Raw genomic sequence first — 144179 nt, forward strand, 5'->3', positions numbered from 1 at the left:
TTTTTACGTTGCTGTTACTGCTAAGCTATTAGCTAGCTAGCCGCTATCTGTTTTAGTCAGCTGTGTATAAGGATGCTTCCCTGCTCTCTGTACCATTTATCTCCAACACAGGCGCGGCTGGCAGAGATGAAAATAGTACAGTAAATGGGGTTGAGACATCAATTCACATGAAATAATACTGGGCTCAATAGTGTCCTCTCCAACCTGTATGTTACGGTAAACAGTGAAGCTAGGTGACATTTCCCACCCATTGATTCCCATCATTGGTTTCAACATTTGAGTTCCTCTGCTTCTGACCTACACCAGTTCCATGGGGGAAGCGCAATGCCAGCAAGACACAGACAGCGGCCTCCTATCGATCAACAGGGGCCTAAAAATAAAGCCAGGGACCCGGCAATGACAGAGGCAGCAAAAGCACCACATTGGCTAATCAATGGTGACCTAGAAAATTCTTGGCTCCAAATCAATACGCCACACTTTTCTAATGATTGCTGGGATGTGTCTGTCTCTGACACTCTCAAGGGTGGAGACTGAATGAAGGAATATGCCAGGTGGAAACTAGTTGGTGCCTCTTTTTTCTGGAGTTTTACTGTCTGGGGATGAAATTGCTTCGATTCCAATGTTACCCGAGCGTCAAATACTTATTTCAGAGCTCAATGCTGTATGATGGAGGTGTTGCTGTACAGTATATTAACAACTGCAAGGTCAAATAAATCCTGACCTTTTTCAATAACCACCCCCTTTAGACTTAAAAAGAGTGTATACAGTGCCGTTCTGCAAACCCCAAAATGTGATATTTTTTTTTGCATATGCTGATATTTTACAGTTTGATCGTTCTTCCTCCATGATCTAGCCCCATGTCTCTCTGTCTGTGGCCGCTTGCCCTCTTACTTGGACCCTCTCCCCCTCCATTTCCTTCTTGCTCTACAGTATCTCTCTCCCATGGAAAAAAAACACAATTCACAGCAGGCCCACCACTTGCCTAAGGCTGTGTGCTATCTCCCTATTCTCCTTTCTGGTGAATATTTTATCACGTCTTTCAAGTATAATTTTCATATCGAAAAATGTCTCGTATCCCGGAGCGGTCTAAATCCGTAGACTTCAACTACGTGGAAGATCTCTGTTTTACACCCGATGACATTCTGTCGGCGTGTCTCTACTGCATGACTTTTGATCAGGGGGATGCAAATTACAGTTATGAACTTTTGAAAAAAGGGGTTCATTAGCGAGGTGTGGGACCAGATGGCTGTCATCTGGCAGAAGTCGTGACTGACTAACTTTGCCATTGTTCTGCCGGGTCTGGCTAGGTCAAAACCCTACAGATGTTTGCTTGCCCTCTGTGTTTTTTTACTGTACCCCTAAGCCACACAACAATAGAGAATGGTTTTCTTATTTATCTCACACTTCCGACTGGGAACAGATGTCAGTTCAACATCTAGTTATGATTTAGTACTATTTAAGTAGTTTTTGGGGTATCTGTACTTTACTATTTATATGTTTTACTACTTTTACTTTACTACATTCCTAAAAAAAAGAATGATGTACTTTTTACTCCATACATTTTCCCTGACACCCAAAAGTACTCTTACATTTTGAATGGTTACCAGGATAGGAAAATGGTCCACACACTTATCCCTGGTCATCCTGACTGCCTCTGATCTGGCGGACTCACTAAATAAACATGCTTTGTTTATAAATGATGTCTGAGTGTTGGAGTGTGCCCCTGGCTATCCGTATATTAAAAAAACAAGAAAATTATGCCATCTGGTTTGCTTGATATAAGGAATTAGAAATGATGTATACTTTTGATACTTGAGTACATTTTAGCAATTACATTTACTTTGATAGTTAAGTATATTTAAAAACAAATACTTTTAGACTTTTGCTCAAGTAGTATTTTACTGGGTGACTTTCACTTTTACACATTTTCTGTTAAGGTATCTTTACTGTTACTCAAGTATTACAATTGGATACTTTTTCCACCGCTGCATTTGTTTGAGTTGTCAACTAACGTGAATTCAACATGAAATCAACAAATGTCAAACGAACGTTTATTACTTTTTACAAATCCAATCAGTTTTCCACGTTGATTCAACGACATAGCATAGATTTGGGGGGTCGAAATGACATGGAAAGAACATTGATTCAACCAACCAGTTTTTTCCCTGTGGGTTTCTTCTTGTTCTCTCCCCCTCCCTCTATATGTCTCTGCGTCATTGACCAGAGTGACAATGATGGTAGCTGTCATACATTTCATGGCCCGAAATCCCTGTCTTTGTGACTCACATTTAGGATCAGCCGATTCATCCCACTTGTTTACATTGGGCCAATTTATGCTTTTAGGCAACCTCTCCCTGATCCATAGTGATAAGAATCAAATTTCAGTGCGATGAAACTGAAAAAGATAAATAGAAAAATGTGCTGAGGTTCAGCGATTATGAATGGAAAAATGGGCACTATTGAGGGAGAGGACAGGGAATCAGGTGCGAATCTCTCGTACATTCATAGACTTAATGTTTAAATCAATATGTGTGTTTATTCAGAGATGTATTATTCATTGTGCACATGCTCTATGGACGAGGGAATAAGCAATAACTTCAATTTGCAGTGTTCTGCTACCCCATGCATTAATTCAATGCACTGTGCAATTTTGGTAGTTGTGAGTGTGTGTGTGTGTGTGTGTGTGTGTGTGTGTGTGTGTGTGTGTGTGTGTGTGTGTGTGTGTGTGTGTGTGTGTGTGTGTGGGTGTGTGTGGGTGTGCGTGTGTGTGCGTGTGTGTGTGTGTGCGCACATGCACGAATCCACATTAGTCACGTAGAGTTGCACAAAGCTCTTATTTCATTCTTAAATTATGCTGTCCGGAATAATGGAAGGCTTCCTCCTATAGTTCCTATCTGGATACTACAACCATCCATCAAGCATAACAGATCACCCCGATGCCCTAACCTAACCTCTGGGAGCTGGGAGACCTTTACTCCAACTCACACCCTCAAATCATTGACTTATTCATGAGTCCAAGGGAACTGATCTATCACCCAAGACCAGCAGAGCCCCAGCTATACAGTCAGGCTAGGGCTAGTCCACCCAAAGTTGAAGCTTTGTCTTAAAGCTGGAAGCATTCTGAAACTGCAAGCAGTTGGCACCCAGATTGATACTGCAGAAACTTTATGAAGAGTAGCGGCAGTAAATTAATTATTCATGTTTTGGGAATTGCTTGTATTTTCATTATTTATTTACAGACAATCTCCTTAGGGATTTTTATCATTATGCTACTGTGATACTATTTTTATGAGACCTCAACCAAGTCTGTTTATTTGATGCATACTGCGGTATACTATAGACTGTCACTATCATAGCACTGCCATTCCACAGTATAAGTGGCATTTAGAATGGTTAGTGCCATAACTCCAATATTATGTGTAGTGCTGTAGAATCACAGTCTTCAGTCTGTCAAGTGTCCGGACAGGAAAATTGCACTTGATAACACTGAAACCACACTTCAAGTATGTATCCTGTTCATTGGTCCTGACACCAACCCAGTCTCTCAGTATAACTGTGTACACTCCACTAGTCAGCCAGCCCACCCTGGCTGGGGGGGGGCCGGGGCTGACCAGGCCTAACAGATCCACACAGAGATCCCAGGGACCTGTGACAGCCTGTCTCCCCACAGACCTCCCCCGTCCCCAGCCCAGTGACAGCCATCACAACGCCCATGAGGGGAGAGAGGGATGGACAGAGGGAAGGGGACAAGAGGGAGCAGCAGCAGGGAGAAAGAAAAGAGTGATGTGCTGCAGAGCTGCACCTAGACGCCAGGCAGTGGTTGAGTGACTGGTGCTCTGGGCAGCGGATGAGCAGCCCAATCCCCATCAGACAGGGGGTTTAAAGCCTTAAGGTGAAACAGGCAGAAGGGGTGGACAGAAGCCAGAGTAGAGCGAGGGGAGAGTCACAGTGGTACAGAATGGGATGGCACACTAGCGTTGTAACTTCTGAGTTCTGACTGAGATGGATGTCTGGCTCTGAGATGAAAGGTAGTAACTTAGTGGAGGTTTTACTCGGGTCTATCTGCCATATGCTTTGGAAACTATCAGCACTGTTCAGTAGATGCAGCTCAATCCATCACCACTACTCTATTCGAGCGTCTGTGACTAGACCCATGAACAATATTGGTCTTCACAAAAAAGCTATATATTAGTCATTGTTTAGGCACATAATAGATACGTAATGTACCATTGATAAGATGGGAAATACAAGGAAATGACACCGCATTACAAATGTGTTGACACAATGTGACAGAATTCTAGAGTGTTCTTTGGAGAATTTTATTCTTGGTAATGTTGTGCAGAAAACGGCTTATTTGTAAAAAACGACTTGTGACACCCACCCCCATTCCAATAATTGCATCTCTTACAGATTCATATTAGTGAACTGGCTCATTATATTGGATTAGTGTTGGTTCCTGCTTGCTACAATAATAAGGCCTTGCCACACAACACCATTAATACTATAACAGGAAGTAAATAAGCATGCAGGAAGGGAAGCAAGGGGTCCATGGCGATGCCATCTATGTGTGAATGATCACACAGGAGTCAGGACCCACTGCCACTTTCCACTGTCGGTTCCTTCTAGTCGGGGACTGCAATTGCCACTAATTTGCCTGTAGAGGGAGAGAGGGATTACAAATCACACTCACAATGCAAGTCATAGTAGCCTACCTATATTAGCATTTTTCACACATCATGTCAAAATCCCCTATAAATAACTTTTTTTGTGCTACATAATCAATTTGAGATTCTTTAGGGCAGTAGTCACGACTGGTCGATCTCCAAGGAATTCCTTGCATTGTTGCGGTAGGTGCACTTGATTCAGCAGCCCTAGTGCCGGGAAGGCAAAGTCTTCCCATTTTGAACCATTTCATGTGTCTGAAGGTAGACCTCCGCCTATCTGGCAGGCCCAGAGAGCAAATCAAGTGCACCTACAGGCCTACCGCTGGCCAATCAGATAGCTCGGATCACTGTGTCTGCATAGATTTCTCGAGCCATAGACTGTAAAATGAAGCCTTGAATTCACAGCAAAGTTCATACTCTGAGAGAGCTGCTGTTTTTATGGGTAAATTCTCGTTTAAATTGTTATTCAGCGCTGGCAACACTTTATTCAACACCTTTATAAGCCATAAAATTCACGTTCTCCCTACTTCCACTCACGCTACAACCAGTAATGCAGCTGCAATGAATGAATATAGAAAAATGTTTCAATAAGTTTGTGTCTTTTTTTAATATAGAAGAATATTTCACTTTATCTGGTCATAGGAGTAACAACATGAGTTGGTGGATGAGGCTGAAGTAATGCAGTGCGACTTGAGTTTGGCCATCAGCTGGAAGACTATGTCCCCTTTTCTCAGCGGAGGGAGAGAGGGAGAGCAGAGGGACGGTGAGTAGGGTGAGAGTCAGCCTCACCACTGCTCCCTCCTTCTCCTCAGATTGACCATCAGATCCAGTAAAAAAAAAAGTATATATACACTACCGATCAAAAGTTTTAGACAAACTACTCATTCAAGGGTTTTTCTTCATTTTTATATTTTTTACATTGTAGAATAGAATAGTGAAGACATCAAACCTATGAAATAACACACCATGAATTAACACATGAAATCATGTAGTAACCAAAAAAGTGTTAAAGAAATCAAAAAAATATATATATTTGAGATTCTTCAAATAGCCACCCTTCGCCTTGATGACAGCTTTGCACACACTTGGCATTCTCTCAACCTGCTTCATGAGGTAGTCACCTGGAATGCATTTCAAGTAAAAAGGTGTGCCTTCTTAAAAGTTCATTTGAAGAATTTCTTTCCTTCTTAATGCATTTGAGTCAATCAGTTGTGCTGTGACAAGGTAGTGGTGGTATACAGAAGACAGCTCTATTTGGTAAAAGACCAAGTCCGTATTATGGCAAGAACAGCTCAAATAAGCAAAGAGAAAGACAGTCCATCATCACTTTAAGATATGAAGGTCAGTCAATACGGAAAATGTGAAGAACTTTGAAAGTTTCTCCAAGTGCAATCGCAAAAACCATCAAGCGCTATGATAAATCAAATCAAATCAAATCAAATCAAATTTTATTTGTCACATACACATGGTTAGCAGATGTTAATGCGAGTGTAGCGAAATGCTTGTGCTTCTAGTTCCGACAATGCAGTAATAACCAACAAGTAATCTAACTAACAATTCCAAAACTACTGTCTTGTACACAGTGTAAGGGGATAAAGAATATGTACATAAGGATATATGAATGAGTGATGGTACAGAGCAGCATAGGCAAGATACAGTAGATGGTATCGAGTACAGTATATACATATGAGATGAGTATGTAAACAAAGTGGCATAGTTAAAGTGGCTAGTGATACATGTATTACATAAGGATACAGTCGATGATATAGAGTACAGTATATACGTATGCATATGAGATGAATAATGTAGGGTAAGTAACATTATATAAGGTAGCATTGTTTAAAGTGGCTAGTGATATACAGTGCCTTGCGAAAGTATTCGGCCCCCTTGAACTTTGCGACCTTTTGACACATTTCAGGCTTCAAACATAAAGATATAAAACTGTATTTTTTTGTGAAGAATCAACAACAAGTGGGACACAATCATGAAGTGGAACGACATTTGTTGGATATTTCAAACTTTTTTAACAAATCAAAAACTAAAAAATTGGGCGTGCAAAATTATTCAGCCCCTTTACTTTCAGTGCAGCAAACTCTCTTCAGAAGTTCAATAAGGATCTCTGAATGATCCAATGTTGACCTAAATGACTAATGATGATAAATACAATCCACCTGTGTGTAATCAAGTCTCCGTATAAATGCACCTGCACTGTGATAGTCTCAGAGGTTCGTTAAAAGCGCAGAGAGCATCATGAAGAACAAGGAACACACCAGGCAGGTCCGAGATACTGTTGTGAAGAAGTTTAAAGCCGGATTTGGATACAAAAAGATTTCCCAAGCTTTAAACATCCCAAGGAGCACTGTGCAAGCGATAATATTGAAATGGAAGGAGTATCAGACCACTGCAAATCTACCAAGACCTGGCCGTCCCTCTAAACTTTCAGCTCATACAAGGAGAAGACTGATCAGAGATGCAGCCAAGAGGCCCATGATCACTCTGGATGAACTGCAGAGATCTACAGCTGAGGTGGGAGACTCTGTCCATAGGACAACAATCAGTCGTATATTGCACAAATCTGGCCTTTATGGAAGAGTGGCAAGAAGAAAGCCATTTCTTAAAGATATCCATAAAAAGTGTTGTTTAAAGTTTGCCACAAGCCACCTGGGAGACACACCAAACATGTGGAAGAAGGTGCTCTGGTCAGATGAAACCAAAATTGAACTTTTTGGCAACAATGCAAAACGTTATGTTTGGCGTAAAAGCAACACAGCTGAACACACCATCCCCAGTGTCAAACATGGTGGTGGCAGCATCATGGTTTGGGCCTGCTTTTCTTCAGCAGGGACAGGGAAGATGGTTAAAATTGATGGGAAGATGGATGGAGCCAAATACAGGACCATTCTGGAAGAAAACCTGATGGAGTCTGAAAAAGACCTGAGACTGGGACGGAGATTTGTCTTCCAACAAGACAATGATCCAAAACATAAAGCAAAATCTACAATGGAATGGTTCAAAAATAAACATATCCAGGTGTTAGAATGGCCAAGTCAAAGTCCAGACCTGAATCCAATCGAGAATCTGTGGAAAGAACTGAAAGCTGCTGTTCACAAATGCTCTCCATCCAACCTCACTGAGCTCGAGCTGTTTTGCAAGGAGGAATGGGAAAAAATTTCAGTCTCTCGATGTGCAAAACTGATAGAGACATACCCCAAGCGACTTACAGCTGTAATCGCAGCAAAAGGTGGCGCTACAAAGTATTAACTTAAGGGGGCTGAATAATTTTGCACACCCAATTTTTCAGTTTTTGATTTGTTAAAAAAGTTTGAAATATCCAATAAATGTCGTTCCACTTCATGATTGTGTCCCACTTGTTGTTGATTCTTCACAAAAAAATACAGTTTTATATCTTTATGTTTGAAGCCTGAAATGTGGCAAAAGGTCGCAAAGTTCAAGGGGGCCGAATACTTTCGCAAGGCACTGTATTTACATCATTTCCCATCAATTCCCATTATTAAAGTGGCTGGAGTTGAGTCAGTGTCAGTGTGTTGGCAGCAGCCACTCAATGTTAGTGGTGGCTGTTTAACAGTCTGATGGCCTTGAGATAGAACTGGCTCTCATGAGGACCGCCACAGGAATGGAAGACCCAGAGTTACCTCTGCTGCAGAGGATACGTTCAGTACAGTTACCAGCCTCAGAAATTGCAGCCCAAATAAATGCTTCACAGAGGTCAAGTAACAGACACATCTCAACATCAACTGTTCAGAGGAGACTGAGTGAATTAGGCCTTCATGGTCGAATTGCTGCAAAGAAACCATTACTAAAGGACACCAATAATAAGAAGAGACTTGCTTGGGCCAAGAAACACGAGCAATGGACATTAAACCGTTGGAAATTTGTCCTTTAGTCTGATGAGTCCAAATTTGAGATTTTTGGTTCCAACCGTCTTAATCCGCCGGATGATCTCTGCATGTGTATTTCCCACCATAAGGCATGGAGGAGGAGGTGTTATGGTGTGGGGGTGCTTTGCTGGTGACACTGTCTGTGATTTATTTAGAATTCAAGGCACACTTAACCAGCATGGCTATCACAACATTCTGCAGTCATCCCATCTGGTTTGGGCTTAGTGGGACTATCATTTGTTTTTCAACAGGACAATGACCCATCACACCTCCAGGCTATGTAAGGGCTATTTTACCAAGAAGGAGAGGGATGGAGTGCAGCATCAGATGACCTGGCCCCCAAAATCCCCCACACTCAACCAAATTGAGAGGGTTCCCACATATGCTGAGCCAACAAGTGCTCAGCATATATGGGAACTCCTTCAAGACAGTTTGAAAAGCATTCCAGGTGAAGCTGGTTGAGAGAACAGCAAGCGCATGCAAATGGTGGCTATTTGAAGAATATAATCTTGTTTAACACTTTTTTGGTTACTACATGATTCCATATGTGTTATTTCATAGTTTTGATGTCTTCACTACTATTGTACAATATCGAAAATAGTAAAAGTAGGTGTTCTAAAACTTTTGATCAGTTGCAACACTCACTGCCGAGTTCCAAACTGTCTCTGGAAGTAACGTCAGCACAAGAATTGTTCGTCGGGAGATTCATGATATGGATTTCCATGGCCAAGCTGCCATACAAGCCTTAAATCACCTTATGCAATGCCAAGCGTCGGCTGGAGTGGTGTAAACCTCACCGCCATTGGACACTGGAGCAGTGGAAATGCGTTTTCTGGAGTGATGAATCACACTTCCCCTTCTGGCAGTCCGACGAACGAATCTGGGTTTGGCGAATGCCAGGAGAACGCTACTTGCCCCAATGCATAGTGCCAACTGTAAAGTTTGGTGGAGGAGGAATAATGGTCTGGTGATGTTTTTCATGGTTCGGGCTAGGCCCCTTAGTTCCAGTGAAGGGAAATCTTAACGATTTTGGAATTAGATGTTCAACCACATACTTTTGGTAATGTAGTGTATCTGTACGGTCCCTCAGTCGAGCAGTGAATTTCAAACACAGATTCAACCACGAAGACTAGGGAGGTTTTCCAATGCCTTGCACCTATTGGTAGATGGATAAATTAAAAAAAAGCAAACACTGAATATCCCTTTACGCATGGTGAAGTTATTAATTACACTTTGGATGGTGTATCAATACACCCAGTGACTACAAAGTGTCCTTCCTAACTCAGTTGACGCAGAGGAAAGAAACCGCTCAGGGATTTCTCCAATGGTGACTTTAAAACAATTACAGAGTTTAGTGGCTGTAATAGGAGAAAAGTGAGGATGGATCAACAACATTGTAGTTACTCCATAATACTAACCTAATTGACAGAGTGAAAAGAAGGAAGCCTGTAGAAAAATACTAATATTCAAAAACATGCATCCTGTTTGCAACAAGGCACTAAAGTAATACCCCCCAAAATATGGCAAAACAATTAACTTTATGTTGTGAATACAAAGTGTTATGTTTGGGGAAAATCCAATACAACACATTACTGTTTACCACTCTACATTTTTTCTAGCATAGTGGCGCTGCATCATGTTATTGGTGCGCTTGTAATCAGTAAGGACTGGGGAGTTTTTCAGGATAAAAAAAATTAACAAAATGGAGATCAGCACAGGCAAAATCCTAGAGGAAAACCTGGTTCAGTCAATTTGCTTTTTGGTCTTAATTTAAGGTTAGGGTTAGGGATAAGGTGAGCAGTGTGGTTAACGTTAGGGTTAAGGCTCAGGTTTAACATTTTGTATGTGCCTATCATGCAGAGCTGGCTCCAGTACTTGAGTCAACCCAATAAATGCCAACCTGGTACCATGACTTGCATTGGATTTATGCCACAAATGCTAAAACGCTAGCATTTGGAAACAGCATGGATTGCTGCCAAAACTTGTCCATTGACTCCTTGCAGGGTAAGGAAACTAATATAACTAAGACTGTTTTCAGTGTTATGGATTGATAGATTGTGTCTGTGTGCTTGCGCACATTATGTGTGTTTGTTTGTGTGTGTGTGTGTGTGTGTGTGTGTGTGTGTGTGCGTGCGTGCGTGCGTGCGTGCGTGCGTGCGTGTGTGTGTGTGTGTGTGTGTGTGTGTGTGATGTGTAGGTAAAGACCTCCCATTCATGAGATAATACTGGGTTCATTGTGAGAGGCAGCTTAGTCATGGCTTGAGAGAACATTTACCCAAGAAATCAACAGCTCATTAACTCGGGGCTGGCTAGAAAATCTTGGCTCATGTGGCACTGGGGAAGAGGGCTCATTAGCACCTTGTTGCTTTTACAGAGCTTTTACAGGTGAGAATTCTGATTAGAACTGAAATACCGGTTGATAAATCACCTTGTAATGTTTTTCTTTAATTTGCCATACAATTCATTCATCATAATTGCATATCAAATTGTTTTACCCTTGAGTAGAGAATACACCTCACTGTTTTTTTCCTTCTCCAGCATTCAATGTTTTCTGATGCATTGGAGAATTTCTCAATTGAGATGGTATTAACAGAAAATATGGTATACTCTGTTTATTTTTCATTTGAATGGGATGGTTTGTCACGGAGTCCCCTGGTACTGCTGCTTATTCCATGCACCAGCTCCAGAGGTCTACGTCACCGGCCTCTAGGCGTCACTGAACTGTTTCATGAAGCACACCTGGTTCCCAATTCCCCTGATTGGTAATTGCATATATGTGCCCTCTGTTCACCATTGTCTTGTCGGTTATTGTTCCCATGTCTGTTGGTCTGTGAGTACCTGTGCGTTGTTATTTCGGCTTTCGTGCTGCGTGTATTGTGCACTTGTTATTACAGATCTCGTCCCATGTAGTATTTTGCTAGTCTCGTCTCGTGTATTTATTAGAGGTATAAACTCGCTCTTTTGTTTGGGTTACATCCCTGTGTTAGGTATATGTATTTGCTTTGGGCTTTGTCCCTGTGCCTTTTCATGGCATGTTGTATTTTTGGGTATTAAAACCCCCTATTTCGTATTCCTAGACCTGTCTTCAATCATTTATACAACATGAGACAGTTGTTGGAATGCATTAGCTATTGCTAATAAAGCTTGAGAGTCCCATGGGATTCTCTATGTAATAAACGTCAATGACTGTTTACTCGACTGCAGAGCTCAAACTATGATTTGCTACAGTTTGTAATAGTCAGACAATAACGCTGGTGAGAAGTTATTACGCACATCTAATCAAACCCACCAGACAATATGTTAACACGAGCAGTTTAATTTAAATACATTTTTTGATAAGCAGTTTTTCAAGTTAAAGACGACTCATGGGAGATAAGGTTGTCTGGGTACATTGTGCTGCTGGCATTTGAAAACCTGTCAACTTTTGTGCGTTTGAGACTGTGTGTATGTGGGGGGCATACCTTATTACGTAGCGTAGGCTTGTGAATCTTCAGGGGGTGAAATTAACAGAAAGACAAAGAAAGTTCACGGATTTCTCACACTGATGTTGAGTGGTTGTGTCATTCAGCATAAACCACATAGTCATTCCAGTTGCCTAGGATGGTTTGTCCCTTGGTAAAGTCCCAAAATGGGGCATAATACAATGTTTTCATACCTACAGAGACCATGAAATTGATTTTTTTGTTTGTGTCACATTCATTTTACCAAGTCATAAATCATATTTATTGGTGGAACGTTCAGAAAAGATACCCTTCATTCTCTGTGGACTCACAAAGGACAGTGTTGCTATCTTACTTCCCCACACACCCTATACCAGCTATATATGCACCACAAGCTGACTTGGACAAGACTACTAAGCATACAGTAGAACTGAAGAATGTCAAAATAAAGCCAAAACTTACCATAAGAGTAAAGAATGTGTTTGTGTTTTCAAGACTGGGTGAGATGATGAGTTTTCAGTGGGACTCTGATAAGGGAAAAGACAAGGGCAGAGATGCAGATATGAGACTTTATATTGCTTTCAATAATGGGAATGGTACATAAGATGGTCCGTTGCATAGCACAGTATAGTTAGTGTATGGGTTGTTTGAAAAGTATTGACAGCAGTTGACCAACCAGTAGCCTAACAAATGTCTGTTTTCAATTACTTCTCAATTAACTGAAAAGCAGAAGTTTTACATTTTTGAATTTTAAATTCAATCACTTCCTGAATTGACTGCCTTCAATTTAAATTGACTCCAACCCTACTTTTAATGTTGTTGAATTAATTGGCTGTTGAATGCTATAATATTAGACCATATTAAAATGGTCAAAAGAAACAAAACACTTTTTAGCGAAGAGCAATTTCTCAAGCAAAAATTTTGCTAGGACTATCTGGGAGTTGTCTGAATGAGGGGACTAATTGGAGATTTAACCTGAACTAGCTGTTTTTGGCAAAGAGGTTTGAAACTGTCTTTGTTATTGGTCAGGCAGGCCAAATCTCCATCCCAAAAAAAACGGCTGAAATTTCAGGCAGTCTTTTCAAACAGTTCTTACTGTCTTCTTATTTTCTCAATTTCAAAAACCTCATAGTGTGGAAATACATGTAAAATACTGGGAAATCGAGATTGACTGCATTGGACCTTTCAACCCGTTTAAAACCGTGTACAGTAATTGTATTTGTTACACTATTTTGATGTGATGTGAAAGTAGAGCTTTATGTTTCTAGAACCATATCGCAATTGAGAATCGATTCATGCTAAGATTGAGTATTTGGCTGTTTTGGCTGCAAGAGCCAGTTTACCTCTGAACATAGTATATAAGGTCCTTCGACATTAATGGAGTAGGCTCACCTACACTCCTTAACAGTGCATTCTTGGGCTATTGTGGCCTTAGCAGGCCAAAGCAGGCTAGCTACTATTGGTTAGGCTAGGCCTAGCATTTTCTAAGTGGCAAGCAGCAAACAATGTAAGGCTCATAAGCAAGCAAGCAGCATCAGCAATTAAAGATCATATCTTCATTTCTATAACTTAAATAAATGCACAATCCTTCAGGTGCAAATAATTATTGAGTGTCAGTTACGTTAGGTTGTTATCAATAAAGTTATCTCATTCAATTTCAAACGTTCATTACCAGGGGTGTATTCAATAGGAACCAAACGAGACGAAAAGGGGAGGACCTACCTGAATTTGTCCAATAGAAACAAATTTTCATTGCAAAACATTTTCCATTTGGAGTTTACGGTTTCCATTGCAAAACATTTTGGACTAATGATTACATCCCAGCTGGGGAGGCAAGCGCCAGCTCCACTGCAATATAATGCAGAAACACAGCTGGATTAGCTAGCATTACACCCCTATGTCTCAATATTGGCCTACATTAATTGGATATTTGATTGACATACAATAAAAGCATTCTATACCTTACAAGTATGTGTGGTTTAAGTACATTTTCCATCCAAAATGGGCTATGCAAGCAGCAGAATTATGGATTTGCCAATGTAGCAATAATGTATCTACTGTACCTAGCTAGAAATAATGTTAAGCTAGCTAGCTACAAATGTAGCTAAAGATCCCTAAACATTGCCGTGAGCTTACTTTTTTCTCCAAATAACGTCAATTATCAAACAATGTTCAACATAAATCAAGTAAAACAATCAAGTGATCAAACAGTTGCTGTAGGCCTACTTGCAATTGGACATTGAACTGATTAGCTAGCTAGCATGTTAGCAGGCAATTAGTGGTCGAAATGTTACAAAAATGATCTTCATGCCTGGTGAGTAGGCTACACATTGTTGTCGTCTTCAATGAATAAAATCAATCAATAAAATCACTGACCATAACAAAATGCCATGCTGCCGAATATTTGATTTTGTTCATGTTGATTTATAACAGATATGAATTAAACTGGTCAACTGAGTCAGTTCTGTTGATGTCCAATGTTCCCCTGTTACAGTGAGTAATTCAATTAACGAACCTGGATCAGTAGAGACAACGGTGGACAACTGACCTGATAGAGCTGTCATGTTCCCCAGTGATGGAGCGGTTACCAGAGAAAATAAGTCCAATTCCACAAAGAAAGACAAATGGCTGAAGCAGTGTTGCACGGCTGGAGAGATCTATCAATAACTCATTTTGTTGATTTTCTGTCTTAATTAAATGTTTAATTCAACTAATTTTATGACATACACAATATGTAGTTTGTACATGCTGAACAAAAGTACATTGAGTGGTGTCGGCTTAGGGTGTATGATGAATGTCTTAATGTAAATGCCACTAGAATCGATTGACTCCTGTCTTGTTTGTAGTGAACAGGTGTGCAGTCGTGTTCCATCCTTGTTGCAGCCAGAAAATTCAAATATAAAATTATATTGTATCTGGTTACAGCACTCTCATTTCTTCTACTGTAATCTATTTTTGTTCAACTCATCATTATTCTATGGTGCAGTTGCCCACAGTATAATTGTGTATAATATGTGTTAGGGATATGGGTTGCAAAGCCTCTTAATGATAGCCCTAATTTGTTTGGGAGTTTATTTTCTGTTTCTACTATAAAGTAGGAAGCTACTGGTCATTTAAATTCCCGATGAAATATACCCCACACTTCCAATCTTGCACCATAGTGCAGTGTGCCTGTCTCGCCTCTCTCTGGCCCATGTTGGCTGTCTGTTCTGTATGATTGATAGAGCGACTATCAATCAGGAAGGACTCTGGGAGACGGGCATGGCGCGGACTTTCCATTCTTAACCCGGTGACAAATGTAACCTCTAAGTGTCTGTGACAGGCCCTGATCCTACAGGACCCTTCGTGTTAGATGTGGGAGCCAGATTTTTTTATTGACTCCAGGTGTCTCATCCTCTCTGCCGTCACAGGCCTGTCTGAGCCCCCTCCCCTCCCCCCTCCCACACACACACACACACACACGCACACACACAAGCATGCACACACAGCACCAGTTTTCCCTTTCCGCTCGGTCAAAACAGTGTCCACCCAGAGAGTCGCTCACACAACACGAGGCGCTCACACAACACCAAACCCACACATATAGCACACTCATACACGAAGGCCACAGAAACATCCCGCCCCCAGAGAAGACAGAGAGGAGGCCCAGTTTTGAGTACCTTCTTGTGAATGTCCTTGGGGGAACTCAAGGCTAGGTTCCCCTTGGGTGGTCACAAGGGAAAGAAGGGAGGGGTTGGTGCCCCACTTTATGAGATTCCAGAGTAGTCTACAACTTTACTCATGTCCCCCTAGCTGAGCCTATCTAACTGCTTTGAAATTCAGTGTTTATTTGCACTGACTGAAGCATTGTACTGTTAGATTAGAGTTATTGGTGCAGCATACTGTAGCTCTCGAGAGACCATATGTTACAGTGTGTCAGTTTTGTGGCAGTTCTGTGAAGTATTGAGTTTGTGGTTGTAAATGTCTGACTGTCTGCCACAGTACAGATATAACCTGTCCCAAAGCCACTCAAAATGAAAGGGCATCCAAGTATGTTAATTGGACATGGTGGCAGCACTACAACACCTAAAACTTTTATGTGGGAGAGACCAACTGAATGACTCCCAGGGGGGTTTCATTATGGCTGAGTTCATGGAGTCTGTCACTGAGATTTAGTTTGAGCCATTGTGGGTACAATTATCAAGCTATCATTATTTTTTAAATAGGCCTTGAGACACACTTTAGTTTGATTTTAAAAGCCTAAATATATTTCTAATCATTCTCTGCTCAAGGACTCCGGGAACGAAACTAGAAATAACTTCATAAATAGCTCCCGGTCATTCTAAACAGGATAAATGTCTACAATTCTGATTATTTTATGATACCATTAGAGCTACCTCAACACGGTCTCTAGTCTATCTGGGGAGAAAGGTGGCCGAGTCACAAAAGCAATTAAAATGAGTGTTGAAAAGAAAATATTTCCAATTAGATGGTGGAGTTTGTACCACAGGCTAGTGCAAGGAATGACTGTACGGGTGAGCTGTATGGTGCTTTTATTATTCTCTGCAGAGGGTTGTATTGCTATTCCTCACAGCAGCAGTCACTAGCAGGGGCAGAGGGAGGTCACGATGACGACTCTACAGCACCTGGTGCTTTACTATTGTACTTCCACAGGGCAACATATCATCAACAGTCACACAGGGTTAATTGAGACTCATTCACAGTGTTCAAAGCTCCGGAGCACCGGAAAGATATTTCAAAGCAACTACTAAAGAGTAATTCTCTCCTTGCCTGTGGAAGATTAAAGAGGTGAAATACTCTTATACTTGTTCAGAAAGCCAGCTTTCCTCTCATGGTAGTCTCAGTTCTCAGAGCCCCAGACACCATTTATTCCCAGTTATCTCTCCCAGTTCCCCGGGGTGGTGGGATACAGGGATTCAGAGACTACTTTCTAAAGCCCATGCTATTACACTTCAGTCTGATTCAACGTGTGTGTATGCGTGCGTGTGTGTGTAGGTGCACCTACACCATCATTAAACCCCAGTTGGCTGCTGCCCCTGTTGAGGGGGGTCTGGAATTAAACTGCCAACCCAGCAGGAGATTCAATCCCTGAAAATCTGTGTGGCGTGAGAAGGGGGACTGGGGCTCAGATTAAACCCACACAGGCCATGCTGGCTGTAATACACTGTTGACGCGAAGGAAAAAACACACTCACCCACGTGTTGATGAATCAGCCATCCCTGCTGCTCCTGAGCCGTGAAAGCTGATTTTCGAGCTCTTTAAATAATCAGGTTGGGATCTGGGAATAGCCAACTGGGGCAGCTGTGCCAGTGTGCTGCGTGTCACTACCCCCCTCCCTCCCGGGCAGTGAGGCAGCAGGTAAGTCAACCTGACCACCTAAAGGGGACAGGTGCCCTCAGCGAATGATCACGAACAAGGACAAATCATTAGGGGACTGCTGGGTGGCTGTGTTAGCTGTAGTGCAGGTTATGAGCACAAACAGTCCACTGTTTACAGTGCGCCTGGGGTGACATAGATAAAATAAGCCATGCACTTATCTTCAGCAGAACTCTATATGAGACCTGCTTATTCAAAATAGCTTTTATCAAGGTGATGCCAAAGTAATAAATACATAATCATTCACTATACTATGTATGAAATAGGGATAAGTCATACAAAGCTAAAATAATTCCATCCTCAATTTGGCTTAACATCAGAAATAACTGTAATTATGTTAATGACAAAACGCTGATATGTTCAAGCAAAGTGTCATGTTCATAGGAGCATTTAATGTCTACTGAAAAAAATATAAAAGCATCATGTAAAGTGTTGATCCATGTTTCATGAGCTGAAATAAAAGATCCCAGGAATGTCCCATACGCACAAAAAGCTTATTTCTCTCAAATGTTGTTTACATCCCTGTTCGTGAGCATTTCTCCTTTGCCAAGATTATCCATCCACCTGACACGTGCGGCATATCAAGAAGCTGATTAAACAGCATGATCATTACACAGGTGCACCTTGTGCTGGGGACAATAAAGGCCATTCTAACACATGCCGTTTTGTCACACAACACAACACCAATGGGATCATCTGAGACCAGCCACCCGGACAGCTGAAACTGTGGGTTTGGACAACCGAAGTATTTCTGCTCAAACTGTCAGAAACCGTCTCAGGGAAGCTCATCTAAATGCTTGTCGTCCTCACCAGGGTCTTGACCTGACTGCAGTTTGGTGTAGTAACTGATTTTAGTGGGCAAATACTCAGCTTCGATGGCCACTGGCCCACTGGAGAAGTGTGCTCTTCACGGATGAGTCTGGTTTTGACTGTACCGGGCAAATGGCAGACAGCGTGTATTGTGTCATGTGTTGCGAGCAGTTTGCTGATATCAACAATGTGAACAGAGTTCCCCATGGTGGCAATGGGGTTATGGTATGGGCAGGCATAAGCTATGGACAACAAACACAATTGCATTTTATCAATGGCAATTTGAATGCACAGAGATACCGTGTCCGAGGTCCTGAGGCCCATTTTCGTGTCATTCATCCATCGCCATCACCTCATGTTTCAGCTGGATAATACATAGCCCCATGTTGCAAAGATCTGTATACAATTCCTGGGAGCTAAAAATGTCCCAGTTCTTTCAAGGCTTGTATACTCACCAGACCAGTCACCCCTGCTGAGCATGTTTGTGATGCTCTGGATTGACGTTTTTTTGTTCAGTATATAATCACAGGCTAACACTAATGGAAGGAGTTGACAGTACATCAGATGCATAACAATACCTCTAAAAACATTACTATTCATTAAAATCCATTTCACAAAACCTGCCATGAGGGTTCAATGCATTATCTCAGTGAAAATGTCACTGCATTTAATAAATAAATTACAATGAATGTAAACAAACACGGATGATAGGTGTCATTCACGTTTGGAATGGATTCAGTTCCAGCCAAATGTGTACCCTAGTAGAGTGCTAAGTGATTTTTTAAGTGATTTGATGATTTATGTTTGAGTGCTTTGAAAGGGGTGAAACATTCATCTGCCTTAAAGTCTGTTTTCAAGTCCCATGACAGGTACATCCCAATGGGAGTGTGTGTGTGTGTGTGTGTGTGTGTGTGTGTGTGTGTGTGTGTGTGTGTGTGTGTGTGTGTGTGTGTGTGTGTGTGTGTGTGTGTGTGTGTGTGTGTGTGTGTGTGTGTGTGCGTGCGTGCGTGCGTGCGTGCGTGCGTGCGTGCGTGCGTGCGTGCGTGCGTGCGTGTGATTATTGTTACTGCATGAGCATCTGTGACATCTTTGATAAGACAGCCGACCGCCCCATATTCCCACACATTCACTCTGCCCTAGGAAAGTTTCCTAAAATGTCATCTACAAACTGACAAGACACTATTAAAGCCGTTTGAACTTTTGATAATTGGACAGAAAATAGCAGCCGGAAACCTACTCGAAAAGGGCTATGTGAAACTATCTTAGGTGTTCATCTCTTTTGAATGAGTGATAGAGAACGCAACACAATAACAGAGACAGGCAGCCGTTTGTACTGTATTGAGGGACTAGTATTTGGAAAGGCTGAAGTTGTCAAGTGTTTGTGTAATGAGTGAATATAATAGGAAACAGATAGACAGTCTGTAGTGGTAGTAGTCATCCATCAACCATAATGGAGGGAAAAGAAGGAAGTACAGGTACGGGTAACTGACAAATTAAAGGAAACACGAACGGCTTCAATGCACCTTGGCATAGATTCTACAAGAGTCTGGAACTCTATTGGAGAGATGCGAAACCACTCTTCCACGAGAAATTCCCTCATTTGGTGTATTGTTGATGATGGTGAAAAACGCTGTATCAGGCCCCGCTCCAGAAGCTCCCATAAGCGTTCAAGTTGGTTGAGATCTGGTGACTAAGATGGCCATGACATACAGTTTACATCAATTTCATGCCATATCAAACCATTCAGTGACCACTTGTGTCCTGTGAAATGGGACATTGTGATCTTATTGGGGCATAGCAATAGTTGCCAAAATAATGGCCTGTTCAGCATTTTTTTTAATGACCCTAAGCATGATGGGATATTAATTGCTTAATTAACTCAGGAACCACACCTGTGTGGAAGCACATTTCAATATTCACTGTACAAAAATATAAAACGCAACACACAACAATTTCAAAGATTTTACAGAGTTACAGTTCTGAGTTACAGTTCAGAAAATCCTTCAATTGAAATATATTTATTAGGCCCTAATCTATGGATTTCACATGTGTGGGAATCTGTTGGTCATAGATATCTTTAAAAAAAAAGATAGGGGTGTGAATCAGAAAATCAGTCAGTATCTGGTGTGACCACCATTTGCATCATGCAGCGCAACACATCTCCTTCACATATAGTTGATCAGGCTATTGATTGTGGCCTGTAGAATGTTGTCCTACTCCTCTTCAATGGCTGTGCGTAGTTGTTGAATATTGGAGGGAACTGGAACACGCTGTCATACACATCGATCCAGAACTTCCCAAACGTGCTCAACGGGTGACATGTCTGGTGATTAGGCCTCTAGAATGATATTGGAGGTGGCTTATGGTAGAGAAATGAACATTCAATTCTCTAGCAACAGTTCTGGTGGACATTTCTGCAGTCAGCATGCCAATTGCACGCTCCCTCAAAACTTGAGACATCTGTGGCATTATGTTGTGTGACAAAAATGCACATTATAGAGTGGCCTTTTATTGTCCCCAGCACAAGGTGCACCTGTGTAATGACCATGCTGTTTAATCAGCTTCTTGAAATGCCACACCTGTCAGGTGGATAGATTATCTTGGCAAAGGAGAAATACTCACCAACAGGGATGTAAACACATTTGTACACAACATTTGAGCAAAATAGGCTTTTTGTGTTTATGGAACGTTTATGGGATCTTTTATTTCAGCTCAAGAAACATTGGACAGACACTTTACATGTTACGTTTGTATTTTTGTTCAGTAGACATTGTATCCCTCATTCACTCAAGTGTTTCCATTATTTTGGCAGTTACTTGTACATGTAATGACATCTGTCAGTACTCAGTGTACACGTGTGGGTTGGTTTCCATGGTGAACATTGATTAACCAACCCACCTTATCTCTTTCTTGTCCCTTTCTTTCTTTGAGTGATGAATGCTACGCTTCAAGTGCCTTGAAAAATAAACCAGTATGTATATGTCTCTATGTACTGAGTCTACCAGACTCAGAACAGCCTCAACTCGTCAGTGCGTGAACTCTACAAGGTGTCGAAAGGGTTCCACAGGAATGCTGGCCCATTTTGACACCAATGCTTCACACATTTGTGTCAAGTTTGCTGGATATCCTTTGGGTGATGGACCATTCTTGATACACACAGGAAACTGTTGAGCATAAACAAATTAAATCAAACCGTTATTTGTTACATGGGCCAAATACAACAGGTGTAGTAGACCTTACAGTGAAATGCTTACTTACAAGCCCTTAAGCAACAACCCAGTTTTAAGAAAAAATAAGTGTTAAGTAAAAAATAGATCAATAACAAATAACAGCAACAAATAATTAAAGAGCAGAAGTAAAATAACAATAGTGAGGCTATATACAGAGGCTATATACAGAGGGTACCGGTACAGAGTCAATGTGCGGGGGCACTGGTTAGTCGAGGTAATTGAGGTAATATGTACATGTAGGCAGAGTTAAAAAGTGACTATGCATAGATAATAAACAGAGAGTAGCAGATGCATAAAGGGGGGGGGGGGGCAATGCAAATAGTCTGGGTAGCCATTTGATTAGCAGTTCAGGAGTCTTGTGGTTTGGGGGTAGAAGCTGTTAAGAAGTCTTTTGGACCTAGACTTGGCGCTCTGGTACCGCTTGCCATGCGGTATCAGAGAGAACAGTCTATGACTAGGGTGGTGGACTCTTTGACAATTTTTAGGGCCTTCCTCTGACACCACCTGGAATAGAGGTCCTGGATGGCAGGAAGCTTGACCCCAGTGATGTACTGGGCCGTACACACTACCCTCTGTAGTGCTTTGCGGTCTAAGGCCAAGCAGTTGCCATACCAGGCGGTGATGCAACCAGTCAGGATGCTCTCGATGGTGCAGCTGTATAACTTTTTGAGGATCTGAGGACCCATGCCAAATATTTTCAGTCTCCTGAGGGGGGATAGGCTTTGTCGTGCACTCTTCACAACTGTCTTGGTGTGTTTGGACCATGATAATGTGTTGGTGATGTGGACACCAAGGAATTTGAAGCTCTCAACCTGCTCCACTACAGCCCCATCGATGAGAATGGGGACGTGCTCGGTGCTCCTTTTCCTGTAGTCCACTATCATCTCCTTTGTCTTGATCACATTGAGGGAGAGGTTGTTGTCCTGACACCACACTGCCAGGTCTCTGACCTCCTCCCTATAGGCTGTCTCGTCATTGTCAGTGATCAGGACTACCACTGTTGTGTCATCGGCAAACTTAATGATGGTGTTGGAGTTGTGCCTTGCCATGCAGTCATGAGTGAACAGGGAGTACAGGAGGGGACTGAGCATGCACCCCTGAGGGGCCCCCTTGTTGAGGATCATTGTGGCAGCTATGTTGTTACCTACCCTTACCACCTGGGGGGCGGCCCGTCAGGAAGTCCAGGATCCAGTTGCAGTGGGAGGTGTTTAGTCCCAGGGTCCTTAGCTTAGTGATGAGCTTTGAAGGCACTATGGGTGTTAAACGCTGAGCTGTAGTCAATGATTAGCATTCTCACATAGGTGTTCCTTTTGTCCACGTGGGAAAGGGTGGGTGGAGTGCAATAGAGATTGCATCATCTGTGGATCTGTTGGGGCGGTATGCAAATTGGAGTGGGTCTTGGGTTTCTGGGATAATGGTGATGATGTGAGCCATGGCCAGACTTTCAAATCGCTTCATGGCTACCGGCGTGAGTGCTATGAGTCGGAAATCATTTAGGCAGGTTACCTTAGTGTTCTTGGGCACAGGGACTATGGTGGTCTGCCTGAAACATGTTGGTATTACAGACTCAGACAGGGACAGGTTGAAAATGTCAGTGAAGACACTTGCCAGTTGGTCAGCGCATGCTTGGAGTACATGTCCTGGTAATCCATCTGGCACTGCGGTATTGTGAATGTTGACCTGTTTAAAGGTCTTACTCACATCGGCTACTGAGAGAATGATCACACAGTCGTCCGGAACAGCGGATGCTCTCTTGCATGTTTCAGTGTTACTTGTCTCGAAGCGAGCATAAAAGTAATTTTGTTAGCCTGGTAGGCTCGTGACACCGGGCAGCTCGCAGCTGTGCTTCCCTTTGTAGTCTGTAATGGTTTGCAAGTCCTGCCACATCCGACGAGCATTGGAGCCGGTGTCGTATGACTCAATCTTAGTCCTGAATTGACGCTTTGCCTGTTTGATGGTTTGTCGGACGGCATAGCGGGATTTCTTATAAGCTTCCGGGTTAGAGTCCCGCTCCTTGAAAGCAGCAGCTCTACCCTTTACCTCAGTGCGGATGTTGCCTGAAATACATGGATTCTGGTTGGAGTATGTACATATGTACAGTCACTGTGGGGACGATGTCATTGATGCACTTATTGATGAAACCGGTGACTGATATGGTGTACTCCTCAATACTATCGGAAGAATCCATATTCCAATTTGTGCTAGCAAAACAGTCCTGTAGCTTAGCCGCTGCTTCATCTGACCACCTTTTATTTACAGAGTCACTGGTGCTTCCTGCTTTAGTTTTTGCTTGTAAGTAGGAATCAGGAGGAATTATGGTCAGATTTGCCAAATGGAGGGTGAGGGAACGCTTTGTATGTGTCTCTGTGTGTGGAGTAAAGGTGGTCTAGTTTGTTTCCCTCTGGTTGCACATTTAACATGCTGATAGAAATTAAGTAAAATGGATTAAGTTTTCCTGCATTAAAGTCCCTGGGTACTAGGAGCGCTGCCTCTGGATGAGCATCTTCCTATTTGCTTATGGCGGTATACAGCTTATTGAGTGCAGCCAGCATTGGTTTTTGGTGGTAAATAGATAGCTACGAAGAATATAGATGAAAACTCTCTTGGTAAATAGTGTGGTCTATAGCTTATCATGAGATTCTCTAACTCAGGCGAGCAAAACCTCGAGACTTACTCAGATTTCATGCACCAGCTGTTGTTTACAAATATACATAGACCGCCACCCCTTGTCTTACCAGAGGCTGCTGTTCTATCCTGCCGACAGAGTGTACAGTGGCAAGAAAAAGTATTTGAATACTTTGGAAATACCTGGAGTTCCTCATAAATTGGTCCTAAAATTTGATATGTACTTCATCTAGGTCACAACAATTAACAAACACAGTTTGCTTAAACTCATAACACACAAACAAGTATAAGTTTTCATGTCTTTATTGAACACACCGTGTAAACATTCACAGTGCAGGGTGGGAAAGGATCAATGGTAAAGGCAGATTACCCACTCGCCGTCGGATCCTTACAAGGCACCCAGACCTACGTCCCCGATATCTCCTTCTCTTTCTCCTGCGAATGACGGGGACGAGGGCCTTGTCGAGTGTCTGGAGTAAATCCTTGGCGTCCGACTCGTACCCAGAAAAAAGTGATCTTCTTCCAGTACGGGGTGAGTAATCGCTGTCCTGATATCTAGAAGCTCTTTTCGGTCATAACCAACGGTGGCAGAAACATTATGTACAAAATAAGTTACAAATAACACACACAATAGCACACTTGGTCAGGGGACCGTAAAACGGCAGCCATCTCCTCCGGTGCCATTATGTTCACAGACCCAGCAAAGTTGCAGTTCTTGACACAAACCGGGGCGCCTGGAACCTACTACCATACCCCGTTCAAAGGCACTTAGATCTTTTGTCTTGCCCATTTACCCTCTGAATGGCACACACACACAATCCATGTCTCAATTGTCTCAAGGCTTAAAAATCCTTCTTTAACCTGCCTCCTCACCTTCATCTACACTGATTGAAGTGGATTTAATACTGATTGAAGTGGATTTTCTTAATGTTTTGTATACTCAGTGTATATCAACCATTGTTATTAACTGGCAAATATTATGTCAATATATTTGTCACTTTAAACATCATGCTGACCTCAAACTGTTAAATGGGTCTGTGAATGAGACTAAAAGTAATTGCTACAGAACTTATTCTACCATTAGGCCAGACAACATTTATTCACTGTTTAACAGATTTCCTGCCCCAGAAAAGTAAGGTGAGCGAGCAATAAAATAAAAATAATAAGGTGGATAAGGAATAACAACTTTACCACCTTGTTCTAGGCTATATGGACATGAACAATAGGCAAAATATTCAATTTCAGACTGATTTTCAGATTATTATTATTAATACACAAATTAACATTAATGAACATTATTCACACAGGATGTATAATAGAATGCAATATTCTATCATGTAAAAAAAAAGTCATGTATAAATGTATTATCAGTTCATTAATCTACTAAATTGTATAGTCTAACAAATTCAAGAATGATGAACAATAAATAATTGTAATCAAATTAAAATGATGCATGAGTTTATTACCTGAATGCATCTCTATAGACTAGGCCTTAACAAAATATTCATACAAATACGATTGATTAGGCTTCTCATACACTAGTAGGCCTTGTAGAAAGAGGGTCAATCAAGTTAGGTCTGCCGAATTAATGTAGCAGTGGGAAAGAAATACATAAATCCAGCCATAGAGTATAACCTTTCATTACAAAAAAAATATGTTTATAACATGCACAATTAGAAGCATCAATCTATATAGAGCAAGCTGACTCCATTCGATCCCAGTCACTTTGCTGGACAAGCTAGCTGTTCTCGGCGGTGCATCATCACTTCAAAAGCATTCCGTCATGGTGCATTCCGTCATGGTGTTATCGGTTGGCCTATTACTACTGGTAATACCGGTCAAATGTAAGTTATGAATCGCAAATCACCATACAGCTGACACACTTCGATTTCATCAATAATTTTGACTTCAATTTGGTTGTCCAAAATACTATCAGTTTACACTGCGTCTTTGCTGATGAATGCCCTAATCTCTGGCCAGTCCAGATGTTTGTTTCGTCTATGAATCGCTTCAAATATATCAGAAAATGATGCAATAACCATACATTTTACCGACTGTTTGTTTATAATGAGGGACGTCCCACGTTTAACCTGGACACATAAATAGTAGGAATTTGCGCCGGCTTCAGCCACCAGCGTGTTTCACTGTCCAAACTGACATGCTGACCAGACCGGACACGTCGCAAAATAAATTTAGAAATCCATGTTATTCAATTATTGCACCCACACTGCTCGGGCGCGCCAACGAGCGTCTGCGTTGCCAAGGGCTAAAATAGAACTCATTCCTATTTCTGAGGCAGCAGATCGCGCTGAAAGTCCTGCCTCTCCCATCTCCTCATTGGTTTATAGAAGCAGGTACCCACTGCCATCTCCTCATTGTTTATAACCACGTGGATGATTGAAAGAGGAACTTTGTTGCCAGTTGGGTGGTAATACAATTAAAGTTTAGATGGCTCACCATATACATTCAAAGATGAAAAAGCCTGGGAGGAGAGATGGCTAGAAACGATTCGGTTGGCTGTTTTATGTGTGGATTAATTGTCTGAGTAGAGGTCCTTGTGCATTTCAGGTAACATAACAACTCAATGTTTATATCCCAGGACAAATTAGCTAGCACCAGCAAGCTAGCTAAATAGGACAAATTAACGTTAGCTAGCAAGTGCAAGCTAACTAGCTAAATAGCCATACATGTTTAATGCTTTTTGACCTGTCCCCAAATTAATGTCATTGGGTTCAGAGTTTGTTTTGATATTTTAACCTGCGTGCAGTGATCGCGTTTGGTGCACGATTGCGCAAGCGCGCAGCCGGTTTGGGTTCTGTGTGAGGCAGTTTGGTCTCTTGGGCGTCAACTTGGAAAAGCCTCAAGGGAGAGCATACAGTGCATTATAAACAAAGAGCCGCATGCATTGGCCAAAAAATAACACCTCTGATTTTTTTTTCTGGGTGTGGAGAAAAGTGAGGCGGGGCATCCGTTAAACAATAATTCAACTTTGTCCGGCCTTATTTGTTTGCTATTTAAACATGCAGCATAGGTAAGAAACTGAAGCCGAAACGTAATCACCCTTGTCCAGTGATTTAGATTGTCGGTTTTGGGAAAGTCTTTGCAGGGGTAGTTAGAGACAGCGAGCTCGCCTCCTTCATTTAACACACAATGAAACTCGTTCTCGCTATATGGCGAGGTAATTGAGCGATGAATTACTTTTTTCATGAGCAACACACAATGGCACTGATTCTAGTGTAGTTATTATCTCCCATTCTGGTCGTAATTCATCCATCTAATGACAACCCAAAGGAAAATGTTGTCTTCTCCTTTAAATCAGACCTGGAAAAACAAACCGCACTCATCTAAGGGGAAAATGCAATGTCTTTTGAGTTTCATATTTCCAACTCCTTTTGCATGGGGGCTTTACATGTTTTCCTGCCTTTTCATTTTCTGGAGTCAAGTCTTGGGAGTTTGACTTTTGTACATCGTTGTTCCCTCGGGAAAGGAAATAAATTAGTTTTGCATTGAAAGTAATGCAATTAGCCTCTGCCAGACGTAGATCTCACAAAGTTGATTATATCAGCAATAATTGAGCAGATGTGTCTACCTAGAATTACATTATAATAGCAAAGAGCAGGGAAAATAAGTGTGGAAGGAGGATATAAAAAATATATAGGGAGATTGAATGAGAGGGAGATGGGGGGAGAGTATTACATGTGTAGGAGGGCAGGCTCATTGTAATAGCTGGAATGGAATAAATGGAAAGTTATCAAACACATCAAACATATGGAAACCACGTTTGATTGTTCCATTTATTCCATTCCAGCCATTACAATGAGCCCGTCCTCCTATGGCTCCCCCACCAGCCTCCTCGGAAGTATACGTAACAGTGTTTCAGTGAAGAACAAACAGGCGTCAAGTCAACAAGAAAAAGAGGACAATCTTTATTTCAAACCAGTAATAAAGTGTGACAATCTCAATTCAAACCCAATGAGCAAAGTTTGGCAGAGAATGGTAGGCAACTACAATGACCAGAATGCAAGGCAAGGGCATGTTGGTTTCCATAGTGCAGTTTCACAGTTGTCTTCTGAAAACCAAGATTAGTACTTGGGTTCGGGTGCCTAATTTTGTCAACTAAACGCTAGACACAAGCACAATAGATGTTTTAGCTGACGTCACGAAAACGATGCGCGCGCTTCAATGGGGCAGTGTGTTGATTCTGGATGGCCAGATAGCTAGCAACAATGACAAGAAGCTACCACGTGGGGAATCGTAGGTAGCTAGTTTTATCTTGTTCTTGATACCATGTCTTGTTTTTGAGGTGCTTAGCCTGAAGTCATGTCTATGCTAATATGGCTCAAATTTGCTAGCCAACTAACAACTGTAACGATCTATTTGAGATAAGTGCTCATTGTGCAAATGTATTGTTTTCGATAAACATTGATGACAAAATGTTATATATTTAGTCTCCAATCTAACACAATCTGTTTTGCCCTATAGTTGCGCACGTGTTGGTTTTGTTTCTAAACTATCAACACTTCTATGAAATCCGCTAAAGAAAAAGTTGAACAGAAACGTAGCAATTGTTATGTAATATAATAGTTTCACTGGGTAACTTAAAGAGAGGGCTGGAGATCATGTTTTTCGTAATACTTATATGACCTTGATCTAACATTTCATTAACATCAGTATGCCATGTATCCATAAGATAAACCGTTGTAGTAGTTGATCTGGCATTGTTCATCAACCGTAGGTCATATCATATACATTGTTTGTCATGCAATGCTTATGTAGGACTAAGAATATAAACAACAGTGTACCCCTTTAAACGCCACATGACCCTTTTATTGCAATGTACTGTCATTAAGTACTGTAAAAACTCCCAACAGGATTTTGTCAGTGCATTGAGTAAACTCACACTGAATTGTATTGTAATCTCAGTGCATTTGTATGCAATCTGATACCATTTCCTTCCCAGAAACATAGCCTACCAGAACTAGAACTAGTGATGGACAACAGGTGGTGAAGATCTTTTAGAGGAGAGCAAAGAGCCACCATTTTGGATCTGATCAGCCATTGTCTTCAAGTGTATAACCATTCCATGTTTGCATCTGAAATGGCACCCTACTCCCTATATAGTGCACTACTTTTGGCCAGGCTGGTCAAAAGTAGTGCACTATATAGGGAATAGGGTGCCATTTCAGATGCACAAACCCATATTGATGTCATTAAGCCTGTCTCCCATTACATTAACCATTGGCCATCTAAAATAGAGAAAAAACGACTTACTGTACAGTGTGTCTATTTAAAACTACAGCAGGGTAAATAAGCCAGACATCCCTTCAACCTTACATTATCCAGATTGTGGGCTCTATGTGATTGTTTGCATCATTTCCACTGTTGTACACTGTTCTATGAATAAGTGTCTGGAGTTACAAACATGAGATTCCATTTGAAAAGCATGAGTATTCATTTTATGGCAAATTTTCCTTCATGGGCACTTCCTCTGCAGTCGACTATGGGGGGGGGGGGGGGGTAGTAGTCAAAAGCTTTGATTTGGGAATTCTAAATTCCAACAGAACAAAGTGTATAAATCAATATCAAATATTTCAGTGCCATTGGACACAGGAAAAATGGGTCACCTTTTTTTTTTACACAAATGCTACCTGATTCAAAGTATGGAATGACCCTGTGTAGTGGTTGTTTAAGAAATGATAATAATACATTTAGCTAAAATGTGGCTTATTTCCTTCTTTTCTTCTCTGCAACACTTATCAATGACTAATCTTTGTAATTCCATTTCCAAAAGGCTAATTTAATAAAGGACATGATTTTTTTAGTGCGTTGCCTAGCGGCTGACCTAACTGACTAATAAGATTCAATAGCAATAAAAAAACAGTCTGCGAAAAGAAAACAGTAGGGCAGGGGGGGAGGGAAAGGATGATAAAGATGAAAAATATATAAAACAACACATTGTTGATATGTGTCTGAGTTCCATGTATGTCACTAGGCCTGTTTCTCCGCCTCCACTACCCTTGGCATTAATCTGCTTTCTTGTCGTCCGGGTTCTTTTCCTGCTCCTCCTCTTCCTCATTCTCTCCGTCCTCCTCGGGGCCCTCCAGCTCCCCGGGGGCCTGCCGAGGCTCGTCCTCCTCGTCGTCCTCTTCCTCCTCGTCGTCCCTCTTCATGAGCTCCATGTCCTCCTGGCCATCGTCCGACTCGGCTGTGCAGATGCCATAGCACATCAGGCTGATCACGCCCAGTGGCAGACCAAACAGGAAACAGCCCAGCACTGGGGAGCTGCGAAACACAGACTGAGAGGAGGGAGGGGTGATCGGGGGAAAAGAAGAAGAGATTGAGAGATTGATAGAGAGAGAAAGAGAGAGGAGGTTTGGCAGTGGTGGACAGAAGGTAGGGTGGAACAGTGGAAAGAGTAAAATATATTTATGCTGTTGGATTCTGGGTTAAACTTGGAACATTGCTATCCTAGAGACATGATACATCTATGTAAGACTATAGTATCTGAGGGGTGATAGACTGTTTTTTTCATCAGAAGTTAATTGTTATCTGTAGGAGCCAGATGGCTTTGGAATGTGCTGGGTAACCGGGAGGCAGTCACATGATTGCTATGGGTGGAGATCTTTGGGTTAGACATCAAGGGGTTTGAGGTCAGGTCAGATCACCTTAAGGGAGAAGGGACGGTTTATTACCCCATCACTTCGTCTTCCTGTCGAACCATAAAAGATGTAAGGATTGGAGAGAAGGAGGAGTGCCTAAATTGGAGTATATATACTTGTGGTGGAAACATGTTTTGTCTAATTCAGCTGTATTGATCCTCTGGGAAGAATTAAACTTGGTTAAGCTTTCATAGCATCCGTTAAGTTTTTTACTCTGATAATTAGATCCTAACAATGCCCGCTATAAGCCCAAAACATATTCAATGCCAAACATATCATTACCTAACATGCACTTTTTACGCTTGCCTGGCTCAGTTTTCCCTTCTAAACCAAGCTAAACGGCCCTCACAGTCACACACACAACCCCAGGAACCTCAAATATGACTGTATAATTTGCCCTCTTTGCTCAGCATTCCCTTATAAACCAACCTAAATTAGCCTCACCTATGGGCACAGATGAGCTCAGGGCACTACTCCAGTGACGCACAATGTCTTCCTCTAAAATATAGATGAGTGGCAGTGAATCATTGGGCCTTAATAGAGCGGGTAGCAGGGGAGACAATGTGCCGAGAGGCAAGACATTCGGTCAAAGGCTGCTGTCATCCAGGAAGGAAAGGAAGAGAAATCCTGCCGACAACGCCAGGGGAAGAAGAGGGATGGTAATTGCCAGGCGTGTGTAATGCTAAAGATGGATGTGCTATGCTAACTCACGCAGCATCATGAGTCATTGGGTCTAATGCGGACCGTTGCTTCCTTGCAATGATGTGTGTTTGTGTGCACTCCGAGGGCAAGGTGATGGCTGCTTGCTCATCTTGTGCACTGTGAGTGACCAAGGCTAGCAGGGGCACTACTCAAAAGAAACAACTGAGTGCTTCACAATAAAAAAAATATGACATTCAGACTAAAAAAATAACGACATCCTTCTTTCCCATTACAGATTTTAGTGAGGCATGCTTGAACCTCACACAAAAAAACAACAATTGTGAAACTTCTATGCAACATTTCAAAATGGTAATTTTAGGCAAAAAAAAAGCAATGATTTCCTTTCCCCCCCCCTCGTTGACCATTTTCCATCAATTTATATTTCCTGCCATATTAGCATTTTTCTAAATCTAATCTATAATTTTCTTTTCCATTTCAGGGCACCTTTAAGGTTTATTCTTGGTTCGGGTATAGTCTACTTTCTGAATAGCATTACGCTACTACATCCCATTTTCATTCATATCACACAGTCAGCCAAATAAACACTAGTCCTCCCTGTTACAAAACCAACTAGCTAGCCTACTGACTTTACTACACTCGCTAAGTCTAGGGGTGCTAGGCCTAGCTATAACCTGATTTGATGTGTGCAGACCGTGATGTATGCATCTGCCCAGGAGACAGCAACCGTACTTGGGTCCAGGGCTAGCTCAGTCTTGACTCCTTTGTCGGCCAGCTCAAACAAGTTATGGATGTTCAAATTAGTGACAAAAAAAGTATAAACACAAAAAAGGAAACTACAAAAAGGCATGCCCAAAAAATAACGATTCAAACCAAAGGCCCAAATGGCCCTCAAACTGCAGCAGCCTCACGGCTATGCAAGCTGCCACACTGACTGATTACCCACACCTGTGCACAATCAACACTTAACAAAACTTCCTGGCAGAGCACAACACCTGACCCAGTTGGTGCTGTCACCTGGGGATGGAGTGTGAAAGTGGTAGTGTAGTGTCTAATTGTACTATAAGAACAGCTCCAACAGTTCAAATAAATATTTATTTTCTATCCTTCCTCATTCCCTTCGCTCTCTTTCCGTCATCTTTTCTCTCTGTCATGGTTGCAACTTTCTTTTTCAATACACCACTCCTCTTCTATTGACGAGTCATCTCCTTGTCATACTGGTAACTATCAGGGGAATAATAGTGGGCCTTAAGACACATACTAGGGATGCACAATATATCGGTGAACATATCGGAATCGACCGATATTAGCTAAAAATGGCAACATTGGTATCGGCCCAAGTCTAGTTTAACCGATGTCAAAGCTGACGTGCATACCTATCTATATAACATCGGTACATGACGTAATGCAAGCATTTCGCTACACTCACATTAACATCTGCTAACCATGTGTATGTGACAAATGACATTTGATTTGATAATGACGCCACGTAAAATGTTGCTATACGTGCAACACAGCATTCCTAAACTAGCCCACAATGTATGATGTGTGGATCGAGCAGTCAACAAGTCAGCAGTCATTTGAAAGAGTAACAACATTTCAGCGAGACAAATCAAAGGCGAAATCCATTAAAGCCAAGATAATGGAATTCATTGTCCTTGACAATCAACTGTTCTTTGTCGTGGGTGATGTTGGCTTTCGCTAACTGGTCGAGCAACGGTACACATTACCAAGTGCGCTATTTTTCAGATGTTGCCCTACCGGAGTTACACAGTAATAGCGTCACTGCTATTAACGTCACCACATACATACTATGGAACTCCGTTTTGGTCTTTGCGTGTCAAAAAAGATACAGTAGCACTGTCAACGCTGTACAAAAAAAGTCAACCTCGGCCACGAACGATGCGTTTAAAATACCGCGTCGGTAATAAAGCATAATTTATTCGACCGCATCTTCTGGAGTAGCTAGATTTAGCTTGGTACCTAGCTAGCATCAATAAAACCAGCCTGAAAACAATGACCAGAAGAACTTGCAGCCATTTCCATTATTCTTAGCAATGATTTAGGAATCCTTGTGAGTAAGTATTAGCTAGCTTGCCACTTGTTGTTCGCCTATTGAAATTGAACTTCAGTTCATGAAAATAACTAGCTAGTCAGCAACTTAACCCTGTTGCCCAAAGCTAACGTTATAATCTGGCTAGTGAGGCTCGACCACACCGGGTTATGTGTTGTGAAGCTAGCCACAATAAGGATTAGTCACAATAGTGGAATTTGCGGTTTGCCTTCAAAATAAAAGAACGTAATTGACAGTAATGCAAATGAATACAAATAGTAGAATATGCCATACTTTCATTTTGCGTGGCTAATCTTTATTGTGGCTAGCTTCACATAGATGCGTTCGCCCACCATTAATCAAATAAGAGCTGTCGTATGAATTAGGGTTATTTTAGATGACACCAAGTATATAGTTAGCTAGCTAACTATAGCTACTGAAACAGATGTTGTGTTATTTGACATGTCAAATAGCAAATACATGCAAATACTCAAACGGCGTTCCATAGAAATCCTGGTTGAGAATGAAACGACTGAAACAACGAAACAGCACAGCAAGTAAGTGAAAGAAATAGGTTTTGTGTGTCCATGTGCGTCCATTTGTGTGTGTTAACTATTTAACTGTACTAGAATGATTAAAATGCCGCTAAAATTGTAAATATCGGTTATCGGCATCAGGTTTTTTGGCAAGGAAAATATTGGATATCGGTATCGGCCAAAAATGTCATATCGGTGCATCACTAACACATACTGTAGCTAGCTACACAGGATATTGTACAGAGGGCTATTTCCCTCCATAGTCTACTTGTTATTCAGAAAATATCATGAGAAATATTATTCAAATGAAAAACGGCAACCAAATGTTGTTTTTTCTTAATTGTTTTGATGGAGACATCACGACAGCATACATTTAACCTATGCTGCATACATGGCTAATTTATCCTCCCTCAATCATCCTGTTTTCCCATTTCCCTGCTATTTGCCTAATGCTGATTGTGCCCAGCCACTCACCATAATGGTGGACTTGGCATCGAAGGCCACTCGTTTGACCCTCTGGAACATGCCGTCTCCTCCCTGGGCCTGAGGGGAAACACACAGACAAAGGATGTGGTGTTAGAGTGGAGCACTGGGGAGACTGGAATGTGAGTGAGAGAGAGAGAGTGAGAGTGTGTGAGAGAGAGAGAGATCAGCCTGCCAGCGCTTCCTCATTAGAGTCTTTGACAGCATAGCAGCCATGAGGTGAGCTGGCTGGGCTGGCACGAGCCTGGGGAACAGAACAGGGTTCTCACTCTCCACTGCTGTTTACTTGGTGGGGTTTTGGTTTGTTTTGCCAGGCAAAAAAAAACCCTGCTGAACGCTCTGGGAAAGATAAGGACTTCCGGTGTGTTTGGATTACAGTTTAATTAATCTGTGACTTTATAATAAACAAGAGGGGGAAAGGATGTCACTTTTTCCAGTTGCCATTTAGTGGATTCAATGATGTATAGAAACCCCTGATTGCTGATGCTATGTATTGGCCATTGAGAGGCCATATTGGCACAACCCAGTAGGAGCAGTCCTCCATAGGAATTAATGGAATCCTATAGTATTTAAATTACATGTTTCAACGACAAAATTACATGTCTTTAAGTATTTGGTTGTTGTAGTGGGGATAGTTATATAAGTTCTCTCTAAAGGAATTAAAACATATATTTTCATTTTTTATATGTATGTTTAGCTCAAATAATATAATTTAAAAGTATGCATTAAGATGTCTAATAGAATGAATAGGGGAAAAAATGTATAAATGCATTTCTATAGCTTCCAAACATTTGTATTTTTTTTACAACGGTGGGGGGGTGCCAAGATGGAGGCACGGTGGCTTCAACACAGGGCCCCCCACTGATACTGGAATATATTATATGCCAAATACTGACACTGTAAATAAATATTTAGGAGCCAGAGTAATGGCAGAAAGGCTACGTAGAAGAAAAACGATGTAACATAAATGTCAATCTCAATAAAGGATATTGCCAAAGTGTCCATCCAGTCTCATTGGAATTCCCTGGATAAATAAAGACTAAACAAACCCTGGACAGCTGCACAAACAATTTGAGCTTTTTGTTGCAGTTAGAATGGTCAAATAAATAGGGGAAGGGAAAAGAAAACCAGCTGTAGCCAAAATGGCGGAGGGGAGTCAGAGAAGAGTGGAGTTATGGACCTGAGCGGAGCCGTCTAGAACACTGTTGATGAAGTGAACCAGCTGCTCCAGGGTCTCCACGGGCTCGCTGGGCAGGAAGTACTGCTCATTAGACGTGTTGAGGATGATGATGGACGGCACCGACACCTCTCTGTGGGGGAGAGAGAAAGAGGAGATTATCACTCTAAAAAAGGTCACAGAGATATGGCAGATAACCAATTCAGAAGATAAACTATGCAGCAAAATGTCAATCTCAATAAAGGATGATTGCAATCGTTCGACTGCAATCATTTTAGCAGTGGAAGGATTGAGGTACAGGCAGGTGGGAGAAATAGATTGGAGGGTTGGAGCAGGGATTGAACCCCAGTCTATGGTGAGGAGAGCAGTATATGCCTTTAAGCCTGGAGCATTAGCACTAGACCACGGACTCGGCGATGTACACTGCAATCTATGCTCACATGTCCCAATTTGACCCCTAGGTTTTCAGATTTGACCTCCAACACCTATTTCGAGACACTGGAATGTAAAAGTTTTATATTTTTCTATACTGCAGAATATCCCTCTACCCATATCATATATGGCCAGGAGTTTTTCTGACCATGTGAGCTGACCTGAGAAAACTCTTATTAGAGTTTATTAGAAAACTCTTATTACATGCGCCGAATACAACAGGTGACTGTGATTACAGGGCTACAGTAGGCAGGAGGCCTTTGGCCAGTGGGAGGTCAGGGGTGAGCGCTCTCTATTTTAAGCACACTCACTACCTCTATCAAATCAAAATCCCATTTTGTTTGTCACATGCGCCAAATACAACAGGTGTACAGTCGTGGCCAAAAGTTGAGAATGACACAAATATTAATTTTCACAAAGTTTGCTGCTTCAGTGTCTTTACATATTTTTGTCAGATGTTACTATGGAATACTGAAGTATAATTACAAGCATTTCATAAGTGCCAAAGGCTTTTATTGACAATTACATGAAGTTGATGCAAAGAGTCAATATTTGCCGTGTTGACCCTTCTTTTTCAAGACCTCTGCAATCCGCCCTGGCATGCTGTCAATTAACTTCTGTGCCACATTCTGACTGATGGCAGCCCATTCTTGTATAATCAATGCTTGGAGTTTGTCAGAATTTGTGGGTTTTTGTTTGTCCACCCACCTCTTGAGGATTGACCACAAGTTCTCAATGGGATTAAGGTCTGGGGAGTTTCCTGGCCATGGACCCAAAAATATTGATGTTTTGTTCCCCGAGCCACTTAGTTATCACTTTTGCCTTATGGCAAGGTGCTCCATGATGCTGGAAAAGGCATTGTTTGTCACCAAACTGTTCCTGGATGGTTGGGAGAAGATGCTCTCGGAGGATGTGTTGGTACCATTCTTTATTCATGGCTGTGTTCTTAGGAAAAATTGTGAGTGAGCCCACTCCCTTGGCTGAGAAGCAACCCCACAAATGAATGGTCTCAGGATGCATGACAAAGGACTGATGGTAGCGCTCACCTTGTCTTCTCCGGACTAGCTTTTTCCGGATGCCCCAAACAATCGGAAAGGGGACTCATCAGAGAAAATGACTTTACCCAAGTCCTCAGCAGTACCTTTTGCAGAATATTAGTCTATTCCTGATATTTTTCCTGGAGAGAAGTGGCTTCTTTGCTGCCCTTCTTGACACCATCCTCCAAAAGTCTTCGCCTCACTGTGCATGCAGATGCACTCACACCTGCCTGCTGCCATTCCTGAGCAAGCTCTGTACTGGTGGTGCCCCGATCCCGCAGCTGAATCAACTTTAGGAGACAGTCCTGGCGCCTGCTGGACTTTCTTGGGTGCCCTGAAGCCTTCTTCACAACAATTGAACCGCTCTTCTTGAAGTTCTTGATGATCCGATAAATGGTTGATTTAGGTGCAATCTTACTTGCAGCAATATCCTTGCCTGTGAAGCCCTTTTTGTGCAAAGCATGATGACGACGGCACATGTTTCCTTGCAGGCAACCATGGTTGACAGAGGAAGACCAATGATTCCAAGCACCACCCTCCTTTTGAAGCTTTCAGTCTGTTATTCGAACTCAATCAGCATGACAGAGTGATCTCCAGCCTTGTCCTCGTCAACACTCACACCTGTGTTAACTTCTTAGGGCTGCAATCCCGTTAACGGGATTGATATGACAACAGCCAGTGAAAGTGCAGAGCGCCAAATTCAAACAACAGAAATCTCATAATTAAAATTCCTCAAACATACATGTATCTTATACCATTTTAAAGGTAATCTTGAGAGAATCACTGACATGATGACAGCTGGTCCTTTTGTGGCAGGGCTGAAATGCAGTGGAAATGATTTTGGGGGTTTCAGTTCATTTGCATGGCAAAGAGGGACTTTGCAATTAATTGCAATTCATCTGATCACTCTTCATAACATTCTGGAGTATATCGAAATTGCCATCAGACAAATTGAGGAAGCAGTCTTTGTGAAAATGTATATTTGTGACATTCTCAAAACCTTTGGCCATGACTGTAGACCTTAACGTGAAATGCTTACTTGCAACAATGCAGTTTTAAGAAAATAGAGTTAAGAAAATAATTACTAACTAAAGTAAAACATTTAATACGAGAAGTAACACAAAATAACTATAATGCGACTATGTACACGGGGTACGGGTACAGAGTCAATGTGCGGGGGTACAGGTTAGTCAAGGTAATTTGTACATGTAGGTATGGGTAAAGTGACTATGGATAGACAAACAGCGAGTAGCAGCAGTGTAAAAACAAATTGTTCAGCAGTCTTATGTTTTGGGGGTAGAAGCTGTTAAGGAGCCTTTTGGACCTAGACCTGTCGCTCCGGTACCGCTTGCCGTGCAGTAGCAGAGAAAACAGTCTATGACTTCAGTGACTGGAGTCTTTGACAATTCTTTGGGCCTTCCTCTGACACCGCCTAGTATATTGGTCCTGGATGGCAGGAAGCTTGGCCCCAGTGATGTACTGGGCCGTATGCAATACCCTCTGTAGTGCCTTGCGGTTTGAGGCAGATCAGTTGCCATACCAGGCAGTGATGCAACCAGATGCTCTCGATGGTGCAGCTGTAGAACTTTTTGAGAATCTGGGGACCCATGCCAAATCTTTTCATTCTCCTGAGGGGGAAAAGGCATTGTCGTGCCCTCTTCACTACTTTCTTGGTGTGTTTGGACCATGACAGTGTGTTGGTGATGTGGACACCAAGGAATTTGAAGCTCTCGATCCGCTCCACTACAGCCCCGTCGATCTGAATGGGGGGCGTGTTCGGCCCTCCTTTTCCTGTAGTCCACAATCATCTGCTTTGTCTTGCTCGTGTTGAGGGAGAGGTTGTTGTCCTTGCACCACACTGCCAGGTCTCTGACCTCCTCCCTATAGGCTGTCTCATTGTTGTCGGTGGTCAGGCCTACCACCGTTATGTCGTCAACAAACTTAATGATGGTGTTGGAGTCGTGCTTGGCCACCCAGTAGTGGGTGAATAGGGAGTACAGGAGGGGACTGAGCACACATCCCTGATGGGCCCCCGTGTTGAGGATCAGTGTGGCAGATGTGTTGTTGCCTATCCTTACCACCTAGGGTCGGCCCGCCAGGAAATGCAGGATCCAGTTGCAGAGGGATGTGTTTAGTCCAACGGTCCTTAGCTTAGTGATGAGCTTTGTGGGCACGATGGTGTTGAACGCATATCAACCATGATGCCAATTAAATAGTAGATTATAGTGTAAAAAGCACAAGAAACAAAAATAACAAAGAAGCTTTATAGTCAAGATGGGATACACAGCTCTTTTCTTTTCGATGCGGCTCGACTTTTCCTGAGGGCATTGGTATTTGGTATGGATGAAAGGCAATGCGATGCAGAGTTTTTGGAGTGTCATCTTGATCTTTATGCAAACAGTGTGCGACTCTGGCGGCATCATGGGGCCACAGTTAAAGGAACCTTTACAAATTAGAGCTGACAACTGAATCAGAGGGAGTCCGGCACTGTGTGGCCACACAGCTGAGGTGACATATACAGTGTCACACAGACACAGTGTAACCCAGAAGATCAGACACAACTGCACAGCTCAACTGAGAGAAGGCACACATATAGATACAATGTACACGTGCGTGCACACACACACACACACAAACAAACACACAACTACACAGACCAGCTGAGATAAAGCAGGTTGGGCATCACTGTGCACACCGCAGCTGAGCTTAGGCACACAAGCTGCGCACACACACTAGCTTTGTAGACAGCCCTCCACTACTCCACCATTAGGCTGAGATCTGGAGCTGTGCATGCACACACACACACAAACCCCCCCCCATCCACAAACCCTACGTGAGTACTCCATCTGACATTCAGCCGAGAACCAACAGATGGCAGACATTTTGAATCAACATGGATTAGCCCATTCACCTTTCAGAGAGCAGACTGCTGGGTCTTTTCAGCAGCACTTCCACTCTCACTCTGCCTGCTTTGCGCATGCATATTGCAGAATGGCTCTCAGTCATAGCAACGGCCATTACGGAGAGTGTGAGAGTCGCCATGGCTCTGGCTCCTCCAGTTTCCACCCAAACACAATGCAATACTCAAACAGACGGGCAGAAACACTAAAACCAGCCTCAGACGTTAAATTATATGGGACTAGGGAGTGTGCGTGCTTGCATGCGCGCACATGTCTGTGTGTGTGCACGTGTGTGTGTCTGCCAGATATGACTGGGTGCTTCTCGCTGCCAGAGAAGGAGCCCAGTAATCTGTGTGATGAAGGAGGGGAGGATAAAAGGCCATCAGATTTATTTCCCTGGCCTTCCTAAGGGAGCGGGATTAGTGGCCATTGACAGGCCGGGATTTTATTCCTCAAAGGAGGCCAATTAATCCTGGGCAAACTCAGTCCGGGGCCGTCCAAAAGAATCACAGAGGACACACACACACACACACACAAGAAACCACATATATACACAAGCATGCAAACAATTGTGTAATCACTACCCACCCTATACACATTTTAATATGTATGTCTATTATAATCCCCCATCACAGTGTCAGCATTACACACAGACACACAGTGTACTTCGATCACAGACATATTCACAGTAACACATTTGCTGTCATCACAAACACACTCTGTAAGCCCCTGGTGTGATTAAAAGAGCATGTTTACTGTAATCTCACTCACACAAACAATAACATTCCGAGGTATTTAACCCCCCCTCCACATACACTAGGGTTGTCATGATGCTAATATCGCAATTCATCCAAAATACCGTGTTAAGGAAACAAAACATGAAGCAGACTTGTTTTTGGGGGAAAATAGTCATAATGTTGAAAAAAAAAAAATATTTTATAGAAAGTCATTTTTTCAAGGACCATCGGTCTGCTCCGTGTTTTCTTTTTTTGCCATGGAAAATCTGGTATCATGACAACCCTAACCACACACACGCTTTGGTCACGCTCATATTAAAAAAGACAAACCAGGTGAATCCAAACGAAAGCTATGATCCCTTATTGATGTCACCACATTAGTCAGTGTAGATAAAGGGGAGGAAACAGGTTAAAGAAGGATTTTAAAGCCTTGAGACAATTGAGGCATGGATTGTGTATGTCTGCCATTCAGAGGGTGAATGGCCAAGTGCCTTTGAACTGGGTATGACAGTAGGTGCCAGGCACACCGTTTTGTGTCAAGAACTGCAACACTGCTGTGTTTTTGACCGTTTTCTGTGTATATCAAGAATGGTTCAGCACCTAAAGGACATCCAGCCAACTTGGCTGGATTGACTCCAAGCATTGGAGTCAACATGGGCCAGCATCCCTGTGAAAAGCATTTAATACCTTGTATAGTCTACGCCCCGATGAATTGAGGCTGTTCTGAGGGCAAAGGGGGATGCAGCTCAATATTAGGATGGTGTTCCTAATGTTTGGTATACTCTGTGTATTATGTATGTATGCATACATCACACACACACACACACACACACACACACACACACACACACACACACACACACACACACACACACACACACACACACACACACACACAGTCCTGTGCCCCCGCTGCCCCGCTGTGATCCTGCTGGCCCTGCCAGGCTTGGCGGTCCGGGCTAATTAACAGTGTGGTGGTGTCAGAACAGCAGCAGCACAGGCCTCTCAGAGCATGACACCACACCACGCAGCAGCGAGCCCTGTCACGCAGCTCCATACTGGGGCTTACTGCATCATTAGCACAGCTCTCCCTCCGACAGCCATTAAAGCACAGGCCCAATAAGACTCTAATCCACCAGCTTCATAGGACTCGTGTATTCTCCCCTTCTCCACGGCGGTATCTATACAAGGTAAACCTGGCAGGGAGCTAGCATTAGTGATGGGGAAAAAAAGTTAAAGGATACAGTTACATATCGGGATGTTTTTTTTGTTTTACAATATACAGTGGGGGAAAAAAGTATTTAGTCAGCCACCAATTGTGCAAGTTCTCCCACTTAAAAAGATGAGAGAGGCCTGTAATTTTCATCATACGTACACTTCAACTATGACAGACAAAATTAGGGAAAAAAAATCCAGAAAATCACATTGTGGGATTTTTTATGAATTTATTTGCAAATTATGGTGGAAAATAAGTATTTGGTCACCTACAAACAAGCAAGATTTCTGGCTCTCACAGACCTGTAGGTATTCTTTAAGAGGCTCTTCTGTCCTCCACTCGTTACCTGTATTAATGGCACCTGTTTGAACTTGTTGTCAGTATAAAAGACACCTGTCCACAACCTCAAACAGTCACACTCCAATCTCCACTATGGCCAAGAACAATGAGCTGTCAAAGGACACCAGAAACAAAATTGTAGACCTGCACCAGGCTGGGAAGACTGAATCTGCAATAAGTAAGCAGCTTGGTTTGAAGAAATCAACTGTGGGAGCAATTATTAGGAAATGGAAGACATACAAGACCACTGATAATCTCCCTCGATCTGGGGCTCCACGCAAGATCTCACCCCGTGGGGTCAAAATGATCACAAGAACGGTGAGCAAAAATCCCAGAACCACACGGGGGGGACCTAGTGAATGACCTGCAGAGAGCTGGGACCAAAGTAACAAAGCCTACCATCAGTAACACACTACGCCGCCAGGGACTCAAATCCTGCAGTGCCAGACGTGTCCCCCTGCTTAAGCCAGTACATGTCCAGGCCCGTCTGAAGTTTGCTAGAGAGCATTTGGATGATCCAGAAGAAGATTGGGAGAATGTCATATGGTCAGATGAAACCAAAATATAACTTTTTGGTAAAAACTCAACTCGTCGTGTTTGGAGGACAAAGAATGCTGAGTTGCATCCAAAGAACACCATACCTACTGTGAAGCATGGGGGTGGAAACATCATGCTTTGGGGCTGTTTTTCTGCAAAGGGACCAGGACGACTGATCCGTGTAAAGGAAAGAATGAATGGGGCCATGTATCGTGAGATTTTGAGTGAAAACCTCCTTCCATCAGCAAGGGCATTGAAGATGAAACGTGGCTGGGTCTTTCAGCATGACAATGATCCAAAACACACCGCCCGGGCAACGAAGGAGTGGCTTTGTAAGAAGCATTTCAAGGTCCTGGAGTGGCCTAGCCAGTCTCCAGATCTCAACCCCATAGAAAATCTTTGGCGGGAGTTGAAAGTCCGTGTTGCCCAGCAACAGCCCCAAAACATCACTGCTCTAGAGGAGATCTGCATGGAGGAATGGGCCAAAATACCAGCAACAGTGTGTGAAAACCTTGTGAAGACTTACAGAAAACGTTTGACCGCTGTCATTGCCAACAAAGGGTATATAACAAAGTATTGAGATAAACTTTTGTTATTGACCAAATACTTATTTTCCACCATAATTTGCAAATAAATTCATTAAAAATCCTACAATGTTTCTCATTTTGTCTGTCATAGTTGAAGTTTACCTATGATGAAAATTACAGGCCTCTCATCTTTTTAAGTGGGAGAACTTGCACAATTGGTGGCTGACTAAATACTTTTTTTGCCCCACTGTATTGTATCGTTTTGACAATGTCGCAATATTATTGCTCTAGTTGGCTGTACCTGCACCAAAACGGCAGTATTTTTCCTTCATAGCTTGTTCTCGATCTTCTTTTTAAATAGGGAGCCATTTTGTTTTTAGCACTTTTATTTCCCTGACTGATCAAAACTCATTCTCTCCCTCTGCAGCAGACATATGGTAAGCAATATGTTTGGAACATTGAATCGCACTAAAATCACAGTATCAAATCGCAATACATAGAGAATCGCAATACATATCGTATCAACACCTATGTCTCATGGTAATTCTGGCAATTCCCAGCCCACTAAAAGCAAATGACGGTCAGTCCCGGGTAATTGACGGATCCAACAGAGTGCATTTTAATAGCGGAGGCCGACTTTAAATTGCGGTTTTATGGAGTCTGACAGTGTGAGGTTACTGCGGTAGCCTAGGAAACCTGGGAAGGGAGTAGGGGGAAGAGAGGATGAGGCAGTAGAAGGGAGGAGGAAGAGACAGGAAGGTGGTGGTAGAAGAAACGGGTGGTAGAGGAGAGGAAGTACAGAAGAGGAGGTAAAGAAGCCTGAGAGATGGAGGAGAAAAAGGAGGAGACGCTCACCCCATAATGAGGCTGTTGATGTAGTCGTTTCCATCCATGTGGCCAAACTGGAAGTCTCTGGGGAGATGGAACAAGACGAGCAACAAAGTGAGACACAACATGCATAAAAACAAGCTCATTTTTGAGAAACAACTCATCATAAGACCAACAAAATGAAAGGAGACCAACTCATATAAGCATTGCTATCCTAACAAGAGTTATAACACAAGTTTCCTATGAAGACTGAACCAAGGACTCCCTTCTCTCTCCAATAGCAAAATAACACAAAATTCCCAAATTCCCATTTCAAAAAAGTATCGGATGATTTACCTAAAAACGGTAAGGCAGAGGAAGGAAGAATTCCATTTGTATCTCATTGTGTTGTTTTGTGTTGGCGCCTGTGTGATGCATTGTGGGAAGAAAGCAAGCGATAGGGATGGAAGGGGTCTGCAGCAGAAGTCGAGGGAACTGGGAAGAACCCAGTCATTTGCACTGAGAGACGGATTATGGCCGCCTCAACATATATATTACATTCATATTAAATCATGGTTCCATCTGGAACACCTGTCCCCTGGGTGCCAAACAATACAGCCAGTGCCAATATCAATGACATGTTTATGAAGACACTCCACTATTATTAAACCCAATCTAATCTGGTTAGGCTGAAGCTCAGTCAGATAATATTGGGCTAAAGACTGAGGAAGGAAGTGAGGCTTGTTGAATTCTTATTCTAAGATACCAAGCCATTGTGAGACATCACTCTTACCTAAGAGGAAGCTAGTTTATGGACTTCAATGAATGAATTCAGTGTGTGTTCGTGTGTGTGTGCATATATATGCCTGTGTGTGTGTACATGTGAGAGACTTTTGGAAGAATATATTATACACATTTTATGTGGTGAGCGTGTCTATAAATGTCAGTTCATCATAGCAATCACCATAGCTCTCCCTACTCAACCGCATAAATATTGCTGTCTCCCTCCCGTTCCCCCTGTCTTCACCTCCCTCTACCTCCCTCCCACTCTCTTTTCAACTCCCTGCTGTGCAACAGACCCACAACGCTAACTCACAATCACTCAAATACACATACCCCCAACCCATAGCACACAGACACACACACCTAGCCAGCACCCAAACACACACAGAGAGAATAACACACAACACACACACAGACACGTCTCCTTGGGTAGTCTCCTCTCAGAGATTGCATTTATCGCTCTGTCACACTGTTGCGGATGGAGGGCGAGCTGAATGCCACAGTATTCATTACCGCCCTCACACACCGCTTCACTCATCCAAATGACATCTATCTGCATCAGTCGCCTGCCCTCCGTGTCTGCCTCAGTCTCCGTGTCTGCCTCAGTCTCCGTGTCTGCCCACCAAAAGGGGCACTAACAAGGGGGGTGTGACGTAATTACAACGAGCCATCTAGCATTTAGGTTGTGTCAAAACACTGGGCTATAATCTAACTGTGAATCAGGAGAGTGTGATGACTTCAAAAACAAGGCGCGATAGCGTGGCAGATAGTCTAACTGATGATAGGGATCTGTGAAATTCAATCAGCTCTAATGTGGCTGCCTGGAGAGGAGAAGAAACACTTTGATCATAGAGATTTTAGATAATACGTCTTCATTTAGCTAGAGGGCCAGCACCGGTGAATTAACTAGTAAAGAGAAAGAGCAATATGGAGTGTGTGCCAAGTATGGTGAGATTCTGTACATTGACACTAATATGTAGGACTATGTATGGGACGAGGGTCTGTACTGCAGTGAATGCATTTGATGTGTGTGTTCTTACGCATCAGCCTTATGAATCCCATTTCGAGTTTGTCGCGAGGTAGATCACTTCTTAATTAAAGCTAAATGAATCCATTGCACGCACCATTCTGTAATGTAGTGTTCCATTCCCACTGGTGATGGTTTAATAAGGTATTCTTACAGGAGAACAAAGTCTCGTGAGGTAATACGTTCCTCCAACTGTGCAGCGACTGACAGCTCCAGAGGAGCGCCTATTTTTGGTAAGCCTGACATTTTGCATAATTACCTCCCCACTGATACTGAATGAAACCAGACATGTCCTCAAAGAAGTACAGCTGGTTAGGCTGTCTCCCCACAGCGATCCCTTGTAATAAGTGTGTGTGTGTGTGTGTGTGTGTGTGTGTGTGTACACTTGTTCTTCTAACCTCGTGGGGACCTGAAATCTCCAAATGTTCCCACAAGGATAGTAAAACAAGGACCATGAAGACAAAGACTATTTTAAGTTTAGGGTTAAAATTAGGGGTTAGATTTAGGATTAGAGTTAGGGGTTAAGATTAGGGATTAGAGAAAATAGGATTTTGAATGGAAATACATTTAAGGTCGGTCACAAGGACAGAAAAACGAAAGTTTGTGTGCGTGTGGTTATGAATATATGAATGGTCCATCTCCATCCAAACACGTACCTGTTAAAATGCTCCCTGTATTCCTTTGCCACTCTCTGAATCAGAGTCTTTAATCTAACAGACAAATCAAAGAAAGAGGGAAAGGTACCACATTAGTTCACATCAGTCCACATCGTGACGCTCTTCCCACATGCATCAATTTGTGGGCAATCCAAACAATAAATGCAGCGCTTATCTTTAGTTGAAAAAGCTGGGCGTTTTTTAAATGCCGCCGCAGCGGTTTCCATGGAAGCGTGCGATTGTAATTTGTCTAGCAGCACTAGGCTTTAATTTCACAATGTTCTTTTGTACCTGCCGCTTTCCTCTGTCGGGTCCTTCTCGTCGATGACTGCAATCGCCACCAATTTGCCTGTAGAGGGAGAGAGGGATTACAAATCACACTCACAAACAGACAGCAGAAGAGAAGGCGGGAGGACAATAGCCTGAAGATAAAAGGCTTTGGGGGAGATATAGCACATCACTACAGAAGCAGCTAAAACAAAGAAAGCACCAACCAAGGTTTCTATTAATTTGTCATTCTGCATTTGGTGACTTCTTGGTGGTTCTAGAACCAGTGGGCGGAGGCTATTCAGGTGCAGTAGAAGGGGAAGAGGCCCATCAGAAAAAGACAAATGGATAAAACAACTGCCATACAACTTAAGATGGGTGTACATGTATTGTTCAGTGTTCAGGCTTGTGGACTGATGCAGGAAGGAAGCACTTAGTTGGAAATGGTAAGAACTACTCCGCCCTCTGCTGGCGTGTCATATAGCATTACATGACAAAGCCTTGGTTGAGGTTATTATGTTGAATGTACTGATAGGATGCAATACGGGGGGTGGCCCAATCCCAAATCGACCCCTTGACTCTGTGCACTTGTGGAGATCTGAGAGACTGATTGGTGTAAGCAATAGGGTAAAACGTTGGAGTTGGAGCTATTACCAAATTGCTTACACCTGTCAAATCCACCCAGATAGCCACAAGTGCACAAAATTATGGAAAAGGCCTATACTGTTCTTGTCAGTAGGTTGGTAGAGTACAGAATGTATACTGTACCTGTCTCTCCCAGTTCATACAGGGTGAAGCCATCGATCTGCAGGTAGCTCTGAAATCGTTCTTTGTTAACCCAGGAAGACAAGCCACCGTCCACGTACTCTGCAATTACAGAGAATAACAAGACAACAGAGAAATGTCAAGCATTGATGATCAATTGAGAAAACAACAGTTTACAGAGAATGGTTCAATTGAGTATCGACGCGTGGTTGGGAAGTAGAAGGTCAGACTAATTACTTACTTACTACCTGTTGATATTCGCTATGTGAGGAAGACAAGCTCGCATGCACGCACACAGTTTCCCACCCATCTAGACACTACAAAGAGGGCCACACACAGTGGAGTTGTGGCTGGACCATCGACACCACCTCTACTCAAGCTAGTCCTATACTGCATCATCATCCAGCTGTGGAGGACCTCCTCTCATGAACTGGCAGCTCCCTGAATTATTATTCTATATATATATATATATATATATATATATATATATATTTTTTTTTTTTTTTTTTTACAGATTTTGTATGAAAATCGCAATATAAAATAAATATATATTATTATTATGTAAGGATGTGCTATTGGACCAGTGATCTGCCAGATATTTGTCTATAGGTGAAGTGGTCTGGTAGGATATATTTCAGAACTGCTGCTTACTATAGACTTTTGTAGTATACTGCAGAATACTATACTGCACACTGTTATAACACTTGATTACATAATGTTTACTTTAGTATTTTTAGATCGATTGGACTGCTAGATAGCAGAAAAGCTATCTGCTAGCGGTGTCGATGCTGTTCTGATTTAAACGTGCTGTCTCTGGGGAGCTCATGCCGTGGATTTCCTCGGAGGTTCCCACTCGATCGTGTAGTGCTTACTATAGAATTTTGAAATATACTGTAGAATACCATACTCCACACTGTAGTCTCTTGATTGATTTGATTATTTAAAAACACAAATACAAGCACAAAAGTAGATACAATGCATTAAGACATTTGTTGAGAAAAATACTAAATAAGTTTAAAATGTAGGGATGCACGATATAAATTGGTAAGCATATCGGAATCGGACGGTATTAGCTAAAAATGCCAAACAACGGCATCGGCTCTATGTATAGTTTAACGGCCGATGTGCAAAACCGATGTCAAAGCTGACGTGTATACCTGTATAACGTAGGTAGATGATGTAATGACGCCACAGAAAATACAGCGCTACACTTACAACACAGCATTCCTAACCTAGTCCACAATGTCTGCTGTGTGGATCTGTTTTGAAGTTTCAAAGGAAGACAACAAAAAGGCCCGTATGAGGGCGGCAGGTAGCCTAGTGGTTAGAGCGTTGGGCCAGTAACCGAAAGGTTGCTCGATCGAATCCCCGAGCTGACAAGGTAAAAAGCTGTATTTCTGCACCTGAACAAGGCAGTGTTCCTAGGGCGTCATTGTAAATAAGAATGTCTTTACTGACTTGCCTAGTTAAATAAAGGTTCAAATAAAAACGTTTGTGCTGCTATTATTTCCCGAGGGGGGAAAGTGAAATCTTTCAATACCACAAACCTAATTACTCATTTGAAAGTGCAACACCCCCAGACATTCAGCGACTACTTAGAACAAAAGCAGAGGAAAACTAAACGCACACTTCCAACCACTAAACAAGTTCAATTCGAGCAGCCACTTGAAAGAGTAAGAAAATTTCAGCGAGACAATTCAAAGGTTGAAATCCATTAACGCCAAGATAATGGAATTCATTGCCCTTGACAATCAACCCTTCTCTAACGTGGATGATGTTGGCTTTCGCCGACTGATCGAGCACATCGAGCCCCGGTACACACTACCAAGTAGGCGCTTTCCTCCCCAGATGTGCCCAACCGGAGTTACACAGTATTGTTGAAACGCACATACATGAGCTACTTGCTATGGGCGTCACTACTTTTAGCTTCACGACTGACATTCGGACCAGCGATGTCAGCCCCATGGGTATGCAGAGTCTGGGTCAACGAGGGTTTCGTACTGAGGAAAGCCGTATTGCAAACTCAAGAAAGTGCTGGTTGTCATATCGCTGCTGCCATTTCAATGGCATTTGAGAACATGTTTGAAACTTGGAAAATCCTCAAGAACAAAGTACACACTGTGCTACGTGATAATGCACGTAACATGACAAAGGATTTGGAAGAATGTGGAGTCGCCAGTTTGCCATGCATGGCACACACGCTGCAACTGGATGTGAATGAAGGTGATTTGGCCCAACGCAGCATATCTGACACAGTGGCAACAGGTAGGAAGATAGTGGGTCATGTTAAACACTCACAGCTGGCATACAGCCGCCTGCAAGCAACACTGGAGCAGCTTGGAGTGAAAACAAAAAGCTTAAGCAAGACATTTCCACCAGATGGAACAGTACTTTTTACATGATGGAGAGCCATTTCCCCATCCTAGCTAAAGCTGTGTGCAAGTATCTTGGTGCTCCCTGTACTAGTGTGGACAGTGAGTGTCTTTTCAGCGCAGCTTCAAACATTGTAGACAAAAACATAAACAGACTCTCTTGTGACAAAGCCGAGCAGGTGAAGAAAAACCACCCCCAAATGTGTCTTTTCTTGTGTTTATTCATGGCTGGTATAGGTCAACATTTTCATTTAATTTAAAACAAAGCATTTTTGTTATTGTTTATTATTTGTATTTCCTAAATGAAAGATGTGTTGTACTGATGTGTTGTAAATTTGCTCACATTTTACTAGTCAAGTCAGTTGAGCACATTTGAAAAGTTTAAGTTGTGCCATTTATAGCAGTTTATGACATAACCTAGAGACAGTCATTTTTCAAGGAGCTAAAGCTAAAATGATTAACTGCATTTTAGTTTAAACCAATATTTATTTCAAAGCATTTTTAAGTTTCTCCATACGGTCAAGATTGGATAGAAAGCAGAGCCACCAACAACTTAACCATCTTTGTAATATGTGTCATGAATATCTGTTGTGTGATAAAACACATTCATGGATTTGTCATTTACAAGTTATTAAACAATCTGTTACTAACTGAACAAATGAAACTTTGTTTAAACTATTTAACTGTACTGGAATGCTTAAAAGGCCACTATCGGTATAGGGCAAAAATGTCATTGTCACGTGTACTCCCTCTCCGGCCTCTAAGTCACCAGGCTGCTCATTATGGCGTACACCTGTCACCATTGTTACGCACACCTGCGCATCATCAGACTCACCTAGACTCCATCACTTCCCTGATTACCTTCCCTATATATATGGCACTCCCTTTGGTTCCTTCCCCAGGCGTTATTGTTATTCATGTCTGTGCGTTGTTTCTTGTTTTGTATTATGTTGCGTTCAAAATTGAAACACTCACTCCCCGAACTTGCTTCCTGACTCTCAGCACACATCGTTACAGTCATATTGGTGCATCCCTATTAAAATGTATTTCCATTGTTTTCCTAGTTCACATTTACACCTAAACCCACATGGAGAAATGTTAAAGCCAGTGCAAGAATATCCTTTTGTTTACAGTGGGTTTGTTGGGAGAGGCTTTGCTGGTTTGAGGTCCAGGCAGTTTATTGGCAGCGCCCTCCAATCAGTTGACTGTCTAAATAAAGTAATATGCGTTTCTAAAATATCAATTGTTTATGTAAATGCAGTGGTTAACTGTTTATTTTCTACCATCAGAAGTGCAGTACTGTTTGTCACTGTTTTTGGTCATCTGAAAGCACTGTTGTATCTCAGAAAGCCATCTAGGTGGAAGTATCAGATCTAAGAAGTCACTTTGGTGTACTCTTAATGCATGTTGTGTGTCAAATAAGCACACCTAATTCTCTAAGCTTTACAGTAAATGTTCTTGCAATTCTATACATTTAGCCATGTCTAATGTGTATTCATATGATATTTGAGGGGGGCCACTGCGCTAAGCCAGCACTTCAACTTAATCAGCCCTGTAGTCTACAACCTGGTCAAGTTAATAAACTTGGCTTGTTCTTTATATCTGACTCTGAAATGTTTACCTATAAATGGGCCTAGAACCTAAAGTTTATATGTTACAATTGTAATACAAATTGTACATTTTTGCTGAAGTGTTGTCTGGTCTGTTACATTGCTCAGAACTGTTGAACCAACTCAATAGGTGGCCTGTCACGAACCAGTGTGTCTTATGTTCTGGTTGAGGTGTTCCCCTCAACAAACAGTAACTGGCGTAGTCTGGTAGTTGTGCCATTTTAGCTAAGGTGTTACTACAATATACTACGGTCATGTCTGCAAAAACACTACAGTAAATACTAGTCACGTAGGCGAAAACACTACAGTAAATACTAGTCACGTAGGCGAAAACACTACAGTAAATACTAGTCACGTAGGCGAAAACACTACAGTAAATACTAGTCACGTAGGCGAAAACACTACAGTAAATACTAGTCACGTAGGTGAAAACACTACAGTAAATACTAGTCACGTAGGCGAAAACACTACAGTAAATACTAGTCACGTAGGCGAAAACACTACAGTAACTAAACTGTATACTACAGTCATGTCCGCAAAAGCAGTAAAGTGAACACTATAGTTTACATAATACTACAGTATTTAGACTAGTATACTATATATATTTTTTTTTCATGTGGGTGTGTTGTGTCAAAGCTGGCATGTTGTGAATCAGGGTGGCTAAAAACATCTGGAGGAAATGGTAATGCGAATAGTTTTACAAACTTGAAAACAGTTTTGTTGACGCACAAATTCTATGAATGAACAACATCAGACCGAAGATGTTATTTAAGCATTTTAGAAGACTCTGATTCACAAGACAATGAACACAGGTCTCAAATTCTACTGTGCAACTAACTGTGTAGGCCTGGATTCTTTTCACACTGTGACATCTGGATGAATAATACCCCCCTCTCCCCCGACCTTATTAGCCTAACAATTTTGCTTCTGTATACAACCACACTGGTGAATGACTCAGAGAAAAAAAATGCCATTCACACTCAGGAAGCAGCTAGTCTGAGCTCTTTTCAATTTTACAGTGCATGCATAACTCCCCCGCTTCATTAAAACCGCAATGATAAATTGTCATATTCAACACTACAATTTCCTGAGTGCAAACCAACCTCATGTTCTTTTTCTTTTTGTGTGACCCCTTTTCATTTATCTTAATTGGGAGTTACAGGTACAATATACAAGGGAAAAAAACAAAAATAAGTGATCCTACACCCCTAACCTCCCATCCCATTCACCCAACCCAGCCTCCCTTTGAGCACAGAAAACACTCCACATACCACCACTTCCCCTGGGCCTGACAGCAATGACAGTAAAATAAAAAACAAAAATTAAATGCAAATACACAAACATAAACAGTACCAGTAAAAAGTTTGGACACACCTGCTCATAACAGGGTTTATATTTTTCCATTAACAGGTGTGCCTTGTGGAATTTCTTTCCTTCTTAATGTGTTTGAGACAATCAGTTGTTGTGACTAGGGGTGGTATACAGAAGATAGCCCTATTTGGTAAAAGACCAAGTCCATATTATGGCAAGAACGGCTCAAATATGCAAAGAAAAACGAAAGTCCATCACTACTTTAAGTCAATGCGGAACATCGCAAGAACGTTTTAAAAGTTTCTTGAAAGTTTCTTCAAGTGCAGTCACAAAAACCATCAAGCGCTATGATGAAACGAGGACCACCACAGGAAAGGAAGACCCCAGAGTTACCTCTGCTGCAGAGGATAAATTCATTTGAGTTCACTGCACCTCAGAATGCAGCCCAAATAAATGCTTCAGAGTTCAAGTAACAGACATCTCAACAACAGCTGTTCAGAAGAGACTGCGTGAATCAGGCCTTCATGGTCGAATTGCTCCAAAGAAACCACTACTAACGAACACCAATAATAAGAAGAAACTTGCTTGGGACAAGAAACATGAGTATAGGACATTAGACCGGTGGAAATCTGTCCTTTTGTCTGATGAGTCCAAAATAGAGATTTTTGGCTCCAACCGTGTCTTTGTGAGACGCAGAGTAGGTGAAACGGATCATCTCCGCATGTGTGGTTCCCACCATGAAACATGGAGATGGGGTGATGATGGGGAGGTGCGTTACTGGTGACACTGTCAGTATTTTATTTAGAATTCAAGGCTCACTTAACCAGCATGGCTACCACAGCATTCTGCAGCGATACACCATCCCATCTGGTTTGTGCTTAGTGGGACTATCATTTGTTTTTCATGAGGACAATGACCCAACACACCTCCAGGCTGTGTAAGGGCTATTTGACCAAGAAGGAGAGTGATGGAGTGCTGCGTCAGATGACCTAGCGTCCACAATCAGCCGACTTCAGCCCAAATGAGAAGGTCTGGGATGTGTTGGATATCGCAGAGTGAAGGGAAAGCAGCCAACAAGTGCTCAGCATATGTGGGAACTCCTTCAAGACTATTGGAAAAGCATTCCAGGTGAAGCTGGTTAAGAGAATGTCAAGCGCGTGCAAAGTAGTCAAGGCAAAAGGTAGCTAATTTGAACTTGCACTTACATGCACTGGTTGGTGTCATTAAAACTTGTTTTTCAACCACTCCACAAATTTCTTGTTAACAAACTATAGTTTTGGCAAGTTGGTTAGGACATCTACTTTGTGCATGACACAATACATTTTTCCAAAAATTGTTTACAGACATATTATTTCACTTATGATTCACTGTATCACAATTCCAGTGGGTCAGAGGTTTACATACACTAAGTTGACTGTGCTTTTAAACAGCTTGGAAAATCCCAGAAAATGATGTCAATTAACCTATCAGAAGCTTCTGAAGCCATGACATCATTTGAGTCAATTGGAGGTGTACCTGTGGATGTATTTCAAGGCCTACCTTCAAACTCAGTGCCTCTTTACTTGACATCATGGGAAAATTAAAAAAAATCAGCCAAGACCTCAGAAGAAAAACATTGTAGACCTCCACAAGTCTGGTTCATCCTTGGGAGCAATCTCCAAACGCCTGAAGGTACCACATTCATCTGTACAAACAATAGTACGCAAGTATAAACACCATGGGACCACGCAGCCGTAATTCCGCTCAGGAAGGAGACGCGTTCTGTCTCCTATAGATGAATGTTCTTTGGTGCGAAAAGTGCTAATCAATCCCAGAACAACAGCAAAGGACCTTGTGAAGATGCTGGAGGAAACCGGTACAAAAGTATATATATTCACAGTAAAACAAGTCCTATATCGACATAACCTGAAAGCCCGCTCAGAAAGGAAGAAGCCACTGCTCCAAAACCACCATAAAAAAGCCAGACTACGGTTTGCAACTTCACATGGGGACAAAGATCGTACATTTTGGAGAAATGTCCTGTGGTCTGATGAAACAAAAATAGAACTGTTTGGCCATAATGACCATCGTTATGTTTGGAGGAAAAAGGGGAGGCTTGCAAGCCGAAGAACACAATCCCAACCGTGAAGCACGGGGGTGGCAGCATCATGTTGTGGAGGTGCTTTGCAGCAAGAGGGACTGGTGCACTTCACAAAATAGATGGCATATTGAAGCAACATTTCAAGACGTCAGTCAGGAAGTTAAAACTTGGTCGCAAATGGGTCTTCCAAATGGACAATGAGCCCAAGCATTCTTCCAAAGTTGTGGCAAAATGGCTTAAGGACAACAAAGTCAAGGTATTGGAGTGGCCATCACAAAGCCCTGACCTCAATCCCATAGAAAATATGTGTGCAAAACTGAAAAAGCGTGTGCGAGCAAGGTGGTCTACAAACCTGACTTAGTTACACCAGCTCTGTCAGGAGGAATGGGCCAAAATTCACCCAACTTATTGTGGGAAGTTTGTGGAAGGCTACCCAAAACGTTTAACCTAAGTTAAACAATTTAAAGGCAATGCTACTAAATACTAATTGAGTGTATGTAAACTTCTGATCCACTGGGAATGTGATGAAAGACATAAAAGCTGAAATAAATCATTTGCCCTACTATTATTCTGACATTTCACATTCTTAAAATAAAGTGGTGATCATTACTAACCTACGACAGGGAATTTTTACTAGGATTAAATGTGAGTTTAAATGTATTTGGCTAAGGTGTATGTAAACTTCCGACTTCAACTGTATATACATATATATATATATACAGTGGGGCAAAAAAGTATTTAGTCAGCCACCAATTGTGCAAGTTCTCCCACTTAAAAAGATGAGAGAGGCCTGTCATTTTCATCATAGGTACACTTCAACTATGACAGACAAAATGAGAAAAAAAATCCAGAAAATCACATTGTAGGATTTTTAATGAATTAATTTGCAAATTATGGTGGAAAATAAGTATTTGGTCAATAACAAAAGTTTCTCTCAATACTTTGTTAGCATGATGCTGCCGCCACCATTCACCACCGTAAGTATGTTATAGGCCAGGTGATGAGCGGTGCCAGGTTTCCTCCAGACGTGACGCTTGGCATTCAGACCAAAGAGTTCAATCTTGGTTTCATCAGACCAGAGAATCTTGTTTCTTATAGTTTGTGAGTCCTTTAAGTGCCTTTTGGCAAACTCCAAGCGGGCTGTCATGTGCCTTTTACTGAGGATTGACTTCCATCTGGCAACTAACATAAAGGCCTGATTGGTGGTTCTGCAGAGATGGTTGTCCTTCCAGAAGATTCTCCCTTCTCCACAGAGGAACTCTGGAGCCCTGTCTGAGTGACCATCGGATTCTTGGTCACCTCCCTTTCCAAGGCCCTTCTCCTCCAATTGCTCAGTTAGGCCGGGCGGCCAACTCTAGGAAGAGTATTGCTTGGTCCAAACTTCTTCCATTTAAGAATGATGGAGGCACAGCCTTTATGGTAGATTAGCCAGATGGAAGCCACTCCTCAGTAAAAGGCACATGACAGCCCACTTGGAGTTTGCCAAAAGGCACCTAAAGGACTCTCAAACCATGAGAAACAAGGTTCTCAGGTCTGATGAAACCAAGATTGAACTCGCCTGAATGCCAAGCGTCACATCTGGAGGAAACCTGCCATCATCTCTAAATTGAAGCATGGTGGAGCAGCATCATGCTGTGGGGATGTTTTTCAGCGGCAGGGACTGGGAGACTAGTCCGGATCAATGGAAAGATGAACGGAATAAAGTACAGAAAGATCCTTGATAAAAACCTGCTCCAGAGCGCTCAGGACCTCAGATGGGGGCAAAGGTTCACCTTCCAACAGGACAACGACCCTAAGCCCACAGCCAAGACAACACATTTGGGACAAGACTCTGAATGTCATTGAGTGGCCCAGCCACAGTTCGGGCACTTGAACCCGATCGAACATCCTGGAGAAACCTGAAAATAGCTGTGCTCCCCATCCAACCTGACAGAGCTTGAGAAGATCTGCAGAGAAGAACATGAGAAACCCCCCAAATACAAGTGTGCCAAGCTTGTAGCATCATACCAAAGAAGACTTGAGGCTGTAATCACTGCAAAGGTGGTTCAATAATGTACTGAATATAGGGTCTGAATGCTTATGTAAATGTGATATTTAAGTTGTACATTTTTTATAAATGTGCAAACATTTCTAAAAACCTGTTTTCGCTTTGTCATTATAGGGTATTGTGAGTAGATTAATGGGGGGGGGGGGGACTATTTAATCAGTTTTAGAATAAGGCTGTGACCATCAAAATATGGAAAAAGTCAAGGGGTCTGAATACTTTCAAAATGGCACTGTATACATATACATATTATTTTTGTATGTATGTGTTGGGCTTTATAGATGTATGTGCTGGGCTTCAGCTGAGATTATTCTTACAGAGTATATACACTACCGGTCAAAAGTTTTAGAACACTTCCATTTTTATAGTTTTTACAAAAGTTCACACAGTTTGTCTTAATGTACTCTGAAATGAAAGCATATAACATATAAACAATTGGAGACAGAAAATAAATCAGGGAATCTTTTTGTTTAACAAAATGTTATCGTCAAAGTAGCCACCTTTTGCAGACATAACAGCCGAACACACATTCTTTCTACAACGGAAATCAAATATAGTTCAGAAAGTTCTTCCCAACACTGTTGCAGAAGTTCCCACAAATGTGTTGCACTTGTAGGTTGCTTTGCTTTCATCCTTCTGCCCAGTTCATCCTAAACCAGCTCGATGGGGTTTAAGTCTGGAGACTGTGCTGGCCATTCCATGATGTGCTGGCCATTCCATGATTTGAAGTTTACAGTCTTGTTCTTTTCTTATAAGGCACACTACAGTTCAAAAGTTTGGGGTCACTTAAAAATGTCCTTGTTTTTGAAAGAAAAGCACATTTTTTGTCCGTTAAAATAACATAAAATTGGTCAGAAATACAGTGTAGACATTGTTAATGTAAATGACTATTGTAGCTGGAAACTGCAGATTTTTTATGGAATATCTACATAGGCATACAGAGGCCCATTATCAGCAACCATCACTCCTGTGTTCCAATGGCACGTTGTGTTAGCTAATCCAAGTTCATAATTTTAAAAGGCTAATTGATCTTTACAAAACCCTTTTGCAATTATGTTAGCACAGCTGAAAACTGTTGTGCTAATTAAAGAAACAATAAAACTTAGACTAGTTGAGTATCTGGAGCAGCAGCATTTGTGGGTTCGATTACAGGCTCCAAATGGCCAGAAACAAAGACCTTTCTTCTGAAACTCATCAGTCTATTGTTGTTCTGAGAAATTAAGGCTATTCCATGTAAGAAATTGCCAAGTAACTGAAGATCTTGAACAATGCTGTGTACTACTCCCTTCACAGAACAGTGCAAACTGGCCCTAACCAGAATAGAAAGAGTGGGATGCCCTGGTGCACAACTGAGCAAGAGGACAAGTACATTAGAGTGTCTAGTTTGAGAAACAGACGCCTCACAATATCACAAATGGTAGCTTCATTAAATAGTACCTGCAAAAAAACAGTCTCAATGTCAACTGTGTCATGACGTTGGTTTATGACAGTCATAAATACCTCTTACCCCCTTTTTCCTCTCGCTACCCTACTGATGTTACATTTGCAAACCCTTGGTTAACATAGAGATTCTGGGAACATCAGAAGGTGGGGGGAAATGAACAATAGTCTGGTAATCTGACCAATTGAACATATATGCGGTGGTACTTAATGAATATGATGTCAGTTCAGTTGTCATCTGAGACATTCTCATCAATGATAAGATGACAAACTCTACAGTGGAAAGTCTACACATCCAGAGTTATCGGATTCACATGGAATTGTTGTTCAATTTAAATGTTTGAATATGAAATTATTCATGATGGGATGAAATGTGATTTTAGCTTCTAAAATGTAAGATTTGGGTTTTCATAAGATAGGGCTCTGCTCAATCAGTGGCCCGCCCTTTTCAAACACGCCCTCCTCTACCTTCCTATATAAGCCCTTAGGATCAAGCAATATAACCTCCTGTTCCGAGGACGTTAGGACGACGGTCCGATGTCAGAATGGTTCAGATAATAACTACAGAACGAAGCCAACATCAGCGTGAGCTTTGGTTGCGAATGGTATGAACTTTGAACTCTTATTCACTACAGAAGTGATACCTTCTAGCCGTTGAGTTAGCAACAGCTGCTGCAAACGAGGGTTAGGAAGGAACAGACAGAGTATCCCGTCTACCACACCACGACATTACTACAACGAGTCAATTTACCAGCAGAGACATTCTTCAAAGGACTCGGTTGGGCAGCACGGCCTTCCATCTACCACCAACCTACTGAAGCGCAGCTCAGAGTAAATATTTATTGCATTTTCCTTTTCCAAATGGGCAGTAATTTAGAATGCATAAGATACTGTATTTATGATAGCACAGCTTCGCCCTTTGTTCCTCAGTCTTCCCGCTCTTTCACTCAAACCCAGCTCCTTTTCTTTTGTGTAACAAGCTGTCATATCTGTTCCGCCCACTAGGGACGTTTTCCTTTATGACGTCATTTGTATTCAAATTATGATTTAATTGTGTGTATGTGTAATTCTGTGTGATTAATTAGGTATTCAGTAAACTAATAATTAAACCCAATTTTGTATTGCTGATTCAAATTGTTAGCCAGGGTTCGTGCAGATAACCAAGAATTTACAACTTTCAGATGAGACTGAATTAAGATGACGATTAATATTGACTGCTATTGATGTAAAATATTACTAGATCTTTAAGAGTTTTTTCGGAAGATAACAGCTCTATAAATATTATTTAGTGGTGCCCGACTCTCTAGTTAATTATATTTACATGATTAGCTCAATCAGGTAATATGAATTACGGAGAAATTATTTTATAGAATAGCATGTCATATCACATCAATCCGGCATAGCCAAAGACAATTGACAATTGTGAAGAGGCGACTCCGGGATGCTGGCCTTCTAGGCAAAGAAAAATCCATATCTCAGACTGGCCAATGAAAAGAAAAGATTAAGATGGGCAAAAGAACAGACACTGGACAGAGGAACCCTAGAAAGCCAACATCCCGGAGTCGCCTCTTCACTGTTGACGTTGAGACTGGTGTTTTGCGCTTACCTTTGTACCATTTCAGGTTATTCACTGGACTTTAACTGCTTAAATTTCAGTAAAAACTGGAAAAATGGGGATGTTCTAAAACTTTTGACCGGTAGTGCATTTGTGCAGGCTGCAATTTTTCCTTGACTAACACCAATCATTCTCACTGTTGTTAATTATAATGTTGTAACGTCTAATAGTAACTGTATCCACTGGCGAATTGGGAGGAAGGTGATTGCCGTCTAAGAGCCAACATCTTTTTTTGTGGCAGTGCTGCCTGCCAGCAGTAATCTTCTCTGATTGATTGAGAGATTCAAGGACCCATCATCATTGAGTAACACAGTCATATTTACATTCATGCACTTTGAAATGTATGTTTTAACTTTGTCCCAGAAGCATTTAATTGAAGGGCACTCCAACATCATATGAAGAAATGTGCTTAGCTGATGTGAAGGGACACAGTGAACAGGTAAGAGTTGGAGCCAATTTCATTGTAAAATGTTTCCTTGGTGTTAAATACAGTCTGTGAACAAAGGTTAAATGTTTGATGGTTCGGATTACGGGATGCCAAGGTAAAAATGTTCCATATTCTGTTCCAGTTAAAGTGCTGTTCAGATTCACTTAGATCTGTGGATCATATTTTAATGGCTAGCTCAGAATATGAGCTTTCCAAAAGTAGATTATACATTATAGAGATCAGTCCTTTCGGGAACCCAGATAATTTATTTATAAATCCCATCATTGGATGGTTCGGTAGTTGGGTTTCCCAAGAGTCCCTAGGCCAACATAGCTGACCTAAGTTGTAAATATAGAAAAAAGGAGTTGCCTGGTAATGTGTCTTTCAAATCTTTACTCTCCATGATATTCGGTAAGGGTACAGACTACACATTTGGACCTTTGGGAGGATACAAAAGGCCGTCCTCCAGATCACAAGGCATTATTGTGAAATATGACATGTCTAACAACGCTGCAAGTTTTTTTTTTTTACCTTGACATGTGGAACAGGCGTTTGAACGGAAAATACTGTATCACCATCTGCCACTAGCGACAGTAAGCAGCGGGGAAGCAGAGCCAAGCTTGACTACACTGTTCTCCCAGAGAAAGAAGCAGCACACGGGCACCGGATGAAATGATTCATGTCAAGTACAAGATTCCATTATGAAATGTTAAGTTAACAAGACCTCGTTGGGTAACACCGGCTGGCTAAAGAATAAAAATTATCCTGTAGGTGTGAACACATTTATAATAAGCTATTAGTAGGACTCCCTCCTATAGTAGATATGAGTTGACCACCCCAACCATAATATCTGTAATAAACTTATGGACCATCATGGTCATACAATGCTAATACAAGTTCTCCTCACGTAGTCAAAAGCTAAGCTTTGGCTGCATATACTGTATGCAACGGTAAGTCATCTCTTTGCCATTACATACTGTACAGTAGGTTATATGTAGTCTTAGCAAGAAGTTGTTCTTCACAGCACTGAGTCAGACGTGGGTAGAATGGCATTCCAGAAAGTTCTCTCCACAGCTGCTTGGCCTTTATAGACAGCAGGTGGGCAGGCGGCAGCTTGAAAGTTTATTCTCCCTCCCTACTGAAGCAGTGGGGGAGACAGAGAGGGAGAGAGGGTAGGCATCACGCTGAGTCCAGCAGCCTGACTGGGCCTCGTTCACCTTGAAACAAATTAGCTCGCGCCTAGCGCTCGTCTCTGCCTGGGTCGAGCCCTGCAATCTCCACATACACCAACACGAGCCTGTCAGCCTGAGTTTCACAAATAAGGAGGGGTCGAGGGAGGGTGATAAGCCAGCGTATTTAGTTTGAAAGTGAGATGCAGGTGTGACATATGCCTGGTAAAGGAAGGTTAATGGTGGATTGGCCCTCTGAGACAAAGCAGACTGAAAAGGAGAGGAGGCTCGTGTTAAGGGCCTGACTACCAGGGCTATGTCACTCAAACAGTAAGAGAGAGCACAACAAGCCAAAAGATGGGTTGGGATATGTTGGCAACATCCACAGACCAGATGATAATGATATCTGGCATGAACATCAGCAAAGGAGAGCATGGTTACCGTGTGCTAGCAGGGCACACGACAGCAAATGGTGTGCAGTGTTGTACGGTATACCAGTACCACGGTAATACCACGGTACCAAAACACCATGATACTTATGATACCAACATTTCAGAATATAAGTATTTCGCTACACCCGCAATAAAATCTGCTAAATATGTGTATGTGACCAATAAAATTTGATTTTCATATGATACTACCAAGTTTTTCAGCCCTACCGATCTAAAGAACCGGTTGGCGCCGCTATAAAATGTTTATAAAGTCAATTTTGTTTTATGAATTCAGTTGAATTTAAGCAAGTCACTAGTCTCTTGCATGCACAGATCCAATAATATCCACTTCACTTATAAGCGCTTATCACGTGGCAGCTGTAATCAGCCAGACGCATCCCCTACATGCCCGACCCCTCAGAGCCAATTTATGCTTGATCCTAAAATGTAGTCAGTATGGAGGGTGTGACACAATTGTGGAGCCTCCGGAGGCATGCAGAGGTCAAATTTTACTCTGTACCGCACCGCTGTGCGCCTCCCAATTTTGATTGGTTGATGGTAGGTGGGGGCAGGAGGTCCTGTATAACACAAAGTAATTTCCTTGACAACAGCTATGCTCAACAGGCCATATGGCGGCGCACATATGACTCAGTGTCTTCCGGGTTAAGGGAGGGTTTGGCCGGGGTCGGCCGTCATTGTAAAATAAGAATTTGTTCTTAACCGACTTGCCTAGTTAAATAAAGGTTAAATAAAAAAAAAACAGCTCTGCACGGCGAAGCATAAATATCCTGACTTCTGCAGTGGCCATTTCACAATAAATGCTGCACGGCCAAAGCATGGCGTGCCTGAACTCACCTGCTTCTCTCCGTCCTCTCTTCACGCGGGTCTATTCCTCCGTCAGTTTTTTTTTGTAAATAATTTAGCCGTGATGTCGAGCGGGGATGCAGACCCAGATCAGTCTTCTGTTGTTAGATTTGTACATTTGTTACATTGGAGCAGTGTGCAAAGCGAACAATGTTGATACATTGTATAATTTAATTGCCTGTTATAACCAAGAGCACAGACCAGTCTGAGTGGATTTCGCAAGTTCACTGTCATGCAGCCTCAGAGTCAGTGGGAAAATGGAGCACCACTTGGCGACAGGCATACTTGCAGCTTTAGAGCGAAGAAAACGGCTGTCTCCTAGCCTAAATTGTAAAAAACATAACAATACCCATATTACCCCAGGTGCCTTTTTATATCATTTCACAACCGTAACGTGGGCCGTTTTAATTCACGAGTCGCTAAATATTGGTGTGATAACAAACAATGTTGTTCAGTAATGTTAACTAGCTAGCTAACAACCTGGTAATTTGACAGTAGGTTTAGGCAAATTTGATTGGCACAGGAAGAAAGGAAAAGGGTCTGCTTCAAAAGGTAAGATTCATTCAGGGCTAATGTAAGCCTAAACTATCTAGAACAATCTATTTCTTTCTGATGCTCCTTAAATTCAGTGTGGTGCCTAACGTTTCAAAAGTTGGGAGCAGTGTGTGTTTGTGGGAGAAAGAGTGGTGTGTGTTTATGAGAGTGAGGGAGACAGAGAGAGGAAGAGAGGGAGAGTGTGTGTGCGTGTGTCTGTGTTAACTGAATCAGATTCCAAGAACACAGGATGAGATGTTACTATCCTTTGTGCAAGCACAAGAGTAAAGAAGGTTCCATGAGGTGTTTTCCCCTTACTGACATGCAGGTCCTTATGAATGTATATCACAGGAGGTTGGTGGAACCTTAATAGGGGAGGACGGGCTCCATCAAACACATGGTTTCTATTCGTTTGATGCCTTCCCATTTGCGCCGTTCAAGTCATTACTATGAGCCATCCTCCCTTCACTAGCCTCCGCTAATATTCCGGGAAGACCTTAGCAAATATGAGCAAATCAGCCATTCTATGCAGTATTCCATTATACACTGAACAGTATGAAGTCAAATTCAATGTGTTGTAACGTGAACAAGATTCCGGGGTGGGGGGGAGAACAGGATGCTTGGCCACTGATTTTCCCCCCACCGTGGTATCACGTTACTACTTGGTGTCGTGATACGTGGCCTGGTATCGTATTGTTTGTAAAATGTTGGTATCAGTGTGCAGTGCATGCTTCCTTGCCATAGAGGGAACAAGGAATCAACAAAGAAATGGCGCTGGAGGGAACGGCCTCCCTTTTACCAATTGTGCTATTATGTGGGTTTTTTCATGATATTTGTAAATTATTTTGTACATAATGTTTCTGCAACTGTATCTTATGGCAGAAAAGAGCTTCTGGATATCAGGACAGCGATCACTCACCTCGGATTATTCAAAGATTTCTTCAACAACAACAAGCAGGACTCACACGATATTCTCCAAACACCCCACAGGGCAGACATCCCAATTATTCGCAAATAGAAGCGACGCAGATGGACAAAGAGCCGGATGCCTCGTCCGGACCCGGAGAAGACAACTAGGAAAGCTGCCGTTACCGTCAATATTACTTGCCAACGTGCAATCATTAGACAATAAACTAGACGAGGTAAGATCACAAATATCCTACCAAATGGACATCAAAAACTGTAATATCCTATGCTTCACGGAATTGTGGCTGAATGACGACATGGATATTCAGCTAGCGGGATACAACGCTGCACCGGCAGGATAGAACAGCACACTCCGGTAAGACGAGAAGGGGGGCGGTCTGTGCATATTTATAAACAACAGCTGGTGCACGAAATCTAAGGAAGTCTATAGATTTTGCTCGCCTGAAGTAGAGTATATTGTGATAAACTGCAGGCCACACTACTTGCCTAGAGAGTTCTCAGCTATACTTTTCGTGGCTGTTTATTTACCACCACAGACAGATGCTGGCACTAAGACCGCACTCAGTCAGCTGTATAAGGAAATAAGCAAACAGGAAACCACTCACCCAGAGGCGGCGCTTCCTAGTGGCCGGAGACTTTAATGTAGGGAAACTTAAATCAGTTCTACCAAATCTCTATCAACATGTTAAATGTGCCACCAGAGGGAAATAAATTCTAGATCACCTGTACCCCACACACAGAGACGCGTACAAAGCTCTCCCTCACCCTCCATTTGGTAAATCCGACCACAACTCTATCCTCCTGATTCCTGCTTACAAGCAAAAATTAAAGCAGTAAGCATCAGTGACTCGGTCTATAAAAAAATGGTCAGATGAAGCAGATGCTAAACTACAGGACTGCTTTGCTATCACAGACTGGAACATGTTCCGGGATTCTTCTGATGACATTGAGGAATACACCACATCAGTCACTGGCTTTATCAATAAGTGCATTGAAGACATCGTCCCCACAGTGACTGTACGTACATACCCCAACCAGAAGCCATGGATTACAGTCAACATTTGCAGTGAGCTAAAGGGTAGAGCCGCTGCTTTCAAGGTGCGGGACTCTAGCCCGGAAGCTTACAAGAAATCACGCTATGCCCTGGGACGAACCATCAAACAGGCAAAGCGTCAATACAGGGCTAAGATTGAATCATACTACACCGGCTCCGACGCTCGACGGATGTGGCAGGGCTTGCAAACTATTACAGACTACAAAGGGAAGCACAGCCGCGAGCTGACCAGTGACACGAGCCTACCAGACGAGCTAAATCACTTCGAGGCAAGCAACACTGAGGCATGCATGAGAGCATCAGCTGTTCCGGATGACTGTGTGATCACGCTCTCCGTAGCCGACGTGAGTAAGACCTTTAAACAGGTCAACATACACAAGGCTGCGGGGCCAGACAGATTACCAGGACGTGTGCTCCGGGCATGTGCTGACCAACTGACAGGTGTCTTCACCGACATTTTCAACATGTCCCTGATTGAGTCTGTAATACCAACATGCTTCAAGCAGACCACCATGGTCCCTGTGCCCAAGAACACAAAGGTAACCTGCCTAAATGACTACAGACCCGTAGCACTCACGTCCATAGTCATGAAGTGCTTTGAAAGGCTGGTCATGGCTCACATCAACACCATTATCCCAGAAACCTTAGACCCAATCCAATTTGCATACCGCACAAACAGATCCACAGATGATGATATCTCTATTGCACTCCACACTGCCCTTTCACACCTGGATAAAAGGAACACCTATGTGAGAATGCTGTTCATTGGCTACAGCTCAGTGTTCAACACCATAGTCTCCTCAAAGCTCATCACCAAGCTAAGGATCCTGGAACTAAACACCTCCCTCTGCAACTGGATCCTGGACTTCCTGACAAGCCGCCCCCAGGTGGTGAGGGTAGGTAGTAACACATCTGCCACGCTGATCCTCAACACTGGAGCTCCCCAGGGGTGCGTGCTCAGTCCCCTCCTGTACTCCCTGTTCACCCACGACTGCATGGCCAGGCACGACACCAACACCATCATTAAGTTTGCTGACGATACAACAGGGGTAGGCCTGATCACCGACAAGACAGCCTATAGGGAGAATGTCAGAGATCTGGCCGGGTGGTGCCAGAATAACAACCTATCCCTCAACGTAACCAAGACTAAGGAGATGATTGTGGACTACAGGAAAAGGAGCACCGAGCACGTCCCCATTCTCATCGATGGGGCTGTAGTGGAGCAGGTTGAGAGCTTCAAATTCCTTGGCGTCCACATCAACAACAAACTAGAATGGTCCAAAACACACCAAGACAGTCGTGAAAAGGGCACGACAAAGCCTATTCCTGAGCAGGTAACCAAATGGTTACCCGGACTATTTGTATTGTGTGCCACCCCCACCCCCAACCCCTCTTTTACGCTGCTGCTACTCTCTGTTTATCTTATATGCATAGTCACTTTAACTATATATTCATGTACATACTACCTAAATTGGCCCGACCAACCAGTGCTCCCGCACAGTGGCTAACCGGGCTATCTGCATTGTGTCCCACCACCCGCCAACCCCTCTTTTCACGCTTCTGCTACTCTCTGTTCATCATATATGCATAGTCACTTTAACGATACCTACATACTACATCAATAAGCCTGACTAACAGGTGTCTGTATATAGCCTTGCTACTCTTTTTTCAAATGTCTTTTTACTATTGTTTTATTTCTGTACTTACCCACACACACACACACACACACACACACTTTTTCCCCCCGCACCATTGGTTAGAGACTGTAAGTAAGCATTTCACTGTAAGGTCTACCTGTTGTATTCGGCGCACGTGACAAATAAACTTTGATTTGATCATTACCAAAGTTCTGTCGTCCTTAAGAGCAGGTTATCTAGCCAACACATTCATATAAACCCATTCATTCGTCGCACCTCACTGACGTACTCCCACTGAAACATTTGCAAACGAATCTTGCCTTTATGCAGGGCTTCCAGGCTGTAATACCATAAACCGCACCACATAAGCATAAAACTGCTGAAATGTTCCATGTACAGCCAAGCGAGACATTGTTGATATGATCTCATTAACAGTATGCAATATATGAGCTCAGCTTTAACAAGGGGAAAGGAAAAAAAGATGTCAAAAGGCTGGAGACAGAGAGACAGAGAGAAGAACAAACTAGTAACCCTACTGTCTAGCGTCTATTTCGGTCTTCATTATAACCATGTTCAAGTCTAGCATGCAGCCCATTATCTTTCACTGAACACAGACTCTATGTAAGATTAAAAACTCCATCTCTAGGAGTCAAAACACTTCTCCTGTACAGTATATACAGGCTGTAACATTATCAAAGTTGGGTAGAACTTTGTCAAACTTCCAAATCGGAGCACTTAGGAGGTTAAAAATGGATGAACCCCTGTACTTTTTGGTTGCCATGGCGCCTAATGGCAGCCTGTGTAGTTTACTCCTGCTAATGTATCCGTAAAGATTTGTTTTATTTGTTCATATTATGTGCATTGTTTTTAATATATTTTATTTTTTTATAGATAATAAAGTATTGAACACATTTATTTTTACCAACAAGTTAGTTTATTTTTATCAACTCCTTTAATCAACTAGCTAATTGTTGGGATTCGAAAACCAGCCCAAATCTTCAAAGAGCATCATCTAATTTTCTTTCAGGCTGGAACAAAGACTCAGAAACGGCAGCAACCCTCATTCACTACACAGAAGGGGTTAGGAAACTATTACTCAAACTAAAGTGTTGTGTGTGCACTCCCAGTGAGTGCAGTACAACATGCCCACCGGAGATGGATGACTAAAGACACTGGCCACGTCTCTGCAGGCTGCTCCTCAGGCAGTTTGAAACACCGCGAGACCCACAAGGCAAATCTGAAAACGCAGAGTGGATTTCAGTACCTCTTCAGACACTTCATGCAGCTCCTGTTCCATCTACAGCTCCCTTGCCTATCAGAATGGAACTATTTATTGTCTAGTCTCTCACTAATAAATCCCTCCTGCTGCACAACCACATAGTAGACAAGGAGCTTGACATGTGCCTAACTGAAACCTGGCATCAGCCTGGGGTCTACTCAGCCATAAATAAGGCATGCCCACCTTCCTCAGCACTGGCATGGCCATCATATGCCAAGTTGAACTGAAAAGGTCCCACCTGCCTGAACTGTGCTCTTTTGTATGTCTCGCTGTAAAATCCAAACGCTCTACTCCACCTCAGCCAACATTGTGATTCTAGGAGACTTCAATATCCACGTTGACTCTCCCTCATGTCACTACTGCTGAGTTTCTGAGTTGACCTGAAGCTACTTGTTGATGCCACCACGCACACCTGTGGGGACACTTGACCTGGTCATCACGGACTCTGCCCCAATCAACGACATGCAGGTATATGACCTTAGTGTGTCTGACCACAAGGTTGTCGCACTGGACTTGACATCCCTTCCCCTTTAACCAAGTCCAAGCATGTGTTTCCAGAACTGGAAAAACATCGACCCAGCCAGCTTGTCAGAGGACATCTTGAACCTGTCTCCTCCAGCTTTTTCGTCAGTGAATGAAACTGTGGAGGTTTACAACCAACCCCTGAGCAGTGTGCTTGACCTCCATAAAAATATTAGACATCGCATTCGCTCGCTTAGCTCCCTGGTTTACTCCAGAACTGAGAAAAACTAAATCCACTGGTCGCATCATGGAACGGCATCTCAGAAACTCAGACTTTATTGTCCACAAATGGGCCTTTCAAGAGCACCATACAGCCTATTCCAAGGCCATGAAAGAGGGGCGGTCAACATTCTACTCCAACCTCATCAATAAAAATCCTGGAAACTCAAAGCACCGGTTTCCCACCATAAACCATCTTTTGAAAACCCAGTCCCAGATGGAGACAGCAGAAGAGCAGTGTAACAGCTCTTTTTTTTTTAAACAAAGGTTAGCAACATCAAATCTTTCATCTCCTGCTCTACTACTCCGTCTCCTCCCTCCCTCGAGCCTCCACGAACGCCACCTCAGCCCCTCTCCTGTTTCATTGACCCAGGGAGGTATTAATGAAAACCTACTCCTGTACTTTGGATCCTATTCCAAAAGCCCTGCTCAAACCATGCATCCCTGCACTGATAACCCAGATTGTTAACCACTCCCTCCAATCTGGCAGTGTCCCACCTGCATTTAAGACCACGGTCATCAGCGGTCTTCTGAAGAAGCCCACCCTAGACCCAGAAGTGCTAACCAATTACAGGCCAATACCCAACCTCCCCTTTCTCTCCAAGGTGTTGGAAAAAGTGGTGTCTGTACAGCTCCAGGACCATCTCAATCAGAATATCCTGTTTGAGAAGTTCCAGTCAGGTTTCCAGCCAACACCACAGTACTGAAACAGCCCTACTCAGGGTCACCAACAACCTGCTGATGGCAGCTGATGCAGGCACTCCGCGTCTCCTGATCCTCCTGGACTTGAGAGCAGCGTTTGGCGCGGTCGACCACCCCACCCTCCTGGAATGACTCCGGGACACCATCGGAATATCTGGACCACCAGCTCTGAGCTAGTTCCACCCAGACAGGATTGAGTATGTGTCGCTAGGTGGGTCCAGGTCCCGGACCCACCACACCAACTGTGCAGTGTCCCACAAGGATCGGTTCTTGGACCAATCCCCCTCGGTCGTTTCATTACCCTGCATGGAATCTCATTCCACTGCTATGCTGATGACACCCAGCTGCAGTGGTGGAAAAAGTACCTAATTCTCATAGTTGCATAAAAGTAAAGATAAGTCACCCAGTAAAATACTACTTGAGTAAAAGTCTTTAATTTTAAATATACTTAAGTATCAAAAGTAAAAGTATAAAATAATTTCAAATTCCTTATATTAAGCAAACCAGATGGAAAGATTTTCGTGCTTTTAGAATTTACGGATAGCCACGGTCACACTCCAACACTCAAGACATAATGAACTGGGATGTTCTCTTAAGTGCGTGAATGGGGCCATTTTCTTGTCCTGCTAAGCATTAAAAATGAAACAAGTACTTTTGGGTGTCAAGTAAAAAGTATATTATTTTCTTTAGAAATGTTGTGGAGTAAAAGTAAAAGTTGTCAAAAAATAGTAAAGTACAGATTTTTTTTAAAGAAGAAAAATATTTCAGTAGCACTTTAAAATATTTTTACTTTAAAGTTATTTACACCACTGCCCAGCTGTCAGTAAAAACTGCCCCAAGTCCCTATGATGCATGTGCCGCCTGAACACCTGCTTTGAGATAAAGGGATGGATGAAGCAACTGAACAGCAATCCCTACCAGGTAACTCGCCAATAACACACCTCCAATCTGTGTGTAAAGCTTGATTCCTCACTGACCTTTGACAACCACATCAAACAACTGTGTAAAGCCTAATTCTATCACCTCAAGAACATTGCCAAACTCCATCCCACCCACACACAGTCTGATGCAGAGAAGCTCAACCATGCCTTTATCTCTTCAAGGCTGGACTATTGCAACGCACTCATCGGGATCCCTGGCGGGAGTCTCCAGAAGCTCCAAAACATCCAGAACAACACTGCCAGGATCCTGATGAGAGTGCAGAAACACCATCACATCACCCCCATACTGGCATCTCTGCACTGGCTCCCAGTCTCATTTCAGATTGAAATTAAAACCCTCCTGCTGACTGTCCTGTGTATTTATGGCAATGCCCCTCCTTATCTTAACAAACTGTTCTCCGCCATTAACCCCACCCTCGGGTCAAGTGATAGCCTGCCAAGCCCCCAGGACCAAGCTCTGCTCCTTGGGGGACCTTTCTTTTTAGGAAGGCTTTGACGATAGCTGTGCTCCTTGGTGTCATTGTAGCGCCAGCTGTGTATTTTGTGTCAGTTGCCATGTCTAGTGTCAATTTTTTCCCATTTTTATTTTATGCACAGATTATTCTGTAAAATGAAAATAATTATTATTACTTGTATTCTGTGGGAGCGTTCATGCTCCAAAATGGACTGCTAGGTTGTTTGTTCTGTGCAGCAAGCCGATCCGAGCTTTATGGCATTACGTCAAATAGTGTTTACACAAAGTGGGGCTGCCGTATTTGGACAACACTAAAACTGAGGTGTGGGAATACTGAAGGGGTGTTCTGTTGTTGACCATTTCAAATTCTGGCAATGAGTGTACAAACAGGAATTAACACAAAACACTATACATGTACAAATAGACACTGGAATTATCACAAAAGCAAGCCAATATACGTGTCCAAGCTAAACCCCACAGCTATTCATAACACAACTAGAATATACAGTAAATGGTGACGTACTAGTCTCATATTTGAATGAGCTGATTGCATGTAGTTGTAAATGTCCCTATGTTCAATGCAAATTCTGACCGTCTGGCGATGATAGTATCTTGCATATGTGGTGGAGGGGAGATATTGTGTGTATGTCCCAAAATATACCCTATTCCCTATATAGTGCACTAGTTTTGACCAGAGCCCTATGCACTACATAGATAATAGGGTGCCATTTGGGAAGTAGCCCAACACATGCAGTAAAAATGTGTCATAGAGCACCAGAGAGAATGTGAACATAATTTCAGTGGCTGCTCTGCTACATTAGAGGAACTCGCCTATTAGGCAGAGCACAGCCCAGAGCAGAGCACCAATGGCAGGACTCCCAAACCAGGGACCATGCTGAGGAGGATTCAGGTAAAATATGCATCACACCGACTAAATACAAGGTATTATTGGAAAGGCTTTTAGGTCATTATACCGACTAGAGCATTTCTCTTAGAAGCACTATGAGATGTGTTTACCAATCAAAATGAGATTTTACCATTCCAATTTTACTGTTGCATTATGTGCTACTGTTGATCTTGAAGTAACAGCCTTCAAAATCCTTTTCATTGTGCAGAGTAACAGTTCCCCACTGGAGACCGGGATTCTACTGTTCTCCCACTTGCCTGTCTACCCCCTCTGTTTCCAAATGTCTAAAGATGAAGTGTAGAATGTAAAATATATATATTTTTTAAACTTAAGTAATAAAAATATGTTATCTATCCCAGAACCACTTATGTTTTCCAGTGGAGTGAGATAACCAAGCTGCATGTTCAGAAAAAAGCCAATCATCTGTCATATCTTGTTGCTCCGGCTCTGATTTCCCTAGCTTATCTCCGGCAGTAACCATGGCGATGCAAGCCATACAGAACATCCTCGTTATCAGGGTCCTAGAGGACTCGCTGGAGAGTGGTATTTTCGTGGTGACCGTCCGCTGTGGAGACCGCCTCCTGCTGGACTTCTGGTGCCGGAAGCACCCATTTTGGAACAGCCAGGTGGAACAGACAGACATCCAGTGCCAGGCTGGACCAGAGCCAAACCAGGGGATGGATTTTGTTCTGCGGGCCCTTCACAGAGCGCCTAACCTCCCCAACATACACTATTGGGGCCCCTTTGTTGTCGGCCTGTGCCTGGACGCGCTGCTCTTCCGTTTTCGCCTCCCTCCCGAAACGCTCGGTGGCGGTATAGAGGAAGTGATGCAAGAATGTGGCGAGCTGGTGCTCATACGCTGAGGGGGCTCTGAACTGTATTGGTGGCTATAGCATATCATTCTTTCCGACTTGACTTTACTGGGCAGCTCTGACTCAGACATGGCCGAGTCAGTCAGTCAGTCCCAGATGGAAGCCCAGCCCACCCTGGTTCCTCTGGACTGCACTGTGGTCTCCCACCATCCCACGCCCACTCAGTTATATCCACCATCCAGCCATCCATCCATCCCTCCCCCTTCCCTGTTCCTTTGCCTGCTCTGTGTCTGCCCAGAGAAAGCCACCACCACGACATCACTGGCCTGACCACAGAGGCGATAGTGGGAAGAGCCGAACCGCTTTATAATGGAGGAGTCACCACTTTAAAAGGCAGTGTGGTGAAGCCGGATGAAAGATGAAAGAACAGACACTCTGGTTTAAGACTGGAGAAACAAAGCCTGAGCAAACAAGGCTAGTAGAGGGGGAGGAGAGGAGGAGGAGAGGGGGGGAACAAAGGAGAAAATGGCACCCTTGCCTTGCCCAAATTAGACTGACCTCCTTTCTAGGGAAAATATGGTCCTCAAAGGCCGATATCACACATAGTTACTCCAAGAGAACATTTTATGACAAGCCATAGGCAGTTAAAACAGAAAATTAGAAAACTATTTGGAAAGCGCAAACAAAATATTACTCAAGCGTATCACCCACCACCCCAGCCCTGTAGCCCCGACCAGATACTTACCATCATAGGTAAAGTAGGCCCCGTCCTTGAAGACTACGACCGATGGAAGCTCTGGCAAAGTCACTGACTGGATGGTGAAAACACATAAAAACACATAATTCAAAGCGAATTCCATAAATCATCCCTTACTTTCTTAATTTATGGGCACCTGAACCATACGAGACAGCAGTCCTATTGGCGGCAAGCCATCCTAGCAAACTGTGGACCTCATGCCAAATAAACCTGCAAAAGCAGCATGCTCACAGGCTTCACTGTCCCTATGGCATTTACCATATCATACTGCATGGAGAATGTCACAGCAGCACTCCTGGACTTTCACTTGTGAGTGCTGCCTTGTGTTCGACTAGCTAGCTATACGACTAAAACAATTATCTAAATCACAAGAAATCCCTCATTAGAAAAGTGATGAGAATGAAACTTTCAAACGCACCGTTGATAAGTTCTCCTCTCTGAAATGTTATGTGGGGAAACAACCTAGCTGAAGAGCCAGGGAACATGCCACATTCTCAAGGCCGTTACCTCTGGTAAGACGTCTTCAGACGCAGAGAAGAAGTACGTATACACAATCAGCTCCGCAGCCATGTCGATATACTTCTCCTGCAAACGAGAAAACACAAGTTGCAAGCTTCTTCTTCCCTGAGAATTGCCCTCTGTGTTAACTTGGTTTGGGACATTTATCAAGGTCGTCTAGCACGTTGTATAAATGGGCCTTTCCTCACTCAGAGCGCTTGGCAGCAGCGGTGTGGGCAGGAGCTTTATGATCCAATCAATAAATTCTAGCTAAATGCCATGACAGCTTTCAGTGGCATTGATTGGATGTTAAGATAACATTTCAGACCCACAGAGAAGTGATAAACATATGGGGGGGAATGCATATCGAATTACTCAGAAAGCACAGTTAAATCAGGATGGTAGCTAACCAATACGCCAATGTAGTATGGATCGTCTTACTATATAATGTGTACTCTGTGAGAGCTCCAACCAAGAATTCCAATTTCTTTTTACACCTCTGAATGGCAAATAACCTACTTGAACTGACTGGAATAAATGTATCGTTAACAAATTCCCATGATCACACTGGGAGAATATGAATCCTACTATGATTTCATGCACCGAATTACTTAACATAAATGTTTGTTGATTTTTATATTTTTCACTCAAAATGTCTGAAGGTATTGGGTCAAAACAACTTTGCACATATTATATTGCTACATATTGTTAACACTCTCACTCCACACTTGGAGGTTATGCTCTGTCTGGACCAGAGAAACTTCCAGAGCCCCTACCTTGAGTGGAGACTCCCCGCCGAAGTATACAAAGAGCACGTCATGTCTCTTCATCATATGGTCAAACATCTGCTTGCTTGGAAGTGCTCGGACTGCTGGCCTGAAGAGGACAGAAGACAAGCACACAAACAGAAACACTATAGTTTGGATTATAAGATAATGTGTTTGCCATTAGTTAAAATTGCCTTGAGTTGAGAAAACGTTTACAAACAAAGTGAAACAGAGAGGAACTAAGCTGAACATCTCATATTAGAACACTAATTTATTTATTTCTACGGACTGCCTACTGAACACGGCCATGTTTCTTTTCTAGTTGAACTCTAGTTTAATGTGTATGGTTCTGGTGCCATCTAGTGAACATCGCAGAAGCATGCAGTCAGAGGTGAAAACCCAGCCAGGTCTTTGACCCACCATTCCGACTGATCAGTCATCATGGGTCTAGTTTGGATTTTCCCGATAGAAAGGAATCCCCTCAGGCTAAGCTATTGACTGGCATTTGAAGAGACTTTAAAGGGCTAGGGTGGAAATTCACTGCATTCTTTTTTACATTTATATAAAAAATAAAAAAAATGTCACACCCTTTTTCTCCCCATCCAATTGTTAGTAGTTACTATCTTGTCTCATCGCTACAACTCCCATACGGGAGTCGGGAGAGACAAAGGTTGAAAGCCATGTGTCCTCCGAAACACAACCCAACCAAGCCGCACTGCTTCTTAACACAGCGCGCATCCAACTCGGAAGCCAGCCGCACCAATGTGTCGGAGGAAACACTGTGCACCAGGCACGGTGGTTAGCAGGCTATGCACCCGGCCCGCCACAGGAGTCGCTAGTGCACGATGAGACAAGAATATCCCTACCCGGCCAAACCCTCCCTAACCCGGACGACGCTAGGCCAATTGTGCGTCACCCCATGGACCTCCCGGTCGTGGCCGGTTGCAACAGAGCCTGGGCGCGAACCCAGAGTCTCTGGTGGCACAGCTAGCACTGCGATGCAGTGCCCTAGACCACTGCGCCCTGGAACTTCACTGCATTCTAAGGGGGAGACATTTGTTGTATAGAGTTCCCATACAGCGTAATGTCCTATGTGTAGCCCATACAGCATAATGTCCTGTTTAGAAGACCACAGTATTCAGGGCATGTATAGTCATTTTTGTCCGATCATATCTATTCATATAGACTTACATAAGTGATTATGTATTCATTTATATCACCCATAAGAGATGTTGAAGCAACAGCGCATATGGTAAGAGTCCTACGACTTACCCTGCTACCCTGTTGGCGAATTCTACGATGTCATCCTTTGTCCTTGGCCCCTTGTAATTATAGGCAAGATCACCCTTTAGCCTGAGAAAGGAGGAGAGTGAGTGTGGCGGTGAGAAAGAGATTGAATAACACCAAGAAAAAGACTGTGAATTTCCTTCTTTATGCCAGTCCTTTTGTGAGGAGAAATGGACAGAATGGTGCATTTGCATGAGAGAAAAACAAGATAAAAGCCTTTCATTTGGCCCTTTAATTGTTATGCTCGGTATCTAGTGCTTGTATGTGTGCATTCTGACAACCCACTCTGGGGTTGCTCTTTGTAGTGCTGTGAAAAGGCATGATAACAATACCAAAGCTAAGAGAGATTACACTTCTCCAGCAAGTGTGAGTCAAATCCAAAATGACTCAAACCAAAATGTGATTCCAATCCAGAGGCAGGTCCATGGGTCAAAGTGATCCCTTTACCCAGAGGTCAGGGCTGTATGTATCAAGCATCTCAGAGTAGGAGTGCTGATTTCAGATCAGGTTTGCCTTTAGATCACAACTAATTACATTACATGGGCAGGGGTAAACCTGATCCAAGATCAGCACTCCCACTCAGAGATACTTGACACGTTCAGCCCCAGAATCTCTCTATTTGATCAGGGTTTTGGATAAGCGTCATCCAATTTCCAATAGCAGTACAGGAGAGAAAACAAGGGCCCTCTTCTCTTTCATTATAGAGTTACATCAACCACAACACTACCAGGATCAGACCCCAAAAGACCTGACAAATACATCCAGGAGTGTTTGCTAGGGACACGCCAGTACACAAGGCTATTTGGATCTATTCTAATGAACTCCGGGAGAGATGGAGTCTCAGGTCTGTATCTATATTTCTCTCCGGGGGGAAGCTACCTAGTGTAGTCCCCTGAGAATATTTCATCACTCGCTTGGTTTAATGTGATGATTGCCCCCACTGTGATCATCTAACAGAGTTATCATGTTTGCTCAAACAGAACCTAAGTGTCCTACAGAAGCCTCAAATAAATTAATAAAAGATTATACTGTGTTCTTCTACTTCCTCAGGGATTTACAGCATCTTGCCAAAGTGTTCAGACCCCTTAGATGTCTTCACATTTTGTGTTAAAGTGGGATTAAAATGTATTTAATTGTCAACAATCTAAAAAATATATATAAAAAAACGCTGTGTGAATAAAATGGTATCACTAAAATATGACCTTTGCGCAAATATTCAGCTCCCTGAGTCAATATGTTAGAAACATCTTTGGCATTGATTACAGCTGTCTTCTTGGGAAGGTCTTCAAATTGTGCAATATTTGCCCATCCCTTTTTTCTTCAAGCTCTAGCAATTTTCAAGTCTTAGCGTTATATTTTCAAGCAGGTTTAAGTCAAAACTGTAACTTGGCCACTCAGGAACATTCACAGTCTTCCTGGTAAGCAACTCCAGTGTAGATTTGGCTTTGGGATTTAGGTTATTGTCTTACTAAAAGGTGAATTCCTCTACCAGCCTCTGGTGTAAGCAGACTGAAGCAGGTTTCCCTCTAGGATTTTGCCTGTGCTTAGCTCCATCCAGTTTATTTTTATCCTAAAAAAAATCAATTTAGGTCATTGTGGAGTCACTACAATGTTATGGTAACACTTTACTTGACACCCAGCATCATAACACATTATGACACGGCAAGACATTTCATAACAGCTGACATAACTTGTCATCATACTGTCATGACACATATTTAGACCTGTCGTGACTTCTATTGTGTTATTTTATGGCTGGTTACGACACCTACATAAGAGTGTTAAAACCCACAAAACCTACCCCATAAAGCATAACATTCCAGATTACACCATAGCCTACGTGTCAACAGTATATTTGTTACACAAAAGTGCCCATATTTGAAATTGACCATATTAAATTATTGTAATTTCACACACAATTGTCACACATGCACCTATTCCAATTCTCTGTTGCTGACGACTGGGATGAATGAAGGAGCAGAATTTACAGGAGCAGGGGAAAAAAAGACACCCTCTTTTTGACTGAGGACTGATATAAGGACATGCATGTGATAGGCCTATCTGGTTTATATTATTATGATGCTTCTTGACAGTGTCATAAAGTGTATTTTCTACAAGTTATTCAAAATATGATGAACAAAACCTGACAATAAATAATACATTACAACAACAAAAAATTATTTGAATAAATGTGAGTTTTGACACATGTAGGTGTCATAACCAGCCATAAAATAACACAATATGTCACAACCTGTGAAAATATATGGGTCATGACTGTTATAATATTATGAAATGATTATGACCGTGTTATGACACTGGGTGTGAAGTAAAGAGTTACCAATGTTATTGAGCCATCCTCAGATGTTTCCCCCAATCAATCACAGCCATTGAACACTGTAGCGGTTTTAAAATCACCAATCATGGTGACATTCCTGAGCAGCTTCATTCCTGTCCTGCAGCTCAGTTCAGAGGGATAACTGTACCTTTCATGTGTCTTGGTGGTTTAATACATAGTCCACAGCCTATTTAACTTGACCATGCTTAAAAAAAGACATTCCATGTCTGATTTGTTATTGTTATCCATCTACCAATCACTGCCCTTCTTTATGAGGCTTTCAAAAAGCTCCCTGGTCTTTGTAGTTCAAGCTGTGCTTGAACTGCAATAATTGACTGAGGGACAAAAGTTGTGTCAAACTGAGGGATTTCAGTTTGTGACAAAACAAGCAAGTATAGCATAGAGAACCATTGTGAAGATATTTCACAGCAATTTAGATGACAATCCAAAATATTACAAGTTAAACCTGTTGTGTTTATATTTTTGTTCTATATACAGTGCATTCGGGATGTATTCAAACCCCTTCCTTTTTTTCACATTTTGTTACATTACAGCCTTATTCTAAAACGGATTAAATTAAATATTTTCCTCAATCTAAACACAATACCCCATAATAACAAAACAAAGGTCCCCAAGAACACAGGGAACTCCATCATTCTTAAATGGAAGAAGTTTTTAACCACCAAGACTCTTCCTAGAGCTGGCCGCCCGGCCAAACTGAGCAATCGGGGGACAGGGGCCTTGGTCGGGGTGGAAATGGGAGAACCTCCCAGAAGGACAACCATCTCTCCATCAATCAGGCCTTTATGGTAAAGTGGCCAGGCGGAAGCCACTCCTCAGTAAAAGGCATATGACAGCCCACTTGGAGTTTGCAAAAAGGCACCTAAAGGACTCTTGACCATGAGAAACAAGATTCTCTTTGGCCTGAATGCCCAGCGTCATATCTGGAAGAAACTTGGCCTCATCCCTACGGTGAAGCATGGTGGTGGCAGCATCATACTATGGGGATATTTTTCAGTGGCAGGGACTGGGAGACTAGTCAGGATTGAGGGAAAGATGAACTGAGCAAAGTACAGAGAGATCCTTGAGATCCCTGCTCCAGAGCACTGAGGACCTCAGACTGGGGCGAAGGTTCACCTTCCAACAGGACAACCACCCTAAGCACACAGCCAAGACAACACAGGAATGTCCTTGAGTGGCCCAGCAAGAGCCCGGACTTGAACCCGATCAAACATCTCTGGAGAGACCTGAAAATAGCTGTGCAGTGACGCTCCCCATCCAACCTAACAGAGCTAGGATCTGCAGGGAAGAATGGGAAAAACTCCCCAAACAGGTGTGCCAAGCTTGTAGTGTCACACCCAAGAAGACTCGAGGCTGTAAAAAAAAATCTTAAAACCTGTTTTTTCTGTCATTATGGGGTGTGTAGATTGATGGAAAAAACAAACAATTGAATCCATTTTAGAATAAGGCTGTAGCGTAACAAAATGTGGAAAAAGTCAAAATGTCTGAATACCTTCCAAATGCACTGTACACACACATTCTGCTCCACTGCACTCAGTATATTTGACTGGCACCTTGGATTACCTAAATGATGACGATCAAATCATCATATCTTAATGATACAATACCTCATTAGGCCATGTATTGCCCTCAGGGTAGGCGGCAACAACACCTGAAATCCCCCATTGGCTAGCCCCAGGGGCGTATGGGAAGCTTTATTCCATAGGTCTCATCATCAGGCCTAATGCTGACAAGCCAAGTCACAATGGACAACTCAGTTCAGTAAAGACATGATCATTGTGAAAGAAAATATTGGGTAAAGCATTGCTCGTTATGTAAACTTCTAACAAACGGCAATGATCAGTGTATATCGTCTTCATATGTGCTCATACTTACAATTTGATTGTGGGGTATCCTCGTACTCCAAATTCTGAGGACATGCCTGAATGGAAAGTGACCATATTTAAACAAAACTGAAGCATGTGTCAATCCATTTATATATATATATACACACACACACATATATATACACACTACAGAATGGGACAATAAGGAATAGAAATTCCATTAGAACTACAGTAACCATAATCCGCAGTTAATTGTCTTGAACTACATTTTAAGGACCAGCTCTTTCCTCAGAATGCACTTTCCCTAATACCTGAAAGCTGTTGTCACCTGTTGATGAGGTTTTAGTAGCCTCTTAGTTAGCCTAATCTTGGACTGCGAGTAAAGTCAGCGACAGACAGTCATGTAATCTGTCCGTGGAATTTTAATCTGGTTTATGCGTGATTAGCCAGAGTGAGAGGCTAGGGGTCAATAACAAGAGAAAAAGAGATCCTAAGTAATGACGTCAGACTTAGGTCTTGGCAATAGGAATAGTGCATCTTTAACAGCCAGGTGAAACCGATAACAGAATGGCAGTTGAGGCACAGTAAGACATATGGGAAGTTAACTTCTCTTGTGCATCCCAAATTGCACCCTATAGAGTGGACTACTTTTGCTCAGAGCCCTAAAGGCCCTAGCAGTGCATTATACACGGAATAGGGTGCCATTTTGGACTCTGTATGCTCAATTAGATGGAAGATATTTACACTACAAGGCCAAAAGTATGTGGATAACTGCTCGAACATCTCATTCCAAAATCATGGGCATTAATATGGAGCTGGTCCCTCCTTTGCTGCTATAACAGCCTCCACTCTTCTGGGAAGACTTTCTACTTGATGCTGGAGCATTGCTGTAGGGAGCATTAATGAGGTCGGGCACTGATGTTGGGCGATTAGGCCTGGCTCGCAGTCAGCGTTCCAATTCATCCCAAAGATGTTCAATGGCGTTGAGGTCAGGGCTATGTGCAAGCCAGTCAGTCGGTGAAGCGTGATTCATTACTCCAGAGAACGCGTTTCCACTACTCAAATCAAAGATTGTCACGTGCTTACTTACAAACCCTAACAGTGACATTTTTAAGTAAAAAAATAGGTATTAGGTATACAACAGATAAGTAGTAAAAAAGGTTTTTAAATGACAGTGAAAATAACAGTAGCGGGGCTATACACAGGTGGTACCGGTACAGAGTCAATGTGTGGGGGCACCAGTCAGTCGGGCTAATATGTACATGTAGGTATATTTAAAGTGACTATGCATAGATGATAAACAGAGTAGCAGCAGCGTAAAAGAGGGGGTCCAGTCCAATGGCGGCGATCATTACACCACTCCAGTCGACGCTTGGCATTGTGCATGTTGATCTTAGGCTTGTGTACGGCTGCTCAGCCATGGAAGCCCATTTCATGAAGCTCCCGACAAACAGTTCCTGTGCTGACGTTGCTTCCAGAGACAGTTTTGAACTCAGTAGTGAGTGTTGTAACCAAGGACAGATGTTCTTACGTGCTATAGCACACAATGGTCCTGTTCTGTGAGCTTGTGTGGCCTACCACTTCGCGGCTGAACCGTTGTTGCTCCTAGATGTTTCGAATTCACAATAACAGCACTTACAGTTGACCGGGGCAGCTCTAGCGGACTTGTTGGACAGGTGGCATCCTATGACGGTCCCACGTTGAAAGTCACTGAGCTCTTCAGTAAGGCCCATTCTACTGCCAATGTTAACGTATGGAGATAGCATGGCATTGCATGTGTGCTCGATCTTATACACCAGTCAGCAACGGGTTTGGCTGAAATAGCAGAATCCACTAATTTGAAGGGGTGTCCACATACTTTTGGCCATGTGTATTTGATATACAAAAAAAAAATCATAATCATAATTGCTCAGACAAGAAACCCAAGTATTGGCATCAGCTGATATTGCACAAATTAGATTCATCACTAACTTAATATGGCGGCCTATTCAGTCAAACAGGTTCCTGCACACACATTCTCTGGTGGCTGCCACATGCAAGCTATGCGCTGGGGTTCTGGTGACATGCTATTGCTGTAATGTGTTACTCGTCATGCATGTCAGTTTTCTGCTTTCCCACCCCACGCCAGCCTCCACCTGTTTGAGCGCCACTTTTGTTTTGCTCACTGCCTGTAATAATAATAATATTGTCTTAACATAATGCACTCTGGCAGTGAGCTACCCCGAAGGAGCAGAGCCTAATGCCAAGACTAACGTATGCATGTACTGTAATCTTTTTCTAATAAATGTTTAAACGAATACGTGGCGTTTCCTGTCTGAACTATAGATAGCTGTGGTGTCAACCCGATAGACTGCATGTTAAACCATATATGCGTACTGTTATTTTGGTCTAAAACTTAAAACTGTTTCAAATGTACTTACATTGACAAAATAATGTCGGCAGTCAAGACTACAGGCAATCAAGAATTGACATGGTCACTGCAACAGAGACTCACCAGAATATGCAGTGCCGTCCATCTTGCCCACTCGCACAGGCGATCCAGAGCTTTTCAACTCGGCGCCGACGTCATACCACACGGGCTCCAGTTTTTTACAGTAGCCACACCACGGTGCATAAAACTGCAAAAGGCCCAACACAACACTGTCAGCCACTGTAAACATGATGAAATAGGCCTAGCTCTAAAACTATGAACACAAACACACACACTGTTCAGAAATAACACGCATGGCGACAACACACTCAGGGACATCAATTGGGTATGGCAGTCGCCATATCCTAGCTCAACCACAACAATTTAAAATAGGCTACTAAAATCAATCATTCCAAATCCAATTAAAAGACAAATGCAGTTTAGCGGTATTAGTTGGCTGACTTTAGGACCACGAGGACACCGTCGGAGCGGGCAGATGAACAGCGAGACTTTTCTCTCAAAACAGTGCAGAGGTGGAAGATGGCTGTCGACAGCTAGGACGCTAGGTAGGCTAAACTGCAGTTTGACTTGACATGAAACAAAACTAGTTTTGAATCCCGATGCTGAGCTAGTGAGTGGCAAGTTAACTGCTGTATTGACATGTGTTTGAGGTGAATGAAGCTACAGCAACCAAGGTGATAAATAGAGTCCCTCCAAGATTTCGCAGGGATTTTTTGTGATATTTGCGGGCAAAAATGCTTAATTTTACTTTGTCAATTCTGACATTTTGCATGGCAATAGGCAATGATTTTGTCCAATTTGTCGCAGAAATGCGCTGACAAAGGAAAAAGTTTGCTGATGTGTGGCTTGATTGAACCATATGTGGTAAATGTGCAGAGATTGGTTGAAATTGTGAGCCCTCTTTTGGCACTGCTGTGATGGGTCAGTTCTATGCAATAATATTGCAATGATTTGACTGTTTTATCCAGAAATATTGCAGTGATTGGACAAATTTACATAATATGCAGGTAACTTTTGATTTTGCAAAATAAATTGATTGGAAAATCCTGGAGGGACTGATAAAGTACATTTTGCTGTTGGCAATTCCACGGTAACAATGTGATGCAGACTCACTTAAAAAAAATGTATGCCAAAAAAAAGAACATTGATTGCTAAGTTTAACAAATCATACACCTACAGTGTATGCAGAAGTCTACTTTTAACAATTCCCACTGACATGTTTACTAAAACACATGTACCTGAGGAACAGTGCAGATACAAAGTTTAACAGAAGAAAATCTCCCTCAGATGTGTGTGACCACGTAAATATCTACTCCAAATTAAAAATCAAACATGTCTGCAGAAAGAATACGGTATCAGCTAGGATGACACCTTGAGTTTGAAAAATATATATTTTGGTTATTGAACTAGACTAACACTCGGTAACATAACAGAACAATGGTAACATAATGACATCTGTACTATACAGTCATCGTCTTTAAGGTGATGTATCCTGAAAAGGTACACAAAGCTAGCTAGCTTGCATATTATTCTACACACTGGCTATTATTCTAATGAGCTCAGCTCCCAAACAAGATCAAATTTGTTTGGTTCAGACCAAATCTGTAACAATCATAAACTTCTATGTTCCACAAGTTGACACCACAGTAATGTTCAGTACAATACAGTTCTGTACAGTAGAGCATAGTAGAGTACAGTAAAAAAAAGTATAGTAAAGTATAGAGTATAGTTCAGTACAGTATATTGCATTATACTGCACTCTTCCCATGTGTTCTCTACTGTACCTGTGGTTTGTGACTACTATGATTTCCCAATTCAATTGCAGTCATTTCGTTAGAGTTTTTGGTCACTGGTACCAATTTGGTAACAGAGTGAAGCATTTGAATCATTTAATGATTCATAAACAAAATAGTTATCAGTAAAAACCCTAACTAATTTGTAGGTCTACCTTTACTTGTTACTTCTTTCATAATCCTTAAAGTATCTTAATATCTTAAAGATATGCGAGTTTGTGGTAACAGAAACATGAGGTAATATTTCTTAAACTCACAGAAGGCAAATTATTTCTGCAAAAGTAAATAAACATTTTGATATTAGTTGGCAGGGGCCTTTACTTCAACATTGTGTTTTGATGCATTTCTAATACCTTTTAAGACTTTTTCTAGATGGTTTTTTAAATACTTTTTTTCATCTGTGTGATCAGAAATCAAAGCCTCTGTTTATTCCACATTTTTTGGGATGGAAAAATGGTTGAAAAACATATCTATGCCTTAATTCCCTCAAAATATAGACTTAGCTTTCATTTGACACCACATTATATATGCTCCTGTAAACTTAACATGTTGGCGCTCATGGGACCTGTTCTCCAAATAACATTTAAGAGGGTTTTTTAACTGTGTAGAAATGCACTAGGCCTTAAAGAGCTTCAACCCCACCCTGTCACTTTGCTATACCCTGGGTTTACTTGAAATGACAACCCTGAACACACCACCAGCCAAAAAAAGTTGAATTACAACATTTCAATAAAAATCTCCCATCTTTGTGGCAATGCTGTACTTGGTATTGGGATTGGCATTTCCACCTAAGCATTTGTTTTGCCTGATAGTCAATGCACAGCCCTGTTCTGTGTACCAGTCTACAAGACTGTGTTTCCGGCTGTGTCTGTGCCTGCCTATAGTGATCCACGTCAGTGTATATAGTACGACTGCTGTCACTCCAATAATTTCTCCTCAAGCGGTCAGACTGGTCTGGACAGGGAGTGCCAGCTTTGGGTGCCAGCTGGATTTGCTCAGGCCCCAGACATGAACCCTGGGCTCTGGCATAAACCCCCTCAGAGCCCCCAGGCCAGGCCCGCCGCCCGCCATGCATGACTTCTCCATTGACTAAAACACACACAGTAGACACACCTCCCCCCTTCCCTCCCCCACTGCCACTTCCGTAAGGGATGAGCTGGACACTGGTGTCGGGACGAGGGTCTAAAGCAGTGCTGAATGGGCTCATTCAGCCTCGTCACGTCAGTGTGATTACAGTGTGTGCGATGCAAAGCAAACAAGACTCACGTCCACCAGCCAGACATCATCTACTCTGGTGTCTTTAAACCTGAGGAAGAACAAAAATTATAATCAGAATTCATAACATTTTGGCTTTATATTTTAACCAATACCAAAGCTATTAAAAGTGACTTATTCGAACCATGAAACTTCGCAATATCCGGTATGAAACATTGAAAATCACGCCACGTCGGAAACTCGGGACCTCTGAGTTAAAATAAGCAAAAATGATTTGCGTTTAGTTTCCTATTGGTTGATTCTGATATTTCCCTAGTGGGAAACGTATCTTTCTCCAAAGAGTAAGCAAGTCAGACATTTGAATTTCCAATATGATGTGAACGAGGCATTATAGACAAGTAAAATGAACAAGACATACTGCAACAAGGATGTAATGAGCAGGCCTTTAACTTGCAGGGGTTGAATTGGAAATGATTTTCCCACCGTAGTTACTGGCTTTCCGTGGCTTTACACTACTACTCAATTCCCAATTTTATGATTGGATCCCCCAGCCGCCAAATATGCTCTGGGCTTGTAAGAATGGAGCAAAAGCTCCGCTCTTTCGCTCTCTCCTCTTAACAAACCCGTAATTTTGTGAGCTGACTTGTAACAAATAAAGACAGTCACATGTAACATGGTAAATTCATAAGCACGAATAAGAATTATACAAAAAAATAAAACATTTTACATTTAAGTTTCTATTGCAAAGTAACAAGATTTTCTCAAAATGAGTGATAATTGGTAACGGTTGTATTGGGCTCAATTTTGTGAGTTCAAACAACTGGTAGTATTATAAACTTGAAACAACTTGTTTCTAGTAGGCTACAGAATTAGAGAAGGGCTGTTTCTCTGAACCTCTGGCAGTAGGCAAGCCTGTTTCTCTCCCCAGTCAGAGGCAGCATGCCTGTCTCACATACTATGGCCAGCAGCAGCAACCTAGAAAACAATTTTGAAGGCCAAAATTCAGGGAGGAAAGCATTCATCATGTTTATGCAACCTAATAGCCACCCTATGAGTACTTCCAGAAACAACTTTATATTTTGAATGAGGATACATATGACATTGCACAGCAGTAAGCTGGTTTATTTGTCATTTTCTCTTCTTGATTTCAATATGGAAGGGAAACCAGTTACTGGTGTTTGTATGTACGGTTTCTTGATGACTAACAAGTATTCTTATCCTATATATTTTGTGGGGAGGTTAAGGGGCATATGATGTTCCCCCATGAGCAAACAGGGCCATGACAGAAAACGTTTAGGAAGCACTGATCTAGTCAATGATTAGCACAAAAACAGATGGGCAACCCCATGCTTCAGTCTATTTATTTATTTATTTATAGCCACTATGATGCATCAGTTTGGCTACAGGTCTTATTGGACCAGAATGTTGCTAGGCTCAATTTTGGATTGTAAAATTATATTTCAATTATATTTCAATGGTGTCACCATCATATTACTTTAATTAATTTTGGAGTAGAAAAGTCACCAGGGCTGCATTCAGTACAGAAATAAAAGGCAACGTTGTTCTGAACAACTAGTTTAAAAAAGGGGTTGTGGGTTCAAAATTCACCACTGGCCTTCAAATATGTCACTCACTGTGTCAAGCCACACCCTGCCACACCTACCAAACAACACCATCCGTTAAACAATGTAGCAAACATTCAATCGAACTGAACGCAACCCAGAACTGACTTTCTCACAGTCCTTCTACCAAAAAATTGCCAAGCATGGTTACTTTCTGAACTTATTTTAATTTTTTTCACCTTTATTTAAATAGGCCATAGTGGCAAAATAATTACAATATAGCAATTAAACACTGGCGTGATAGATATGCAGAAGATGAGTGTGAAAGTAGAGATACTGGGGTGCAAAGGAGAAAAATAAATAACAGTATGGGGATGAGGTAGTTGGATGGGCTATTTACATATGGGCTATGTACCGGTGCAGTGATCTGTGAGCTGCTCTGACAGCTGGTGCTTAAAGCTAGTGAGGGAGATATGAGTGTCCAGCTTCAGTGATTTTTGCAGTTCGTTCCAGTCATTGGCAGCAGAGAACTGGAAGGAAAGGTGGCCAAAGGAGGAATTGGCTTTGTGGGTGACCAGTGAAATATACTTGTTGTGGCGCATGCTACGGGTGGGTGCTGCTATGGTGACCAGTGAGCTGAGATAAGGCGGGGCTTTACCTAAGCAAAGACTTATAGATGACCTGGAGCCAGTGGGTTTGGTGACGAATATGAAGCGAGGGCCATCCAACGAGAGAATACTGGTCGCAGTGGTGGGTAGTATATGGGGCTTTGGTGACAAAATGGATGGCACTGTGATAGACTGCATCCAATTTGCTGTGTAGAGTGTTGGAGGCTATTTTGTAAATGACATCGCCGAAGTCAAGGATCGGTAGGATAGTCAGTTTTACAAGGGTATGTTTGGCAGCATGAGTGAAGGATGCTTTGTTGCGAAATAGATTTCATTTTGGATTGGAGATGCTTAATGTGAGTCTAGAAGGACAGTTTACAGTCTAACCAGACACCTAGGTATTTGTAGTTGTCCACAAATACTAAGTCAGAACCGTCCAGAGTAGTGATGCGGGAGGGCAGGTGTGGGCAGCGATCGGTTGAAGAGCATGCATTTAGTTTTACTTGCATTTAAGAGCAGTTGAAGGCAATGGAAGGAGAGTTGTATGGCATTGAAGCTCATCTGGAGGTTAGTTAACACAGTGCCCAAAGAAGAGCCAGAAGTATACAGAATGGTGTCGTCTGCATAGAGGTGGATCAGAGAATCACCAGCAGCAAGAGTGATATCATTGATGTATACAGAGAAAAGAGTCGGCCCGAGGATTGAACCCTGTGGCACCCCCATAGAGACTAACAGAGGTCAGGACAACAGGCTCTCCGATTTGACACACTGAACTCTGTTTGAGAAGTAGTTGGTGAACAAGCGAGGCAGTCATTTGAGGAACCAAGGCTTTTGCGTCTGGCGATAAGAATGTGGTGATTGAGAGTCGAAAGCCTGGGCCAGGTCGATGAATACAGCTACAAAGTATTTTCTCTTATCGATGGTGCTTATGATATCGTTTAGGACCTTGAGCGTGGCTGAGGTGCACCCATGACCAGCTCGGAAACCAGATTGCATAATAAAGTTAGACCAACAGTTTAAAGTAATACCAAAATGATTGGTATATCAGTTGTGGTTGGGATATATTGACCAAATTATCAGAAGTTTGGGATGTATCCCCCACCCAACATAACAACACAAAAGTTATGTCCTTGGTGATGGGTACACTGAGTCAAACTTAAAAGTCTACAATTTTGTTTACAAACAATATTAACATACGTTTCTGTGTACAGGGGGAGTGACTGGTTTGAGATTGGAATAGCTTAAGTTATTTTACCATAGAATAGTTATTCATTGGGTCTATTACATTAACCAAAATGGTCGTCAGGTGACAACATTCGCATAGATACTAGGGATTGACGTTAAACAAAAGACAGGAAGATTCCACAAGCGAAATACATTAGAGCATCACTTACGTGTCATCGAGTTCTTCGACAATTGCAAGCACCGTTGAACAAAGAAAAAGCCCTACAATATAAAAGCAAAATGAACAGTTAATGTGAAAATCATCACGTTAACAATTAAGCAACACAGTTACACGAATGCTTCTGCAATTTGAGATATGCTGCTAACGTTACCTACGGCTTGCAACCTCATGATGCATCAGCTAGAATAGCTCGCGCCCTTAGCTAGCTACGTTACTGTTACTGTCCGTGCATTTTGCACCACAATTCCACCCAAGCAAAAAAAAAATCGGACAAGTTGTCAAGGTAATGCAACGAATAACGCATTTATTAACAAAACAGAAACGGTTAGAAAGTGTAAGTACCTGCACAAACCAAGGTGGCTTTCACTTTTGCCATTGCTCCGAAAGGAAACATCAAGCAGGAAATAAATACAAGCAGTATTTTCCGTCTGTCTGAGCATGCGCTGTGATTACACTGCATTAAATCGGAAGCATCACAAGGTTGCAGGCATCAGAAATGCATAAATAATATTACTTTTATAATAATAACTTAAGGCCCATGTAATCTTTCAATGTTAATCATAATTACATTTACAGACAATCTCTTTCTTTGGCATATTTATTTTCCTGCTGTTAAATTAACTGTAGCCTACACTTGATTCCGTTTAACCAATAATAAATAATAATTTATTGCATTTGTAAAGTGCTTTTCCTCATAAAGAATAATAAGTGTATGAAATAAAAATAAAAACCAAATAGAAAAAAATGGACACAACTAGACACTGCAACTGACCCAAAACAATACAGCTGACTCTATGTGGCAAGGACACCAAGGAGCACAGCTATCAACACAAAGCCTTCCTAAAGAGAAAGGTCTTTAGACCCATTTTAAAGGAGCCCAGAGTTTCCTTCAGGTGGTCTGGGAGGGTATTCCAGAGGCTGGTGCAGGCCAATGCCTTATGGGGCCGATTCCGACCTGAGTTAAGCCCTGTAAATTGAATGTAATTCCCTTCTTATGCACTTTTCTCTCTATGCCTATTCTGACCTTCAGTTTAAGCATGGGAATGGAATTCTGTTCTCCCGCTATTCGTTGGAGGTGGAGATCTAAGAAATTAAGTTGTGGTAGAGGTGTCTACAGACACACCTTATTCTGACCTTGAATTCACTCATAAATCTATCCCCATGAATAAAGTCGAGTGCACCTGCCGGTTCCAAATGGAAGAAGCATCTACTTCATTATTTTTAGTAGAAATAACAGCATTCTCCATGCACTGTAATTTCTAAACTCGTAAGAGCTATTGACAGTGAAAACCCGTCATTCAGGGCCTGTTTTGAGCCCCACATAAAAATGAAAATAAAGTTATTCAAAAAAAGAAAAAATCTATATATATATATATATATATATATATATATATATATATATATATTATTTTATTTTTTTTTTGGGGGGGGGTGGTGCTTGCCTGTTTTGCATGTTATTTTGGCATTAATGCATGTCACATATCAGTTTGCAAACAATGTAAAACATATACAGTTGAAGTCAGAAGTTTACATACACTTAAGTTGGAGTCTGTCACGCCCTGACCTTAGAGAGCCGTTTTATTTCTCTATTTGGTTAGGTCAGGGTGTGATGTGGGGTGGGCATTCTATTTTTTGTTTTTTTAGGTTTCTTTATTTCCATGTTTTGGCCCGATATGGTTCTCAATCAGCGACAGCTGTCTATCATTGTCTCCGATTGGGGATCATACTTAGGTAGCCCTTTTTCCCCTCCTTTCCGTGTGGGTAGTTGTCTTTGTTAGGGGCACTATAGTCTTTGTAAGCTTCACGGTCATTTGTTTTTTTATTTTGGGGGTGGGGGTTATTTCTTGTTTTGTTAGTGATATTTTACAATAATAAAAATAAAATGTACGCTCACCACGCTGCACTTTGGTCCACTTCTTTCAACAGCCGTGACAGAGTCATTAACTTGTTTTTCAACCACCACACATTTTTTTGTTTACAAACTATAGTATTGGCAAGTCGGTTAAGACATCTACTTTGTGCATGACACAAGTAATTTTTCCAACAATTGTTTACAGACAGATTATTTCACTTATAACTCATTGCATCACAATTTCAGTGGGTCAGAAGTTTACATACACTGAGTTGACTGTGCCTTTAAACAGCTTGGAAAATCCCAGAAAATTATGTCATGGCTTCAGAAGTTTCTGATAGGCTAATTGACATAATTTGAGTCAATTGGAGGTGTACCTGTGGATGTTTTTCAAGGCCTACCTTTAAACTCGGTGCCTCTTTGCTTGACATCATGGGAAAATCAAAAGAAATCAGCCAAGACCTCAGAAAAAAAGCAATTTCCAAACGCCTAAAGGTACCATGTCCGTCTGTACAAACAATGGTACGCAATTATAAACACCATGGGACCACGCAGCTCTCATACCGCTCAGAAAGGAGACGCGTTCTGTCCTCTAGAGATGAACAGACTTTGGTGCGAAAAGTGCAAATCAATCCCCGAACAACAGCAAAGGACCTTGTGAAGATGCTGGAGGAAACAGGTACAAAAGTATCTATATCCACATTAAAAGTGGAGTCCTATATCGACATAACCTGAAAGGCCGTTCAGCATGGAAGAAGCCACGGCTCCAAAACCTCCATAAAAAAGCCAGACTACGGTTTGAAACTGCACATGGGGACAAAGATCGTACTTTTTGGAGAATGTCCTCTGGTCTGATGAAACAAAAATAGAACTGTTTGGCCACAATGACCATCGTTATGTTTGGAGGAAAAAGGGGGAAGCTTGCAAGCCGAAGAACACCATCCCAACCGTGAAGCATGGGGGTGGCAGTATCATGTTGTGGGGGTGCTTTGCTGTACGAGGGACTGGTGCACTTCACAAAATACATGGCATCATGAGGAAGGAAAATTATGTGGATATATTGAAGCAACATCTCAAGACATCAATCAGGAAGTTAAAGCTTGGTCGCAAATGGGTCTTCCAAATGGACATTGACCCCAATCATACTTACAAAGTTGTGGCAAAATGGCTTAAATTGTCCGTGTAGACCAATTTGGGTTTCCAATCTCTCCAAAAGAATGTGGTGATCGACGATATCAAAAGCAGCACTAAGGTTTAGGGCCACGAGGACAGATACAGAGCCTCGGTCTGATGCCATTAAAAGGTAATTTACCACCTTCACAAGTGCAGTCGCAGTGCTATGATGGAGTCTAAAACCAGACTGAAGCGTTTCATATACATTGTTTGTCTTCAGGAAGGCTTTATTACTGCCACTTTTAGTGAGTTTGGTACACATCTGGTGGATAGGGAGCTGTTTAAGTTCAACATAGGGGGGCCAAGCACAGGAAACAGCTCTTTCAGTAGTTTAGTTGGAATAGGGTCCAGTATGAAGCTTGAAGGTTTAGAGGCCATGATTGATTTTCATCAATGTATCGAGATATAGTATTAAAAAACTTTAGCATCTCCTTTGACACTAGGTCCTGGAAGTGTTGTGCAGACTCAGGACAACTGAGATTGGAGAAATACGCAGCTTTAAAGAGGAGTCCGTAATTTGATTTCTAATGATCATGATCTTTTCGTCAAAGAAGTTCATGAATTTCGCTGTCAACGAAGCATGATTTGTGCCGCGCTCAAAACAACTGCTAACTTGGAACTGCGAAAACTTGACTTCAGTGAGTTCAAGACAACTGGGAAGTCAGGAATAAACGAGCTCAGACTGGCAAAATATGTTTTGAATGGTCATCCACCTCGGGAATTGTAAATCCGGCCTCTTTCTAGAGCTACGACCTGAAGATCAATGACACCATCATGATTTGACCTTGTTTTTTTCTGAGTTCCCAGTTGTTTTGAAAGCACCATAAATCCAGAGAATGCCAGACTTTGATGACAAAATTTGCCCATGAAGGACTGCCACGTCACCTTCCTGTTCAAGTGAGCACAGCACAACAAGGCGAGTCCAAAAAATGTATTGTTTGCTGCTGCATAAGTTATGTAATATGCCAGGGAGATATGTATACTGTAGCTAAGAAAGTTATACTAAGTGTACATTGTTGTGTAGTAAGATGTTAGTAGACCATGTGACTCACCCTAATAATTCAGTCTATTTACCCTTCTTAATTTTGCCTACTGTCCTGACTTGGTGGTGTACATGTAGCCTATAATCTGTTTTAGAGAAATGTAATCATCAAATATTGTAAGAGCTTTCAATCTGCTTATATCCCCCCTTCATTTATCCTACGGTTCTGACTTGGTGTACAGGGAGAACACTGTAAGAACGGCCATTGTTCTGAATTATGTCACTGTGCATTTCAAAAGTGTTAAACAAATAGTTATATTGACTACGTCCGTCCTAGCTCGCTCATTAATATCTTAATCGAAATGACGGATTGCCTCTTATCCGCTTGTCGTCCCCTTATGCCATAGTTTGTACATGTCAATTCTCATTAGAAACCACATTTGTTTCAGCAAGTCAGCCCTATCAGCTGTTTTTTTTAAGGCAGTAAATGAGGCTGAATGAACTGTTTCACGGATGGCCAGGTGTAGCACTGGTAAGATGTTGGGACAGCTTTGTGTAGGCCCTAACAGTTTGTGGGCACCGTTTCAGCATGTGCAGCGCCATTGAGGCTATCTCCATTTTGACATAATCAATTTTCTTCTTCACGATTGGCTGATCCCTCCTGATGACTCGGTTGGACATGACTCCAACAGGTTCACCAGGAGCGATCAGCCAATGAAGTTGGAAGCCCCAGACAGTTTACATTAAAATGGTGGAAGATCTCAATGGCACCGCCCATGCTAATACAGCCTTTTGGCCACTAGATAACTCTATCATTCTCTATGGTTTTACCATATAACCTAAAATATAAGGTTTTATTACTCCATTATTTATGTTTTGTTGTCATCAGTCTTTGTAGACAATGTACATCCATGGACTTAAATAATTAGATTCTGATTGTGTGTAACTCTGATACCTACCACAAGAGAGCCCTGTTTCACACATCCTGAAGCTGTAGGCCTTGAGTTGCAGTACCTGTTGATTTTCTATTCTTCCATTGAGGTATAATGCTCAGATATTGCCTCAATTATAAAAGAGTAACAGTCAAGGTAATTTTTTTTTATTACAAAACATCTTTAATATAATTGTTACATAGTCTACCAATCATAGGCAGAATGAATGCTTCTAAATAAGTATTAACCCTTGGCTTACAATGTCCGCACCCCTGCGGAAATCGAATTAACATTATACAAAAAAACCATCAATCTGTCTGTTTAAGCTAGAGATATGTTTTTTTTGCATGGGCTGCATCTCAATCCACCGCATCTGCCGATATCACCCTTGGGCATCTGTGGTGAAAGGTGGCAGAGCTAGTGCAGTGTTTGTCAAAACCATGAGACATCACGAAAATCGGTCTCCTCACGAAAACCTCTGTAGCGTCCAAACCGTTTGGCCTACAAACGATTGAAAGAGGACTCTTTCAAACACGACAATGTTCTCCGTTTTGCTCAACCATTCCCACAAGACTCGTCTGAAGACAGTATACCCTCTTATGCCAACTTCTGTCTGTAGCGCCTGGAACGGTCGCCCCTCTGTGGAAAGCTGAGACTCTCACAAACATGACAATGTTCTCCGTTTTGAGGACGCATGACTTTCAACCTTCGTCTCTCCCGAGGCCGTACGGGAGTTGTAGCGATGAGACAAGATAGTAGCTACTAAAATCAATTGGATACCACGAAATTGGGGAGAAAAAGGGGCTCTAGGACGCCCACAAGCCTCACAAGACTGAAGGTCCCGGTAACAGTTCAAATAATATATTGAAGTATAGTTTATGGAGATAGTTTAGTGCCTAAAATAAGGGGATAAATACATGTAAAAACAAAGAGTTCCCTGATCTTATATCACTCAGATATTCGACAGACACTTCAGAATAAACTTCTTTCGAATATATATTTTTTTAACTACCTGTTATTCAATGTGTTTCTATTGGTTAATAACAGTGGGCCTAATGCCAAATTCAATTTTTCATCCAATATTTTTTGGGGATACCTTAAGGAGCCTTAACATTCAAAATCAAATAGCTAAATAATTCTTGGTATGACCATCTTATAACAATTCCATTTGTTAGTTTAGAGCCCCCCACCAGACAGGATTTAGACTTTTGATTAATATAATTAATAATACTGAGCAGATGCAGTATGTTTCAAGATATGTCTCACACTGGCCGTAAGCATATCAACAAGGTTACAAGGCGGGTCACGGTTAGCTTAGCGATATGACAGCCAGTCTGTCAAACATTTGGACTATAAAAATAAATAACCTCTTAACATTATATTAAATTAGAATATCATTGTAATAAAACAAAAAACATCTTCCAAATGATCACACCGATGTCTGACATCTGTTGAACTTGACATACTGGTGTGTTCAAAGAGTGTGGCGGAGAGACCAGAGTACTGAAGTTTGGTTGGGTACTCCTGAGGCCACACGGGATTAGTTGAGTACCGTTTAGCCATGACTGGTGGATGGATGGATGCATGCACACTGCACAAGGTCCTTCACGAATCAATGTCTACTGTCTAGACTGACTCGGAACAGAAATTAATACAAATCAACCGTTCCATACATCATGTATAATTTTCCTTTAAAATAGTCCAGTTCCTTATTTCAGCATTGAGTTGCTAGTGGTGGGATTTTCCTTCTCTCACAGGGAGCATTAAGAAGGATGTGGTGCCATTTCTCCAACACAGCCAGTCAACAGAACCACCTCCAGTGCCCAAAAATATGTGTTTTTCCTCCTCTTTAGGCTCTCTGCCTCTGAGAAAATAGAGAAGAAAGCAGGAAGAGAAAAAAGTGGGATAGTTTCACATGTTGAGAAAGACCTGGGTTTTCTCACGGGCTGAGCAATGGGCATGACTGTGTTGCTAACTAGGGGAGGGGAGTTTAGGGTCGGGTAAAGGCCCCATGTGCCAAGTTTCAGAATGTTCAGTGCCTGTGGATTCAGGGGAGGGGCAAACCCCTGTGGCTACAGAACAATACAGAGCAGAGGAAGACAGACAGCTAGCTACGTAGCTACCTACCCAGTAGCCAGAGGGCTCAATGCTGCTGCAGCTTCACACATACAGAGAAAAACTAGACTCACTTCTGTAGGGAGACAGGAACACATGTGAGCGACTAAACAAGTTACCACTACATCTACAGGACTGCTGAAGGTGCAGACAGCTGGAAAACCTTCCAATGGAAACAAATGCTGAGTCAATTATTTTGGTTTTTCATCTTTAATTTGACTTGAAATGTGGACAGAAACCATGTTGGGGCATGCCATATTTTCAAATGTGCCATTCCCACATGTTTGGTGTCCAAATGATGTCTTAGTGATATTGGGGAAATCATGTTGTGGCTATGTTTAAACTGATGTTTATTTGCCAAACAACAGGAAGAGGAAAAATCCAGTGTTGGCCTAAATTCCCTTATAGTGGTTTTCCACACAACATTGTCATTTGTTATCTTTAGAAACAGAGAATATTTGTTTCTCCAGTGGCTGGCTACGCTGCCGACTCCCACACAGAGACTATAGTCAGCTGTTGGACTGAGTTGTGGAATTACAGTAGCCTATACAGCATAATACAGGGTCTGACATGGCCTTGCTTGAACCAGCAAAACACTGCTTGCGTACACTATGCACATGATAACAATCCCCTAGACGAAGATTACGCAACTGTTCAATTTTTGCTACTCAAACCAATCTGGTACTGTCATTCATACAGTGATGTAGTGTTCCGATTTGATGTTTTGAACACAATAACATCCCTAACCTGTCGTCCTAACATATAGGTGTGGTGGGTATAGGTGTGGTAGGTATAGGTGTGGTGTGGTGAGGAAAAGTCACATTGAACCAAAAAAAAGTTAATTTCCCATTCAATCCCAATTAGAAAAGTCAAGCTATCACTCCACATAAAACAATAATCTTTCGTAATACTGGTTGTAATGACAAGACTGCAGTTTAAGGCTGATACTGAACACAGTTCTATGAAGTACACCAAGTTCAATCCCAAAGAAAACTAAAATGCACAATTGTAGAGGAGAGAGGACACAGGAAGCAAGAAATGGGCAATCTCCTTATAACCGCATCTTGAGGATAGAGGACGAGGCACACTGGTGATATCACAGACATTGGACTTTGTAAGCCAGTGATATTAAATCTTTCTATATACAATCTTTCTGTGAGTAATACTACAGTCTGTGTGTATGTCTGTCCATACAGCCGCTGAACCCCAGGATCTGCTCTCCGATTCGACAGAGACAAAGCTGCCATGACAAACGTTGGCCTATAAGCAGCAGTAGCAAAGTTAATCGGTGCAGTTGTGCAGCTACTGTAACATTTGTGGCCAACATGCTGGACAAAGCTGTCCACAGCTAGGTCACATGACATGGGTTGGTTTCTGACAGCATATGAGCAGGCAGTGATGCTAACCGTCAGCCATTTTGGCTCCTCATTCCAGGATGTCCGTCTCAAAGGGGACCAGATGGTAGTAAGACAGGTTTGTGACGTAGGCATCGGAGTCATCGTCACTGATGTCTGGTTCCACCGTCAGGAACTCCCTGCCATCCTCGTACCTAAGAGAGGAAAACGCCAGACATGGGTATCACTCAACTCACTGGGCACACACCAGTGTAATCATAGTTGTTTCCACATCCTATTAATTCAGGTACGTTAAATCAATGTGGAATAGATGTTGAATTGACGTCCGTGCCCAGTAGGAATGGACCAAGTGGTCAACCCATACTAAGACACTAAATTTACTAAAACATGTGTTCAATAGGAGAGTAGGGAGGTAAGGCAATAAATAGGCCATGGAGGCAAAATAATTACAATTTAGCATTAACACTGGAATGACAGATGTGCAAGTAGAGAATAGAGATACTGGGGTACAAAAGTGCAAGAGGATAAGCAACAATATGGGGATGAGATAGTTGGCTGTGCTATTTACAGATTGGCTGTGTATAGGTACAGTGATCATACAGTGTGTACAGGTACAATGACAGCTGATGCTTAAACTTAGAAAGAGGGAGATATAAGACTCCAGCTTCAGTGATTTGTTTTGTGGCAATTTTTTTGTAAAGACTTATAGATGACCTAGAGCCAGTGGGTTTGGTGACGAATATGAAGCGAGGACCATCCAACGAGGGAATACTGGTCCCAGTGGTGGGTAGGATATGGGCTTTGGTGACAAAACGGATGGCACTGTGATAGACTGCATCCAATTTGTTGAGTAGAGTGTTGGAGGCTATTTTGTAAATTACATCGCCGAAGTCAAGGATCGGTAGGGTGGTCAGTTTTACAAGGGCATGTTTGGCAGCATGAGTGAAGGATGCTTTGTTGCGAAATAGGAAGCCAATTCTAAATTCAATTTTGGATTGGAGATGCTTAATACGAGTCTGGAAGGAGAGTCCAGAGTAGCGATGCTGAATGAGCGGGCAGGTGTGGGCAGCGATCGGTTGAAGAGCATGCATTTAGTTTTACTTGCATTTAAGAGCAGTTGGAGGCAACGGAAGGAGAGTTTTATGGCATTGAAGCTCATCTGGAGGGTTGTTAACACAGTGTCCAAAGAAGGGCCAGAAGTATACAGAATGGTGTTGTCTGCGTAGAGGTGGATCAGAGAAACACCAGCAGCAAGAGCAACATCATTGATATACACAGAGAAGAGTCGGCCCGAGAATTGAACCCTGTGGCACCCCCATAGAGACTTCCAGAGGTCCAGACAATAGGCCCTCTGATTTGACACACTGACCACTATCAGATAAGTAGTTGGTGAACCAGGCGAGGCAGTCATTTGAGAAACCAAGGCTGTTTAGTCTGCCGATAAAAATGTGGTGATTGACAGAGTCGAAAGCCTTGGCCAGGTCGACAAATACGGCTGCACAGTAATGTCTCTTATCGATGGCGGTTATGATATCGTTTAGGACCTTGAGCGTGGCTGAGGTGCACCCATGACCAGCTCTGAAACCAGATTGCATAGCAGAGAAGGTACGGTGGGATTCTAAATGGTCGGAAAATCTGTTTGTTGACTTGGCTTTCAAAGACGTTAGAAAGGCAGGGTAGGATAGATATAGGTCTGTAGTAGTTTGGGTCTAGAGTGTCTCTCCCTTTGAAGAGGGAGATGATCGCGACAGCTTTCCAATCGTTAGGAATCTCAGAAAGAGAGATTGAACAGGCTAGTAATAGAGGTTGCAACAATTTCGGCATATAATTTTAGAATGAGAGGGTCCAGATTGTCTAGCCCGGCTGATTTGTAGGGGTCCAGATTTTGCAGCTCTTTCAGAACATCAGCTATCTGGATTTGGGTGAAGGAGAAATGGGGGAGGCTTGGGCGAGTTGCTGTGGGGGGTGCCGGATAGTTGACCGGAGTAGGGGTAGCCAGGTGGAAAGCATGGTCAGCCGTAGAAAAATGCTTCTTGAAATTCTCAATTATAGTGGATTTATCGTGGTGACAGTGTTTCCTATTCTCAGTGCTGTGGGCAGCTGGGAGGAGCTGCTCTTATTCTCCATGGACTTTAGTGTCCCAGAACTTTTTTTTGAGTTTGTGCTACAGGATGCAAATTGCTGTTTGAAAAAGCTAGCCTTAGCTTTCCTAAATGCCTGTGTATACTGGTTCCTAATTTCCCTAAAAAGTTGCATATCACGGGGGCTATTCGATGCTAATGCAGTACGCCACAGGATGTGTTTGTGCTGGTCAAGGGCAGTCAGGTCTGGAGTGAACCAAGGGCTATATCTATTCCTGGTTCTAACATTTTTGAACGGAGCAGGCTAATTTAAGAGGGTGAGGAAGGCACTTTTAAAGAATAACCAGGCATCCTCTACTGACGGGATGAGGTCAGTATTATTCCAGGATACCCCGGCCAGGTCGATTAGAAAGGCCTGCTCGCTGAAGTGTTTTAGGGAGTGTTTGACAGTGAGGAGGGGTGGTTGTTTGACCACAGACCCATTACGGATGCAGGCAATGAGGCAGTGATCGCTGAGATCTTGGTTGAAAACAGCAGAGGTGTATTTGGAGGGCAGGTTGGTTAGGATGATATCTATGAGGGTGCCCATGTTTACAGATTTGGGGTTGTACCTGGTAGGTTCATTGATAATTTGTGTGAGATTGAGGGCATCAAGCTTAGATTATAGGATGGCCTGGGTATTAAGCATGTCCCAGTTTAGGTCACCTAGCAGCACGAGCTCTGAAGATGGATGGGGGGCAATCAATTCACATATGGTGTCCAGGTCACAGCTGGGGGCAGAGGGTGGTCTATAGCAAGCGGCAAGGGTGAGAGACTTGTTTTTGGAAAGGTGGATTTTTAAAAGTAGAAGCTCGAATTGTTTGGGTACAGACCTGGATAATAAGAGAACTCTGCAGGCTAACTCCGCCCCCTTCGGCAGTTCTATCTTGGCGGAAAATGTTATAGTTTGGGATGGAAATTTTAGGGGATTTTGGTGGTCTTCCTAAACCAGGATTCAGACACGGCTAAGACATCCGGGTTGGCAGAGTGTGCTAAAGCAGTGAATAAAACAAACTTAGGGAGGAGGCTTCTAGTGTTAACATGCATGAAACCAAGGCTTTTAAGGTTACAGAAGTCAACAAATGAGATCACCTGGGGAATAGGAGTGGAGCTAGGCACTGCAGGTCCTGGATTAACCTCTACATCACCAGAGGAGTAGGATAAGGGTACGGCTAAAGGCTATAAAAACTGGTCGTCTAGTACGTTCGGAACACAGAGTAAAAGGAGCAGGTTTCTGGGCGCGATAGAATAGATTCAAGGCATAATGTACAGACAAAGGTATGGTAGGATGTGAGTACATTGGAAGTAAATCTAGGCATTGGGTGATGAGACAGATATTGTCTCGAGAAACATTTAAACCAGGTGATGTCATTGCATATGTGGGAGATGGAACTAAATGGTTGTTTAAGGCATATTGAGCAGGGCTAGAGGCTCTACAGTGAAATAAAACAATCACTAACCAGAACAGTGAAGGCATATTGACATTAGGGAAAGGCATGCGTATCCGAGTAATCTTACGGGTCCAGTGAATGGTTGTGCTGGCTGGAGATGGCGATTCAGACTGCTAGCAGGCCGGGGCTAGCAAGCTAGCAGAAGGGTCTTAGAGGGACGTCGCGACGGAGGAAAGTCTGTTTTAGCCTCCTCGTGCGGTTCCGTCGATAGGCCAGTCGTGATTGATTAGTAGGGTTCCGTGTAGCAGAGGGGTCCAGTCCAATTGACAAATGGATCTATTCAGCTAACAGTCCAATATGCTCTAGACAGCTAGCGGGCCACGGCTAGCAGATGGGCATTCAGGGGACGTCGCGACCAAGGGGCCTGTTGGAAAAAAGACCCTGGGGCAGATTACGTCGGTAGTCCAGTCGTGATGGATAAGCAGGGCTTTGTGTGGTAAAAGGGGCCCAGGCCGATTGGCAAAATAGGAATAGTGGTACGAGAAACTGGCCCCCCGGACCTATTAGCTAACAGTCCGATATGGTCTAGACAGCTAGCGGGAGCTAGCGGGACGCGGCTAGCAGACGTAGGAGCCAGTTGAGTAACCCCCTCGAGCAGATTAAGTCGCTAGTCCAGTCGTGAAGAATTGGCGGGGTTCCGTACCCCGTACCGGCAGTAAAAGGGGTCCAGGAGTGGCTGATGGACCTCTTCAGCTAGCTGGGAGATTGACCTAGTATGGGCTAGCTCCAGGCTAATTGGTGCTTGCTTCGGGACAGATACGTTAGCCAGAAGTAGTCACTCGGATTGCAGCTAGCTAGCTATGATGATCCAGGTGAGAAGATTCAGTTAAAGTCGGAAGTTTACATACACCTTAGCCAAATATATTTAAACTCAGTTTTTCACAATTCCTGACATTTAATCCATGTAAAAATCCCCTGTTTTAGGTCAGCTAGGATCACCACTATATTTTAAGAATGTGAAATGTCAGAATAATAGTAGAGAGAATTGTTTATTTCAGCTTTTATTTCTTTCATCACATACCCAGTGGGTCAGAAGTTAACATACACTCAATTAGTATTTGGTAGCAATGCCTTTAAATTGTTTAACTTGAGTCAAATATTTTGGGTAGCCTTCCAAACTTCCCACAATACTTTGGGTGAATTTTGGCCCATTCCTCCTGACAGAGCTGGTGTAACCGAGTCAGGTTTGTAGGTCTCCTTACTCGCACACGCACATTTTCTATAGGATGAGGTCAGGGCTTTGTGATGGCCCCTCCAATACCTTAACATTGTTGTCCTTAAGACATTTTGCCACAACTTTAAGTATGCTTGGGGTCATTGTCCATTTGGAAGACCCATTTGCGACCAAGCTTTAACTTCCTGACTGATGTCTTGATATGTTGATATCATGCACAAAGTAGATGTCCTAACCTACTTTCCAAAACAATATTTTGTTAACAAGAAATTTGTGGAGTGGTTTAAAAACAAGTTTTAATGACTTTAATGACTGACTTTAACCGCATTGTAATATTTGGTGAAAAATATTTGGTTGTGGAGACTGAGTAAAGGTCCCTCCCTAGCTTCCCTCCTCACACCCCACCCAGGGAAGGAAGAGGTGCACTGAGACATTTCCTGAGGGGGACCCTGGAACCTCTTTGAAATTCAAGGAATGCATGGTACTCACATACTCAAAAGGGCACACACAAACACTTGTGATCCTAAAAGGTCCCTGTAGGTGTGTGTGTAGTAAAGATAATGTGAACTGTACGAAAAGTAACAGGATATATCATGTTTGTACAATAAAATAGGCCTAAATTCAGGAGAAAACACTTTTCTTCTTCAACCTCAGTCATTCTGGTTAACGCGTGATACTGCCACGCTTCTCTGGTTTTGTGGTGCAGGGAGTTACAGTCCAAAGTCAACATTGTATTAGAAATATTAAAATATCTACGGCACACACAATTTCACCTCTTATGAGGATGAAGAAATGCCCATTTGTCTCAATACACAATGACATTGATACTGACTGGTAAGGTGAATCTAACAGGTAAAAGTCGTAAAGTTACGTGTTACTTACAGGTGTTCTGCAGAGCCAGCAGCAGAGTCAGTGGATGAGGGTCTCTCTGCGTCCTCTGGCAGACTCTCATCAAACACGATTGTCTCAGTGTTGGCCAGACAGAAGCCATTGGAACGCATGATCTCTGTAGGGCACAGAACACATTCTACAGTTTAGGACATGAACAGTCTACCCCATGTTTTGTCTGTTGTTTATATGTCCTGTAAGGAATTCTTTAACGCAAGGCACATTTCTGTGAAAACAGACGATACAATTCCAGCTTATCTTATATTAACCATTACTCAGAGGTTTCCTGGTTCAGATGTCCAGTGGGGCATGCTGTTGTTGTTGAATTGCATTGGTTGTTTGGGTGGTTAAAAGGAAAGTTACTTCGTTTTTAAATTTGATTTAACTAGGCAAGTCAGTTAAGAACCAATTCTTATTTACAATGACAGTCTACCCGTCATGGCCGGTTGTGATACAGCCTGGAATCAAACCAGGATCTGTAGTGACGCCTCTAGGACTGGGATGCTGTGCCTTAGACCGCTGCGCCACTCGGGAGCCCCAGTTAATACTGGGAAGAAAGCGGAGTGTTTTCCCTGTGTTTCACCACAAATCAATACCTGATATCTTGTATGGACTCTGGAAGCATGGCTGGATCTTGTGGACGTTGTCATTCTTCAGCACTTGGTCCAGTGGTGATCGCTCAAAGAATGTCAACACCACCTCTGACCTAGAATACTGGGGAGACAAACAGCACAGATAGTATGAGCATGGGTTCAATTTAAGAGAGCCATACAAAAATGCATTCTAACTAATCTCAAATGTGGTATGTTGGAAGGTGTATAAATGAATAGGTTTGCATACAAGTTGATCAAATCCAAATGTGTAGAGGGCAGTCCTAGACGACTAGTGACCCACCTTCCATGGCATGTTGATGGCATTCTTCAGTAGCTTCTCCACCTCATTTAGTTTCAGCTCAATGTCACTGGCCTCTTTAATCTTAACCAGACCTAAACACAAAATGACACAAACATAACGCAGTCAAAGGTTATTACATGGTTATTACCACTTTTTTATTGTATTAATCTCACAAAACTGAAAATCTTAGGTCTCAAGTAAATTCTCAGGTAACAAACCAGGTACACATTTAAACTCGATTTGATTCCCAAGACAAACCAAAAGCCATAATTTTGAGACAGCCTGAGCTTTCAGACCAAAATAACTCTCCTACTGAGAGAACATGAGGTAAATCCTATCTGTGCATCCACCATAACAATAGGGCAGCTACTTCGACCTTTGTGTCAACTAGCATCTTATCTATCCACAGGCCAGAACACACAACAAAGGCTAAATGGGAGGAGGGCCCAATTCAACTTTACTCATGTAAAAAAGGTTGCCAAAAAATATATAATTGAAAAGGTGGCAATCAATAAAATGAGAACCTTTATATTCACAATCACAATGCTCCTGTGATATTTGTTCTGGGCATGGCAAGTACAGAGAAACACAAATAGACTTAAGTTAAGTGGACATAGTTTTAAGAGCACGCAACTGCACGTGTCACAAATAGGGTAACCAGCAAGAATGCCAACACGGCTCAGTAAAATGCTAGGTAATAGGCAGCACAGGATCTGAAAGTGGCAACTGCAGAATATAGGAAAACTGCAGTATAGACATACAACACACCTATCTACCTCAGCAGCATGATACATGGATTAACAATGCAAAGTATAAGAGAGGTTTTAGATTTAGAAGCTGGGTGGAAAGTTTCACTTCGGGAATAAGCACTAGCAATGAGGACTTTAATATTGGCAAACACATGTCCAAAAAAAGAGTGGAAAGTAGCCTGCTTAGTTGGTTTGGACGTTTCATAAACAGGGGGATGTGTGAGTGAATATGTACTTAAGCCTTTACAATCCAATGATGCAGAGTGAAAACTAGTGACTATGACGCATTAGTCATTGGATCTGCCTTCCACTTCCAACTAGTCCCAAAATAGCATGTACGGCCATTCATAGTCATGATGACTACGATAGTGAGGTTGATGATGACGATCCTCCAGAAAACTACTGATGAGGTCTTACTGAGGTGATGCGACTAGTGCGCACGATGCAGCCACAGAGCTGCTCCCTTCGGATAGATAGAGGGCTGCGTAAGAGGATGCGAGGCAGCGCTCTGCTGATGTAACAATCTCATTCATTTCTAATGGCCCACAGTCATGACATTACGCCCCAGGGTTTGAGGAGTGATTAGGTCATGAAATGTTTTTGGTTAAAAAAAATTAAAAAGTAGTGCGCACTTATAGGGAATATGATGCCATTTGAGAGGCAACCATAGAATCCCTCACCCAGGGATGCACCTCGCAGGGTTCCAGGATCATATTCTTCTTTTTAAGAGATAAACAGCTCGGTTTGTCCAAACCAGCAAAAGCCTATATATATATAAAAAAAAAGATAAACAAGCACTTATTGGTCGGTATGTCTGCAAATAAGAGGTTTATTGTATTGTTGTTTTTTTAATCATAGGCTTAGACATATGATTAGTATTCTTAGTTATGTCATGGTAGAGATACAGTGTGCCATTTTGAATATCATATGGTCTTCTCTTCTTTATTGGATGTTTCATTTGAAAGACATGCCTAATAACCCTGGGAGCATAGCCTCAAGGAAAAAGCAACAAATCTACACCACACATGGCGGTTGCTCAAATGCAACAAACATGAAGATAACTGTCCTCAGACAAAACTCGAAAACCGCCTCGCTGTTTTCCGTGTAAACAGATGTTTGGAAATCTGTTCACAGGATTTCACCTTTGATATGGAAACGTGAGCAACATGAGCGCTGGCGTGGAATGCCAAAATAAAGTTGTAGATTTAAAATGGAACACAACCACTTAACATATTCCTCTCTCAATTAATTATATTTTGAAGTTGAAGCTAAATGTATAGAAATAGTGGTCCTCTGAAAATAAGCCATGAAATATTTTGAAACTAAAATCAGCTGTTTGTTCCGACCAGGCTCCCTGAGTGCATGTCCTCACTTCCTGTGGAAGAGTCCATTTCCTGTCTCCACTTCCTGGAATCGCGTTGAAGAGGGAAACACTAAACTTGTGTTTTCTGTTCTCCTTGTGTAACACAATAAGTAAGGGGCCAAATTGGTCTAATAATTGTCCTCTCTACCAGCATTCTGGCCATTCAAACTGTTCCCATGTGCACATCAAAGAATTTGCCTGTAGCCAAGAAATAGGCCAACAGTAGTTCATAGCCTACATTTAGTTGGCTGAGGAACACTGCACAGATACTGCTAGTATCTTTACCAACAAAAATCTGTTGTTTTCTGCCCATTGTAGCGAGCATATTATTACTTTCTCGCTTTTTTTTAAGTGTAGCTACAACCATTTATGGTAATAGATTTCGTAATTAAACAAGCTTACAATGCAATGAAAAAGTGTAGTTACACAACTACTTAATGTGATACCTGTTTGTGCTGTCATTTGCATATCAACCATGGCCTCCACATCATCCTTACACATGATATTTCAACATTTATAAGACCTTATCAACAGCTATTTCACAATGACATCCTACAGCACATCAGACCGGCCCATGTCAGCATGATACTACAACATTATAGCCTTTAGTAGTGTCATGTACTGCAACATTATCTAACCACCATCTCCCCGGTTAGATGAGTATGTTCCATAAGGTGTTGCCGTTTGATCATTAGATACAGAGCACCAAATTCCATAATAAATCTTAGGTTAAGCCTTTAAACAGTGTTCTCGGCTGTCCTCTCCGTCACCAGTCTGAGTCTGTTATGTCTAGATGTTTGGGCGGTGCCCTCGTGACTGGCTCTCATGCCAGCAGAACCAGCACATCACTTCCTTTCTGTGATGCCCACTCCAGGGTAACATGTCAGGTGACTGATGAAGGCCTAAGCAGGCCACAGTAGGGGCTAGCCTAAATATAGGAGGCCCACTCCTTCAGCCAGGCCTGTATATCACCCTCTCACCACAATGACCTCAGCCTGAAAGTTCCCTAGAAGTTCTGCACGCCTCTCTTGTTGCCTAGGTACAGCACAGAAACAAGAGTAGGGCCAGAAACAGTGCGAATAAAGAACACAACATAGGGAAGCAAGGACAGCTCGAGCTAGGTCCACTTTTCATCTGAGTGCCAATTAGAAGACGGATCGAAATAAAATATCGAGCCGAGGTGGAAATTAAAGGGCATGGGGAAACGGAATGGTATTCATCTGTGGCCAGCTATCCATCACTGACATGATTCAACTCTACCGACACCACTACTGGAGTAACACTTGGATGAAGTCCCTATTTCAATACCCATCTCCCTCCATCCGTATCTCAAACAACAAGACATGAGAATGGACGATGAGACACCAGGAAAAGAAGAAGTGCAAAATGAGTTGTTTTGCATCACACGCAGCCGAGAAAGGAGAAGAGCCAATCCTCAGCAGTGACAGCTATTTTGGTGTATGGGAAGGAAACAGAGCCTTCCAGTCGCCACAAAAAGGCTGGCGTGGGGGTACAGTTTACAAAACACACTTACTGTAAGCTGAATGGACACAGACAAAATAGAAGTACCAAAGAGGCTGTGCAGGGTGAACACCCAGCTATCACATTTGGTTCCTTGGAAGTTGTGGGAACATACGTTTTTGGTTTCCCATTGGTTCTGGGAACGAAGCCATAAGGTTCCTGACCAGTAAAACTGAACGTTTTTTAAACGTTCTGAGAACAAAATGTTTTTGGGGGCCGGTTCTGGGAATGTACATTTTTATGTATAGTAGGGAGGTTCCGTTCACTGAATGTTTCAATAAGAGTTTTAATAACACTGCTAGCTTAGTTTGGATAACTGATTTCAACTCCAAACACAGATAAACATTTATTTGCTTATGCCTTAAACATGCAAACACATTTATTTTTTTATTGTGGCATGGCATCAGTGAGATTCAAACATATGATATTCTGTTCACTATCCAAGGAATTAGCCCACTGCGCCACCAGGATGGAGCTAGCCTGCCATGTTTTTTTGTGTTTAAAAAAAAAACTCATACGAAGCTGTTCCTTTTAGTCTATTCAAACAGGCTCTGCTTCCTTTCAAAGGAAATAAGCACTCATTAAGATCAGGTGTGGCCAATTAGTGGGCTCGGCCAACAGAGCTGCAGAAAATGTTATGCTGAAAGTACTGAAATTCCCACAGAAGAACGTTGTTTCTTAACATTCTCTGAACACTGACTTTAAACAGAACCACGTGGAAACCTGCAGAAAGTGTTATTCTGAAGAACCACGCTCTAAGAAACATATGGTTCTCAGAATGTTATGTGCTAGCTGGGCATAGAAGTGGCATGAGCTGGGCATCCTGCCAGACAGCACCCAGCCTGGGCAATGTCAGGGCACCATCGTGTCAGACAGGGCAGTAAGAGGTATACAACCCAGGGCCGTGTGTTTGGCTTTCATGTGTCACAATCCTTTCCAACTGTCTGGGGGTTCTGTTTATCTTTACCCATTACTACGGGATAGGATCTGCTTCTATTGCAGAACAAGTTGGTCAACAATTCAATCACGCGGGACATACAGTAGATTAGCCTAATCACAACCTAAACATTTGATAACATTTAATGTATTATAGAAATGGTCCACAAACACTCGATAGGGGGGAGTAACTGAGCCTTTCAGCGTTACCTCAACATTATTAAAGCCAATGGATAGGCTGCCTCCTAATTTATCCAAAACATTCACTGACAAATCCACACATTAACCTTTTCCAATATGATTTTAATTTTGACAGTTAGCCTGTGCTACTATAAACCTAACCCATAGCCTCCAGCTCTGAAAACCAAACAACCAAAAATGTGCTAGTGATAAAGGATAGCCTAGTGATGGCCAGTTAAATCAGTCCTATTGCTATTGACTTAAGTTCCAGTCAATCATGTTAGGGGGTTCCCAGAGAACCTAAAACAGTATCCGGAATCATGTAGACCAAAGAGCAGCTATTTGATAGGTCTGGTATTATGTGTTCTCCAAAGTGGACCCAATCAATTATTAAACGGACAGTGTCTACCTGGGTCATGAAAACAACAATTAATCCTTATTTATCCACTGTAAATAATACAACAGATCTATCTATCTATCTGTATCAACAGATCTATCTATATCAAATGTGCCCATGTAATTCCCACCTGTCAAAAATACCCATTTGAATACAATAATTGATGACAAAGTTCTCAACACTTCAAAACATTGGCTGATCTTTAAAAAAATTTTTTTTTTAACTAATTGGTCTTTTGACCAATCAGATCAGCTATGAAACAGAGCTGATGTGAAAAGATCTTATGTGATTGGTCAAAAGGCCAATTAATAGAAAAAACATCCGAACTGTATTGTGGCTATTGTCTTCAAATGACCATATAATTCATTACTTAATTGGTTAATTGATTAAACACAATTTCCAGTGGCATGGGGTACACTATACCAACCTTCGATAAGCGGCGATTTGGAGAGAGCTCTTCTGTCCTCAGGGAATGATTCAACCAGCCTTTTGAACAATCTCCCAAAATCGGAATAACTCCTGTGCAAATACAAAACGTTTCTGTCTGACCACTCGGTTCTGATCTCGTAGAATTCTTCTTCCTCTCCTCGCTGATTTATGATCAGTCTCCGGATCCCGTTCACCCAGCAATCCTTGACAAACATGTTGACCAGAGACGTCCCCTCGAATATCGCCGATGCCATTCCTCAGCAGTCAGTCCAGCATTCTGAGAAGGAGTGGGACGTTGGAGTGAAGTCATGGACTTTGGAGTAACATTGCCCACCCTGAACCGGGTAAAAATAACAATTTCAAATAAATCATTAACTTGTAAGCATGTGGGGGTAAATGCTAATATAAGGAATAGTGGCCAAGACCACTTCAAAAACCTCCGTCATAACTCTAAAACCGTTACAATGTAGAAAACCAAAAAAATTATTTCAGTTTCGCTTGCTCAGCCCATCACAGACGCAGTCTTAAACGTGGCACTGTCACCGCCTTCATAGTCATTAGTCACCACAGGGTAAGAAAATAATGAGTTTTTACTTGATAATCCTCCCAGAATTCAAATGGACTCAAATCGCTATTTAGCTGTTGTTCAATAACAATGATTTATTTACTAGTGCACTTTAAGTTCAGGGTCACAGATGACGCCTTAAAACAGTTAGTTGCCCTTCACAAAATGATGTTAGTATATTGTTCTTTTATCGTCTTACTGTTCTTCTACGAGTCTTCTGATTAACTTCATGCGTAGAACTGAATGCACAAGAATTGCATATTCGATGTCCTGTTCTTCAAGGCTTTACTCCCCTGACAGTTTGTCGACGTTTGCCTTTAGAGGATGCATCTTGCACACTGATTCCAGAGTTGACGGCTTTTGTCGCTCAGGCGAAAAATATCCGTCGGTTTCCTCCCCTCGCAGAAGTTGACTCCTTTCTCCCTCCCCTCTTCTTCTTCCTCGCTCCTTGTCAACAGTGTGGATACTATGCAAGGAATGCAACTGCGCAAAGAGGGACCGAATTGTCCATGTAAGCTGCCTAGGCTACTTCAAAACTTGCATACCTTTTCTTTCTGATGTACAGTTGTGTTCAGCAGTTATAGTATGTCAACCTGGACTCGGGGGTAGATGTAGTAACCCCCATGAAAAAGTACTACTGAACTACTACACAAGATCTACACAAAACCTACTGGTATTACTACTTGATTGCTGTTGAGATGTGTAGTAAACGAGTAGTAAGTTATGTGTTAATTTCAGTAGTAATGAGTGATAAATTGGGACGTTTCACTACTGGTGAACACTACATATTTCTTATTCAAATCGCTACATAATTCTCCCTTAATGACTACTGTGTAACTCCTGAGCTTTTGGGTATCTACAACTTAAAACCTACACATACCTACACAATTTCTACATGCTGAATGTAGAATGACCACAGTAATACCTACACAATTTCTACATGCTGAATGTAGAATGACCACGTAATGCCTACACATTCCTGCTGTATGCCAACTCAATCCCTCGTGAATTACTACTGCCAACTGTCTGTGTAGTGTTGTCACTACTGATCACTACTGAATTACTCCTTTTCTGACATAAACACTTTTGAATTACTATTGAAAACGGACACATTTACTACCATTTGCCTATTCAAAATCACAATTGACATCTTGTTTTCCTACTGTGTCACTACTAGACGAGTGCACCTGTTATTTCCTAAAGTTTCTAACTGTAGTAATCAAACAATCAATAATAAACATATACACATGCAATTGAATTAGTTTAAATTCAAATGAATTCTATATTAAATGACATATTTGCACTTTTTTGTTTATCGCTTTGAGGCCTCTTCGTTCAGCTTTTACTTAACTATCTTCAGATCCTTTTTTGTGTTGCAGCCACATTTCTCCACCACGTAACCTTTTAGAAAATAAAGACGAGCACCAGAGACAAACCAATTATAACCCATTATCAATCATCTGCTAACAGAGGTCACATAAGACAACACAGAAAAACATTTGATAAGCAATGTTAATGACCTCCAGTCTTATGTCGAGGGCCTCCTTGGCAACCGGTCAAAAGAGGTAAGTATGAACGTACTACTGTACATTTGCAAACAAGTACACATACAGTCCCTTCAGAAGGTATTCACACCCCTTGACTTTTTCCCAAATTCTGTTATGTTACAGCCTTTTTCTGTCACTGGCCTATACACAGTACCCCATAATGGAAAAGTGGAATTATGTTTAGACATTTTGGCAAATTAATTCAAAATGAAAAGCTGAAATGTCTTGAGTATTATGGCGAGCCTAAATAAGTTCAGAAGTGAGCATGTGTTTAACTTCGTCACATAATAAGTTGCATGGACTCACTCTGTGTGCAATAATAGTGTTTAACATGATTTTTGAATGACTACCTCATCTCTGTACCCCAGACATACAATTATCTGTAAGGTCCCTCAGTCAAGCAGTATATTTCAAACAGATTCAACCACAAAGACCAGGGAGGTTTTCCAATGCCTCGCAAAGGGCACCTATTGGTAGGTGGGGGGAAAAAATAAAACACATTAAATATCCCTTTGAACATGGTGAAGTTATTAATTACACTTTGGATGGTGTATCAATACACCCAGTCACTACAAAGATACAGGCATCCTTCCTAACGCAGTTGCCGGAGAGGAAGGAAACCGTTTAGGTATTTAACCATGAGGACAATGATGACTTTAAAACAGAGTTTAATGGCTGTGGTATGAAAACTGAGGATTGATCAACATTGTACTGTAGTTACTCCACAATACTAACCTAATTGACAGAGTGAAAAGAAGGAAGCATGTACAGAATATGAATCTTCCAAAACATACATCCTGTTTACAACAAGGCCCTAAAGTAAGACTGCAAACAATTTGGTAAAGAAATTAACTTTTTGTCCTGAATACAAAGTGTTATGTTTAGGGCAAATCCAATGCAACACATTGCTGAGTACCACTCTCCATATTTTCAAGCATAGTGGTGGCTGCATCATGTTATGGGTATGCTTGTAATCGTTAAGGACTGGGGAGTTTTACAGGATAAAAAAGAAACAGAATGGAGCTAAGCACAGACATAATCCTAGAGGAAAACCTGGTTCAGTCTGCTTTTCCACCAGACACTGGGAGATTAATTCACATTTCAGCAGGACAAAACCTAAAACAGAAAGCCAAAGCTACACTGGAGTTGCTTACCAAGAAGACAGTGAATGTTTCTGACTGGCCGAGTTACAGTTTTGACTTTTGAAAAGCTATGGCAAGACTTAAAAATGGTTGTCTAGTAATGATCAACAACCAATTTTACAGAGTCTTTACTATTATTCTACGATGTAGAAAATAGTAAAAAATAAAGAAAAATCCTGGAATGAGTAGGTGTGTCCAACCTTTTGACTGGTACTGTATATAAACGGCTAAACAGCGACATGAAAGTATCCACAAAACATAAAGGAAAGTTAAACTTACAGATGGTGCGGTGCCAGCACAAGGGCTACGAAAGACAGGACGATGAAGGATGGAAGATGATTACAAAAGCCTGTGTAGTAAAGCTGTAGTGTTTTGAGTACTTGCTGTATTTACTACCAACATCAGAAAGTAAAAATCTCAAACTGATTAATACTGGAAACCCTACCGTTTTCCTACTGAAAACTACAAAACTCTACTTGTGTATCTTGAGTAGTGCATAAACTGCACATTCACCATGCACTCCCTACAACTTTCTTCATAGTCACTACTGCACAAATGGGTTTTGTGTAGTAATTCAGTAGTACTTTGTCATGAGGGAACATATGAAACGTAAATCTATCTCCCTCCATTTAGTATGAGACACTATATATACAAAAGTATGAGGACACCCCTTCAAATGAGTGGATTTGGCTATTTCAGCCACACCCGTTGCTGACAGGTGTATAAAATCGAGCACACAGCTCAATAGTATAGCAAGCTCAATAGACAAACATTGACAGTAGAATGGCCCATACTGAAGAGCTCAGTGACTTTCAACATGGCACTGTCATAGGATGCCACCTTTCCAACAAGTCAGTTTGTAAAATTTCTCCCCTGCTAGAGCTGCCCCGGTCAACTAAGTGCTGTCTAGGAGCAGCATCAACAGCTCAGCCATGAAGTGGTAGGCCACACAAGCTCACAGAATGGGACTGCCTAGTGCTGACGTGTATAAAAATAGTCTGTCCTCTACTGCAACACTCACTACTAAAATTCCAAACTGCCTCTGGAAGCAATGTCAGCGCAACAACTGTTCATCGGGAGTTCATGAAATGGGTTTCCATGGCCAAGCAGCCACACACAAGTCTAAGATCACCATGCGCAATGCCAAGCGTCGGCTGGAGTGGTGTAAAGCTCGCCATCATTGGACTCTGGAGTAGTGGAAATGCGTTCTCTGGAGTGAGGAATCACGCTTCCGATGGATGAATCTAGGTTTGGCTGATGCCATTTAAAACACTACCTGCCGAATGCATAGTGCCAACTGTAAAGTTTGGTGGAGGAGGAATAATGGTCTGGAGTTGTTTTTCATGCTTCGGGCTAGGCCCCTTAGTTCAAAAGAAGGGAAATCTTAATGCTACAGCATACAATGACATTGTCGTCCATGACATGTTGTCCATAAAGAGATTCGAACACAAACCTTTGGGTTGCTAGATGTTCCTCCTTTTGTTTTTGCCTTAAGTAAGGGACCAGTTGAAATGTACACAATTGTTACCCTGGGAGGAAAATGGGGAAGGGTCATGCTTTTTAAATTTCAGTCAGGAGGGTTTAGTATTTTGAATTTAGCCCAGAGGAGGGTCATGTAATTTTTTATCGATTTAAATGTCATATTGCTCAAGGTTTGAGAATTAGTTGCTTATTATATCTTGATGTGTGCCCGATGATGCCCCTCATCCCTGATTCTCTTCTGGGTGCGCAATATCAAGTGCGCCTAGTGTGGTCTCAATCAAATTATCCATAGCCTATACAGTAGGCCTAGGCTATACGAAGAGCATGCTCGGAGAAACTCAGGGCAGAGACATATTTCCAAGGGAATGTACTTCCTTCCCAAGTTTTGGACCTGCTGGGATGGTGTACCTGTATATAAAATGACGCTACACTGCAGTGGATAGGCATTCCCAATCATAAGCCCTGGCCTGCCCTGCTTTTGCTGATGTAAACCCTTTGTGCTGCCTAACCAATGACTGCTGTGTATGTAGCACTTCAGGAGGTGCATGGAAAAGGCCTATATGTTCTGTTTCGTTTGAGAGGGAGAACGCAAAGATGAGATAGAGGACCAGAGGTAAGCTGGCTATTGCTATAATTGATTATAATAAAAACAATATGTTTTGTGGCCCATAATGAAGCTATTTAAGTTATTAACCTCAGAATAAGCATATTCATGTAAGCTACGTATGCCTAGTTTGTTAATTTAGCCTAGCAGATGCTCTTATATTCCATGCCCTAATCACAGTCAACACAAATCTATTTTGTAAAAACAATATCATGGAATTAAATAGGATAAATAAGAGCTTATAGGCCTGCCGGATGATATGTGGCTGCTGTGTTAAAAACCAAATGGCATTTTCTAAAATTCATTGATGATCATGTACTTCGGTTGTAACTGGTTAAATTGCTGTCAATGTTTACAGTTGACAGACAACTTTAGCACTGTTCCGAACTTAGACTATCCTCTTCTCTGATTCAGAGGGGTTGGGCTAAATGCAGAAGACACATTTCAGTTGAAGGCATTCAGTTGTACAACTGACTAGGTATCCCCATTTCCCTTTCCTTTTCCCTTTTTAACAATAGCCTGTATAGAAATCAAAACGTCTCCAGTGCTGCAGCATGCGCTCATTCGTTGTCATGCTCTGTTGTGGTATTAAAAAATTAGAGAAATGTAGCAATGCATAGTGGTGCGTTTTATAAACTTTATCGGACGGCAAATAAGCTATTTTAATCATGTAGATCTTTTCACCCCTACCTGTGTCTGCAGCGGTCTGCGAATCCACAACCTTCTGCCATGTAATGCTTACAAAACGAAGAACAGTTTCTAAAACAGCATATCTAAGGCTCTGCTCTGTCCTAGGAGTGAGGGTAAACCGTAGGCATGCTCTCTGCTATCCACTTGATGTTTTCATTATTATTTTAGGTATAGGGGAGGGTCACTTTTTTTTTTCTTTCTTAGGTTAGGTAAAACTATATTACTGAAGGGAGGGTCATCCATTCCATTTCAATTTCAGACATCTGTTTCTTTCAGGTATCTCTCATTATAAATAATGTACAGTCCCTAACCTTCTGTCTTATGTAAGCCTAACCATACCATACCAAACGTAACATATCAAACTAATTTGAGTGCCTGGATTTCAGTTTACTATGTTACATCTAGACAATGAGTCCTGGCTGAGTACGTGTGTCAAATGTTCCCTTCTCTGACTTTTCTCATGACATGCAAACATCCCTTTTTATTTTTCATATCGACGTCGCCCTCCAATTTTGCATAATGCTGTTCCTTGCTAGTCTGTTGATTGTATTTTCAGTTTCAAACCCATCACAGCTTCTAACCCACCAGACAAAAAAAAAAAGTGTCAACAGAACTGAGACGACTAAACCCCCCAAAAGTCTGAGATGATAAGGTGATCAGACATGGAATATTCTGTAATAGAACAGTATCTCTGTCTCTGTAACATCAGATGGTGATAATGGCCCAGTACATGACAAATGAATAAAGTGCTCAGATACAGTGCTACCCGCAGACCTTTCGTTGTATGTGATGATGTTCGAACTTTGGCAAATGTTGTTTTCTTTAACCAAAGGATATCACTTGGGAGTAAAAAACAGAGACTGTAGAAGTGCTTTGTCATAAGGTTACAAAGAGGCCATGCATTCAAAATCGGTTGTCATGAATGCAGCAGCTAAATTACCACGTTTTAGGGATTCTCAGCTGGGCGATTTCGTGAAGTTACCTCTGCAAGAGTTGACACTTTGACCCTAGCCTTGTGAAACCAGCCTGATCTCACAATTGCTCTGCTTGATCAGGCTAGTTTGACACCCAGTTTGTTTTTCATCAGTATTCATACAGTAATAGAAACATGTGCTTTATTTTGCAACTGTAGAATACAAATGAATGCCCACCTACAGGCCAAGAGAAGAAAGGAACTGTTCTACAGTAAGCTAGTTATCCCCTCTTCCAGAGAGTTATCCCCTCTTCCATGGCCCATTAACCACTACTATACAGCCCGGAAATGTTTTATTACTGAGTGCTTTAAGGAGTGGCTGGCTGGGTCCAGTCTACTGGTTCAGAGGAAAACCCATAACCATTCACCATAATGAGGATTGAGCTGTATTCTCAATGACTGTCTTCAGGCTATCAGTGCTGGCAAACACTATTAATGACAATTGATTATACAAGAAATTACGAGTTAATTGCAAGTTGTAAAATATATGCTTACTCTATTGGTCACATAGTAACAGACACACACACAATACAAGATGGCATGCTTTAGTGAGAACAAGTATATGTATGACTGTGAATGTAGAAGACCATACGCATTTAAAACCGAGCTAGAGAACATTGAAAAAAGCAACTCCCATCTAATGTGCATGTAGAATCTCATGAAACGGAACAGATGTGGGGTGTAAAAGTGCACGTTTGCATGCTCACAACTTCCCTTGGAGCGGCACTCAATTGCACCTCTGTGGTTATTTCACCATCACCATGGATGTCAGGTACATCCCAAATGGCACCCTGTTCCCTATATAATGCACTACCGTAGGGTATAGGGTGCCATTTGGCACTGGAACGGAGGAAATGGGTCCAGTCAGGTGAGTATAATGTAGCGTAATGTTCCAGTGTGTCAAGCGCCACATAAAATGTTCTATCATAATGACTTTATCAGTCAAATTAACACAAGGAGGCCTCTTTAACATAAGGCATCTTTATATCCAACTGTTCCTCAATGGACTTTCTACATTCTCTTTTATAGGTGGGGGACACATAAAGGATAACCCTGTCTTATTAATATGTCCTTTAAAACAGGAAGAAAGGTTCTGGAAGAGAAAGACTCAATGATTGTGGGAGTTGCTTCTGCTTTCGTGTTTTATGAAGTGTAAACTCCACCAACTAATCATTTGATAACTTGACTGGACAAAATGTTGTCATATGCGCTCTTGTATTGTATAGACATCTAACACATTATGAGTGTTGTTTAGTCACAGATTGGCATACAGCTTTATCATCCTGTGATAACTTTGGGGTAATGAAGTAGCGAGTCCTAGATCACCAAATACCTACTGTAAATTTAAAAAAATTGGCATCACTCTGTCCTCTCTACTGGGTCAAATGGACGCCAATGTTTTCCAGTAGCCTGTGAACGAATGGAGACGTGTCTGTTACAATATGGCAACACACACCAAAATGAAAAGCCATTGCCTATCTAAGCTTTTCTTTCCCATGTTATATTAACAAGGAGTAATCCTCCATGAAACCCACTGGTGTAATATTACAGATTTGTAATCAGTCCTTGCAGCATCTCAAAATAGACCCTTTCTCTCACTGGGGATCTGATGTGAATTATAAATCCTAAACTTGCGCTTACATGAGATAAATTATATCCATGGTAGCCTGCTCACGGAATACTAACAGGTACTTGTGTTGATGGGATGTATATCTAATAGGAGAAGGTGGATTCCTGAGACCTCTACTGCTGTGCTGATGTGTTAACACTGAGTTATAGCACAGCACTGTGCTAAGGCAAAATGATCATGGGGATTTCCTTCATATTACGGATTACGGATAACACTGATGGAAAAAGGGCTTTAGAAATAAGCAACAAAAAAAGAAACGTTCCTTTTTCAGGACAGTCTTTCAAAGAGAATTCGTAAAAATCAAAGTAACTTCACAGATCTTCATTGTAAAAAGTCTAAACACTGTTTCAATGAACCATAAACAATGAATGAACATGCACCTGTGGAACGGTCGTTAAGACACTAACAGCTTACAGATGGTAGGCAATTAAGGTCACAGTTATGAAAACTTTGAACACTAAAGAGGCCTTTCTACTGACTCTGAAAAACACCAAAAGAAAGATGCCCAGGGTCCCTGCTCATCTGCGTGAACGTGCCTTAGGCGTGCTGCAAGGAGGCATGAGGACTGCTGATGTGGTCAGGGCAATAAATTGTTATGTCCGTACCTTGAGACACCTGAGACAGCGCTACAGGGAGACAGGATGGACAGCTGATCGTCCTCGCAGTGGCAGACCACGTGTAACCACACCTGCACAGGATCGATACATCCGAACATCACACCTGCGGGACAGGTACAGGATGGTAACAACAACTGCCCCGAGTTACACCAGGAACGCACAACCCTTCCGTCAGTGCTCAGACTGTCCGCAAAAGGCTGAGAGAGGCTGGACTGAGGGCTTGTAGGCCTGTTGTAAAGCAGGTCCTCACCAGACATCACCGGCAACAACGTCGCCTATGGGCACAAACCCACCATCACTGGACCAGACAGGACTGGCAAAAAAGTGCTCTTCTCTGACGAGTCGCTGTACACGAGGCCTGTACTCTGGAGTGGGATCGATTTGGAGGTGGAGGGTCTATCATGGTCTGGGGCGGTGGTCTGAGGCGGTGTGTCACAGCATCATCATGTCATTTCAGGCAATCTCAACGCTGTGCATTACAGGGAAGACATCCTCCTCACTCATGTGGTACCCTTCCTGCAGGCTCATCCTGACATGATCCTCCAGCATGATAATGCCACCAGCCATACTGCTCGTTCTGTGTGTGATTTCCTGCAAGACAGGAATGTCAGTGTTCTGCCATGGCCAGCGAACAGCCCGGATCTCAATCCCATTGAGCATGTCTGGGACCTGTTGGATCGGGGGGTGAGGGCTCGGGCCATTCCCCCCAGAAATGTCCAGGAACTTGCAGGTGTCTTGGTGGAAGAGTGGGCTAACATCTCACAGCAAGAACTGGCAAACCTGGTGCAGTCCATGCACTGCAGTACTTAGTAGTGGACTATTCCCTTTTGGGGCTTAGTAGTACTTAGTAGTGCACTATTCCCTTTTTTTTTTGCCCATAAGGCAAGGTTTCGTGTCCCTTAAATTAGGTGACACCGGTGTGTTTCAGAGAGATAGATACTTGATTTGTCCTGTTGTTTTTAGGCCGACTGGAACGTTTTATGGGAGCTCAGGTGGGATAATAGATTTGCCAACAGCTACCTATTCACTCCCGCACAGAGACATTGGTTAGCCAACTGGTCTCCAACCATCAGCCTCCCTGATACATTCTGTTGTTTACTATATAGCTTTTCATGAGTCATAACCACTGATGCATGTCAGTCTATGGTCCTAACCCTTCTAAAACACCGGCATCATTACTATAGGGATTTTCAAAGGGAGGAATATAGCTGTGAGAAACAGTTGGGAGTACAGCTGCTTTGACCAATATGTTGAATCATCATCCAGTGGTAGGGATCTTTGCTGAGCAATTGTTATTTGCAGTGTGGTGATGTCTACTGTTTTTCTGTGCTCAAGCCATACGCTTCCAGTAACAGCATATCACACACACACACACACACACACACACACACACACACACTTCCCAATAAATACCCTTTTTCTTATACAATAATAGGATCCCTCTGTTTGGAGCGAGGCCTTGCTCTGTCGTTGCGCTGCATTGACAGTGTCAGCAAATATCCCCTTTTCACTTAGGTGTAATTCCTTTGAAAAAGAAAACATCAAATTGAAAAAGAAATCCCACTACTCATCCAGCGATGGTAGTATCAAGACAGAACCATGTTTATGTTCTAAGCACATTTGTCTCCTATTACAACACAGCCAGTGCCAAACCTGTGTGCGTGTGTGTTTGTTTGGAAAGGGGGTGCTTGAAGTTTGGTGAGGGGTTTTGGCGGCAGGGGAAGAGATGAATGCCTGCTTCACCACCAAAGAGGGGGAGGATGGGAGGATTCTATGATCCTTTGCCAAAGCACCATTAAAATAATATTTGAGATTTCCCACAAACCACAAAGTTCTGCTAGTCACATGGATGATTTGTCAAGTGTCACGGTGTGGTCTTAGCAGAATGAACACAGCACGGCCACTACCAACAAATCTCAAATCAAGTTTTAGCCACAATGCATTTCATTGGAGCTCCATGTTTAAAAAAAAAAGAAGGAAAAAAAAGAAAAAAAAAAGAAGTGAAACAGCCAATCCAACGTCAGTCTCCTTCTGTCTTGTTTCTTCAGACCTAGATCTACCAAAAGTAAAACGGTATTCAGCACAGCTCAGGTGGTGGTGGACATTACCCTCTTGTTTGCAGCACCCTGCAGGACTCGGCTTCAATACAGTTTAGGCCTTTTTTTTTACGACTCCTACAAAAGTGCAGACCCACACAAAATGAAGACACCTGCAGCTACTCCTGTTCTCTAATCCTTCACACACTACCGCCCAGGATTTTAAACAGCAGCCACACCCTGGAGAATTCTGGGTGAGAATTCTGGGTGGGTGTGAACAGAGTGGGCCTCTAGTCAAACGCAGACTGACCGACTACCCTTTTGCATGCGGACAACTTCATGTGTGCGGTATCTTTTAATCAGTCTATCTGGATGTGTATTGTCTTTCAAAATGTTTCTAATTGACAGTAAAAAAAATAACAACCGTTAGGTATTTTAGATAAATGATGGTTGATCAACTTCTGCTCAGACTCGTATGGTTAGGAATCTTATTGAAGTTTGAGCACTTCTGCCAGTGCATAGGGTAAAAAGCCATCGGAATGGGCTGCACTTCTCCCCTTTAATCAAACTATATTTCACTTTGTCTCAGGCCCAACAGTCCCTTTGAGCATGCTGTAACTCTTCCGCAAGGACACAGATGTTTAGTGTGTCTGTGCACGGATGCGATGCCATGCAAGTTTGTGTGTTTGCGTCAATATGCGTCCCACCGGAGGAAACTGCCTGGCTGGCGATGTTTAACATGATAAAGTATTGCAATTCTTTACTGATAACACTAGCAATAAACCTAGAGAATTGCCCCCCTAAGTCATTAAGGGTGTCCAACCTCCACAGCAAACCGGGCTGGCATATGAATCTGAGTCTGCTTTCCCACATCTTCCCTCGGGTTCAAACATAAATCCCAGCCTCCGACAAGGCCATATGCTCGGGGCGTGCTTCCAATACTGCTCCCCCTAACCCCTGCAAATCCTCCACCGACCCCTCCCCTCGCACAAACCAAACAGCGGAATGCCATAAAACTACAATGGGGGGAAAAAAGGAGTGAAAAAACAAACTAAAAAACAAAGGGACAGAGGCATCTGTCAGGGAACAAAGAACATCTGCGTCGCTGGAGTCACTCAATGAGAGGCGATGTGGCCCTAGTGGGCCAGAGCCATTACCTCCTCACAAACTCGTTCACCAGGAGGAAGTCATCTGGAGCTGGAGCCATAACTCTGACCCATCCACACTCCCAGACAAAGCCCAGTGAAAAGCAGAGGGGCAGGGGAGACGGTACGCTAGCTAAAGGGCCTGAGTGTTTTTAACTGACCCGGTAATGGACTGTGGTCGCCATCAAGGAGCATCTGCTGGAGTCCATGTTTTATGGTCATATTGTGTCTCCGCTGAAGCAGAGAGAGTAAAGGCTCCTGACTCCTGTAAAAGGAGGAGCCCTGAAGTCCGCTTGCGATATTTCAGCTCAATGACAAACCAACTTTGAAAGGCCCCTGAGCTTATTGTGGCGGCCGACTGCTTCACTTCTCTCTCTGACCCACAACTTTCTTTTACACAAGAATACCACTGATATGATTGTCTACCCACCATGGACCATAGTAAAATAAAATGTTACTGTATGGCTGTGGCAGGTCTTGTTGGTTTCAAACCCGGGTCTGTACTGATAGATCTTGTGAGTGTGACCAACATAGCAGAGAGGAGGGTTTGTAGTGTGGGTTGTTTGTGGGACGTGTGGGCGGCAGGCGGAGGAGGATCCTCTTCATTGTAAAGACGAGCTATTACTTACACCACATTTCCATTAAGGATGTTAGGTAAAGAAGGCGGTGGAATAAGCTAGCTGACAATTATTTTTATATCAGGTTGAGTATATCTCCATATCCACAGATCCTACATATGCTCATTTCACATACAGTATGAGTGACATAAATGTGTTATCACATGTCCATTTCGCAATTAAAAATTAACTGCACCCATAACCTAATAGGAAAGGGTCGGGGACGCATAAAGAAAACTCTCTTTAATTGAGACAATGGAAACAACTCCAAAGTCAAAATTAAATATGGAGGATGAGGACCACATAGACTCATTCACAGCCTTACTGTAAGTCATATACAGCCACCTCCAATAACAGATACTCCAGTCTGCTCTGAGTCCACACTGGGCCGTAGGGGAGGGCAGACAGCATACAGCCTACGTAGGCCCGGGTTTGTGATTTAGTGGGCATGGTGGGAAAGGGGCCTCCACTAATGGAATATCTAATGTCTGCACGGCCGACACTTTAATCTCTGGTGAGACCGGAGGTCCGCACATTTACTGAATAAATCAGAGATGACGGGGAGCTCAGAGTAAACCCGCGCCGGCCGTAAGTTACGATCTGCAACCTCTCTTCCATGAAAAACACTGGAGGAATCATCTGCGTCCCAAATGGCACCCTATTCTCTATATAGTGCACTACTTTTGACCAAGGCCCACAGAACTCTGGTCAAAGGTAGTGCACTACTTAGCAAATAGGGTGCCATTTTGGATGCTACCTTAGACTTGGCTGTGATGCATCATACAGTGGAGGGAACCATTGAGGTTGTCTGAGCTGAGACAGGCCAGGATCCAGCAGACATTCTGCTATCCTCCTGTAGGAATAGTGAAGGGAGACACTAGACAGTCAGAAGAAAGATACCTTTTCCACATATTTTGTTTACTGGTTTTGAGGGAGACAGTAATAAGCAGTCATGTTGAACAGTCATGTTGCACAGGACTCCCAAATGGAACCCTATTCCTACAGTGCTGCCCTACTTTTGACCAGAGCCCTATAGAGAATTGGGTGCCATTTGGGACTCAGGCTCTAACCTCTTTGTTCCCTGTGGTTACAAGACAAAATTCCCAAACAATCAATACTCCAACAAAACAGAAAGCAAAGTTCCATAAGCCAATCAGTGTGTCTGCATTCACAAAGATCCTCCCATTCAGTTCTGCCAGGTCACATTGAACCAGGTATGTGATCAAGAGTAAATATTCAGAGAGAGGATATGTGATACCAATCAGGCCCTCATGGAATGGAGTTGCCCATCCCTGTTCTGTAGACAGGTGTGTGCCGTTCCAAATCATGTCCAATCAATTGAATTTACCACATGTCCAATCAAGCTGTAGAAACATCTCAAGGATGATCAATGGAAACAGGATGCACCTGAACTAAATGTCAAGTCTCAAAGCAAAGGGTCTGAATACTTATGTAAATAAGGTATTTCTGTTTTGTATTTTTTATAAATTAGCTAACTTTTCTAAAAATTTTTTTTTTTTTTTGCTTAGTCATTTGAGGATTTTGTGTGTAGATTGATGAGGAAATGTGGAAAAATGGAATGGGTCTGAATCCTTTCCAAACTCTGAAAACATTACATTTGCCTCTGGCACGTCTTCCATTTGCCAGGTTGTGAACTTTTATGTTTCTGTGTTACCACTCTGCAAGGGACTTCCATGTTGCAATGCAGAACAACTCGAGGATGCTTCCAAAATAACACCATTTATGGCTACAAACTAAAATGCCACGTGCAGACAAATCTTGCAGGCTACTTTTTGAATGTCTTTAGTTACTCTACCAATGGTCATGTGCTGGAAGCAAGCTACACTAAATGTGGACAACTGCTAGTCGAACATCTCATTCCAAAATCATGGGCATTAATGTGGAGTTGGTCCTCTCTGCTGCTATAACAGCCTCCACTCTTCTGGGAAGGCTTTCCACTAGACGTTGGAACATTTCTGCGGGGACTTGCTTCCGTTCAGCCACGAGCATTAGTGAGGTCGGCACTGATTAGGCCTGGATCGCAGTCGGCGGTCTAATTCATCCCAATAGTGTTTGATGGGGTTGAAGTCAGGGCTCTGTGCAGGCCAGTCAATCCTTCTACCCTGATTTCCGACAAAGCACTCCATCCGACCCTTGGCATTGTGCATGGTGATCTTAGGCTTGTGTGCGGCTGCTCGGCCATTGAAACCCATTTCATGAAGATCCCGACGAACAGTTCTTGTGCTGACTTTGCTTCCAGAGGTTGCAACCGAGGACAGATGATTTTTATGCGCTACACGCTTCAGCAATTGGCAGTCCCGTTCTGTGAGCTTGTGTGGCCTACAACTTTGCGGCCGAGCCGTTGTTGCTCCTAGTCATTTCCACTTCACAATAACGATAACAATCCTTACAGTTGACCGGGGAAGCTCTAGCAGGGCAGAAATGAGATGAACTGACTTGTTGGAAAGGTGGCATGCTATGATGGTGCCACATTGAAAGTCAATGAGCTCTTCAGTAAGGCCATTCTACTGCAAATGTTTGTCTATGGAGATTGCATGGCTGTGTTCTCGATTTTACACAGTTGTCAGCAACGGGGTGGCACGTAGCCTAGTGGTTAGAGTGTTGGACTAGTAACCGAAAGGTTGCAAGATCGAATCCCGAGCTGACAAGGTAAAAATCTGTCGTTCTGCCCCTGAACAAGGCAGTTAACCCACTGTTCCTAGGCCGTCATTGAAAATAAGAATTTGTTCTTAACTGACTTGCCTAGTTAAATAAAGGTAAAAAAAAAAAAAAAAAAAAAAAAAAACGAGTGTGGCTGAAATAGCCAAATCCACTAATTTGAATGGGTGTCCACATACTTTTGTATATTTAGTGTATCTATCAATCCGGTGCTGCATAAAGATCTTTATAAAATGTGTTATGCTAAAATGTGGTTTCCTTGGTCTGTACTTTCCCTTCACAGAGCCAATGACTGCCTGTCTTTCTCTAGTACAGCAGCATTACGACTGAAATGTCTGACATGACGGTTCTCATTGAAAATGTGATGGAGTGAAATAGGTTTCATGACAGCACGAAATGCCATTACACATGTTCAACTGAATGTGCCATCTTCACTTTCTATTTGTGAATATGAAGTGAATAGGGCTTAGGCTGCCTTCTGGCCCATACGACCAAGGTGTAATGGGGTGCTCTTCTCATTATGAATACAGTGTAAATTAAAACTGTCTTGTACAGTACAAATCACAACAAGATGCCCGACATCTAGTTATTCTTATTGTGTTATTTTTTATTATTACTTTTTATTTTAGCCTACTTGGTAAATATTTTCTTCTTCTTGAACTGCACTGTAGGTTAAGGGCTTGTAAGTAAGCATTTCAATTTTTACAGTTGGACTTTTGCCTATGTAGATACATTGAAACAATGCACTCTATTTATTTAGACTATAAATACAAATGTTGCACAAATTCATTGAGAAAGTGGAAGAAGCTTTGGATGGTGGGGGTGGAGGATGAATGATGCCATTCATCATCATCTTGGGACTTTGGGGGGGGGGGGGGACAGCTCTGTGATATTTCCCTCATGCTTAAAAACTGACCGGGAGAGGGGATTTTTGCATGTGCTACAGACTGCTATATCGGTCCTCTAATACAGGATTAGTAAAGGGGGGAAATCCCAAGGTAAAATTATATCTATTTTTTATTCTGATTTTTCAAGGTCAGAACCTCTACTTCCCGCGGCTATGGGTATACAGGTCTATAATCTCTACAGACTGTAACTGTACTGTGAAGAGGTAAAGAAAACGCTTACTTCTATGGTAATCTTGTTCTGCTCTTTTAGGGTGATGTTAGTTCAGAGAGGCTGTAAAACATACATTTTTATTTTTTCAGAGAGGCTGTAAGAGAGAAGGAACTTTCCAAAGTGATTGTGAGTGACAGAATCCCCAGTGGAGGGAGTGCCTGAGAATACCCTGGTTTTAGGTTTTGCTTTTAAACTATGAATAACTAACTATAGCTGGGAATAGACCAACACTTGTCTAGAAATTTTACCAGCCAGTTTCCCCTTGCCACTGTCAGCATTCTCTCAAACATCACTGTCCCCTAGTGGACAAAATTATACTTTTAGCGCTTTCAGTCAACCCAGTACGTCGCGGCTGCTGTAGAGGGCAGAAGTACAGTTTTTTTGCAGTTCTGTGTACTGTGTACAATACATTGAAGGAAGAAACACCCCGGCTGAGGAAAATGGCCGATGTAGAGATGGATATCGCGTCTAGCAGAATGAATAACGGAAACGAGCACGTGTAAGACATTTTAGAAGATTAGACGACCATGCAACTTATTTGTAGTACTTTCACCCGATTCAGTGCTTTTGGCAAGTCGACGTTGTCGTCGGTGTATCTGTTTTCTGCAGCGTTGAAACAGTATCAGGCTAGCTAAATAGAGCTAGCCAGCTAACTCTTAGCTATCCCAGTGTTCGAAAGGCTTTGCTGACATGTTTAAATGTTTTCTATAGCGAAACCATACCATAAACCAATCAAACCCGAGTGTCCTAAAATGCAACTTAACATTCTAGTTAACTCGCTAACTATCTGGCTAGCTATGCTTATTGCATACGTAGCTAAGAAGCTAACGTAGCAAGCTAGCCATTGTTTGCTACAGTGGCTTGCTAGCGCGTTAGCTAGCGGTCAGCTAACTAGCTGACTTGGCGGTCAAGTCGGGAAGCAAGGATAGCTAGCAGTTAGAGATTTTGTTTGCTGTGTTTAAAGTCATATTTTGGACAATTCATGTTGTAGCTAGCCAAGTTACAAAAAAAATGGTTTGGTTTAAATTATATATTTTACCAATCTTTGTACCTTAGGAAAGAAGATTTGGAGAGCCATGACAAGAGTGGGAGTGAGGAGGAGAGTGGTGAGAATTCAGAAGAAGAAGAAGAAGAGCGGGAGGAGAAAGAAGTCGGGGAGGGAGAAGCAGAAACTAACGGAGAAAAGACAGCGAAGGTGTCCAAACATCACAGCAGTGGCAGCAAACACAAGAAGAAGAAACACAAACACCGCAGCAAGCACAAAAAACACAAGCACGCGTCCGAAGAGGACAAGGACCGAAAGCGCAAACATCGACACAAACACAAGAAACACAAACGTAAAGATGGCTCCTCTTCTTCCGCCCCTGGCATCAACAGCGCCTCCAGCCAGAGAAAGACTCACATCTCCCCTTCATCTGACGACAAGGCCTTATTGGAGGAGTTGGAGAAACAGAGGGCCATGATTAAAGCTGAGCTGGACAGCCAGGTGATGGAGGGGGGTAAGGTGCAGTCAGGCATGGGCCTCATCCTACAGGGTTATAACTCTGGCTCTGAGGAGGGAGACGGAGAGGGCAGGGTCCGGAACGGGGAGCAGCGTCAGAAGGGCAGTATGGGGAAACCCCCCTCCCCTAGGGGTAGGAGTGGTAAAGCCAGACGGGACTCCACAGAAGCCAGCAAGTCCAGCTCTAAGCGCCACAGTCGGAGCAAGTCCAAGGAGAGGACAGGCAAGGAATCTAAGTCGGACAAAACAACCAAAGTCAGCAAAGATGTGGCCGCCAAAGGCCGTGGCCGCAGCAAATCAAAAGAGAGGAAGCGTTCCCAAAGCGGGGGCAGGTCCAAAGAGAGAAACAAGAAGTCTCCTTCCCCCTCCAGCAGGAGGGCAGAGCAGAGGAGCGGCCGATCAGACAAACGCTCTTCGCCCCAGCCTGACGACAGACCAAACACGGAGCGTGGCAGCCGGAGGTCCAGATCACGGGAGCGTCCAGGGCGCTCAGAGTCAGAAAGAGAGCGAGACAAGAGGCCGACAAAGTCACCTTCCAAGGATGCTTCGTCAGGGAAAGAGAACCGCTCTCCCCACAGGCGAGGAGGAGGAGTGGCCATTAGCCCCTCGAGGAGACGCAGCGCCTCCCCACGCCCCACCAGAGACTCCCAGCAGGCATCCGCTTCAGCTTCCACCTCCAAACAGGGCTCTCCTTCCAGATCAGCCAGGTCCCCAGCAAGGAGAGGCCGCAGTCGCTCCCCAGATGCCAGGAGGAGGGATGCTGATAGACCGGGCTCCTCACCACTCCGGTCTGTTTACTATGGATTAACCTGCAGTCCACCCCCTTATTGTCCTATACCAAACAACAGTAGTGGTCTGTACATGGCATGGGCAACTATTTGAGGGTGCATACTGTTTTAGGATGGGACATTAAGAATGTGCTGCTATCCACCACTGATCTTCTAAACTTTATATTCTCTCCCACAGAAAGCGAATACGCCCAGAAGCAGGGCCAGGGGGTAGAGCGAGGTCACGGGAGACCAGCCCCAGAGGTGCTCCCCAACGTCGCAGGATGAGCCGCTCACCCTTCAGAAGAAGGTCCCCCTCGCCCTTCCGAAGACGGAGCAGGTCTCCAATGAGACGCAGGTGAGATGGGACAAGCTGAAACTTGTGGATGTGCTGAGCCAAATTAAATCTGCAGGGGCTTCTTCAAGCCTCCAGAAGTTAAGATGATGCCTGTAAGTAATTGCTTTTGCAAAAGCTAACATGCTGACCACACCGCTCGCGTTGCGTGCACTGCAAAATAAATGTACACATACATGTTATTCAATCATTGCACCCACACTGCTTGCGCGTGCCAATGAGCGTCTGCGTTGCCAAGCGCTAAAATAGAAGTCAGTTCTATTTGGGACGCTGAACGTGGTGCAAGTCCTGCCTCTCCCATCCCCTCATTGGTTTATAGAAGCAGATACCTACGTGCCATCTTGTCATTGGTTATACCCACATGGGTGATTAAAAAATTAACTTCGTCAGTATGTCGTGGTAATACACCTATGAAAGTTAGATGCCAAGTCCAAAGAAGAAAAGGCCTGGAAGGAGGAGCGATGACTAGAAACGATTCGGTTGACCGTTTTACAGTTGAATTCAGAAGTTTACATACACTTAACAAATTGTTCAACCACTCCACACATTTCTTGTTAGCAAACTATAGTTTTGGCAAGTCGGTTAGGACATCTACCTTGTGCATAACACAAGTAATTCTTCCAACAATTGTTTACAGACAGATTATTTCACTTATGATTCACTGTATCACAATTCCAGTGGGTCAGAAGTTTACATACACTAAGTTGACTGTGCCTTTAAACAGCTTGGAACATTCCAGAAAATTATGTCATGGCTTTAGAAGCTTCTGATAGGCTAATTGGCATAATTTGAGTCAATTGGAGGTGTACCTGTGGATGTATTTCAAGGCCTACCTTCAAACTCGGTGCCTCTTTGCTTGACATCATGGGAAGTTCAAAAGAAATCTGCCAAGACCTCAGAAAAAATATTGTAGACTTCCACAAGTCTGGTTCATCCTTGGGAGCAATTTCCAAATGCCTGAAGGTACCACTTTCATCTGTACAATCAAGTATAAACACCATGGGACCACGCAGTCGTCATACCGCTCAGGAAGGAGACGCGTTCTGTCTCCTAGAGATTAACGTACTTTGGTGCGAAAAGTGTAAATCAATCCCAGAACAACAGCAAAGGACCTTGTGAAGATGCTGGAGGAAACGGGTACAAAAGTATCTATAGCCACAGTAAAACAAGTCCTATATCGACAACCTGAAAGGCCTCTCAGCAAGGAAGAAGCCACCGCTCCAGAACCGCTATAAAAAGCCAGACTACGGTTTGCAGCTGCACATGGGGACAAAGATCGTACTTTTTGGAGAAATGTCCTCTGGTCTGATGAAACAAAAATATAACTGTTTGTCCATAATGACCATCGTTATGTTTGGAGGGGAAAGGGGAGGCTTGCAAGCCGTAGAACACCATCCCAACTGTGAAGCACGAGGGTGGCAGCATCATGTTGTTGAGGTGCTTTGCTGCAGGAGGGACTGGTGCACTTCACAAAATAGATGGCATCATGAGGTGGGAAAATGATGTGGATATGTTGAAGCAACATCTCAAGACACCAGTCAGGAAAGTTAAAGCTTGGTTTCAAATGGGTCTTCCAAATGGACAATGACCGCAAGCATACTTCCAAAGTTGTGGCAAAATGGCTTAAGGACAACAAGGTCAAGGTATTGGAGTGGCCATCACAAAGTCCTGACCTCAATCCTATAGAACATTTGTGGGCAGAACTGGAAAAAACGTGTGTGAGCAAGGAGGCCTACAAACCTGACTTAATTACACTAGTTCTGTCAGGAGGAATGGGCTGATATTCACCCAACTTATTGTGGGAAGCTTGAGGAAGGCTACCCAAAACGTTTGACCCAAGTTGAACAATTTAAAGGCAATGCTACCAAATACTAATTGAGTGTATGTAAACTTATGATCCACTGGGAATGTGATGAAAGAAATAAAAGCTGAAATAAATAATTCTTTATTCTGACATTTCACATTCTTAAAATAGTGGTCATCCTATCTGACGTAAGACAGGGATTTTTTACTATGATTAAATTCAGGAATTGTGAAAAACTGAGTTTAAATGTATTTGGCTAAGGTGTATGTAAACTACAACTGTATGTGTGAATTAATTGTCGGAGTAGAGGTAAAATAACTCAACGTTTATCCAAGGACAAATTAGCTAGCAACAGCAAGCTAGCTAAATAGGACAAATTAGCTTGTAACTGCAAGCTAGCTAGCCATAAATGTTTAATGCTTTTCGACCTGTCCCCAAATAAATATAATTGGCCCAAATAAATATAATTGGTTCAGAGTTTGTCTTGATATTTGAACCTGCATGTCGTGATTGTTTGGTGTGGGGGGGGGGGGGGGACAAAATCAATTTGCGCACATCCGTTTTTGGGTACGGTGTAATGGGGATCCTAATAAAATACTAATAGTACAATATTGTATTACTTTTACAGATACTGGATCTGTGTAGCTAGTTGAAATTATTGTCATCAAATAGGCAGGCAATGCTGTCTTAAGTTCATGTTTTGAATATCCCTATATTTCTGTTACGGGGTTATCACTCTGTTATTAGGGCATCTGCGCAGGAGTCTCGGAGTAGATGAACCTGGCCTGAGTGCAATGGCAACCATGTAGTGTGCTATTATGGTTTAGTAAACGTTGTTTAACTGGAACCTTGTCGTTGTGTCATTTCGAGTTAACATTGGTAGCAGAGGATGGCTAATAACTACAATGTGCTACCTCGGTTCGACAAGAAGAGGTCGTATGAAAGATGGAAACATTAACTTGGAATCTGGACATGAGTTACTAATCTGGACGAGAAAAAGCAAGCACTTGCGGTGGTATTATCGCTCGAGGGAAGAGCGAGAGATACAGCACTGGAAATATCCGTTGGATTTGAACAAGGATGACGGTATTGGAACTTTGATTAGAGCAGTGGATTCTGTGTTTCTTAAAGAAGAGGGAGACCGTAACCATGACAGTGTTACTAGAGATATTTTGGTTGCAGTGACAGACTACATAATTGATTTCCAACAGAGGTACAATAGGATGCGCAAGTACGACATGGTTCTCCCGGATGCAGTGTTAGCTTTCAAGTTTCTAGATACTGCCTGTCTGGATGGTGGGGAGAAACAGTTGGCTTTGACTGCTTGTACCGTGGTGACTTTTGCGCCAATGAAGTCGGCACTAAAAATACTTTTGGGTGAAAAGACGTCAGTCGCGCCAATAACAGATGGAATGCAAGTGAGTGATGCAGCATATTACACAGAGGCAGAGAAAAGGTGCCAACAACCAGAAGAGGGCGCCATTGCCCGGAACAAATCCACTAGACAAATATGGAAGGAGATCAAAATGTGCCATTTGTCAAAGCACTTACCATTGGGTTAGACTGTCCTCATAAAAAAATCATAAAAAATGAACAAGTTAAACAGAGGAAAATGTATACAGAGAGAGCAGTGTAACATTACACTGTTTTCAAACAAATCTGATGCTGAGATCTTTATAGTTGAATCCTTAGGATTGTGATTGATACTGCATGTACACGCACAGTGTGTGGCGCAAAATGGCTTGATAGATATGTCAGTGAACTAAATATGAGTACAAAATATGATTGACACACCAAGCAACAGCTTTCCAATTTGAAGATGGGAGAATCGTCCATTCTAACAAGAGTTAAGATACCAGCAAAAATTGGTCAGACTGTCACCTTGAAACAGAGGTGGTCCCTACAGATATCCCCTTACTATTAAGCAAAGCTTCCCTCAAGAAGGCAGGGGCTGTACTAGACATAAAAAATGACAATGCATTGATGATTAAACAACCAGTGACCCTTGAACTTACTACCTCATGCCACTATTGTGTAAACATTTTAGACAGACATCACACATGTAAAAATGAGATTCTGACGGACACAGAGCACACAGAGATTCTGACAGTCAGAGAACATGAACACAAAAGAAAAACACAAAGTATTGTTAAATACATGGACAGAGAAAGTGGTATTCCACATACAGCAACCGTCATTGGACGAGCAGGAAAAGCCAAAGGAAAACACCAGAACTGGTACAACTTGCAGTACTCTGACCCAGCTACACTTTCTGGTACAACAGGGTCAGCTGATCTGTCACTTGTAGATAATCACAGAATAGAACCAATGGAAAATCGAGAAAAAACAGGAATGACATTCAAAATGATGTACTTGAAACAAGGATGTGTCATTTGACTCAGCTAAGCTAGATGAGCTCAGTAATTGGAGGAAAAATGGAGTGTTTGAGGAAGTCAAAGACATTGGCCAAAAATGTGTCTCAACAAGGTGGGTGTGTACCCTTAAAGAATCCTTAACTGGAATAGTGCCAAAAGCACAACTAGTGGCTAGAGGTTTTGAGGCACTGGCTGCTAAAGAACTCCCAAAAGACTCACTGAAGTGCCTCAGTCACTCAGATTGCTGATGACAGTGATCTGCCAGAAAAAATGGAACCTTCACTCCATAGACATCAAATCTGCATTTTTGCAGGGAACAGAGCTGTCAAGGGACATTTACATCTGACCTCCGCCTGAAGCTAAGAGTGAAGGAACACTGTGGAAACTAAAAAAGTGTGTATGGCCTGGCAGATGCATCACTCTACTGGTACAGCAAAGTCAAGGCAACAATCCTGAGTACAAGTGGATCCTGCAGTCTTCTATTGGCTTGATCAAGACTGCAATGTGACTGGAGTACTTGCCTGTCATGTTGATGACTTCATCTGGGGTGGCTCACAGACCTTTGCTAGAACTGTGATTCCACACCTCAAAGCTGTTTTTTCCAGGTCGGCCGTGAGGAGCGTGATCATTTTTATGTTGGCATAGAGTTTATTACAGTTGATGGAACAATACTGATGTAACAGGAAAGCTATATCAAGAATCTTCAACCTATCCACGTGGATTCAAGAGCCGTACAAAGGAATTCCCCTCTCTGTGGAATTGAAGCTGATTAATTGAGGTCAAAGATGGGTCAAATTCTATGGGTTGCTAGACAGAGTAGACCTGATGTAATGCTTGATGGCTGCAACTTGGCATCCAACACAAAACACGCCGCTGTACAAACCATTCATGAGGCAAACAAAGTTGTTTGTAAACTGAAATCACAACAGGTGACTAAAGTTTCAGCATGTTGGAAAAGATGACTCTGAAACAAGTTGTCTTCAGTGATGCTTCCCTAGGGAACCTTACAGATGGAGGCACACAAGGTGGACACCTTATCGTGTAAAGGGGTGAAGGAGGAAGATTCTCATCTGTTGGCAGTCAAAAAGGATCAGATGAGTTGTCCGAAGCACGCTTGCTGGAGAAACACTTGCTCTTGCGGATGGAATTGACAATGCTATCTTTCTTGCAACTCTGTTCTCAGAGTTTACCACTGGTGAGACAAAACTGCATATTCTACCTGTAGTTTGTCACTGACAACTACTTCTTAGTTGATGCTGTGAAGTCAACCAAGTCTGTCACAGAGAAAATACTTTGTCTTGAGATTAGCAGCATCAAGGAACTTATTTGTGGTCGACCACAAAGGAACAGCTTGCTGACTGTCTGACTAAAAAGGAGCATCCAGTCTTGCTCCTACAGGCTCACAGTAATGGAAAGTGGCAGCGTGAGTAATACAAATAAAAACTGTCACACAACCCATTTGTAATGAGGAACTTGAATAATACTTGGACATTTATGTTGTTGAAGTTTTGTCTTTAAAAAAAAAGTGTGAGATTGTGAAGTTCATGTTTTTAAGTATCCCTATTTTTCTGTTATTACGGGGCTATCACTCTGTTATTCAGGCGCCTGCGCAGGAGTCTCGGGGTAGATGAACCTGGCCTGAGTGCAATGGCAAACATGTAGTGTGCGAATACGGTTTCGTAAACGTTGTTAAACTGGAACCTTGTCGTTGTGTCATTTTGAGTTAACACTGTCATGGTAGTGGTAAGATGGTTTCCTTACAAATTATGTCTGGTTCTAGTGATGAAGCTTTGGTGATGTCGGAGTATGAGGCTCATTGGCCAAGGTTGTCTAAATATTTTCTATGTTGTGCGCTGCAGGTCGCCGGAAAGAGACCGATACGGCCGTCTCAGACAGTACGGCCGGCGCTCCAACTCCCGGGACCGGGACAGGAGGAGGAGACATGGCCGGGACGAGGACAAGTTCAAGGGCAGCCTCTCTGAGGGCATGAAGGCCGACAAGGAGTCCTCCGAGGAGGAAGTGTGAGTAGAGGGTGAACACCCACACACAAACAGACAAATACTACACTGCAATATGGTAATTATCTGGGTGATTGTGTTTTTGTAAGTGGGTTAATTTTGTTACCAGGCTTGAGGACTTTGACGGTGAGGAGGTGGATGAAGAGGCCATCATAGAGCAGCGCCGGCAGCAGCGCCTGGCTATCGTCCAGGTCAGTTCCCCATCCGTCATCCAGGGCTCCAGACTAACATTTCTCCCTGGTGGCACAAACCTTTTCAGTTTGTGGCATCACGCAATAGAAACATGAAGTAATCACTTATAAAGTAATTCAGTGTTTTATTAAGAGGTCTAATAGGCTACTTAGGTGGTATTACAGAAATAAATTGTTTCATGTAACACGTCCATGCAGGAATGCATGAATCAAGATATTTTGATGTGCAACCTAGTCCAGTGATTTATATTTAACTGTTAATACAGGACTCAAGAATTTTGTTTTGTTCAACAGAGATGTATTTGACTACGTAGACTCATTTATTTGGCGCTAAATGACCACCTAATAAGTGGAAACTCAAACGTATTAGCTAGATTGCTAACTCTAAACAGAATTGGTGTCCACGGGCCCATAAAAATTCGTAGTCTTCAATTAATTTCTCATTAAGTTTTAAAACGTCTTAAATTCAGTTTGCAGAGGTCTTAAAAAATGTGACGGAGATGACTTCAGTGTTTTCGTTATATTGTGCCGGTGCTGCTTAATTGTTCCACCGCGGCAGAAAAAACATCAAATGATACTTGAGATCCACTTCCTAGGTTTTCGAGAGCTATCCACGCATGTGCACCTCTGTGTGTACACATTAGGGCTGACCCCATTTAATTGACTGTTGGTATACCGATCATTTTTCAGTCAAATCAAATCAAACTTGATTTATCACATACGCCGAATACAACACCTTATCATGAAAAGCTTACTTAAAAGCCCTTATCCAACAGTGCAGTTCAAGAAGAGTTAAAAAAAAATATATAACAAATAAACTAAAGTAACACAATAACATAACATTAAAAAGGCTATATACAGGGTACCAGTACTGAGTAGGGTTGAAGTGACTGCATAGATAAACGGCGAGTAGCAGTAGTGTACAAAACAAATGGGAGGGACGTCAATTATAATAGTCCAGTGGCCATTTGAATAATTGTTCAGCAATTTTATGGCTTAGAAGCTGTTAAGGAGCCTTTTTGGTCCTAGACTTGGCCTTCTGGTACCGCTTTCCGTGCAGTAGCAGAGAAAACAGTCCATGACTTGGGTGACTCAAGTCTGACAATTTTATGGGATTTCCTCTGACACCGCCTATTATATTGGTCCTGGGTTGCTGGAAGCTTGGCCCCAGTGATTTACTGGGCCGTACGTAGTACCCTCTAGCGTCTTGCAGTCGGATGCCAAGCAGTTTCAATACCAAGCGGTGATGGAGCCAGTCAAGATGCTCTCATTGGTGAAGCTGTTGAACTATTTGAGGATATCAGGGCCAATGCCAAATATTTTTAGCCTCCTGAGGGGAAGAGGTGTTGTCGTGCCCTCTTCATGACTGTTGTGATTGGTGTGATTGGACCATGATAGCTCCTTAGTGATGTGGACATTGAGGAACTTGAAGCTCTCGACCTGCTCCACTACAGCCCAGTTGATGTGAATGGGGGCATGCTCGGCTCTCCGTTTCCTGTAGTCCACGATCAGGTCCTTTGTCATGCCGACGTTGAGAGGTCTCTGACCTCCCTATAGACTGTCTCATCATCATCGGTGATCAGGCCTACCACCGTCATGTGGTCTGCCAACTTAATGATGGTGTTGGAGTCGTGTGCGGCCACACAGTCGTGGGTGAACGGAGTACAGGAGGAGACTTAGCACGCACCCCTGTCCCCCGTGTTGAGGGTCAGCGTTACGAATGTGTTGTTGCCTACCCTCACCACCTGGGGTCGGTCCGTCAGGAAGGCCAGGATCCAGTTGTAGAGGTAGGTGTTTAGTCCCAGGGTCCTTAGCTTAGTGATGATCTTGGATGGCACGCTGGTGTTTAACAGTGAGCTGTAATCACTGAACAGCATTCCCACCTTTTGTCCAGGTGGGAAAGGGCAGTGTGGAATGCAATAGATTGTGTCATCTGTGGATCTGTTGGGGCGGTATGTGAATTGGAGTGGGTCCAGGGCGATAGTCATTTAAAAAGGATACCTTGGCATTCTTGGGCACAGGGACTATGCTAGTCTGCTTGAAACATATAGGTATTACAGACTGGGTCAGGGAGAGGTTGAAAATGTTGGTGAAGACACTTGCCAGCTGGTCAGCGCATTCTCTGAGAACGCATCTTGGCAATCCGCCTGGCCCTGCAGCCTTGTGAATGTTCACCTGTTTAAAGGTCTATGGACAGCGTGATTACGGAGTCGTCCAGAACAGCTGGTGCTCTCATACATGGTTCAGTGTTGCTTGCCTCAAAGCGAGCATAGAAGGCATTTAGCTCCTCTGGTAGGCTTGCGTCACTGGGCTGCTCTTGGCTGGGTTGCCCTTTGTAATCCATGATTGCTTGCAAGACCGGTGTAGTAGGTGCCGGTGTAGTAGGATTCGATCTTAGTCCACTATTGATTGGTCGTTGGATGGCGTAGCAGAATTTTTTTTTATAAGCGTCTAGTCCGGAACCTGCTGGTTTTCTGTCCTACCTGACAACTAATTGCACCAACCTGATGTCCCAGGTCTTAGTCTCTGATTAGAGGGAACATTGAAAAAGCACAATGTAATTGGTACCGAGGTCCAGAGTTGAGTTTGAAGGGCCGAGGCCAATATGCACACACAAAAAAACATGCAGGCAAATTAATCTCTAAAGAGTCAAAAATATATCTGATTACTCTGGATCGTATTATGACACATCAACATATCCATCATGCTTTCTCTGAACATGTTAGATGAAATAGATAACTTCTTTCATGTCTGTCTTGGCAGTGAAAAGAGTCAGTCTAGAGCCCTCCTGTTTAGCTGACTTGCGTCAAAGTATAGTCATTTGATACCTGATTCACTGAATGAGGGAATTATTTTATTAGACTTTTTGGTTGTAGGCTAATGTTCTAATGTAAAGGCATAGCACCTTGAAGAGAGCTACAGGGTGTATATGCTTCTGTTCCAGCCCTATTCTAACACACCAGAATCTACAAATCAACTACTCAACAGGATGAGTAACTCTGGAGCCATGATCATCACATCCATCTGCTGTTGAACTGTACATAGTTGTTGCATGGATCCCCAGCCCAGTGTTTCATATTTGGCTACTACTCCAATATAGGATGTTTTCTGATTTGCCTTTTCATTATTGAAATTGACCCCCTCGAAACCCATATCTTGTTTTTACTTAATTCCATTGTTGTGACCACTCTATACCTGGCACTACCTCTCTCTCTCCCTGTGCAGAAATACCGTGGCGGCAACGAGGACAGCATGGCGTCCATGGCGTCGGAGCCCAGCAGCCCACAGAGCAGCACACGGAGCCGCTCGCCCTCGCCAGACGACATCCTGGAGCGTGTGGCGGCCGACGTCAAGGAGTACGAGCTGGAGAATCTGGACACGTTTGAGGAGAACATCAAGGCCAAGCAAGGCCTCATCACGCAAGAGAAGGATGGTGAGTAAAGGGATTCAGGTTGGGAGAAAATAAAGGGAATATAGGGAATAGGGTGCCATTTGGTCTGCTCTGTATTGCCGTCACAAAATATTAGCTCATATGCAATGTGCAATCTGGGTGGGTCATCTTGGTGATAACTTTTTATGTTTTTAGTTTATTTTGAAGTTTACAGGTGTTCTTTAGTAATACAGGTTGTTTGCTGAATGTGCCCGCATTAGCTGTAACTGTGGCCGTGTCTAGACTTGACAGTTCATACAGCTTTAGTATTCTGATCATAGAGTTCTGATCATGGAATGTATCTTCAACTATATTTTAAATGTGCGTACCGTGTCCACAGTGTGTCTGGATTCCCTTTTCCCGCGCTATATTCAGACTTTAACGAGGCAAGTCAGTTAAGAACACATTCTTATTTTCAATGACGGCCTAGGAACGGTGGGCTAACTGCCTTGTTCAGGGACAGAACGACAGATTTTTACCTTGTCAGCTCAGGGATTCAATCTTGCAACCTTGCGGTTAACTAGTGCAACGCTCTAACCACCTGCCTCACGAGGAGCCTGCCTGTTACGCGAATGCAGTAAGAAGCCAAGGTAAGTTGCTAGCTGGCATTAAACTTATCTTATAAAAAACAATCATAATCACTAGTTATAACTACACATGGTTGATGATATTACTAGTTTATCTAGCGTGTCCTGCGTTGCATAAAATCGATGCAGTGCGCATTCGCGAAAAAGGACTGTCTTTGCTCCAACGTGTACCTAACCATAAACATCAATGCCTTTCTTAAAATCAATACACAGAGGTATATATTTTTAAACCTGCATATTTAGCTAAAAGAATGGTTAGCAGGCAATATTAACTAGGTGAAATTGTCACTATTGCGTTCATTGCACACAGAGTCGGGGTATATGCAACAGTTTGGGCCACCTTGCTCATTGCGAACTAATTTGCCAGAATTTTACGTAATTATGACATAACATTGAAGGTTGTGCAATGTAACAGCAATATTTAGACTTAGGGATGCCATACGTTAGATAAAATACGGAACGGAATAAACGTTTTGTTTTCTAAATGATAGTTTCCGGATTCGACCATATTAATGACCTAAGGCTTGTATTTCTGTGTGTTATGTTATAATGAAGTCTATGATTTGATAGAGCAGTCTTACTGAGCGATGGTAGGCACCAGCAGGCTCATAAGCATTCATTCAAACAGCACTTTTGTGCGTTTTGACAGCAGCTCTTCGCAATGCTTCAAGCATTCAAGCTAGTTAGCGGGGTGCGCGCTAATAGCGTTTCAAACGTCACTCGCTCTGAGACTTGGAGTAGTTGTTCCCCTTGCTCTGCATGGGTAATGCTGCTTCGAGGGTGGCTGTTGTCGATGTGTTCCTGGTTCGAGCCCAGGTAGGAGCAAGGAGAGTGACTGAAGCTATACTGTTACACTGGCAATACTAAAGTGCCTATAAGAACATCCAATAGTCAAAGGTATATGAAATACAAATCGTATAGCGAGAAATAGTCCTATAATTCCTGTAACTACAACCTAAAACTTCTTACCTGGGAATATTGGAGACTCATGTTAAAAGGAACCACCAGCTTTCATATGTTTTCATGTTCTGAGCAAGGAACTTAAACATTAGCTTTCTTACAAGGCACATATTGCACTTTTGCTTTCTTCTCTAACACTTTGTTTTTGCATTATTTAAACCAAATTGAGCATGTCTCATTATTTATTTGAGGCTAAATTGATTTTATTGATGTATTATATTAAGTTAAAATAAGTGTTCAATCAGTATTGTTGTAATTGTCATTATTACAAATAAATTTAAAAAATCAGCCGATTAATCGGTATCGGCGTTTTTTGGTCCTCCAATCGGTATCGCCGTTGAAAAATCATAATCGGTCGACCTCTAATAACAACACAACAAAAACTGATGACAGAAGCTAACTAGCCAGCTAACCTCTCGCTAGCTAGCAATCAATGCTAAAGGGATTACACATGGGTCGATATAACTCCAGCCAACTTCTTATATTTATTGGCTAGCATTTTTGAGGTAGCAAACACATTCCTCTCACACTAGGAACGTATTTCCTCCCACTTTATAATGAAAAGGTGCCTCTCGGTCCCAAAACACACGTTTTCTGGAGACTTTAGGAAGGAGTGTTGATGACGTTGCCCACTGTATGCTCTTTTGATAGCCTGATTGCATATAGACTGAGGAGAAATCCACACACAATGTATCCCAGACTACCTCCCTTACCATCTGGTCAGCCAGATCTGAACAAAATCGGACCCGCAAAAAACCAGTCTCAATATCAACAGTGAAGAGATGACTCTGGGATGCTGGCCTTCTAGGCAGAGTTGCAAAGAAAAAGCCATATCTCAAACTGGCCAATGATGTCTGTGTTCTTTTACCCATCTTAATCTTTTATTTTTATTGGCCAGTCTGAGATATTGCTTTTTCTTTGCAATTCTGCCTAGAAGGCCAGCATCCCGGAGTCGCCTCTTCACTGTTGATGTTGAGACTGCAGTTTTGCAGGTACTATTTAATGAAGCTGCCAGTTGAGAACTTGAGGCGTCTGTTTCTCAAACTAGACACTCTAATGTACTTGTCCTCTTGCTCAGTTGTGCACCAGGGCCTCCCACTCCTCTTTCTATTCTGGTTAGGGCCAGTTTGCACTGTTCTGTGAAGGGAGTAGTACACAGCGTTGTATGAGATCTTCAGTTTCTTGGCAATTTCTCACATGGAATAGCCTTAATTTCTCAGAACAAGAATAGACTGACGAGTTTCAGAAGAAAGGTCTTTGTTTCTAGCCATTTTGAGCCTGTAATCGAACCCACAAATGCTAATGCTCCAGATACTCAACTAGTCTAAAGGCCAGTTTTATTGCTTCTTTAATTATCAAAACAGTTTTCAGCTTTGCTAACATAATTGCTAAAAGGTTCTCTAATAATCAATTAGCCTTTTTAAAATTATGAACTTGGATTAGCTAACACAACGTGCCATTGGAACACAGGAGTAATGGTTGCTGATAATTGGCCTCTGTATGCCTGTGTAGATATTCCATAAAAAATTAGCTGTTTCCAGCTACAATAGTAATTTAAAACTTTAATATCTACACTGTATTTCTGATCAATTTGATGTTATTTTAATGGACAGAAATGTGCTTTTCAAAAACAAGGACATTTCTAAGTGACCCCAAATGTTTTAATGGTAGTGTAACTATTCAGACCCTTTACTCAGTACTTTGTCGAATCACCTTTGGCAGCAATTACAGCCTCGCCTTTTTGGGTATACGGTACAAGCTTGGCACACCTGTATTTACGGAGTTTCTCCCATTCTCTGCAGATCCTCTCAAGCTCTGTCCGGTTAGATGAGGAGTGTCTCCGTGCAGCTTTTTTCAGGTCTCTCCAGAGATGTTCGATCAAGTTCATGTCCGGGCTCTGGCTGCACCACTCAAGGACATTCAGAGACTTGTCCTGAAGCCACTCTTGTGTTGTCTTGGCTGTGTACTTAAGGTTGTTGTCCTGTTGGAAGGTGAACCTGAGTGCTCTGGAGCAGATTTTCATCAAGGATCTCTGTACTTTGCTCCGTTCATCTTTCCATTGATCCTGACTAGTCTCCCTGTCTCTGCTGCTGAAAAACATCCCCACAGCATGATGCTGCCACCACCATGCTTCACAGTAGGGATGATGCCAGGTTTCCTCCAGAATTGACGCTTGGCATTCAGGCTGAATAGTTAAATCTTGGTTTCTTCAGACCAGAGAATCTTGTTTGTCATGGTCTGAGTCCTTTAGGTGCATTTTGGAAAACTCCAAGCGGGCTGTTGTGAATTTTACTGAGGAGTTGCTTCTGTCTGGCCACTCAACCATAAAGGCCTGTAGTGTTGCAGAGATTTGTCCCCTTCTGGATGTTCAGAGGAAATCTTAAGCTCAGAGTGACCATGGGGTTCTTGATCACCTCCCTGACCATGCCCTTCTTCCCCGATTGCTACGTTTGGCCCGGGCTGTCAGCTCTAGGAAGAGTGTTGGTTCCAAACTTCTTCAATTTAAGAATGATGATGGCCACTGTTCTTGGGGACCTTCAATGTTGCAGAAATGTTTTGTGCTTCAACACAATCCTGTCTCGGAGCTTTAAGGACAATTCCTTCGACCTCATGGCTTGATTTTTGCTCTGACATGCACTGTCAACTGTGGGACCATATGTAGACAGGTGTGCCTTTTCAAATCATGTCCAATCAATTGAATTTACCACAGGTGGACGGACTCCACTCAAGTTGTAGAAACATCTCAAGGATGGTCAATAGAAACAGGATGTACCTGATCTCAATTTTGAGTCTCATAGCAAAGGGTTTGAATACATATGTAAATAAGGTGTTTCTGTTTTTTATTTTGTAATCATTTGCAAAAATGTTTTTTTTATTTGCCATTATGGGGTATTGTGTGTAGATTGAGGATTTTTTCAAATCCCCCTTTTCAAAAATATGGAAAAAGGGGAAGGGGTCTGAATACTTTCCGAATGCCCTGTAAGTGTCAAGTGTAGACACCGCCTTTGTGGCAGACTGGGATGTTTAATCTCATGTTTCCTCCCTTCCCCTTCCTCCAGGGCCCCTCTCTTATAAGGTGTGTTGGCATTGACAGGGGATACAGCGCAATGGCTTGCTCTCTCTCTCTCTCTCTCTCTCTCTCTCTCTCTCTCTCTCTCTCATGTTTGACACCTTTGTCTCGTGTGGTAGAAAGTTGCAACGTGGTGACGTTACACATATGACTAACATTGACCAAATGCGGAGTTGTAAATTAGTCTGGTTCCCCAGTGGTCATTCATTTCACGTCATATTTTTGGGCCGTAACATGTGCCAGTTGAAGCATGTTTCCGTTAAGTG

At 42.5% G+C, this 144179-nt stretch overlaps 3 protein-coding genes across 7 annotated transcripts in view; 1 reads left to right on the forward strand and 2 right to left on the reverse strand.

Annotated features, from left to right (window-relative positions):
- Positions 1-27946: 27946 nt before the first annotated feature.
- LOC139367136 (protein disulfide-isomerase TMX3-like) lies at positions 27947-89958 on the reverse strand. Of its 2 annotated transcripts, none has more exons than XM_071105201.1 (16): positions 89841-89958; positions 89488-89539; positions 85975-86014; positions 82979-83102; positions 80534-80579; positions 76288-76368; positions 75025-75124; positions 74258-74335; positions 73739-73805; positions 47646-47744; positions 46902-46959; positions 46611-46664; positions 44193-44249; positions 35616-35745; positions 34427-34495; positions 27947-30340 (listed from the first exon to the last, which is right to left on the reverse strand). In XM_071105201.1, exons 1-16 carry the CDS (start codon positions 89956-89958, stop codon positions 30068-30070), a joined length of 1446 nt encoding a protein of 481 aa, XP_070961302.1. In that variant the 3' UTR covers positions 27947-30067. The 2 variants fall into 2 exon arrangements, with proteins under 2 accessions (XP_070961302.1, XP_070961303.1); XM_071105202.1 differs by lacking the exon at positions 89841-89958 and adding an exon at positions 89650-89707.
- A 4630-nt stretch (positions 89959-94588) lies between these two features.
- Positions 94589-111039, reverse strand: LOC139367137 (PX domain containing 1b). 4 transcript variants are annotated; one of them, XM_071105206.1, is made up of 7 exons: positions 110774-111016; positions 110008-110344; positions 104435-104526; positions 104137-104254; positions 103535-103658; positions 97959-98101; positions 94589-96301 (listed from the first exon to the last, which is right to left on the reverse strand). In XM_071105206.1, exons 2-6 carry the CDS (start codon positions 110261-110263, stop codon positions 97978-97980), a joined length of 714 nt encoding a protein of 237 aa, XP_070961307.1. In that variant the 5' UTR covers positions 110264-110344; positions 110774-111016; the 3' UTR covers positions 94589-96301; positions 97959-97977. The 4 variants fall into 4 exon arrangements, with proteins under 4 accessions (XP_070961307.1, XP_070961305.1, XP_070961308.1 ...); XM_071105207.1 differs by having other exon boundaries at positions 94595-96301; positions 110008-110286; positions 110774-110922; XM_071105204.1 differs by having other exon boundaries at positions 94589-98101; positions 110774-111039.
- Positions 111040-127276: 16237 nt separating this feature from the next.
- The window catches only part of LOC139367138 (serine/threonine-protein kinase PRP4 homolog), a 21830-nt gene continuing 4927 nt past the window's right edge, over positions 127277-144179 (forward strand). The window contains exons 1-6 of the mRNA XM_071105208.1: positions 127277-127354; positions 127912-129144; positions 129323-129481; positions 135517-135678; positions 135785-135866; positions 139092-139299. Of these exons, the coding sequence (XP_070961309.1) occupies positions 127296-127354; positions 127912-129144; positions 129323-129481; positions 135517-135678; positions 135785-135866; positions 139092-139299 (1903 nt within the window). The 5' untranslated portion in view covers positions 127277-127295. The remainder of the gene's footprint in view (positions 127355-127911; positions 129145-129322; positions 129482-135516; positions 135679-135784; positions 135867-139091; positions 139300-144179) is intronic.

Source organism: Oncorhynchus clarkii, chromosome 15 (assembly GCF_045791955.1).
Source record: "Oncorhynchus clarkii lewisi isolate Uvic-CL-2024 chromosome 15, UVic_Ocla_1.0, whole genome shotgun sequence".
Classification (NCBI taxonomy): Eukaryota; Metazoa; Chordata; class Actinopteri; order Salmoniformes; family Salmonidae; genus Oncorhynchus; species Oncorhynchus clarkii.

Excerpts from the sequence above, each read along its gene's own strand:
- LOC139367136 (XM_071105201.1), bottom strand. The coding sequence starts at position 89,958 with ATGCAGTGTAATCACAGCGCATGCTCAGACAGACGGAAAATACTGCTT. Across the intron at positions 75,125-76,287 it reads TTCGCCAACAGGGTAGCAGG|GCCAGCAGTCCGAGCACTTC; the intron begins GTAAGTCGTAGG and ends TGTCCTCTTCAG. Across the intron at positions 34,496-35,615 it reads TTCTAGACGGCTCCGCTCAG|GCCCAGGGAGGAGACGGCAT; the intron begins GTCCATAACTCC and ends GTTTCCCCTCAG.
- LOC139367137 (XM_071105204.1), bottom strand. The coding sequence starts at position 110,263 with ATGGCATCGGCGATATTCGAGGGGACGTCTCTGGTCAACATGTTTGTC. Across the intron at positions 104,527-110,007 it reads CAAATCGCCGCTTATCGAAG|GTCTGGTTAAGATTAAAGAG; the intron begins GTTGGTATAGTG and ends TTTTGTGTTTAG. Across the intron at positions 98,102-103,534 it reads GCTGGCTCTGCAGAACACCT|GTACGAGGATGGCAGGGAGT; the intron begins GTAAGTAACACG and ends TTCCTCTCTTAG.